This window comes from Gorilla gorilla, chromosome 13 (assembly GCF_029281585.2).
Source record: "Gorilla gorilla gorilla isolate KB3781 chromosome 13, NHGRI_mGorGor1-v2.1_pri, whole genome shotgun sequence".
In the NCBI taxonomy this organism is placed as follows: Eukaryota; Metazoa; Chordata; class Mammalia; order Primates; family Hominidae; genus Gorilla; species Gorilla gorilla.
In genome coordinates, this window is record NC_073237.2 from 102,390,872 (window position 1) to 102,535,050 (window position 144,179).

The window sequence follows — 144,179 nt, forward strand, 5'->3', positions numbered from 1 at the left end:
AGAGAAAGTAACAGTAGTGAGGAGACTTGTGAAATCCAAGTAAGGTCTACAGATTAGTTAATAGTAAATTAATTTAACTTTTCTTTTTAATTTTTTAAAAGATGAAAGAGTAACAACAGTTAATACATATGTACCACCTGCTTTGTGCCAGATCCCACTGTAAGTGCTTTCCATGTATTCATCATCATTGTCATTTTGTAAATGAAGAAACTGGGGCATAGATGGATGAGACTGTCCAGCTAGAGTTACACAGCTGATGGGCAGCACAGCAGGGATCAATGCTGGGCTTTGTGGCCTCCAGAATCCGTAGTTAACCTCTCTGTTTACAGCCTTTCTAGTGTAGTTTCTTTAGGGATCATACAGGGCCCATTTCTGGGCCCTGGACTCCTGAGCAAACAGACCAAAACAAGCAGCACTTCCCCACTGTCTTCACAGTGGGTCTGGAACCAAGGTCTTCCTTCCTGGCTGGTATGCACCTTACAAAGGCACTTCCCCCGCCCCTGAGATTCTAAAATAGAAGCTCAGGGCTCTGTCTTCCCACAGAAAATATCGACATCTATATTTATCCCTTTTCCAGAAGCTGAGGAGACCTAGTTCATGCTAATTGCAGTTTACCAAACAAGCTGATTCTTAACCCCATGAATATTTTTGCCATTGAAAGCGCCTACAACTTGTGAAAACGAACAAATGGCAAACTGCTCTGCTCTTTTCACTTCCCACACACGATTATATTTTGTTGCCTATTAACTCTGCAGTTGCACCACAGGCATCATGGAGACATGACCAAGGATCCCAGCAACCCCCAATCTGGGCACAGCATGGACTTGAAGTTAGTTCGTACACACATTTTAGTCTTGGAAGAACATGGCCAGACACTGCTAGAAATTAGGTACTCAGGTGATCCTTAGGCCAGTAACTCAGGATTTAATTATTTACTTATTTTTTTCTATATTTTAAACACTATTTAAAAAACTTTTTATAATTACAAATAGCAGAAGGACTAGAATAATGAACACACATCTGTCCATCATCTGGATCCAACAATTGTTAACATTTGGTGAAACATACTTCAGATACACACTGCTGGCATGCACACACTCATACCTATGCAGTTACATGCCACATAAGGACGTTTTAGCCAACAACGCATATATGATGGTGGTCCTAAAAGATTATAATACCATAATTTTACTGTATCTTATCTATGTTTAGACATGTTTGGATACACAAATGCTTAGCATTGTTATAATTGGCTACAGTATTCAGTACAGTAACATGCTGTACAGGTTTGTAGACTAGGAACATTAGGCCATACCATCTATGTCTATGTAAGTACATTCTGTGATATTCATAAGGCAACAAAATTACCTAATGACGTGCTTCTCAGAATGTATCCCCATCATTAAGCAATGCATGACTGTATTTATTTCAGTATCTTCTATTTCAAAGGAAACTACAAATTCTATGTAATAGAGGCTTAAATGGGGCAGAATGTTGCTGGATCTATATACCAGAGATGACTTTAGGACCACTCTTTTTTTGGAGGGGTGGGGAGGGTGGGCAGGGTTAAGAAGATATTCAGGATTGAGCAGCATTGATTAGCCAACAGGGTAGAGTGATAACGATGGGGTTTAACATTCATTATGGAATCTTAGAAAGTCATTGCTGAAAGCTCTGTTGCAAGCCTCCTTTCCTCTCTTTTCTCCCCTCTACCTTGTGTTTTAGTTAAATTGGTTTACTTGATTAACCACCAGAGCACATACTCTGTACTTCCTCACCCTTGTCTTTGTGATTTCCCCTTCATTTGTGCCTCCTTTTTCTATTTACCACCACTTTTCTCCTATTTTACCTACCCAAATCTTTTCCAAGACCTGACCCAGTGGTATCTTCTTCCAAAACATACTTATCCTCTTTAAATGTATGTTACCCACAATATGGAAACATTATTTCCCTGCTTTGAGCTCCTATGCATTTTATCTGTAGTACTTCTGTAGCCTTTATCACTTTTCATTTTGCTTCTTACCTGGTTATGTGCATAACATATCTTCGCCTCTAGATTATATGTTTCTAGAGAGTAGCTACCATACTTTATTATCTTTATATTTTTCAGTGTCTTGTACCTAATAGTGCTTTATTACTGTTTGTTGTGTGTGTGTGCCCAAAGGCCCTATCATGATTGCCTAGCTCATTAATGTCCAGAAATTCGTGTGGCCAACTTTTCCAGTGTATCATTTTCTGGTTTGAATGTCTGGAGAAAGGAGAGGATCAAGGCTCATTTAAAGGCTGGGGTCCTCTGGGACAGCCACCGTGGGTGCCATTGCCCCCTAGCACAGTACAGGTCATTGTGATGCTGCTATCATCTCTCCATTGGAGTGAGGGTGAAAATACCAGTGTGTTCCTTCAAGGGCCTGGAGCGCTGACAGATAGAAAAGATTTCTGGTCCTCTCTGACAAGCTAGATTCTCAATACAATTAGAAATAAAAAGGAGCAAAAGAGACCAATTCACACAATACTTCCTTCTTTATTCGGATAAGATACATTTTACATGCTTTACGAGGTTAATGTCCCCTGCTCCTGATTACAAAAATCTGATTGGCATATTAATTAAGTTATAAAAGTGAGAGAAGGAAGAACCACAAAAGAGGTGGCAGCTGCTCTTTTGCTGCTGAATCCATTCAGGATATAAAATTTTTGCTGAGATATTTATTGTAAAATAGTTTTTTTTTTCCCCTCCTGTTGCTTTTATTTTTAGCCGGCGTTACCCCAGCATCTGTTCCACCTCGTGTGAGAAATGTGTTGAAATGGGAGGGCGAGAGGAATGTACTTAAAAAAAAATTGGGAAGGCTTCTGCAGAGTGTGAGAGGAGAGGCAACACATCCTACTCTAATCAAAGTCTGAGACTCCTGGGAGGAAGTCTCTTTCCTCCTCTTGACACTCATATTTTCAGATCCCAGAATTTTAAGAGACATCTGGGAAAAACTCAGATTTTGTCAGCAACATCCCTACTAAGTGCTTGCCAACTGTTGCTTGAGTACTTTCAATGATGGGAAACTCATGACCTTCAAAGGCATCTTTAAAGGAGAAAATAAAACAGACGGGTCTTCAGGATCTTGTTTGTAAGGAACAAAGAGACACTATAGGAGCCAGTTTTGGAGTCATGGGGAGCCAGCCCTTCATTGGCTGGTGGAGTTTCATGTCCTCATCAATTAAAGAGTTCTTCCTCATTCATAGATAAAGCTTCTACTCCTTGTTTCTCCTTTGGTCTACTGACCCATGTATGACAAATCTATTGCCTATTCAAATGTTTAAAGCCTGGTTTCTCTCCTAAGAGTTCTGTTCTTCAAGTTAAATTTCCCAGTCGTTTCATGAGTTCCTTTGAAGGTATGTTTTTGAGCACTTTGCCTTTCTAGTTATTCTTGCCCTAACCATCTGAATCTACTAAAGATATGGGTTCCTGATTTGAATTTATTGTCTACTTGAAGGGATACTTACTTTGCAGGTGTAGGGAAGGAAAGAGGTTCTGACATCTTATTCTGTTTTTTATTACCTCTTACCTCAAGTCAGCTTAATCAATTGATAACCTAGGCTTTGGCTTGCAGGTTATCAGATCTTGTTACTAAAAGGAGTTGATTTGTTCTATAAGGAAAACATCATGTAACATAGGGGCTGAAATTTTAGGCCTTCAGTTAAAGCACTAATTTATGAAGATATGTATTCTGATTCTTGCAGAAAATAGTTTATGATAGATTACAAGTTAGGCCATATAAAATGGGATACAACTTGGGGAAAAAAAAGTTTGGAGAAAACGAAGTGATTGTATTAAAATCCTGAGATAAATCACTGGAATTGGGCATTAAACAGTGTCCAAGTGTCCCAATAAAGACAAAAATAAAAATATACTAAGTCTTTTGGTTTTTCTCTGTTAGAAGAAAATGTTTCCTTTGGATGAACACATTTTGTCCTACAAAGAATGTACCACATAATAAATCCATTTATTTATATTCCATCTCATTCCTTCTGAAAGTATGCCACGTGGTGCTAGGGATCATGCCTCTCTTGTTCAGTGTCCCATCCCGCCCGCTGAAGATAGTGTTGGCACTTACAGACACTCATAATGTTTTTTGACAAGATTCCATAAAAAAGATTTGAGGCTGTTGACTGTAAAATCACTTGCAATAAAACATTATATGATAAAAATTAATCATAATAAGAACCAGAAAAATAAGTAATACATGAAGTTTAGTGATGGAACATAAGCTGAGTTACTGTGAGAGTCAAAGGATTTTGACTGTAGGTGAACCTCATATTTGACACCAAGCTTGTGGTGGTAAGAGTGGAAAAGAAGATATAATCAGCATCATGAATCTGATGCCTGAAATAGAAAAGTATTTCACTTACTTGCAGGAAGCAAAAGTTTTCCTACATATTTTGAGAGACATTTCTCATGTAGAAACCTATGGAGGGTTTGGGGGGCCATGCTTTTAGCAACATTCCCATTGCAAATACAGTTAAAGGCTGTCCCTCATAGCATCCAGAGATGAGAGCAGAGGGACCACGGTGACATGTAACTCTCACAGTGAAGGCAAATGGGTGCCTTCTCCCATGCATTCTCACAGAGGGATGCTGAGGAGTGTAGGAGATGGATTTGAGTTTTGCTTTTGCAGATGTTTCCACTTGGTCACTGTGAATTCAAAACAAAGTCAAGCTTGGCACCTAGAAGAAGGAGGGAAGACCACTAGAATTGATCAGGGGCCATTATTGGGTACTCCCTTACTCTGCTGGTGATTTTCACCCTGAATCACCCTATAATGCAGGTAAACTTGTTTTAATGAATCCTGAAGGGTCCATCAACTTGAGTTAACGGTAAATTATGTCCCCAGGGAACTGAGGGAAACAACCAGATTGATGTTGTCTTAGTTTGGGTTTCCCTGAAATCAGACTCCAAAACAAGCCCTTGAGTGTGGTGGTTTGTTGAGGAGGCCATCCCAGGAAGCTCAACTGAGGAAATGGGGAATGTGAGATAGGGAAGGAGGCAAACCCAATAGTCTTATTAGCGATTGGTTTGCCCTCTAGGTGGAGAATATTGACTTGATTTTTACCTCTTTGAGACTTTTCAAAAATTCTCCAGCCTATTGTGTTTTTGCCTTCCCTCGTTCCCATTGCATATAATGTGACTGGCACTCCTATATCACCAACCATATCACGTGGTGTCTCAGCATTTGTGATACAGATTTTTTTTTCTAATAGAAATTGAGTTCCTTGAAAAAAGTAATAACCGCATTTCAATTTTTTTGGTCTGGCACACAATAAGCAAAAATATTTGTTGATTGTATTCATGTGGACCTCCCACCGTCAAGTGGAGCAATCACATCCTTGAGAATCCATTGCCCAGTTCTCTTCTGCGTGGCTGGACCTGACCTGGCAAAACAAATTCTTTGATAAAGGGTCAGCAGGAATGTCTCTCTTCTTTTGTGAGTAATACCACCAGAAGTGATTTTAGATTTTTGTTGCTATAGAAACCTCAGAAAGTACATTACCTTCAATGCAAAGGCATCTTATTCCTTAAAAATTTCATGTTTGAATGATTTAAATGCAGGTCCCAGCTGGGTGATTAAATGCTTCATGTGAGGGAAGCAGTATAATGTAGCGGTTAAATGTGTAGTAGGCTTTAGCTTCAGACTGCCTGGGTTCAACTGCTGGCTCCATCACTTAATAACTGTGTGACCTTGAACAAGTCAGATGAAGAAATTGATGCTCAGAGATACTATGTAGCTTTCCCAAGAATTCACAGCTCCACTACTTAAAACTTTACATGGTAGTTAATATTAGCTGCAGAAACTTGTCCAAGGTCATACTACTAGTAAGTGATTACGTCAGAATTTGAACAAGGAAAAAGAAAATAATGCCACCCTCTCTTTTCCATTTCTTATTTTTTTTTTTTGGAAGGAAAGTTCATATGGACTCTTATTGAAAAGGAGTTTAATTACATTACTGTATGAACTGAGGGTCTATTTCTAGTAACAGGCAATAGCTTGTTGTATCACTGTGCTTCAACAATATAATCCCTCCTAAAATAGAATCATTTTTGTTTGTTTTAATAGAAACCACTTATTGGGTGCCTACTACATATCATGTTCCAAATCAACATAATTTATAATCCTCAAAATAATTCTGCAAAGTAAATTTCATTGTCTTAGTCGAGTTTTCCTACAGGCAGGCCCTGAGAGAACGATTCAAATTCAAGTACAGTTGCACTTTTAACAACACAGGTTTGAACTATACCAGTCCACTTATAGATTTTTTTTAATAAAAGTTACACTGGGAGTAACTCTTTTCCTGCCTCACCTTCCACCTCCTCCTCCTGCCTCTGCCACTTCTCAGACATCAAAAACCTCCCTCTTCCTTCTCCTCTGCTTTCTCAATGTGAAGACAATGAGGATGAAGACCTTTAAGATGAATCATTTTGTCTTGATGACTAGTAAATAGACTTTCTCTTCCTTATGATTTTCTTAATAACATTTTCCTTTCTCTAGCTTGCATTATTATAAGAATGCAGTACATAATACATATCATGTACAAAATATGTGTTAATTTACTGTTTACATTATCAGTAAGGCTTCCAGTGAACAATAGACTATTGGTAGTTAAGTTTTTGGGGGATGAGAAATGATACATATATTTTCTACTGCCCCTAGCCCTTGCATTATTCAAGGGTCCACTGCAGTTTATTTGAACGATGATCCCAGGAGATATGAATGGAGAAGTAGTGAGCAGGAAAGGGAAACAGCAAATTCAGGGTGTGCTATCAAGAACGTTAACGCTGTGGGCAACTGGGGTTAATCCTGCTGAGCACCTTCAGGAGCTATTGTAGAACAAGCACTTCAGGGTTATCCTAGTGAAGGTGTGAGGGAGCTGGGGCATTTTATACACCAGGTCCAGCTACTCACTTGGCGGCACTCTGAGATAACGGTAATTCTCCGGTAACTGTGGCTCACCTTGGATCAGCAGAGTAAGCTCCAGCAGATATATTCTTAGGCAAAAATGTGCCAGTATCGGCAGGTGGAGGACTCAAGGGAACATGGGTGGGACACTTACAAAGTCAGCTACAGTTAATTACTATCCACATTTGAGGTTGAGGAAACTGAGGTTCAGAGAAGTGAATTGACATGTCCCAGATCTCTTATGTAAAATGTTGGATCTGGCATTAGAATTCAGATCATTCTGACTCTAAAATCTGAACTTTTTCTACTCCTCGCGTCATCCTGCCTTACAACATTGGTCTGGAAAGTAACTAGTGAGTCTTCGTGAACTGAAACTAGTCTGAGAACTAAAACTGATATGAGGAAACGTGCTTTTGAGGATGCCAGGGAGTTTGGAATAGTATAATTGTTCTGTGTTATAGTAATTGGGATTCACCCTGTCATAGGTTGAATTGTGTCTCCCATGACACCCCCCCCCCCCAAAAAAAAGATGTCAAAGTCCTAACCCTTCAGTATCTTAGAATGTCACCTTATTTGGAAATAGGGATTTTTTTCCCTAGATGAAATTAGTTAAGATGGCGTCATACTGGAGTAGGATCGGCCCCTAATCATATATGACTGGTGACTTTCTAAGACAGCAATATGTAGACAGAGATGCCCAAAGAGAACACTATGAGACAAAGAAAGCAGACATTGGAGTTATGCAGCCACAGCCAAGGAGCGCCAAGGATTGCCAGAAAATCACCAGAAGCTAGGAAGAAGCAAGGAAAGATTCAGAGGGAGCATGGCCCACCCTGCTGATGCCTTGATTTTGGACTTCTAGTCTCCAGAACTGTGAGACAATAAATTTATATTATTTTAAGCCCCCTAGTTAGTGGTATTTTGTTAGACAGCTCTGGGAAACCAACACAAACCCATTTTTCTTTAATAAAACTTTTATTGAAACTAGTGATCGTGCAAGAGGGAGATTTGGTGCCAGCTTGCAGAATTGCCTGAGTTGTAGTTCGCATGATGACTCTTTTTTGGTGTGATGTGGGTCCCTTGAGGAATCAATGCTTCTGAAACAGAAAATATATAGCAATGAGGTTTGGATAAAAATAATTTCCTTATTTAGTACTTCCTAGGCTCTACCTTGATTGATGTATCTAGCACTGATTTCAGCTGAGGTAAAATAGACTCACTTTCATAGACAGAGAAACATGAAAATGGGAGCAGTAAAGGAACCCAGCATGAGGTTCCATGCCCCTGCACATCTCTGGCATCTCATGTAGCCTCTTGCAAGGCATTCCCCACCTGATCCTCCAGGATTCCATGAGAAGCTTCTCCTGCTCTGCTGCACTGCCAGTACTTGAGCAACTTGCCTGGGACAAAAAATAACTAAAAGAAGATTCATTCTTAGAAATGATCATCCTTGGCCTTAGACAGAGGGAGCACTGAGGGAGCACTCTCCTCTCCGGGTGAGTGGGGAGAGTAAGGAATGAGTTTCCAAGTTGTGTTAAGAGCACCCAGAAACAGTGAGGTCATCCCATGTGCAAATGATGGTGAACTGTAGCCCACACTTGGGAAGAATGTGTATAGGCCACTTTCTGCTTCTGTCATCTTGATACAAAATCATTTCAATGTGGCTTATGTTCCCATCACCTTGTACACTGACATGGAAAACAACTTATAACTCTAGTGAATCTGATTTCAGAGTATTTGGGGCTGCTGCTTTGGGTGTCGCTCAGCCATCAGCAATGGACCCTTACTGAAATACCATTACTCAAAAAGAGAGATGTACCTTTGCATCCACATTGGTTACTGTTCGGCTATGTGATACAATGGAAAAACTGTAGGTATTGGAGATGTGGAAGTCTGGATTTGAATGCAAAAACTGCTAATGCTTTCGTTGCTCTGTTTCCTTCTATATCTGTAACTATAATGTGGACATAAAAATACCCCTGTTACAGTGCTGAAGGATTAAATGAGGGTAAGGAGAGAATCCATGCTCTAGGTCCCTTGGAGGATCAAATGTACAAACTAAATCTATAAGAATTAAGTGCTGTGCCTGTAAGCAATCAACACCTTTTAGCTCTTCTTGTTACCGTTATCACTGTTAAGAGATAATGTATGCAAAATATCTGGCATGTCAGAAGTAGGCATATGTATTCTTTCTTAGGATGCTGCAAATTTGACCACTGCAAATATATATTGAGTCCAAAGGAACGGGAAGTAACTTATAACATATCTATCTATGTCTATATATTTATATCTATATCATCTGTCTTATAATGGTATCCAAATAAGTTTTTCTCTACTTAGGAATTTATGAAGACAAAAGACTTGTTAAGGCAAACAGAATTTACCCTTCAGAGTTACAGGTAAATAGTGTACAGGCATCCCCACAGAATGATCTTGGGATAAATACCAATCCCTCCTCACTTTGACGGTGATGACACTCTTAGCCATGGCGTTAGTGTTGCCTGTCATATTTAGGGTCTATATAAGTGTTTCTCAAACTTTTCATGGGCCTACCAATCACTTGGGAACCTCATCAAGATATAAATGCAGATTCAGGGGTCTGGAGTGAAGCCTGAGGTGCTCCATTTCTGACAGGCTCCCGGGTGATGCCGATGCTGCTCATTGGCTGCACTTTGAGAAGCAAGGCAATGGATGCTTTCTTATTGTCCCCATCCTGTTCCATGGCATCTACACATCTAACTCTTTGTGGACCCCATTGTTCCTTGTCAGTTCACATCAGACTGATTACTTCTGTGGCTCATTTACTCTTTCAACATTTATTGAGTCTTTATGGTGTGCCAGGAACTATGTCAGGCACTGAAACTCACAGATGATATTCTGGATTAGATCATGGGCATGCATTTCAGTGCCATTGACATGAGTTGTAGCTTTTTTTTCAGAGGGACAAGTGCCTGTGGGTTGTGATGTGTACTCTTGGCATTCCTCTGCCTCTTTTCAACTATCAGCGTTGTGGACTGAGTCAAGAACATGTGGTAGGGAAAGAAGTTGTCCTTTTCAAATTTAAGCCAGCTAACTCCACCCCTGTGCATCTGCATAGTCTGACTCTTTGTTGGGTGCCTGCCCATTCTGACACAAAATTCTTCTCCTTTGTAAGACTCTAAATAGAATCACAGGGTCACAGTGAATTCTGCACAGCAGACAACTCAGGTAAAGTCTGGAAGATATACCTATTTGCTTGTCTTTCTGCATTTATTATCAAAGAGGTTCCTTCCAGCCCACCCTTTCTCCAATCTTACTGGTTTCTTTCTTCCCTTTCCCAGATTTTCTCTCACCCTTAAATTCTCCTCTTATGCTAAGCAGTTTGGCTCTGTCTTAGCTCTTTCATATTTTTGTACCAGTTTTGGCAAGCGATGGCTTCTCCATTTTTCAGAGCCCATCCTCTATAGATGGTAGTAGTACATTAAGGCTAACAAACATTTCTTCTTTATGAAACATAAAATCCCAGAAACTATGGATAAAAGAGCTTAGTAACATCTTAGTGTCCTATAGAATGAGGAAATTGTCCTAAAGAAAATGACATAAATTAGAAAGCAAACTAATACATCACCAGTGTCTCTTGCCACATGCATGCTGTAGATGGCTGAGCCAATCTTGTAACTTCATCCATTTGTTTCTGCTCTGATGGCAACAAAGAAACAGAAGCAGCTCGGCAGATTCTCTATACTGATTTCACAGTTTTTAATCCTTATGAATGAAATTGCTTAAGTTCAATCTATATTGTAAAGATTTCTCCCTGTGTTTCTATTTCTCCAGTGATTTCTGTTCTTAATTGCTATCGCATAAATCCGTGAAAATGCTAGAGGAGGAATATTCTTACAGGAAAACTTGCTTTGTAAAATTCTTATTACAAAATGTCTTCTTTCTGCACTATGGTGATAGGAGAGTCTTTATAGCTCTCCCTGACTTTCCATGGATAAAACAATTTCTGGGCTGAATGTTAGCTAAGATAATATTTTTCTTGCATTTCTTAAAAATCATTTACTCTATGATTACTTCATGTATTCTCCTATCAACTGTGTTTGCTGTGACTAGTCTCCCCACTTCCTGTCCCCACCTATGGCAGCTGGACTGAAAGTCTATGCACTTGCTTTATGGTTTTGTGCTTAATGGATTCATGTCCCCTCACATGTGGACCACGTAAGTCAAGGAAGGAAATCATTTTTATGTTCTACATGTTTGCTGGGGGTCGTGTCATTTCTTCTTTGACCCAAACTCTGGCTTGCTGGCATGTGAGCTTGTTTATTCTAGATAAAACATAACTTCCAATTTGGAAGTGATATGGCTTAGCAAGTCTCATAAAAAGAATTGGAAAGATCTCTGGACATCAAAGAGCTCTTATGTGCCGACATTTTGTAGAATGTAAAAGAATCTGGAACATATGGATTAGATTCCTGTTAAAATATACACATTCCTTTTAAAAACTGCTTGAGATAAGCCACATTTTGAATTTCCTCAGCCTCTCTCTTCTCTTCCCTTCTGGTTAATGTCCTATCCCACTTTCGGGACATTATTTAAATGGCCAAAAACACTGTCTTGATGTTCCTATAATTATCCATCCTGAAGAGGTTTCAGAGACCTGCTTTTTAATTTTCAATCACTTTCATCTTTTCTGATGGACAGTTCTATTTCAAATATGGGCTCCAGTGATGACTATTGTTTGCACTGTTATGTTTTTTGAACATGCATAGTTTTATTTTTCTGATTTTCTGATAAAGATAGACTGTAAGTCCATGTGATTGACCACCAATTCCCTTTTGAAACTTTTCATTGAATTTCTGATTATTAAAGTATCCCAGTTTTCTCTCTACCTCTGTGGCTACTACTTCAGAGTCTGCTTTATTGTAAGCTGTAGGAGGAGTGGAGCTTTGCTCACTGCTAGGTCTCCAGGACCCTGAACAGTACCTGGCACACAGTTGGTGCTCAATAGACATATATTGACTTGAATAACTAAATTTTCTGAATGGAGTTGTGTTTCAGGCTTTATCCTTAACATCTATTCTTGAACTCTTTCTACTTACTTCCTTATAAATCTCAGCCACTCCTGTTCTCTCAACTGGTACTCACTGGCCCATCTATACTCCTGCTTCCTCTATCATGACCCCAATTATGCACAGACACACCAATTAGCTGTCTTCCCATCACCTTAGGGAAAAAAAAAAACAGTGTAATTCACATTCTTTCCTATAGTCTTGGAGTCAATCTTTGTTTCCACCTTTGCTTTCCCCACGGTTATCTAGACATTTTTAGCATCATTTACATTCTTCCTTTTTTAATGTCTTCGTTCTTTCCACTTCTATTACCAGTTCTCTAGTATTTTGTCACAATACAATATTTCCTCTAAGCTTATCCCCCTCCCTTTCATATCTATCTTTACACTGTTGCTAGATTTATATTCTAAAATCTTGCTGTGCATATATGGTTTATGTGCTCAGAAACGTTCAGTGCAATAGGACTCTTTGGAAAAGGATGATAATTTTTTATTTGAATTCTCAAGGTCCTTCACCCTTTTGTCCCAGTCTATCTCCCTAACTTCATCAAAATCGAAATGGCATGCTAAGGTGATATTTGAAAGTAATATTCAGATTGATTTGGTGGGAGAGGGCATGTGTGACTTGGATCTGGGGCAACTGTCATTGAGAGTAATCTTAGAAATAAAGTTTATATTCTTAAAAATAAAGTGGCTGGAGGCCAAGACGTATGTTCAGAAAGTCCTCAAATGCTTGTTGCTCATGTGTTGGTATTGATACGTGTCTAGACTAAGAGATCCTTCCAGAAACTACTTCAGAAATCTAGAAGTTACTTCTGAAATTGATAGCTTAATAGCAGGTTCTGAAAAACATTCAAATGTAGATTCAAATCCTTCATTTCCTGAGTAGTTATTACTTTGGGCAAGTTATTTACCTTTTTCATCTATAAAATGGAGGTGAAAATATTTAACATAAAAAATTATTGCAAGATTAAAATGAGGTAATTTATGCACTGTACCAGATGCAATCCTAAAATAACAAAGTTACTCAGAGAATTGTAGATATTATTATCATTATTTTTCTTCTTCTTTTAGACCCTTAAATTTTTTGTTTTGGTTCAAAATAGCTGGCTACTTATTTGTCATAGCTGTGTCTCTAACACCCCTTACAGAGATAGGTATTTTACAGACTGTCAATATGTTTTTTTAAAATGGTGATAACAGCATTACTGACATTTATTAAAATGGTTACTTGCCTTTGGAAACTTTTACTATTGTCAGGAAGAAGCTAAACCAAAAAATCTAGTATCAACCAACAATCTACAGTTGCTGATATCGCTGGTGCCTTTTTATTTTTATCCTTCTATTAGTCAAAGTTTTCTATGTGGGTAATATGACCCTTCAAATATTGACTGAGGCTAATATTTATGGAGTATTTACTAGGTGCTTGGTCCATGTCAGGTAACAAAAACACTGAGCTAAACCCTACTTTGGGAAACACATAATGTGAGGACATTCTGCCAAGCATAAAGCATTATGAGAATGACTGCATCTGCCAGAGTCCTAGGAGCCTTCTTAGAGGAGATGACAATTGAGTTTAATCTAGAAATGATCAATGGGCTTTAGTAGTGGGGCCGGGATGGGTAGAGTGGATGTGGAATTCCAGGGAAAGAAAATCTTTTGAACATATGATAGGGAGATCTGAAAGGGAATGGCTTGTTTTGAGTGGGCAGGCAATTAAGCATGATGACTTCAGAATTTCTACATAGGAGAGCTTGGGGGCAGCATTCTGGTTGTAAAAAAGAGCTAAGAAACATGCGTGAAAGTTGTGTTCACATAGCACCTTGGCGTAAAATGATAAGCTATCCATTATTCATACTAAAAATGGGAGTGTGTGGCTTCTGGATGTTACTGGAGGGGATGGGCTCATCTCTTCTAACACATCTCCATGGCTCTGTATCCAGGACAATCTGGAGAATTGGCTAAGATAAGTTGTAGAGGAAGCAGAAGCAGGTAGAACTAGATAATGGAAAACGCCTTAAACCATGTGAAGGATCTTTTGCAAGGTTTAAAATGATCAGCTTGAGGTCTCAGAAAGTTGAGTCTGGCTAGAGTATGGAGGGTCCATTGGGAGACGATGAAAATGGAGACAACAGGTGAATTAGGAGCAGTGACATGGATGCAAAAAATAATTGAGCTCGTTCTTTACTACAACTTTTTTTGATTGATAAGAAAACATTTTATCTATGAAGTAGTTACACTAAAATATTATAATACATAACATTTATTGAGCTATGTTTTAAACATTTTTTAGCCTCTTTCCATGAACTAATTTGCTTAATCTTTATGACAACCCTGTATTTAAGGATTTATTGTTTTCTTTCATTTATAGATTAAAAAAATGAGGCACAGGCAGGTTAAGCAATGTGCCCAAGGTTCACAGGCGTAAAGAATTAGAATTAGACTTAGGTCTTAGGTGGCCTGATTCCAGAGCTAGTGCTACTAATTATTATGTTAAATTGTTTGTTCGTGACAACAATGTTTTTATATTCTAATAATAAATTATTCAGAAGATCAATGAGGTGCTATATCAACTGCAGTGCCTTACACATAGGATACTTGTAATTACTATCAGTTGAATCAACAAGTAAGTTTTACTAATAATAAATGTTCATCAAGCATTTTCTATATACCAGGCACTGGGAAAAATGCTTTACATGAATTATTTAGTCCTCATAATAGTCCTGTGAAGTAAATATAACAAAATACTAATAATTAACATTTATATAATCAGTATTACTAAATAGGTTTATATCATCTATTTTGATTTACATAAAAATCATATAAAGAACATTTTGGCTCTTGTTTCGAGGTCAAAAGACACACCCAGGTCATAAAGCTAATACATTGTGAAACTAATGCTTGAACCCAAGTCTTCTGATCCTAAATATTGCTAACACTACACTGCCTGTCAGAGATCTTGATCTCATTATAAAACACTATTCTCTTGTGAGAGTGAAACTAACCAAAGACTATCATACAGGGAAGGAAGTTCGGTGCTTGCCCTTAAAATGTGGGAGTACAGATGTCAGAGAACATTCCAGGTAATAGGAATGATTGTCAAAGAAGAAAAGAAGGTTGGAAAATGTGAGGTATTTTTGATGTTTAGCAGCTCAGGTGTGTGACAGGTACTTAGCAAACTGTAAAGGCATGATATAAACATTAGTAGTTATTATAATGGAGTTATTACTAGAGTGTGCTAATTTGGATTCCTGACACATGTAGTATTTTGTTTGGATAAAAGGAGAAATCCCAAACTGTTCAAGCAACTGGAACACACATTATACACATATATACATTGGAGGACTGGACCCCTGCCATTCCTATTTTTATATGTTGAAATCTCTAACTGTCTGATCGTGGTGGTACAAAGTTCACTCCCTCAGCAGCCAAGATTGATTTTTTCTTTGAGTAGACATGCTTCACAGAAGTACCCTTTCCCGTTATATTTTGAAAGTCATCAGACATGCTGTTATAAATGATCACGGAAGATTACTGGAGATGCTGCAAAATAATAGTGAACCAAGTAGCATCTGTAATTTCCAAGGATAGCTCGCAATCATCACTCAGAATGAACCTTATCTGAGTGCAGGGCTGAACTTTTTCTTTTCCTCCCTCTCTCTTCCTTTTACTACTTTATAACATAGCTGAAATAGATACTGCTCCTCATGAATTTTTATGCAAAATATTAAGTTGCAAGCCACTGCTGTGCAGACAGACTCTCTTTGTGAAGATGAGAGTTAGCCTGCATAGTTCAATGGCTGACATCCTCAGATACAAAGACTTCATGTCAAACTGAACAGCTGAGAGTAAAAGTCCATGCTGGTTGCTGGCCCAAAAAGGGCTTTAGACTTGGTTCAGACTTTCATATAGGCAGAGAGGAAAATTATTCCATGTTTGTTGACTGATTCAACACTGCTCAAGGTATCTATTTTCTTAAGACATTGTATATATCAGTCTCTCCCCAAGTCCTACTGACTTTTTCTCATTAATGTCTCTTGAATCCACATTGTGTCTCTGTCTATGCTGTCATAACCAGCTCAGCCTCTCTCCTCTTTTCTCAATCATACCATTGTAGCTGCTTTTGACTTGATACCCCTTCCTGATGCCTTTCCTCTTTCTTCCATCTCTTTACCAGCTACTAGAGTGATTTTTCTGCCTTCCAGACCTTGTTTTTGCCTCCTTTGTTGTAAAATCTCTGATGGCTCCCACATTGCATAAGGGAGAAAGTCCAAGCTTCTTGGCAGGACATTGATGGTTTTTCATTACCTGGCCACAACCAGCCTTTACTTTAACCTTCTGGTTACTTCCTGTCATGCTACCCCCAAATGTGGCATGTAATTTTCTGCTTCTATGCATTTCCTTACCCACTTTCTGAAGCTTTTCCTGGTTTCAACCCCATTTCTTTCCCAGGGAAAAAAAAAAGGTTTTTTCCATGTGTGTCCCTAAAAAATGTAATCCAGGGAAAAATTATTGATGGCCTAATTTGCACCAGACACTGTATTTTATCCTTGAAACTAAGAAATGTCACACTTCAGTTGGGAGAGTTTGGGAGATGAATAAAGGAACAGATAATTATAACCCAATGAAGTAAACATAATAAAGGAAGGCTTAAATAAAAACCAGAGGAAGACTTTGTAGATGCTCTATCTAAAGTTTCCTATCTTTGTATACCCAGTCATTCTTTATTATGTTATCTGGTTTTCTTTTCATATGTGTGTATATATATATATATATATATTTTATACTTTAAGTTCTAGGGTACATGTGCAGAGCATTCAGGTTTGTTACATATGTATATATGTGCCATGTTGGTGTGCTGCACCCATTAACTCGTCATTTACTTTATGTATACTCCTAATGCTATCCCTCCCCCCTCCCCCCACCCCACAACAGGCCCCAGTGTGTGATGTTCCCTGCCCTGTGTCCACGTGTTCTTATTGTTCAATTCCCACCTATGAGAGAGAACATGCAGTGTTTGGTTTTTTGTCCTTGTGTTAGTTTGCTGAGAACGATGGTTTCCAGCTTCATCCATGTCCCTACAAAGGACATGAACTCATCCTTTTTTATGGCTGCATAGTATTCCATGGTGTGTATATGTGCCACATTTTCTTAATCTAGTCTATCATTGATGGACATTTGTGTTGGTTCTTTGCTATTGTGAATAGTGCTGCAATAAACATATGTGTGCATGCATCTTTACAGCAGCATGATTTATAATCCTTTGGGTATATACCCAGTAATGGGATGGCTGGGTCAAATGGTGTTTCTAGTTCTAGATCCCTGAGGAATCGCCACACAAACTTCCACAATGGTTGAACTAGTTTACAGTCCCATCAACAGTGTAAAAGTGTTCCTATTTCTCCACATCCTCTCCAGCACTTGTTGTTTCCTGACTTTTTAATGATTGCCATTATAACTGGTGTGAGATGGTATCTCATTGTGGTTTTGATTTGCATTTCTCTGATGGCCAGTGATGATGAGCATTTTTTCATGTGTCTTTTGGCTGCATAAATGTCTTCTTTTGAGAAGTGTCTGTTCATATCCTTCGCCCACTTGTTGATGGGGTTGTTTGTTTTTTTCTTGTAAATTTGTTTGAGTTCTTTGTAGATTCTGGATATTAGCCTTTTGTCAGATGAGTAGATTGTAAACATTTTCTCCCATTCTGTAGGTTGCCTGTTCACTCTGATGGTAGTTTCTTTTGCTGTGCAGAAGTTCTTTAGCTTAATTAGATCCCATTTGTCAATTTTGGCTTTTGTTGCCATCGCTTTTGGTGTTTTAGACATGAAGTCCTTGCCCATGCCTATGTCCTGAATGGTATTGCCTAGGTTTTCTTCTAGGGTTTTTATGGTTTTAGGTCTAACATTTAAGTCTTTAATCCATCTTGAATTAATTTTTGTATAAGGTGTAAGGAAGGGATCCAGTTTCAGCTTTCTACATATGGCTAGCCAGTTTTCCCAGCACCATTTGTTAAATAGGGAATCCTTTCCCCATTGCTTGTTTTTGTCAGGTTTGTCAAAGATCAGATAGTTGTAGATGTGTGGTATTATTTCTGAGGGCTCTGTTCTGTTCCATTGATCTATATATCTGTTTTGGTACCAGTACCGTGCTGTTTTGGTTACTGTAGCCTTGTAGTATAGTTTGAAGTCAGGTAGCGTGATGCCTCCAGCTTTATTCTTTTGGCTTAGGATTGCCTTGGCAATGTGGCCTCTTTTTTGGTTCCATATGAACTTTAAAGTAGTTTTTTCCAATTCTGTGAAGAAAGTCATTGGTAGCTTGATGGCATTGAATCTATAAATTACCTTGGGCAGTATGGCCATCTGAAACTATTCCAATAAATAGAAAAAGAGGGAATCCTCCCTAACTCATTTTAGGAGGCCAGCATCATCCTGATACCAAAGCCTGGCAGAGACACAACCAAAAAAGACAATTTTGTACCAATATCCCCGATGAACTTCAATGCAGAAATCCTCAGTAAAATACTGGCAAACCAAATCCAGCAGCACATAAAAAAGCTTATCCACCATGATCAAGTGGGCTTCATCCCTGGGATGCAAGGCTGGTTCAAAGTATGCAAATCAATAAACGTAATCCAGCATATAAACAGAACCAAAGACAGAAACCACCTGATTATCTCAATAGATGCAGAAAAGGCCTTTGACAAAATTCAACAGCCCTTCATGCTAAAAACTCTCAATAAATTAGGTATTGATGGGACGTATCTCAAAATAATAACAGCTATCTATGACAAACCCACAGCCAATATCATACTGAATAAGCAAAAACTGGAACATTCCTTTTGAAAACTGGCACAAGACAGGGACGCCCTCTCTCACCACTCCTATTCAACATAGTGTTGGAAGTTCTGGCCAGGGCAATCAGGCAAGAGAAAGAAATAAAGGGTATCAGTTAGGGAAAGAGGAAGTCAAATTGTCCCTGTTTGCAGATGACATGATTGTATATCTAGAAAACCCCATCGTCTCAGCCCAAAATCTCCTTAAGCTGATAAGCAACTTCAGCAAAGTCTCAGGATACAAAATCAATGTGCAAAAATCATAGGCATACTTATACACCAATAACAGACAAACAGAGAGCCAAATCATGAGTGAATTCCCATTCACAGTTGCTTCAAAGAGAATAAAATACCTAGGAATCCAACTTACAAGGGATGTGACAGTTGTATTTTCTTTACAGAATTTATTGCCTAAGTTTATTTATCCTGTTGTTTCCTTGTTTATTTTGGCTCCTCCACTGAAATACAAGTTCTGTATAAGCAGATCTTTGGATTCTTTCATTTACTCTCGTAACCTGGTGTTTAGAAAATTGCTTGGCATACTACAGGTGCTTGAGAAATATTTGTTGACTAAATAAATGTGATTGGAGAAGACTTCCTGCTCCCTTTTCCCTGTCCTCCTCCTTTTATCTTTCTCCTAGGTTAACCAAGAGTGGCCTAAAGTCTACTGCAGTCATTGAGTCATTATGATTATGATGTGCTTGATGTAAAATATAAATTTTATTTTATTCTGGGGATTTTTCTGACCTTCTATTACTCATATTCATTTATATATACATCTATTGATTATGCATATCACAAATGTGCTAACCACCATGCTAGATGTAGAAAAAGAAAGATGAAAAAGTAGAAGTCTCTTAAGTAACTTATTACACCAGATTAAACAGACACTCATAGACTAAGATAAGTGCTTTTAATTGTAGTTAACACAAAGGTACATCATTTTGAGGAGGGCACAGATTGCTTTCATTGCACCTCATATTCTAGGCTCTATCTTTGGGCTATCTTAAATTTTCTTAAAATACAAATCATTTAATATTTATGGACAGCTACTTTGTGCACAATGCTTAGATATGGAGATACAAATGGGAATGGTAGGTTCCATGTTCCTAGGCTACTGGAAGTCCAGTAGATTCTTCCCAATAGGAATTTGAGTGTTCCACAATGGATATCAAAATCCTGGCAAAAAGAAGGTAAAACAAACATGTTAATCATGGTCAATCAAATATAAACTGTCTTCACATTTGGATTTGAAATTACTTTCTGCAAAGGCAAAATAGGAACTGGATTAGATTATAGAGCTTTTCAATGTGACAAAGTTGTGATTTTTGATGGATACTCTATTCTATTTATATGAAATTCTTACAAAAAATTTTAGAGGATCTAATATCAGAGTCATCAAATGATTAACATACAATGTCCTTCAAAATAGCTTTTGTAACCACAATTAAATCTAATAACTGGCATTTATTGAATAAGGAGCTCCTGTAAATATGCATATACACCTCTCTTTTAATTCTCAACCTTATATGATGGATGCACTTATTATCTCCAATTTGCAGATGGGGAAACCAAAAGCCCAAGAGTGAAACAATTTATCAAGGACTCACCACTAATAAGTGGTAGAGCCAGTAATCACATTCAGGTAGCCTGACTGCCGAGCCCATGCCTTTCCTCTGAGAAATACAGAAGGGAGTAGAATGAAGCCTCCTGACATTAACTCTCCATGAAACTCTGTTCATGTCAGTAAAGAACAACTCAGGACACGTCTGTGATTGTTTCACTCTGTGTCTCCTGTTGGTTCCTTGACCCTTTGGTAAAACGCCTAAAAGAGGGGTTTGCAATGGAACAGAATAGAGAACCCAGATATGAGGCTGCACATCTACAATATGTGATCTTCAACAAAGCTGCAATGGGGAAAGAGCTCCCTATTCAATTAATGGTCCTGGGATACTGGCTAGCCATATGCAGAAGATTGAAATAAGACCCCTTCCTTACACCATATACAAAAATTAACTCAAGATGGGTTAAAGACTTAAATGTAAAACACAAAACTATAAAAAACCTGGAAGACAGCCTAGGCAATACCATTGTGGACATAGGAATGGGCACAGATTTTGTGATAAAGATGCCAAAAGCAACTGCAACAAAAGCAAAAATTGGCAAATGGGATCCGATTAAACTAAAGAGCTTCTGCACAGCAAAAGAAACTATCAACAGAGTGAACAGACAACCCACAGAATGGGAGAAAAATTTACAGACCATGAACCTAACAAAGGTCTAATATCCAGCATCTATAAGGAACTCAAATTTAAAAGAAAAAATCAACCCCCTTATAAAGTGAGCAAAGAATATGAACAAACACTTTTCAAAATAAGACATACATGCAGTTAACCATCTTAAAAAAAAGCTCAACATCACTGATCATTAGAGAAATGCAAATCAAAACCACAGTGAGATACCATCTCACACCAGTCATAATGGCTGTTACTAAAAAGTCGAAAACTAACATGCTGGAGAGGTTGTGGAAAAAAAAAGAATGCTTGTTCACTGTTGGTGGGAGTGTAAATTATTTCAACCATTGTGGAAGACAGTGTCGCAATTTCTCAAAAATCTAAAAAAAGAAATACCATTCTACCCAGCAATCCCCTTACTAGGCATATACCCAAAGGAATATAAATTGTTCTATCATAAAGACATATGCACGTGTGTGTTCATTACAGCACTATTCACAATGGCAAAGACATGGAATTAACTTAAATGCCCATCAATGTAAACTGGATAAAGAAAATGTGGTACATATACAGCATGGAATACTCTGCAGCCATAAAAAAGGATGAGATCATGTCCTTTGTAGGGCCATGGATGGAGCTGGAGGCCATTATCCTTAGCAAAGTAATACAGAAACAAAAAAACCAAAGACTGCATGTTCTCACTTATAAGTGGGAGCTAAATGTTGAAAACACATGGACACATAGAAGGGAATAACACACACTGGGACCTATCAGAAGGTGGAGGATGGGAGGAGGGAGAGGATCAGGAAAAATAACTAATGAATATTGGCCTAATAGCTGGCTAATGAGGTCTGTACAATAAACCCATATGACAGAAGTTTACTTATATAACAAACCTGCACATGTACTCCTGAACTTAAAAGTTAAATTTAAAAAGGAGTGGTTTGATAGTATGAATATTTTCCCTCAATGCCCAGGAGCTTCTGACAGGGCCCAGACTGCAGGCATTATGGACTGAAATTGCCTCATAAGGCTCCGTGTATTTGGTTGAGTATGGGGTATTATAATTTGGAAGCTAGAGGAGCAGATGGTAGGGTTGGCATTCCATATGAAAGCTGAGAACCCCAACAAATGTTCCTCCCTTGATGACAGACCTCTTCATTTCCTCATGGAGAAAGGTCATAGGGAATCTACAGACAAAGTCAGGGTTTCTCTTAGAATAAGCTTTTGATTAATTCTAGCTTTGAATTCACGTTTTGACCAGCTAAAACCCTTGGAGGGATTTCTGTTGCTGACTCTTGGAAAAAAGTTTGTCAAGGTGGCACCTCTTACTTTCATCTACCAAACTGAAGGGAATGAGGCTGAAAGAATATGCTGAAAAATCTACTTGAGCCCAGGCTGCATTTTTTTTCCTATCAACTTTATACATTTCATGCCTTGTTTCTTAAAAGAAAAAAATACTGTAGGTGAACTTTACAATGAATGCTCTGAACAAGTCCTTTAAATGACTCTATAATGAGAAAACTCTTTTGTATGAATTTGTGAAGTTCACAGTCAATGCTGATCAATAAATTCTGCACTAGTTATTTTTAAAAAATGTAATTTATCATAGGGTGGGGGAAAGAATGTACAGATTGGATTGCTTCTTCCAACTTTCAGAGATAAAGAATAGATTTGATAGCAATGAGACTAAAGTATCTCGCCACACTGCCCGCACTGCTTCAACCCCCTCCTCCTCACCGACTCCTACTCCTGGTTTTCCTTTTCTAGTGCCCTATCTGTAGTAACCCTGGCTGGGGCTGCTGTGGATTCATCAATGGTGCTTTGACGAAGCTGGAAACCATCATTCTCAGCAAACTATCGCAAGGACAAAAAACCAAACACCGCATGTTGTCATTCATAGGTGGGAATTGAACAATGAGAACACCTGGACACAGGAAGGGGAACACCACACAGCGGGGCCTGTCTTGGGGTGAGGGGAAGGGGGAGGGATAGCATTAGGAGATATACCTAATGTAAATGACGAGTTAATGGGTGCAGCACACCAACATGGCACATGTATACATATGTAACAAACCTGCACGTTGTGCACATGTACCCTAGAACTTAAAGTATAATTAAAAAAAGAGAAAAATTCAAAGATGTATGATACTGCCTGGACAGCAGATAGTACATTTCAGCACCTTTTTCATGGATTTCTGACATACCTTCTTTAATACCTGTAACTCAGAAGGACATCATTCTTAGATGCTGTGGACTCCATCCTCAGTTTTCAAATTGCCCATTTCCCAGGAAGAACTGTGGTAGTAATATTTTGAGTTGCTTTTATTGTTTAGGAGTTTATCTCCTTTCGGTAGAGCAGACTAGAACATGAGTATTAGAATTTAACTGCCTGCTTTTGAATCTTAGCCGTATCATTAGGCCTTGGAAAAATTCTTTCAGCTGTGTAAGCTTCAGTTTCTTCATCTATAGGATAGGAATAATAGTAGTGTGTCTGCCCTTATATGGCTAATCACAAAGTAAAGTGCTTATGTGTGAAGTATAGTGATTTGTTCGCATCAATTATTCAATTAACTTTTCTTATAATTATGGTTGAGTTATATGACTTTCATTGTCTTAAAAATAATAAATGTATGTTTTTCTTCTCTGAATCCCAGAATTTAGTATGGGATACAGCACACTGGATTAATGACAGCAATGAAGCCTGAGTATGATGGTTCCATGGATCCTCTCAAGTCAGCTCCTAAATTAGTGTTCTCGTTTGCATTTTAGTCTTGGCTCTGCTATGAATTCAGTGTGACCTGGGAGTGGTATCCTTTGCCTTCCCAGAAAATGTGGGATGGTCAGGTAGGTCTTTGGAGCTCTGAAATTCCTTGCTTCTTTGACATTCTCTCCTTGGTGTTCTGGTTTCTTATGGTGACCAAATATCACGCACTGTCAGGATGCAGAATATATTGGCCTATGTACCATCAGACCCAGAAGTCATGAGTCAAATGGTTGAGTGATTTTGAGGAGAGCAGCTCAAACCTAGGAGTCAAGAGGCACGGCCTGGAGTTGTAAAATCTTCATTCTATTCCTTGTTCTGCTTTTTCTGGATGTTTGACTATGGGCAAGTCCCCTAGCCTCTCTTGGCCTGCTCTCTATGTAGGTATGATGACCTTTACTCTGTTTATTGCTCAGAGTGGTGATGAGGTTCCAAGAAAAAGAGTATTTGGTCAACTGCAACATGTACACAGTTGTAGTCATGCTGCCATGGTTTTTGTGTTAGGATGCAGTTTCCCTTGCTTTAGGAGTTTACAGAGATGAGGATACAGAGATTTTTTCAGAGAAAGCCAGCAGACATTTACTCAGAGTGGTCAGATCATGCTTAACTTCTGGGCAGAACATAAAAGTTGTGAATTACAGGCCATGAAGAGAACTGGACTGCAACGACTCTGGGAATAATAATTATAATTGAATTCATAACAACAGCAGAAGCTTCTTTCAGTTAAGTGCATATTATGTGACAGGCACCAAACTAAGTGCATTAAATTTATTATCTCATTTAATCCTCACAACAAACCCATGAGGTAATAAGTACTCTTATTATCTCCATTGTGCTAGCGAGCAAGCAGGTTCAAGGGCATCTCAGAGTTAATAAGTGTGATTGAACAGGTTGGCATAATTCCCAAGTTTGGGCTCTTTACTCCTGCATTATCTCACATCCAAGGAGTGGAAGCAGAATGAAATTAGGGTCGTGCCCAACCTAGTGTTACTTTACTGAAAGTTTATGCCCTCTGGCCTCTTACATCTTAACTGAAACTAAGTTTATTTTCAGGACGTTAATTTCTTCTTAGCCAGTTTCTTCTCCCAAGGAAGAGGCTATGGATCTGGAGCTTTGGACAATGAAATAAATGATGAATCCTTAAGCAAACTAGAGGTGAGGGCTGCCTAGCAGAGAGCTGAAGCATGGCTAGGAGACCTGAAAAGGGTGACAAATGTGACAAATAAGGTATTAATAGGAATCAGTTTAATAAGGGAAACAAGGAAGAGCCCAGGCCATGGTGGTACCATGAGACTCATCTGGGACATATCTGAGAGGACAGGGCCTGAGCTTGGACTCGCTTCTCCTCAAGACCAAATTTGCCTAATCAAAAGTTGAGGCCACTTTCAGCGAAGGAAACACTGCTTCTCAGGCAACCTGGCATTGATTTCAGGAAAACTAAGAAGGCCTTCACTTGACACAATCTTATTATCTTGGAAGTGAGTAAAACAGACTTTTGAAGACTTAACCTTGCAATTTCTACTAACCAAAAACACCATTTCTACTGGTTACTGAGGACTGTTCTGCAGCAGACATTACACTAACCTTTTACCTCTATTCACCCTCTCCGTCATAATGAGCTGGGTATTGTTCATCCCAATTTTAAATGAAAAAACTGAGGGTCAGGGAGAGTACACAACTTGTCCAAAGTCACACTGCTTGTGAGAGAATATGATTGAGATTTAAATCCAGGTCTATCTTAATCATGTCCCTCTATAGCTTCCTAAAACTGAGACAAAGGAAGCTTAAACACTATTACATTTGCATAACATCTGGTAATCTTTTATCTGTGTGCTGAGGCATTGTTTGAAGATGTAAAAGAAACCAAGTTAAATACTTTTGCATTCTATAGTATTTTGACAATTCTCATCCTTCTGCATAGTCTTATTTTGGTTTTTTGCCAAGTATGTAAATACATGTGGGGATACGTTACCCTAAGAGAGCAGGGTGCAGAATTCTTACTTCCTGCCTTAGGTTCCCTCTTCTCTGCCAAACAGAATGCATCTGGCCTATTACAGATAAAATAAGCAGACACTAATCAGGAGAAACTGAAGCCCAAGGGAGGTGAGGAGATGGCACAGAAGTCTTGGCTTTGTAAAAATGAATGCCGGACATTTGACTCAAAACTGTTTATATACTAAGGCTCTGAGAAAATGTCTATATGTGGCTCTTTGTCTCACAGATAATTAAAAAGATAGTATTCACCAAGATCTGTCAATTCTAGCTTCTAAGTATCCCTTAATTCTGCCAACTTCTATCTTACTGCTGTTTTCCTTATGTTAGCCACCATCATCTTGAACCCCAGTTACTGAAAGGGCCCTCTAAAAGGTCTCCCCAAATTCTGTCTTCCCTCCTACCCCATCTAATCCATTCTCCACACTACAGTCAAGATGTTCTTCCTAAAGAACATCTTGTTTATCCAGTCATTCCTGTTTCAAATAGGTCAATAAATGTTTCTTGATGATCTTAGGGTAAAACACAAACTTCTTAAGAGTAGTTACAAGCAGCTTCATAATCCTGTTTCTCTAGGTTCATTCCTAGCACTTCCTTCCCTTCCCTTCAAGATCTTCCCAGAACCAGGACTCCTGCAACATTAAACACCCATTGATTTGCCAACTTCTTTCTTGTTGCTGGGCAGAAGTGTATACTGTTCTTTTCGTCTCCTTTAAGGACCCTTCCTTCTTAACATGACTTAGTACTACTTACTTTATGAAATATCTGCTTGGAGATCACTTTCTCTGGAAAAGTTCCATTGACTCCTCCAATTCTCTGAACAACTGTCCTATATAGGGAAGGATTAGACTGATTGTGGTGTCAGGGATTAGAGCTGAGGATAATGTATGAAAAGCTATGAAGCACAGACTTCAGCTAAATTCAAAAAAGACATTTCCAACATTCATAATGGTCCACAGACTGAGTTAGGCAATGAGTTTCCTGTCACTTGAGAGCGAGCAGAACAGGGATGCAGAGTCCTTTGGAGGGGAAAGTGAAGAACATTTCTGAACACTAAGGGGGGGGTTTATAGGAAAAGAGGAAGGAAAAACAGGATGATTTTCCACTGTCTTTTCTGAGGATTTATGAGTTTAGTCTCTATAATTGCATTAAATAAACAATTTTCTTTTTGTTTTAAATCTTCCTTTCTTTTCTTTCTCTCTCTTAATCTCTCTCTTTCTTTTTCAACTTCTTTGAGAACTACTAGCACTATTATAGATGAGAAACAGAGTGATATTTACACCAGCATAACTAATAATAAACAGGCAGAGATAATATGCCCCCTTCCCCTTGTGGTATTTGTGTGCCTCTGTATAAAAGAAAAAGAGTTTCCCTTACTTTTTTCTTAAAGAAGACAGCTTCACTAGTAAAAATGAGGTTTTTGGGTAGGGAGACTCTCCCAGGTATAAGAACTATATTTTCTCCTATTTTTGTTTATCAGAATGAAATAGGGCAGCCTCTCTTGGCTGTACCTTGTCAGGGAAAAATTTATCTAGATATACGACTCCATCAACACCAGGATGGGGCAGGAGTGGAGGAAAGGAAGAATGCATTCTTAGAGAGGAAAGTTGTTGGGTTAGCATTCTCTATACACATTTTCCCTTATGAGAGAGATATAGCAGCTCCAGAATACCTGCACTCACAGGTTGGAGCAGCCAGGATGTGCTGTCCAGAAGAATAAAGTTTCATTAATAAGTTCTATAAATACTTATTGAGCACCTACAGGTGCTGTTCTTGGTGATAGTAATATAGTGAATGTGTCAAAAATCCATAGCCTTATGAGCTTACCTTCCAGTGGAGGATATTGAACAAGTAATCAAATAAAAGCATATTATACTTTCAGGCAATAAAAAATGCTGCAGAGGGTAAAGAACTATGTTATGCTGCAGCAACAAATAAGCCACAAATCTCCATGGCTTGCAATAACCAAGAGGCTGCCTTGTTCTGGCTGTGTGTCTACCATAGGTGGGCTGTACCCCTGTTCCACATTTTTACCTTGGGGCCCAGGATGACAGAGTAGCCTCAATCCAGAGCATTTCCATTCATGGTGGCAGAAAGGAAAAAGATAAGAAACCGGGCCAGGTGCGGTGGCTCACGCCTGTAATCCCAGCACTTTGGGAGGCTGAGGCGGGCGGATCATGAGGTCAGGAGATCGAGACCATCCTGCCTAACATGGTGAAACCCCATCTCTACTAAAAATACAAAAAATTAGCCAGGCGTGGTGGCAGGTGCCCGTAGTCCCAGCTACTCCGGAGGCTGAGGCAGGAGAATGGCGTGGACCTGGGAGGTGGAGCTTGCAGTGAGCCGAGATTGTGCCACTGCACTCCAGCCTGGGCAACAGAGTGAGACTCCATCTCAAAAAAATAAAAATAAAAAAAAAAGACACCACAGCCTGGCTTTTAAAGCTTCTGCCTGGAAGTGGCACACATCATACCTGTCCACATTTTATTAACCATAGCAAAGTAAAAGGCCTTTCCTGAGTTCTGGTATCCTCCCATTGACTGGGTACCATAGGGAGGGAAGCAGGAGTGTTGGAGAATAGTGATACCATTTAACAGAGAGCACACATTTAACAAGGGAATCGGGGAAGTATCCTCTGAATGAAATTGGGAAGTAACCCACATGAAGATATGAGCAAAACCTGCTCTAGTTAGAAAGCACAAAGGGTCTGCTGAAGTAACGAAGGTGGTATGTTTGAAGAATAGCAAGAAGGCAAGTGTGGTGGGGGCACAGAGAATGAGAAGGGTGGTAGGAGAGAGAGGAGGTCAGGAAACTAGGCAGGGGCACAGTCACTGGGAAATGATGGTGCTGTCTATTGAGTGCCCGCCCTATACCAAGCACTTCTTTAGGCTCTTGGGACATATCAGTGAATAATACGGACATGATCTTACACAACTTCACATTTTAGTAGAGAACATAAAAAAAATAAGTAAATTATATAACACATTAGATGGTGACAAATGCTACGTAAAAACAGATCAGAGCAAATGGGATTAGGAGGAGAGGCATGGTGGGTTTCAATTTTAAATGTGGTCATTGTAAGCATCATTTTAAAAAATGGTATTTCAACAAAGACTTGAAGGAGGTGACAGTGTTAGTTATGCAATCATTATGGTTAAGAAGACCAGGCCTGGCGCGGTGGCTCACGTCTGTAATTTCAGCGGTTTGAGAGGCTGAGGCTGGTGGATTATTTGAGGTTAGAAGTTCAAGACCAGCCTGGCCAACATGGTGAAACCCTGTCTCTACCAAAAATACACAAAAATTAGCTGTATGTGGTGGCATGTGCCTGTAACCCCAGCTACTTGGGAGGCTGGGATGGGAGAATCACTTGAACCCAGGAGGCAGAGGTTGCAGTGAGCCGAGATTGTGCCACTGCCATCTAGCTTGGGCAACAGAGTGAGACCCTGCTTCAAAAAACAAGAAAACCCCCAAACATCTGGAGTTTATTCTTTTAGTATGAATGAATGGGAAGCCTTTGGAGCGCTTAGGTCAAGGGAATGTCATGATCTGACTTATGCTGGAAATATGATCACTCTGGCTGCCATGCAGGGAAAAACTAAAGAGTATAGCAAGGGTGAGGGTGGGACAAAGGTGGCAGTGAAGATCAGTGAGGAAGTATTGCCTCCTATTATTTCATGTGAGAGAAGGAGGCTTGAACTAGGATGGTATGTATGGAGGTGGAAGTGTTGAGAAATGACCAATGTTTAGGAACATTTTAAGGATGAGTAAATACTATCTGGCATATGGATTGGATGACTTCCAGGTTTTGGCCTGAGGAGACTTCTCATTTACTGAGTTGGGAAGGGCCAAAGAGGAACAGATGGAGCAGGGTGCAAGCTGCAGGAGTAAATGGGAATCAGAAGTTCTCTTTTGGACATCTAAATTTTGAGAAGCCTAGTGAACATCCATGTGGAGGTTTGGAGAAGCTAATCAGTCAACAAGGTGGAATTAGGGGAGATGTTGGGGACGGAAATTGACATTTAGGCATCATGACAGAATAGATGATATTTAATTATGAGCCTGGTTGAGCATACCTTGGATAAACAGAGAATAAATGAGAGTTAAGGACTGAGCCCTTGGGCGTCTCAACATTTAGAAATTAGAATGAGGACAAGTTGGCAAAGAAGCAAAATAGAAGAAAAGTCTAATAAACCAATGAGCAAAGCAAACCATCAAAACAGAAACAAAACAGGAAGTGTGCTTTTCTAGAAGTCAAAAGGGACAAGTGTTTCAAGAGGGAGAAGGAAATTAACCCTACAAAATGTTGCTGAGACATCAAGTACGCTTGAGACTGGAAGTTGTCCATTGTCTTCATCAAGATGGAGGGCACTGGGAGCCTTACAGAGCAGTTTTTGTGGCATGGTGGGGATGAAGACTTGATTAGAGTATTTTTACTAGAGAACAGAAGGTAGACAAATAGAGACAGTGAGAAAAGTCAAATTTTCTTAGAATAATGTGGCAAGTAGCTAGAAGGAGCTGTGTGGCCAACAGAGATTTTGTTTTCATTTAATTTTATTTTTGTTAGTTTACATGGGAGGTATTACACCATGGCTGTGTTCTGATGGAAACGGCCCTTCCAAGTCAGGGCTGTGTCCCACAGTTTAGAGCTGTGTGGCCCTTCACAGCATAGGCTCTTATGTACTGACTCTGCCAATTTGTCTTGGTTTTAGTCTTTCCTCAAAGCCACCAAGTCATGTAATAACGGAGGCGGAAGTTGAATTCAGAGACCATCTCACTCAGATTTTTCTGACTTATCCAATCTTATTTGGTACCAGCAGTAAGAGAGCTTTCCCCTTGAGTAACGTTTTTTTTTTGGCACTCCTCAGTCCTCTTAGTGTTTGGTAGCACTGATTTCTCAATTTTAATTTCTTTTTGATTCACATTACTTTATTACTTGACTTAGATCTGCATCCTCTGTACTAGGAGTCAACTATAAGTCTTAGAGACTAATGATCAACATGAAGGAACTATGTCTTTGCCTCACACCTGCCTTAAGATTGTTTTCAAAGTCTGTTAATACAGTCTTTTAAGCAGGACAGCCAATCCTCAAGGAAGATTTAGAAGCAGAAAAGTAGGGATTTTAATTTTAAGCTCCATGCTTTTGCTTTGCCATGGCCTCTCCCAGCTTGGTGTTACCTGTGGATATGAAATACATCCCTAGGTCTGCATAATTAGCATCCAGGTCCAGCCCACAATCAATTAGCTGGCATAAGCCTTGCACTCATTCCTCTGGTTACTCTGCCTATTAAGTCTATCTTCCTGTTGTAACAGTGGAATTTATGGATTCCTGGTGGTCTGTACCTGAAAATCAATTTTCACTCAGCATCTTTCTTTTACTTCAATTTTGGTCTTCTTGAGCCAATGCAAGGATTTTTGTCAGCTCTTTAGAAAATCGGGAACTGTATCTCTTCTTTAGACCTGTTCTCAGCACATTGGTGAGCTTTCAGAGCATGGTGGCTCCTGGTATTAGGATGACTACTTTTTTCTGAAAGCCTCCACTGAACCTCTGACATATCTCCAGAATCTCCACGGCCTGCAGAATTCACCTGGTCTGACTTCTTGGAAAACCAATCAAGGCTTTGCTTCCTTTTATTCTAAGTAAAATGCTAAGTGCCAAGTCTACACTGCCTAGATTATGCTCTCATTGAGAGGTTTTGTATTTGTCCACCTAGCAGAGGTTCTTGGCCTCTAGGGAGACCATGTGATTTCATTGGAAGAAAGAACAATAGAGTTCTGGAATCTTCTTTTGGAATAATTTTTTTTTTCTGGCTGTTCCAAGGGTGTACGACTCTTTCTTTCACTATCCCTCTAAGAACAAATTTAATTGAAGTGAAAACAGCCTAAGATGTGTGGGTAGTCAAATAGACATGGATTAAGATTGAGGTCCATAGCATTACTATTTATTGACTTTGTGACTTTGGCCACAATTTCATTCTTAGTCTTTTCTGCTGTAAAATGAAGGTAAAAAGACTTATGGTATTGAATTTTAGTAAGCGTTCCTAATAATTGGTCAAGTGCTCAGTATAAATAGTAGGTATAAAAACTCATTAATATAGATAATGACAGTTATAGAGCATGTGCCATATACTATTTTAGGCCATAAACAAAAAATGAATAGGAAATAGTCTTTTACTCTAAAATATCTCCTTATCTGGTGGGACACATAAAGAATAATTCTAATACCACACAGAATCTGGAATAATAGAGTAAGCACAAAGTCTTAAAGGAGTCTTAAATAATGATTGATTCCTTTTAGGTGGTAGCAGAAGTGCCACCTGAGCTGGAGTTTTCTAAAAAATAAAGGACATTTTGGGCAGCAAGAACATTATGAACAAAGGAATGGAGATATGAAACAATGTTCTGGCTTTTGAAATAGTGGATGAAATCCAGTTTCTAGTAGGGTAATGGTAGCTGCCAAAAGCCAAATCTCTCCACATTCCCTCCAAAAAGCATACATATCAATAAGGAAAGCAAATAAAACCACCCAAAGTTCATGCCTAAAGCACATAAAAGACAAGAATACCACAAGCTCAATTTTTGTGTAAGCAGGGAGTGGGAGGCAGACTAATGTCTCCCTCCCCAAAGATGATGTTCACATCCTAATCTCTGGAAACTGTGAATATATTAGTTTACAAGGCTAAAGGGGAATTAAAGTTGCAGAGGAAATTAAGGCTGATAGTGAGATGACTATGATATGGGGAGATTATCATGGATTATCCAATTGGGCCCAATGTAATCACAAGAGTCTTTTTAAGAAGAAGAGGGAGGGAGAAGAGAAAGACCATAGAGGTGGCCATATGATGGCCGGGGGCAGTGGCTCATGCCTGTAATCCCAGCACTTTGGGAGGCCGAGGCAGGCAGATCACCTGAGCTCAGGAGTTTGAGACCAGCCTGGGCAACATGGCGAAACTTAAAATATAAAAATTAGCCAGGGTGGTGACGTGCACCTGTAGTCCCAGCTACTTGGGAGGCTGAGGCAGGGGAATTACTTGAACCCAGGAGGCAGAGGCTGCAGCGAGATGAGATCCTCTCACTGCACTCCAGCCTGCGCAACAGAGCAAGACTCCATCTCTAAAGTGAAACTCCGCCTTGGGGAGGAAAAGAAAAAATGGTGGCCATGTGAGAAGGACTCAGCAAGACTTCGCTGGCTTTGAAGATGGAAGAATGTGGCCAAAAGCCTAGGGATGAATATGGCTTCTAGAATCTCTAATAAACAAGGAAACATTCTTTCCCAGAGCCTCTAGAAGGACCGCGTTTTGCTTTTGCCTCGGTTTTAGCCCAGTGAGACCCATTTTAGACTTCTGATCTTTGGAATTGTAGGTTAATGCATTTATATTATTTTAAGCCACTAAATTTCCGGTAATTTGTTACAGCAGCTGTAGGAAATTAACATGTAGGAAAATAAATGTTTCAATGCCCAGGTATACTCTGAGGTCAAGCCAGAGAAGAGTTGGGCAGAGACTTCAAAAACGATGAAAGAGGGGTTAGGAAGGTCCTAGCATCAGTGGAATAGAATAAAATTACTCTTATAAAGAGGGAAACCTACCCTTAGTGGAGAAATACTGAGAATGGGTCTGAGACAAAATGCATTAGAGCACTGGTTGCTAGAACATCAAAGCATAGGAGATTTAGGAGGTGGAGGCTGCAGTGAATTATGATTGCATCACTATATTTCAGCCTCATCCTGTCTCCAGAAAAAAAAAAAATAGGGGATTTAAAGTTTATGGTACTAAGGGCAGCCATTTGAGAAGCCATTGTTTTTGGAGAGGAGAGGGCCAATTTAGAGGGAGCTGTCTCTTAACAGGCTTGTTGATATGGAAAGAAGAGAGCAAGCTATGCAAATAAAGAATACTTCTGAAACAAAAGATAATCTTAAAATTGGAAGGCACACCAACTCACCCTCAATCCAAATAACAGACTTTTGATTAAAAGATTATTGATTAAAGAAGTTAATCTCACTGTAACAATAAAAGAGGGAGCTTTTGAATGAAAAAAATCTGACAAGGCATCCAAATTCATCACTTCTGCCTACACAAACTAGTTATTACTGGTAGGAAAATATAAGACATTGAAAAACAAATAGCAAATAGAATTTACCAGAATATGAGAATAAGACAAAGCAAAAAGAAAAAAAGAAAAAATGTATTCCCCTAAAATTAATCATGAAGCACAAGAAAACTGACACATTATCACAAGCTGAAGTGAATATTCTTAAGCAAGTAAACATAAAAAAACTTCCTCAAATCAAAAATTTAGAAATGAGATGGACAGAACACTCCAGAAGATGAGAAATTAATATTGATTAAATTCAGAAAAGAATTTGAAGAGAAAGAGAATCATCACTGAAATAGATATTTAATAAAATGAAAGGTACTTAAGAAGTATAAATTCAACTGCAAATGTAACAGAGGAATTGGGAAATGGAAATGCAACAGCCAAGACAATAGCAACAAAAAATGGAAGGTAAAAATGTTAAAAGAAAAAGTAATAGATCTAGAAGATAGACAAAGAAGGCTCAAAATGTCTGTAATTAGAGTTCCTGAAAAATTAAAACAACACAATGAAACAGAACTTATATTCAAAACTATAATCCAAGAAAACTGTCTGGACAATAAATGATCTAAACTTACCTATTGAAAGGGCCTGCCATATACCTGGGAAAGTTGGCCCAGAACAGTCAACACTGAGTCATAGATAACAATAAATTTTTAAATATCAAATGGACCTCCTGGCAAAAAGACAAATGCACTTAAAAAAATCCAGATTGGCATCAAAATTCTCAACAGCAAAACACAAAGAAAGACAACAGTAGAACTATTTTCAAGAAACTTAAACAAATAAAGCGATAGCAAAGTATTTTGTGTCTGGCTAACTTGTATTATAAAATCAAGGTTAAGGAAAAGTAGTTTTAAACACATAAGAATTGCAGGAATACTGCACTTACAAGCTCTTCCTGAAGAATCTAATAGAGGATAAACTTCATTCAACCAAATTATGATTGAGGAGAGTTTGGCACACTGGGAAACAGTAAACATATATATTTTTAGATTATAGAATTAAAAAATATGGAGTCAAGATCTGAAATCAAAAGAAGTGATGTGAATTTTATGTTTTTACAAAATAGAAGTAGCATAACTAAATTATGGGAGAAGAGAGGGAAAACCACAACATGATAACACCTCACTCCTGCAAAAATGGCCATAATAAAAAAAAATAATATATGTTGGCATGGATGTGGTGAAAAGGGAACATTTTTATACTGTTGGTGGGTATGTAAACTAGTACAACCACCATGGAAAATAGTGTGGTGATTTCTTAAAGAACCAAAAGTAGATCTGTCATTTGATCCAGCAATCCGACTCCTGGGTATCTACCTAGAGGAAAGGAAATCATTATATGAAAAAAATACTTGCATATACATGTTTTTTTTATTTTATTATTATTATTATACTTTAAGTTTTAGGGTACATGTGCACAATGTGCAGGTTAGTTACATATGTATACATGTGCCATGCTGGTGTGCTGCACCCATTAACTCGTCATTTAGCATTAGGTATATCTCCTGAAGCTATCCCTCCCCCCTCCCCCGACCCCACAACAGGCCCCAGAGTGTGATGTTCCGCTTCCTGTGTCCATGTGTTCTCACTGTTCAATTCCCACCTATGAGTGAGAATATGCGGTGTTTGGTTTTTTGTTGTTGCAATAGTTTACTGAGAATGATGATTTCCAATTTCATCCATGTCCCTACAAAGGACATGAACTCATCATTTTTTATGGCTGCATAGTATTCCATGGTGTATATGTGCCACATTTTCTTAATCCAGTCTATCATTCTTGGATATTTGGGTTGGTTCCCAGTCTTTGCTATTGTGAATAGTGCCGCAATAAACATATGTGTGCATGTGTCTTTATAGCAGCATGATTTATAGTCCTTTGGGTATATACCCAGTAATGGGATGGCTGGGTCAAATGGTATTTCTAGTTCCAGATCCCTGAGGAATCGCCACACTGACTTCCACAATGGTTGAACTAGTTTACAGTCCCACCAACAGTGTAAAAGTGTTCCTATTTCTCCACATCCTCTCCAGCACCTGTTGTTTCCTGACTTTTTAATGATCACCATTCTAACTGGTGTGAGATGGTATCTCATTGTGGTTTTGATTTGCATTTCTCTGATGGCCAGTGATGGTGAGCATTTTTTCATGTGTTTTTTGGCTGCATAAATGTCTTCTTTTGAGAAGTGTCTGTTCATGTCCTTCGCCCACTTTTTGATGGGGTTGTTTGTTTTTTTCTTGTAAATTTGTTTGAGTTCATTGTGGATTCTGAATATTAGCCCTTTGTCAGATGAATAGATAGCGAAAATTTTCTCCCATTTTGTAGGTTGCCTGTTCACTCTGATGGTAGTTTCTTTTGCTGTGCAGAAGCTCTTTAGTTTAATTAGATCCCATTTGTCAATTTTGGCTTTTGTTGCCATCGCTTTTGGTGTTTTAGACATGAAGTCCTTGCCCATGCCTATGTCCTGAATGGTAATGCCTAGGTTTTCTTCTAGGGTTTTTATGGTTTTAGGTCTAAGGTTTAAGTCTTTAATCCATCTTGAATTAATTTTTGTATAAGGTGTAAGGAAGGGATCCAGTTTCAGCTTTCTACATATGGCTAACCAGTTTTCCCAGCACCATTTATTAAATAGGGAATCCTTTCCCCATTGCTTGTTTTTCTCAGGTTTGTCAAAGATCAGATAGTTGTAGATATGTGGTGTTATTTCTGAGGTCTCTGTTCTGTTCCATTGATCTATATCTCTGTTTTGGTACCAGTACCATGCTGTTTTGGTTACTGTAGCCTTGTAGTATATTTGAAGTCAGGTAGCGTGATGCCTCCAGCTTTGTTCTTTTGGCTTGGGATTGACTTGGTGATGCGGGCTCTTTTTTGGTTCCATATGAACTTTAAAGTAGTTTTTTTCCAATTGTGTGAAGAAAGTCATTGGTAGCTTGATGGGGATGGCATTGAATCTATACATTACCTTGGGCAGTATGGCCATTTTCACAATATTGATTCTTCCTACCTATGAGCATGGAATGTTCTTCCATTTGTTTGTATCCTCTTTTATTTCCTTGAGCAGTGGTTTGTAGTTCTCCTTGAAGAGGTCCTTCACATCCCTTGTAAGTTGGATTCCTAGGTATTTTATTCTCTTTGAAGCAATTGTGAATGGGAGTTCACTCATGATTTGGCTCTCTGTTTGTCTGTTATTGGTGTATAAGAATGCTTGTGATTTTTGTACATTGATTTTGTATCCTGAGACTTTGCTGAAGTTGCTTATCAGCTTAAGGAGATTTTGGGCTGAGACAATGGGGTTTTCTAGATATACAATCATGTCGTCTGCAAACAGGGACAATTTGACTTCCTCTTTTCCTGATTGAATACCCTTTATTTTCTTCTCCTGCCTAATTGCCCTGGCCAGAACTTCCAACACTATGTTGAATAGGAGTGGTGAGAGAGGGCATCACTGTCTTGTGCCAGTTTTCAAAGGGAATGCTTCCAGTTTTTGCCCATTCTGTATGATATTGGCTGTGGGTTTGTCATAGATAGCTGTTATTATTTTGAGATACGTCCCATCAATACCTAATTTATTGAGAGTTTTTAGCATGAAGGGCTGTTGAATTTTGTCAAAGGCCTTTTCTGCATCTATTGAGATAATCATGTGGTTTTTGTCTTTGGTTCCGTTTATATGCTGGATTACATTTATTGATTTGCATATATTGAACCAGCCTTGCATCCCAGGGATGAAGCCCACTTGATCATGGTGGATAAGCTTTTTGATGTGCTGCTGGATTCGTTTTGCCAGTATTTTATTGAGGATTTTTTGCATCAATGTTCATCAAGCATATTGGTCTAAAATTCTCTTTTTTTGGTTGTGTCTCTGCCCGGCTTTGGTATCAGGATGATGCTGGCCTTATAAAATGAGTTAGGGACGATTCCCTCTTTTTCTATTGATTGGAATAGTTTCAGAAGGAATGGTACCAGTTGCTCCTAACTACATGGAAACTGAGCAGCCTGCTCCTGAATGACTACTGGGTACCTAACGAAATGAAGGCAGAAATAAAGATGTTCTTTGAAACCCACAAGAACAAAGACACAACATACCAGAATCTCTGGGACACATTTAAAGCAGTGTGTAGAGGGAAATTTATAGCACTAAATGCCCACAAGAGAAAGCAGGAAAGATCCAAAATTGACACCCTAACATCACAATTAAAAGAACTAGAAAAGCAAGCGCAAACACATTCAAAAGCTAGCAGAAGGCAAGAAATAACTAAAATCAGAGCAGAACTGAAGGAAATAGAGACACAAAGAACCCTTTAAAAATTAATGAATCCAGGAGCTGGTTTTTTTGAAAGGATCGACAAAATTGATAGACCTCTAGCAAGACTAATAAAGAAGAAAAGAGAGAAGAAGCAAATAGATGCAATAAAAAATGATAAAGGGGATATCACCACCGATCCCACAGAAATACAAACTACCATCAGAGAATACTACAAACACCTCTACGCAAATAAACTGGAAAATCTAGAAGAAATGGATAAATTCCTCGACACATACACTCTCCCAAGACTAAACCAGGAAGAAGTTGACTCTCTGAATAGACCAATAACAGGCTCTGAAATTGTGGCAATAATCAATAGTTTACCAACCAAAAAGAGTCCAGGACCAGATGGATTCACAGCCGAATTCTACCAGAGGCACATACATGTTTAAAGCAGCACAATTTGCAAAACTGCAAAAATATGGAACCAGTCCAAATGTCCATCAACCAATGAGTGGATAAAGAAAATGTGGTACATATATACTGTGAAATGCTATTCAGCCATAAAAAGGAATAGAATAATGGCGTTTGCAGCAACCTGGATGGAATTGGAGACCATTATTGTTAGTGAAATAACTCAGGAATGGAAAACCAAACATCATATGTTCTAACTCATAAATGGGGGCTAAGCTATGAGGACAAAAAGGCATAATAACAATACAAGGGACTTTGGGGACTCAGGGAAAAGGATCCAAGGAGGTGAGGGATAAAAGACTGCACATTATGTACAGTGTACACGCTCAGGTGATAGGTGCACCAAAATCTCAGAAGTCACCACTAAAGAACTTATTAATATAACCAAACACCACCTGTTCCCCAAAAACCTATTGAAATAAAAAGGCAGAAAAGAAAGTTTAAAAAAGCTCAATGTGGTTTTGATTTGCATTTGTCTAATGATCAGTGATGTTGAGCTTTTCTTCATATGTTTGTTGGCCACATAAATGTCTTCATTTGAGAAGTATCTGTTCATGTCCTTTGCCCACTTTTTAATGGGGTTGTTTGTTTCTTGTAAATTTGTATAAGTTCCTTGTAGACTCTGGATATTAGATTTTTGTCAGATGAATAGATTGCAAAAATTTTCTCCCGTTCTGTAGGTTGTCTTCACTCTGATGATAGTTTCTTTTTGCTGTGCAAAATCTCATGCCAGTCAGAAGGATGATTATTAAAAAATCAAGAAACAACAGATACTGGCAAAGTTGTGGAGAAAAAGGCACACTTTTACACTGTTGGTGGGAGTCTAAATTAGTTCAAACATTGTGGAAGACATTGTGGCATTTCCTCAAGGATCTAGAAGCAGAAATACCATTTGACCCAGCAATCCCATTACTGGGTATATTTCCAAAGGAATATACATTATTTGTTATAAATATACATGCATGTATTTGTTCATTGCAGCACTATTCACAACAGCAAAGCCATGGAATCAGCCCAAATGCCCATCAATGATAGACTGGATAAAGAAAATGTGGTACATATATACCACGGAATACTATGCAGCCATAAAAAGGAATGAGATCATGTCCTCTGCTGCAGGGACATAGATGTAGCTGGAAGCCATTATCCTCAGCAAGCTAATGCAGGAACAAAAAACCAAACACCATATGTTCTCACTTATAAGTGGGAGCTGAATGATGAGAACACATGGACACATGGGGGCGAACAACACAGACTGGGGCCTGTCGGGGGGGAGCGAGAGCATCAGGCACAACAGCTAATGGATTCTTGGCTTAATACCTAGGTGATGGGTTGATAGGTTTCGCAAACCACCATGGCACACATTTACCTATGTAACCTGCACATTCTGCACATGTCCCCCAGAACTTAAAATAATAGTTGAAGAAAAAAAAAAAGCTCAATGATGGGTCCATACATAGGTGATATAAGAGTCAGAGGATACGTTTAAAGATGAAAATCCAAATAGTAGAAGCCTAAGTAAGAAAAAGAAATGTTCCAAAGGCGTGATATGATGGTGGCTACTAGAACAAAAAATAAAAAATTCCTTAAAATACCAAAAGAAACATAAAAAAGAGAGAAAAAAAGATTCCATCAAAAATATTTTACAATACAGACCATGTGCTAAATTTTATGTAAGAAAAAAAGAGAAAATTGGAAAAACTGAGATAAAAAAGGGTTAAATCCAGGACATTTGAATCTACAGCACACTCTTCAGCTTAGAGAGACATAAGGTCTTGTAGAGAATGTTACATTCTGTAATGCCTATTTCTCTTAAATGCACTTATAGATTTAAATAATTATCAATCAAAATCTCAGTAGAATTTCTTACATCATCAGTTATTAAATTCATCTGAAAAATCAAAGAATGATGAACAGACTAGTGTACCACATATTAAAATAAAGAAAATATGCGATAATTAAAATAGTGAGATGATATAATCTAATTAAACATAAGAAATGTAAGAAGTGAAAATGTAATATAATATATATAAATTAGAGAATAGAAAAATCTATAAATAGTTGGCCATCTATTTTGAAAATAAAATTATATTCATGCCTCATGCCAAACAGCATTAAATATCTAGCCAGTAAACATATTAGAAAATAGAAATGATATCACATTTCTGGAGTGATGCTGGCATTGTGAGCCTTGAGATAGTAGGTTAAATCACAAAATTAAAGATAGTTAGATTTGATCATCTGAGATAAAATATCTGTTCAGGAAAAAAAATAGGGTAACAATATAGTATGAGAAAACATTTACAACAAGCATCATAATGGCTAATGTCTTCATTATATGTCACAAAGAAGTTGAAAAAAAAAAATCTGAAGACCCTCAAAGGTAATCATGTAAAATTTATAAAAAATGTTCAACCATACTAGTTTATCAAATAACTTGTATTTTTTCTACCTATTAGAGTAGTATGAGTTTGGAAAATATATTAGTTGAGATTGCAGTCAAACTGTCACCTATACTTAATAGTGGCATGGTAGATGGATATACACCTTTTAGAAAACAATATGAAAAATTAATGTAAATGAGAAATTCTAAAATATACAGACATTTTGAATTTGTAATTTTGTTTCTGTGAATTTCTATCCTAGGGAAAATAAGAGGAAAAAGGAAGGTGTTAACTACAATGTCATTTATGCTAGAGTCTGGAAACGATCTAAATACCCAGCAATAGAAGAAATTGTTATAAAATGATAATAAATTGATTTAGAAGATTATTATGTGATAATTGTAAAATACTGAGCGATATAAAGACATTCTAAATATATACCAAGTAAAAATAATTCAAAATGGTATGCGTTCTGGGGTAGTCAACTCTCTGATCATAGATAAAGACAGGAAGCAAACAAGAAAATAAAAATGGTTTGTTTTGTTAAAAATGTGACTTTAAAAGTCTTTGGTACTTTACTTTTTAATTGTGATTATATTATTGTGCAATACATTATATAACAATCCTCATGACATCTCTGGCTTAATTCTATTTCTATTAAAATAATTTGCTTGTTATATTTAAATTGTATGCTTACTCAGTTTATTCATTAGATTGTAAGCTGCCTGAGGGTATCTCTAACATGAGGACAATGCCTAGCACACAGTAAATCTTCATTGTTATTCAGCAAATGAGTGATTATAGTTGCAGTTAATAGTAAACTGAAGTTTGGAATGATGGGAGGAAGATATTCTCCTAAAATGAGGTAAGTAATGGCTGTAATGTCTCAATCACAGGCTCATTTCTTATGTGGTACTCTAAGCCATTTTTTTTTTTTTTTTGGTCCTGTTGTATGTTGGAGGTGAGATGGGGTAGGCAGTGGAGAGAACTAAAGCAGCAAAGGAGAAAAGAGAAATCCTAGTTAATACGAATTTACTTATAGGCAATTTGAAAGAAATTGCTTTGTATTCTTACTTTTCCAGCATGATATCACTTCTCCTAGCCCCTAGTTGGGCATGTAAAACAAATGAATCTTCCTTTTGCTAGCAATACAGAAAGCCCTGTTTGCGAATCTGAGTTAGGACTTTGACCTTAATCCAGATTTTGGTGTCTGGGAAGAATAGTGTAAAGGGACACGTTTTCTTTCCACCTCTCTGTATTTTATCTTTGGGTCAAATTAGACCCTTCAGAATGCTTTGTTTCCCTTTCTTTCTTCCTCCTATTCTCCCTCTTCCTATTTTCTCTCTTCTTCTTATTTTTTATTCTTCTCTACATCTTTCTCCTTCTCCTCCCTCATCCTTATTTTCTTACCCTCTCTCCTCCCCCTTCTTGTTCTCCTTCTTCTTTCCTGTTATGTTTATATCATCCTCTCCCTTTTCTTCCTTTTGGATGCCTCAGTTACTAGAAATTTTGAAACTAAAAACACGTGTAGCCAATTATAATATGGTTGTAAGAATTCTTATATTCGTTGTCATTGTCATAATTTTTTCCTATTTTTTTTTCCTGCGCTCTACTTAATTACACATCCCTGGAATTAGACTGACATGATTTGACACCGGGTCTCCCCACCTTGCTCTCTGAGCCTATTATTTGCTTATTTGTAAAATGGGCATAACCTACCTACCTTCCTGTCTGTTATGAAGGTTAAATAATCAAAAGGCGCTGTGACATACTTTGTTCAATAAATCTTTGTTGCCGTCCTCCTTTCTTGTTAATTATATCAAGTCTTTTCTTCGTAAAGGGATGGGATTTAAATGATGACTAAAATATCTAATTGTTAAGGGCATAGCAATATACCAGATGTGTGTTGTGTTTTTAGGGGATGGGGATAATTACAAAAACCATGCTACCTACCTTCAAACTACTCCCAGGCCTGCAGCGAAGAGAGTAAGGTGACTTGTTTTCAATTAAATAAGATATCCTGTTCTATGAGGCAGTGCAAGAAAAAACTGTGTGGATTTTTTTTTTAAATTGTGGCTCAGGGAACGTGAAGTAAACAAAGGCTTCTTGACTACAGTTTGACCCTGTCAGATATATGTAAGCTTTTGGACATCAGTAGTGATTTGTTCTCCTACTTCTGGCTTACGACTTCTGCCACTTAGCAGGAGCCCTCACCTTCTGCCAGACCAACATGGGAAAAGGAAGACTCATCTCTGGACAGGGAGCATGGATGTGTTGTGTGTGAAAGATGGAAAGGTTGAAAGGAAGTTATCTCCTTTTAGCCAGGTAACAAATAGGTGCTGGTCCATGGGCCACACTGTGAATATCAGTGGAGTAAACAATGAACAAATGAACAAATAGGAGTATGTAAGGTGATGCTAAGAGAAGAGGCACAAAAGTATTCACAGTTGGGAAGGAGACAGATCCCAGTGCTCCTTGAAGAGGTTCTCCCCCACTACTCATGCCCTGCTTATCACACACTTGCACAGTTGGTTTTCTTTTCAGGTGTGCAAATATATAAGCTTTTAAGTCATGAATAGTATGTACCTTATCTGCACTGTTGGGCTTTCACCCTAGGCTGCCATTTGTTTTTATGTGTTGTTCTCCTCCAGTGAACTGTGAGATCCAAGAAGGCATTGTCTGTGCCTTATTCAGGTTTGAGTCTCAGAGGCCAGTTCAGGGCCAGGGCCATAGTAAGTGTTTAGTAAATATTTGATAAAAATAATCCTGCTCTTCTGGAGCTTACAATCCAGGAGGGGTGAAGTCAACCAGGGCTGCTCAGATGATCTTTGATAAACGACCAATTAAAATTGTTTTTTTTTAGATTTCCAATGTCTTTAGGCTGGTATTTTGAACAATAATTTTGAAAACATAAAAAAGACATACAAAACACAAACCCGAATTTTTTATTATTAGATTCTACAGACATGAACTTCCCCTGTCAAGCTGCTAAACAAGTTTCAAAGTAGCGTGCGTTTGTGTGTGTTTGTGTGTGTGTTTCTGGTTTGCAGACTGGTGGCAATCCATGCACCACACTTTACAATGGAATATGTCATTTATTGAGATTACACAGTTGAAGAATATAGCATATATACAAATATATTCATAATATGCAGGTGTTGTGAAAATGCTAGAGGGTGAAATGAAACTCAGCAATGGGATAGAGAATGATGGTGCTGGAGTATGGTATTGCTTTCTTGAGGGAAGTCGGGGGACTTCTCTGATTCGAGGTCTGAGCAGGGAATGGGATAAAGTGAAAGAGTGAGCCTTGTAGATATCAAAGGAAGAGTTTCAGAGACAGAAAACAATATAAGCAGAGATTCTGACGTAAGATTAGTGCTATGTTTTAGGAGTGGGGTCAAGGGAAAAGATGGGTTAAATTACCAGGGCCTAATAGATTATTACAAGAACTTTCGATTTTATTCAGAGCCATTGTAGGGTTTTGAGCAAAGGTGTGACATGATCTGAACTATAAATGTGGCCATAGTGCTACTCCGTGTAGAATAGACCATAGGAGGGAAAGTAAGGAGGCTCTTGAAATAATCTATAGGACTAATGATGGCGGCTTGGCCAGGGAGGTAGCAGGGGAGACGGTAAGAAGTAGTTGGAGTATGAATTAACCTCGAAGACAGAGCCACCAATGTTGGCTGATAGGTTGGATGCAGACTGTGCATTAGAAGAGTCAGGGCTGACTCCAAGGATTTTAGTTAGGGAAATGGCCATTTGCTGTCATTTATTGAGATTAGACAGTTGAAGAATAGAGCAAGTTTTGCAGTTGGAGCGTGAATGGGAAACAATCGTTCTGGTCACGTTAAATTTAGGATATTTAGTTCACATACAAAGCAGATGTTGAGTAAGCATTTGGGTGTATAAGACTGGAGTTCAAAGGAAATGCCAAAACTGGAGACATAAAATTGGAAATCAGGAGTGTATGGATGGAATTTACAGCCACAGGACTGAATGAAGTCACCTAGGAAATGAATGCAGATAGAGAAGTAAATAGGTCTGATGCCTATGTCTTTGGGCTCCTCCACATTTAAGAGGTCTGAGAGATGAGGAAGAACTAGCAGAGAAGACTGAGAAAGAGTGGCCACCTCAGAATAAGGCCACAAAATTAACAGTTTACTCAACAAGTAGTTACTAATCTCCTAGTCTTATGTTCAGGACACTGTAGGAGAAGCAATATTTCGGAAAGGTTTACATGCCCATAAAATGGTTAACTTTTCAGGAAAAAAAGTTTTCATCTTTAAAAGACTAAATTCTGAACTCTTTCTTTTTTTTTTTTTTAATTTAAGTTCTGGGATACATGTGCAGAATGTGCAGGTTTGTTACATAGGCATACATGTGCCATGGTGGTTTGCTGCACCCATCAACCCGTCATCTAGGTTTTAAGCCCCACATGCATTAGGTACTTGTCCTAATGCTCTGCCTCCCCTTTTCCCCCTGACACATCCTGGTGTGTGATGGTCCTCTCTCTGTGTCCATGTGTTCTCATTGTTCAGTTCCCACTTACGAGTGAGAACATGTGGTGTTTGGTTTTCTGTTCCTGTGTTAGTTTGCTGAGAATTATGACTTCTGGTTTCATCCATGTCCCTGCAAAGGACATGAACTCATTCTTTTTATGGCTGTATAGTATTCCATGGTATATATGTGCCACATTTTCTTTATCCAGTCTGTCATTGATGGGCATTTGTGTTGATTTCAAGTCAAAGACTAAATTCTGAACTCTTTCAAACCCAGCTATCTGAAATCATTTACCCTTCAGGAATACCAGGTAACAAAATGGATGCTTTTAAATTTTAGATTTATAAGACAGGCTACACTACACAAAATATTTTCTTATAGACTATCTCTTTTGAGCTTTACAACAAACCTCCTACATAAGCAGAGCTTTGTTTCTAATCTTCATTTTATTTTAGAGAAACTAAGGAAACAGAAGGAAAGATGAATAAGTGGTGAACCTGGGTCTGAGTCCTAAGCTTCCCTCACAGGCTCTCAGGGCTTTTTCCTTGATTTTTCTCCCACTCCCACAGAAATAATAAAATACTGTATGGCCACTGGGGAGCAAATAGCCTTCAGGGCCAATCAGGATCTGTAGTTTTGTTCCTTCTGGAAAAATGCATTCCAATTTCTAAGCAATTGACTTGAAACAAACAGTGGGAACCTAGCCTGGTGGTAAGTTAGAGACTATTTTCTCTGTGTTTCCACAGTACCTAGCTTTCTGAGAAAGGGCAGTTTGTGATGAACATGTTAATTGTCTTCTTTGTCAGCCTAGTTTTCCCTCCCGTATTCCACTTTCTAGCCAATAGTGTCACCACAGATAGAAACATCAGTCATTTAAGGCTACACTTTCTTTTCCATCTTTGGCATCTCATGAGTTACCAAATTCAGCCTATTCTATGTCCTGAACCCCTCTGGCTGTCCCTGCTTCTATGCTAGTGCCCTAGTTTCAGCTCCTCATCTCTCACCTGCACTGCTGCCATGGCCTACGCACTGGCCTCTCTGCCACCTGGCTTCCTGCCTCTAATCAACTTTCTACAATCCAGCCAAAGGGCTTTCTAAATGCAAATCTAGCCCTATTAAAACTGACCCTATTTAAAAGCCTCTAGTGCTTCCAGTTGCTCTTGGGATAAGATCCAAACTCTTTAGAATGGCATATCAGGACTTTCAGAATTTGCACATGGGATACAAAAATGAAAAATATACAGTACCATCTTCAATGAGCCCACAGTTTAATCATGGAGGCCAACGTATACACAAATAATTTTAATGCACTATGAAAAATGTTCTCAGAATTATGTGAAAATATAAACAAAAACTAAAATAAAGGGTAGAATTTGTAATACTTCTATTATGTAAGAGGTAGGACCACAAGAGAGAAATTAAGGCTGTTAAGAGGGCATTCTCTGAAGTCATCTGTTTACTTAGTTTACCCACTCTGTGAAGCAAATTTAACTGTTACTATCTAATAGGTTCTTACCCCTGTAGACATATGCATATCTTGCATACTACCTAGACAGGTTCTTTAACTTGGGAATCAAAGAACAAAAGGGCTTGTTGAAAATGTCTTATTGCATGAGAATTATACCTATTTCACTATGCAGTCCTGCCCCAGTATAATTCTGAATACCATGTTGTGAAACTCTGATATTTATCTCCAGTTCTCCCTCATATAAAAGCCCTAAGCCAGTGGGGCAATATAAATGGCTTTGCTGCTTGCATTGTTTCACTTCTGCTTTTCCTTTTTAGGATGGTCTGTGTCATTCTGAACTGAGATGCCCCTTTTTCATTTCAGGGTCCTTAACTCAATATTTTTAAAGTCATTAGCTTTTGCTCATGCGTTTATTTGAAGTAAGTCGTTATGCTTGGGCTTTAAAAAACAATTCATTCCTGTGTTTCTGCTCTTCATGTCTTCATAAGATATGAAGGCTTTATTATAGTCTTCATAAGATATGAAGGCTTTATTATAGCCTTCATAAGGCCATTACCCAGTTTCTCTATGAATGATTATAGTGCTATAATACTAGATTGTGTTCCTTAAACCACTACATATAAGAAAAGTAAATTCCTGTTTAGATTATGGGCTGAAAGAGGAATCATCATACACAGTAACATACCTTCATAACCTCATTACATTTCTCAGGGGATACAGCTCAGTGGAATTAATCTTAAATCAAGTATTTCCCACTGTCTATTTTCTAGAACACTAATGCTGATGAGTACCCAGGGAAATAGTCAAATAAGCCTACATATTATGTAAAAAACTCTACATATTATGTCTGATCGTGAAGAGCCATATTGCATAGACATCTTAGAGGTCAGTAAAAGAAGCAGTACAGAACTATAGTGACTTATGTTTAGCCCAATGCTTATCAAACTTGCTTGACCCAGAACTCATTATGTGCTGCACCCATTAATGATCATTAAAAAATGATGGCCTCCTCATTTATGAAAAGGAGTCCAATTTGGGGTTAAACACCAATAAGCACTGGCTTATTGTTATATTATAATTGTTATTATATATTGTTATATTATAATTGGTTTATTTTTTAATATTTTATTATACAAGGTTTTCAAAATTATAGAAAAATAGATAGCAATGTGTAGTGAAAGCCAGTATCTCCACCATTTAGATTCTACAATGAAAATTTTGCTATGTTTGCTTTATGTAATTGATTGTTTCTCTCTTCCTACCAGATTGGAGTGCCTTAATGAGAATTAATTATTTATCTTGATTTCACCAGTACTTAGCATAGTACCAGATACATAACTTGGTAACCAATAGATGTTTGTCCAAATAATGAATGAATGAATGGATGGATGGATTTTTTTTTAATCCCCACAGACATCTTCTTGCTACATCACAGGGTCTAAGCTTTAAGAGAGATCAAAGACTAGCCAAAGCTGTTCCACTGCCTTTCTAAGTCTGAACAAATATTAACTTAGAATAAGGTGCAGATCCTGAGATAGACCTTCTCTTGGGAGGGAGGTGGAAGCCTGCAATTTTACTACTGTGAGCTAATGAGTAGCCCACGGAAGTCTGTTTTCATCTCTGCACATAAAATTCATTTTGAAAGGAGGTGGTTTTTGCCAGGTCCAGCAAGCTGTGATGAATAAAATGAAATCAAGAGCTGGTCTACCAAGTCTTGACTACATGCTGGATCCTCCCCTTCATAGGTTTCATGCTTTAGTGAGATCCTGGTGTCTTTCCACTCTGATATTTATCTGCCCCTTTTCATTCCCGGAAACCTGATCCTTGTTTTGTCTGACTCTCCACTTTCTTCATTAGTAACTGCAGATGGAAAACAGTTATTTAATATGTCTTTTATCCTTTTATACTTCAGTGTCTGATTACATACCCTGAGTGCTAAGGAAGCAACTACCCTTCTCCTTTTATTTCTTCTCTATTTCTTTTGCAACAAAATCAAAATCAACAAAAATCTTTACTTTTTTCAATTTTAAAATGTACTTCACTTTCCATTCCAATGAACTCCATCCTAACTTTTCTAAGATTTTTTATCTTGACACTTGTCTTTCCCTCATCCTCCTTTTTGTCCTCTATTCTATTCTCTTTTTCTCCTCTCCCCTTTGATTTTCTTTCTCTGATAGAGTAGAATCCAATGCCGTAAGTTTAGAAGAAATCAAGTTGGGGATTATAACCAAATCGATAAAGTACATTGAATGAGCCTTCAGTAGTCAGGCTAAGGTCTACTGTTTACTTGTTCAAATAGTTTCCACTGTCCTCTGTTTTCCAAACATGCCCCAGGTTTCCCGTGGCCTTGTATCTGCCATGTCAATTCCTCTAACTGAACATTGCTTCTGATACACTCTGTTTTATTCCTGTCAAAATATGACTCTTGATTCAAAATTCCATAAAAATCCTTTCTGAAGAAACTTGCCCCTTTGTCTCTGACCATCCTTAGTATCTACTTCTAACCTTTCATTTAGCACTTATTTCATTCGATATTGTTTTTTAAAACTATGTAAGTGCATTTATCACGCAACAAGTCATTTTTATACATAGTTAAATAATTATTTCATTGCTTACAAGACAAAGACAACATATGCAAATGATATACCGTTCAAAGGATACAAAACGGGTAGCTCACTTAACGAAAAGTAAGTCTCACTCTAGGTTTCCCAGTCATCCAGTTCTGGAGACAAGGGTTACTAATCCCTTTTGTATCCTTCAGTGTTTTTCTTTCTTCTTTTTTTTTTTCAATTCACTTGATAGCATATCTTATGCACTGTTCTGTACCTTGCTTTTTAAACTTCACTCTCTATTAATTATGGTGCCTCATTCTTTTTAAAGACTTCATAATTGTATTTCATGGTAGCTATTGCTGAATATGTAGAATGTTTGAAATGTTTTCCAATGAATACTGTAGGATAAATTATTAGAAGTGAAATTGCAGGGTAAAAGTATATTTTTTCTTCTTTGTTTTTTTTTGTTGAGATAAAATTCATATATATAAAGGGTACAACTTGGTAACTTTTGATGAGTAAATACACTCATGTTACTCACCATCTTAGTTAAAAATATAGGACATTTCCATCACCTTGAAGTTCCCTTATACTCCTTCTAGTCTATCCCAGTTCCCCTTTTAGGCAACCACTGTCTTACTTCTATCATCATAGGTTAGCTTTGCCAGTTCTTCAACCTCATTTAAATAGAATCGCATAGTATGTACACTTTTGCTCACCATAATATTTTCAAGTTTCATTTCATGCTGTTGGGTATATCTGTAGTAAATTTTAACAATTTCTGGGTAGTATTACGTTTTATGACTATATTACAACTTTTTCTCATTCTCTTATTGATGGACATTTGAGTTGTTTCCAGTTTGAGGCTATTATGAATAAGCTGGTAAAAACATTCTTGTGAAATTTTTTTGGTGAAAATATATTTTCATGTCTCTTTGGCAAATATGTAGAATAGAACTTCTATGTCATAGGGTACATATGTATGTTTAACTTTGTAAGAGAACTGCCAAACAGTTTCAACATTCCAACAAGCAATATATAATAGTTCAAGTTTCTTCTCCTCTACACCAATATTTGATGTTGTCTTTTTTTATATTATTCATTTGAATGAGTATGAAATTCTATCGTATTGTGGTTTTAAATTGCATTTCCTTTATGACTAATGGTGTTGAATACCGTTTAATGTGCTTATTGGACATTTATATACTTCTGCTTTTATAAAGTGTCTGTTTGTCTTCTGCATTTAAAAAAGGGATTATTTATCTTTTGCTGCTGATTTATATGCATTTAAAATGTATTTTAGATACAGATCCTTTGTCAGATAAATGTAGATATTTTCTCACAGTCTGTGGCTTTTTAAAAAAAAAATCAGTCTTCTGAAGAGCAGATAATTTTATTTTCAGTGAAGTGTAGTTTATCAATAGTTTTTCTTTCCCCTATTGTGCTCTCTCTAGAAATTTTATTTTAAAAATTTCAACTTTTATTTTAGATTCAGGAGGTACTTGTTTGTTACAGGTATTGTGCGGTGCTGAGATTTGAGGTACAGTTGAAACTCTTACCCAGGTAGTTAGCATAGTCCCCAGTAGGTATTTTTTCAACCTTTGCCCTACTTCCCCTGTCATGTAGTCCCCAGTGTCTATTTTCCCCATCTTTACGTGTACTTAATTTTTAGCTACCACTTATAAGTGAAAACATGTGGTGTTTGGTTTTCTGTTCCTGCGTTACTTTGATTAGGATAATGGCCTCCAGCTGCATCCATGCTGTGGCAAAGGACATGATTTTGTTCTTTTTTATGGCTACATCGTATTCCATGGTGTATATGTACCATATTTTCCTTTTACAGTCTACTATTGATGGGCATCTAGGTTGATTCCATATTTTTGCTATTGTGAATAGTGCTGTGATAAACATATTAGCACATGTGTCTTTGTGGTAGAACAACTTATTTTCCTTTGGACATATACTCAGTAATGCAATTGCTGGGTTGAATGATAGTTCTACTTTTAGTTATTTGAGAAATCTCCAAACTGCTTTCTATAGTGGCTGAACTAATTTACATGTTCATCAACAGTGTATAAGCATTCCCTTTTCTCTGCAGCCTCACTAACATCTGTTATTTTTTGACTCTTTAATAATAGCCATTCTGACTGGTATGAGATGCAATTTCATTGTAGTTTTCATTTGCGTTTCTGTGATGTTGAGCATTTTTTCATTCGTTTGTTGGCCACTTGTATGTCTATGTCTTCTTTCGAAAGGTGTCTGTTTACATCCTTTGCTCACTTTTTAATGGGGTTGTTTTTTGTTTGTTAATTTATTTAAGTTCCTTATAGAGTCTAGATATTAGTCCTTTGTCAGATGCCAAAGTCAGTATCCAGAAGGATATTACCTAAGTTTTTTTTACAGTTTTAGGTCATATATTTAAGTCTTTAATCCATTTTGAGATTATATTTGCATATAGTGATAAGTATTTATCCAATTTCATTCTTCTGCATATGGGTAGCCAGTTATCCCAGAACCATTTATTGAATAGGGAGTCCTTTCCCCATTGCTTGTTTTTGTTAACTTTGTTGAAGATCAGTTGGTTGCAGGTGTGTGGCTTTATTTCTGGATTTTCTATTCTGTTTCAATCGTCTATGTGTCTGTTTTTGTACCAATACCATGCTGTTTTGGTTACTGTAGCTTTGTAGTGTAGTTTGAAGTCAGGTAATGTGATGCCTTCAGCTTTATTCTTTTTGCTTAGAATCATCTGGCTACTTGAACTATTTTTTAGTTCTGTATGAATATTATTTTATATTTTGAAAAGTTTTAATTTTTAATTTTTGTGAGTACAGGGTAGGTGTACATATTTATGGGGTACATGAGCTATTTTGACACAGGCATGCAATGCGTAACAATCACATCAGGGTAAATAGGGTATCCATCACCATCACCTCAAACATTTATCCTTTGTGTTATAAACAATCCAATTATACTTTTATTTTTTAAATGTACAATTAAATTATTGTTGACTATAGTCACCCATTGTGCTATCAAATGCTAGATCTTATTCATTCTTCTCTTTTTTGTACCCATTAAGCATCCCCACTTCCCCCTACTGCCCCACTGCCCTTCCCATCTCTGGTAACCATCATTCTACTCCATATCTTCAGAAGTTTAGTTGTTTTAATTTTTAGCTCCCACAAATAGAATATGTGAAGTTTATCTCTCTGGGCCTTGCTTTTTTCACTTAACATAATGAACTCCAGTTCCATCCAAGTTGTTACAAGTGACAGGATCTCATTCTTTTTTTATGGCTGAATAGTCTCCAATATGTATATGTGCCACATTTTCTTTATCCGTTAGCCTGTTGACACTTAGTTGCTTCCAAATCTTGGCTATTGTGAACAGTGCTGCAATAAACATGGGAGTGCAGATATCTCTTTGTTATACTGATTTTCTTTCTTTTGGCTATATACCTGACAGTGGAATTGCTGAATCATATGGTAGCTCAATTTTTAGTTTTTCTGAGGAATCTTCAAACTGTTCTCCATAGTGCTCTTACTAATTCGCATTCTCACCAACAGTGTATGAGGGTTCCCTTTTCTCCACATTTCTTGCCAGTATTTGTTATTGCCTGTCTTTTGGACAAAAGCCATTTTAACTGGGATGAAATGATATCTCCTTGTAGTATTGATTTGCATTTCTCTGGTGATCAATGATGCTGAGCACCTTTTCATATATCTGTTTGCCATTTGTATGTCTTTTGAGAAATGTCTATTCAGATCTTTTGACCATATTTAAATCTGATTATTAGATTTTTCTCATAGGGTTGTTTTGACACTATATATTCTGGTTATTAGTCCCTTGTCAGCTAGATAGTTTGCAAGTATTTTCTCCAATTCTTTGGGTTGTCTTTTCACTCTGTTGATTGTTTCCTTTTCCATGCAGAAGGCTTTATAACTTGAAGTGGTCCCTTTCTCCATTTTTGCTTTGTTTGCCTATGCTTGTGGGGTATTACTCAAGAAACTTTTACCCATTCCAATGTCCTGGGGAGTTTTCCCAATGTTTTCTTTTAGTGATTTTATAATTTGAGGTCTCAGATTTAAGTTTGTAATCCATTTTTATTTGATTTTTGTACATGGTGAGAGATAGAAGTCTATCGTTCTTCTGCATATGGATATCCAGTTTTCTTGGCATCATTTATTAAGGAGATTGTTCTTTCTCCAATATATGTTCTTGGCACCTTTGTTGAAAATGAGTTCACTGTAGATGTATGGATTTGTTTCTGGGTTCTCTATTCTGTTTTCTTGGTCTATGTACATTTTTGCATTAGTACCATGCTGCATTTGTTTCTATAGCTCTGTAGTATAATTTGAAGTCAGATAATGTGATTTCTTCAGTTTTGTTCTTTTTTCTTCAGATAGCTTTGAGTATTCTGGGTCTTTTATGGTGCCATATAAATTTTAGGAGTTTTTCTTATCTCTGTGAAGAATATCATTGGTATTTTTATAATGATTGCATTGAATGCGTATATTGCTTTGGGTAGTAGGGTAGTATGGACATGTTTAATAATTTCGATTCTTCCAATCCATGTATATGAAATACCTTTCCATTTTTGGTGTCCTCTCCCATGTCTTTCATCAATGCTTTTTTTTTTTTTCTTTTTTTTTTTTTTGAGACGGGGTCTCGCTCTGTCACCCAGGCTGGAGTGCAGTGGTGCAATCTTGGCTCACTGCAAACTCCGCCTCCCAGGTTTACGCCATTCTCCTGCCTCAGCCTCCTGAGTAGCTGGAACTACAGGCACCCGCCACCACACCTGGCTAATTTTTTGTATTTTTAGTAGAGACGGGGTTTCACCATGTTAGCCAGGATGGTCTGGATCTCCTGACCTCATGATCCACCCACCTCGGCCTCCTAAAGTGCTGGGATTACAGGCGTGAGCCACCGTGCCCAGCCAATGCTTTACAGTTTTTATTGTAGAGATCTTTCACTTCTTTGTTAAGCTAATTCCATGGTGTCTTATAATATTTGTAGATACGGTAAATGCAATTAATTTCTGGTTTTTCATTGTGGGCATCTAGAAATGCTAGTATTTTTTGTATGTTGATTTTGTATCCTGAAACTTTACGGAATTAGTTTATCAGTTCTTTTTCTTCCTTTTTTTTTTTGAGACAGAGTCTTGCACTGTTGCCCAGGCTGGAGTGCCGTGGCACGATCTCGGCTCACCGCAAGCTCCACCTCCTGGGTTCACGACATTCTCCTGTCTCAGCCTCCCGAGTAGCTGGGACTACAGCGTCCCGCCACCACGCCCAGCTAATTTTTTGTGCTTTTAGTAGAGATGGGGTTTCACTGTGTTAGCCAGGATGGTCTCGATCTCCTGACCTCATGATCCTCCCGCCTCAGCCTCCCAAAGTGCTGGGATTACAGGCATGAGCCACTGCACCCAGCCTACTTTATCAGTTCTAATAGTTTTCTTGTGGAGTCTTTAGATTTTTCCAAATATAAGATCATATCATCTGCTAATAAGAATAATTTGACTTCTTCCTTTCCAATTTGGATGCCCTTTATATCTTTCTCTTGTATGATTGCTCTAGCTAGGACTTTCAGTACTATATTGAATAACAGTGGTGAAAACGAGCATCTTTGTCATGTTCCAGATCTTAGAGGAAAGACTTTCAGTTATTTTCCCATTCAATATGACACTAGTTATGGGTCTGTCATGTATGGCTTTTATTATGTTGAGATATGTTCCTTTCATCCCCAGTATTTTGAAGGTTTTTATTATGAAGGGATGTTGAATTTTATCCAATACCTTTTGGGCATCAGTTGAAATAATCATATTTTTTTTGTCCTTCAACCTGTTGATATGATGTATCATATTGATTGATTTGCCTGTGCTGAACCATCCATGCATCCTTGGGAAAAATCCCAGTTGGTCATGATGAATGATGGTTTTCATGTGTTGTTGAATTAGTTTGCTAGTATTTTGTTGAGAGTTTTTAGATCAACGTTCATCAGAGTTACAGGCCTAAAGTTTTCTTTATGTGTCTTTCTTAGATTTTGGCATCAGAGCAATACTGGCCTCATATAAAGAGTTTAGAAGTACTGCCTCCTTCTCTATTTTTTGGAATAGTTTGAGTAGGATTGGTATTAATGCTTTAAATGTTTGGTAAAATTTTGCAGTGAAGCCATTGGGTCCTGGGCTTTTCTTTGCTTAAAGACTTTTTATTATGGCTTCAGTCTTGTTACTTGTTATAGGTCTGTTCAGGATTTGGATTTTTTCATCTTTCAATATTGGTAGGTTGTATGTGTCTAGGAATTATTCATTTCTTCTAGATTTTTTAATGTATTGGCATATACTTGTTCATAGTAGCCTCTAATGAGCCTTTACATTTCTGCTGTATTGATTTTAATATTTGCTTTTTCATCTCTGATTTTATTTATTTGGGTATTCTTTCTTTTTTTCTTAGTCTGGCTAAAGGTATCAATTTTGTTTAATTTTTTCAAAAGACAAATTTTTCATTTTTAAGAATCTTTTGTATTGTTTCCTTTGTTTCAATTTCATTTATTTCTGCTCTGATCTTTATTATTTATTTTCTTCTAATTTTGGGTGTGGTTTACTGTTGCTTTTATATTTCTTTAAGATGTATTGTTAGTTTTTTTTTTTTGAAGTTTCTCTGCCTTTTTGATGTAGGTGCTTATACCTATAAAATTTCCCCTTAATATTGTTTTCACTGTATCCCACAGGTTTTGGTATGTTGTGTTTTCATTTTCATTTGTTTCAAACATTTTTTCAATTTCCTTTTTAATTTATTCATTGATCCACTAGTCATTCAGGAGAATATTGTTTAATTTCTCTGTCTGTATAGTTTTCAAAATTCCTCTTGTTATTATTGATTTCTAGTTTTATTCCTTTGTGGTCAAAGAAGATACTTGATATGATTCCAGTTTTTTGAATGTTTTCAGACTTGTTTTGTGGCCTGATATAGGGCCTATTTTTGGGAATGAGCTATGTGCTGAAGAGAAGAAAGTATATTCTGCAGCCATTCAATGAAATGTTCTGTAAATATCTATTAGATCTATTTGGTCTATAGTACAGATTAAGTCTGATGTTTCTCTGGTGATTTTCTATCTGGATGATCTGTCTGATGTAGAAAGTGTGGTGTTGAAGTCTCCAAGTTATTATTCTATTGGGATCTATCTCTCTCTTTAGCTCTAATAATATTTGCTTTATATATCTGGGTGCTCCATTGTTGGGCACATATATATTTATGAATGTTATATCCTCTTGCTGAATTGACCTCTTTATCATTGTACAATGACCTTCTTGGTCTCTATTTATAGTTTTTGTCTTGAAATCTATTTTGTGTGATACAAGTCTAGCTACTTCTACTATTTTCTGGTTTCCACTGGCATGGAATATCTTTTTCCATTATTTTATTTTCAATTTTTGTATGTCTTTTTAGGTGAAGTGTGTTTCTTATAGGCAACAGATCATTGAGTCTTGTTTTTTTCATTCATGTAGCCACTCTATGTCTTTTGATTGGAGAGTTTAGTCCATTTACAACTAGTGTTATTGTTGATAAGTAAGAACTTAATCTTGCCATTTTGTTATTTGTTTTCTGGTCTTCTCTTTTTTGTTTCCTTCTTGTCTTCCTTTTAGTGAAGGTGATTTTCTCTGGTGGTATGTTTTAATTTCTTATTTTTTTATGGATCTGTTGAATGTTTTTTGATTTGAGGTTACCAGGAAGCTTGTAATCTTACAATCCATTATTTTAAACTGCTGACAACTTAATGCTGATTGCATAAACAAATAAGCAATGAGAAAACTAGTAAAAACTCCATACTTTACCTTTGTCTCCCTGCTTTTTAGGTTTTTGTTGTTTCTATTTATATCTTATTGTACTCTGTCTTAAAAAGTTGTCATTATTCTGTTTGATTAGTTTATCTTTTAGTCTTTCTACTCAATATATGAGTAATTTTATACACTGCAATTGCACTGTATAACATTCTGTGTTTTTCCATGCTCTTACTATTACCAGTTAGTTTTGTACCTTCAGATGATTTCTTATTGCTCATTCATTCCTTTTCTTTAAGACTGAGGAACTCCCTTTAGCATTGCTTGTAGGACCGCTCTGGTGTTGATGAAATCCCTCATCTTTTGTTTGTCTGATAAAGTCTTTATTTTCCTTGTGTTTGAAGGATATTTTTTTGTGGATATACTATTCTAGGGTAAAAGTTTTCTTCCTTCAGCACTTGAAATATGTCATGCCACTCTTTTCTTGCTTATAAATCTTCTACTAAAAAGTCTGCTACCAGACATATTAGAGCTCCTTTGTACGTCATTTCTTTTTTCTTGCTGCATTTGGATATTTTCCTTATTTTTGCTTTATCCTTAACCATTAGGAGTTTGATTATTAAATGCCTTGGGGTAGTCTTCTTTGGATTAAATCTCCCTGATGTTCTACAAACTTCTGGTACTTCAATGTTAATATCTTTCTCTAGGTTTTGGATGTTTTCTGTTATTTTCCCTTTGAATGAACTTTTTGCCTTATCTTTCTCTCTACATCCTCTTTAAGTCCAATAACTTAGATTTGCCCTTTTGAGGCTATTTCCTACATGTTTTAGGCATGCTTTTTAAATGTTTTTATTCTCTTTGATTTGGTTTCCTCTGACTCTGTATTTTCAAATAGCCTGTCTTGAAGCTCACTGATTCTTTCTTCTGCATGATCAATTCGGCTATTAAGAGACTCTGATGCATTCTTCAATATGTCACTTGGATTTTTCAACTCCAGAATTCCTACCTGATTCCTTTTAATTATTTCAGTCTCCTTGTTAATTTTATCTTATTGGATTTTGAATTTCTTCTTTGTGTTATCTTGAATTGCATTGAGTTTTCTCAAAACAGCTATTTTGAATTATCTGCCTGCTAGGTCACATAGCACTGTCTCTCTAGGATTGGTCTCTGGTGCCTTATTTAGTTTGTATGGTGAGGTCATGTTTTTGTTGATCATCTTGATGCTTGTGGATGTTTGTCAATGTCTGGACATCAAAGAGTCAGGTATTTATTGTAGTCTTCACAGTCTGAGCTTGTGCGTACCCATTCTTCTTGTGAAGGCTTTCCAAGTATTCAAAGGGACTTGGGTGTTGTAATCTAAGTTTTCAGTTACTGCAGCTGTATCTGAATTAGGGGGCACTCCAAGCCCAATAACACTATAGCTCTTGCAGATTTGCGAGGTGCTGTCTTGGTCTTGGATAAGATTCTGAAGAATTCTCTGGATTACCAGAAAGAGACTCTTTTCCCTTACGTTTTTCCAAACAGAATCTCTCTGTACAAATTTGACAGTAGATTTGTTTTTCTAATTCTGCAAAAAATGATGGTAGTTTGATAGGCATAGCATTTAATCAGTAGTTTGCTTTGGTCATATGGTCATTTCAACAATATTGATTTTTCAAATCAATAAGCATGGAATGTTTCTCAATTTTTATGGGTCATCTATTATTTCCTTCAGCAATGTTTTGCTGTTGTTGTTGTTGTTGTTGTTGTTGTTGTTATTATTATTATTTGAGAGGTCATCTCTCTCTGTCACCAGCCTGGAGTGCAGTTGCATAATCTCGGCTCACTGCAAACTTCGACTGCCGCATTCAAGTGATTCTCCTGCCGCATTCAAGTGATTCTCCTGCGTCAGCCTCCTGAGTAGCTGGGATTACAGGCACACACCACTACACCCAGCTAATTTTTGTATTTTTACTAGAGATGGGGTTTCATCATGTTGGCCAGGATGGTCTCCATCGCCTGATTTCGTGATCCTCCTGCCTTGGCCTCCCAAAGTGCTGGGATTACAGGCATAAGCCACTGTGCCTTGCTTGTAATCATATTTGTAGAGATCTTTCCCACCACCATGGTTAGGTGTGTTCTTTGTAGAGATCTGTTACCTCTGTGGTTAGGTGTATTCTTAGGTATTTTATTTTATTTTTTGTCGTTATTGTAAATGGGATTGTGTTTTTGATTTGGCTCTCAACTTAACTGTTATTGGTGTTTAGCAATGCTGCTTTTTTTTTGAACAATGATTGTGCATTCTGAAACTTTACTAAAGGTTTTTATCAGGTCTAGGAGCCTTCTGGCAGAGTCTTTAGGATTTTCTAGGTATAGAATAATATTGTCAGTAAAGAACAATAGCTGGGCCTTTTCTTTTCCTATTGGATGCTTTTTATTTCTTTCTGTTGCCTGATTGTTCTGGCTGTGACTTCCAGTACTGTTTTGAATAGGAGTGTTAAGAGTGGGTATCCTTATCTTATTCCAGTTCTTAAGGAGAATGCTTCCAATTTCTGTCCATTCAGTATGATGTTAGCTGTGAATTTCTCATAGATGGCTCTTAATATTTTGAGGTATGTTCCTTTGATGTCTAGTTTGTTGAGGGTTTTTATTATCAAAGGATGTTGGATTTTATTGACAGCTTTTTGTATGTCTACTGAGATGATCATATGGTTTTTAATTCTGTTTGTGTGACAAATTATACTTATAGATTTGCATATGTTGAACAAATCTTGCATCCCAGAAATAAAGCCTACTTGATTATAGTGAATTAACTTTAAGATGTGCTGCTGGATTTGGTTTGCTAGCATTTTGTTGAAGATTTTTGAATCTATCTTCATCAGGGATATCTGCCTGTGGTTTTCTTATTTGTTGTGTCTTTGCCACATTTTGGTATGAGGATGATCCTGGCTTTGTAGAATGAGTTAGAGAGGAGATGCTTCTTCTTGATTTTTTAGAATAGTTTCAGGAGTATTGGTACCAGCTATTCTTTATACATCTGGGAGAATTCAGCTGTGAATCCATCTGGTCCAGTGCCTTTTTAAAATTAGTGTTTTTTTTTTTTAATTACTGATTGAATTTCAAAACTCATTATTGGTCTGTTTCAGATTCATTATTGGTCCTAATTCAGATTTGGGAGCTTGTATCTTTCCAGGAATTTGTCCATTTCCTCTAGATTTTCTAGTTTGTATGCATAGAGGTATTCATAGTAGTCACTAAGGATCTTTTGTATTTCTGTGGATTTGGTTGTCATGTCACCTTTGTCATTTCTGATTGTGCTTATTTGGATCTTCTCTCTTTTTTCTTTGTTAATTTAGCTAGCAGTGTATTGATTTTTTTTATCTTTTCAAAGAAAAAACTACCTTTTTGTTTTGTTGATCCTTCGTATAGATTTCTGAGTCTTAATTTCATTTAGTTCTGCTCTGATTTTAGTTATTTTCTTCTGCTAACTTTGGGGTTACTTTGTTCTCTAAGAAATATTTTTATACTCCAAGTTGGTAACCATATTATTTTGTGTTTTCTTCTAGCTATGTAACACTTTGGCTTTATATTTGAGTTTATGATCCATCTCAAATTAATTTTGTGTATGGTGTGAAGTAAATTTTGAAGTTCTTTTTATCCCCATTTTTTTTAAAGTTGCTCCAGCAACAATTGCAGAAAATCCTTTCTTTTCTCATTTAATTGCTTTGGCATCTTTGTGGAAATCAATTGTCCATTTATGAGTGGGTCTATGTCTGGATATTCTACTCTGTCCATTTTTCTTTGACTTTTGCCAGTATGACACTGTGTTAATTGCCATAGCTTTATAATAAGTTCTGAAATCAGGTAGTTTGAATATCCAACTTTACTTTTTATCTTTAAGAATGTTTTAGCTAGACTAGTTTCTTTGCTTTTCTATATAAATTTTGAAAATTAAAAAAGGTATTTGTTGCATAAAACTTGTACATCTGTTTAGAGGATTAATTTCTTAACAATATTGTATTTTCCAAACTATTATCATTATATATCTCTTCATTTATTTACATAGATTTTCTTTAGTTTCTCTCAGCAATGTTTAACAGATTTCAGTTTAGAAATTTATTCCTTACTATTATGTCTTTTTAACTGAGTCTTTTTTTATTATTATACTTTAAGTTCTGGGGTACATGTGCACAATATGCAGGTTTGTTACATAGGTATACATGTGCCATGTTGGTTTGCTCCACCGATCAACTTATCATTTACATTAGGTATTACTCTTTATGCTATCCCTCACTGACTCCCCAGCTCCCTGACAGGCCCCAGTGTGTGAAGTTCCCCTCCCTGTGTCCATGTGATTTCATTGTTCAACTCTCACTTATGAGTAAGAACATGCAGCATTTGGTTTGTTCTTCTTGTGTTAGTTTGCTGAGAATGATGGTTTCCAGTTTCATCCATGTCCCTGCAAAGGACATGAACTCGTCCTTTTTTATGGCTGCATAGTATTACATGATGTATATGTGCCACATTTTCTTTATCCAGTCTATCATTGATGGGCATTTTGGTTGGTTCCAAGACTTTGCTATTGTGAACAGTGCAGCAATAAACACACGTGTGCATGTATCTTTATAGCAGAATGACTCATAATCCTTTGGGTATACACCCAGTAACGGGATTGCTGGGTCAAATGGTATTTCTGGTTCTAGATCCCTGAGGAATCACCACACTGTCTTCCCCAGTGGTTGAACTAATTTACACTCCCACCAGCTGTGTAGCTTTAAAGGCCTTTAAAGGCCTTTAAAGGCATTCCTATTTCTCCACATCCTCTCCAGCATCTGTTGTTTCCTGACTTTTTAATGATCGCCATTCTAACTGGCATGAGATGATACCTCATTGTGGTTTTGATTTGCATTTCTCTAATGAGCAGTGATGATGAGCATTTTTTCATATGTTTGTTGGCTGCATAAATGTCTTCTTTTGAGAAGTGTCTGTTCATATCCTTTGCCCATTTTTTATGGGTTTTTTTTCTTGCAAATTTGTTTACCTTCTTTGTAGATTCTGGATTTGGCCCTTTGTCAGATGGATAGATTGCAAAAATTTTCTCCCATTCTGTAGGTTGCCTGTTCACTCTGCTGATAGTTTCTTTTGCTGTGCATAAGTTCTCTAGTTTAATTAGATCCCATTTGTCAATTTTGGCTTTTGTTGCCATTGCTTTTGGTGTTTTACTCATGAACTCTTTGCCCATGCCTATGTCCTGAATGGTATTGCCTATGTTTTCTTCTAGGGTTTTTATGGTTTTAGGTCTTACATTTCAGTCTTTAATCCTTCTTGAGTGAATTTTTGTATAAGGTGTAAGGAACGGATCCAGTTTTAGCTTTCTGCATATGGCTAGCCAGTTTTCCCAGCACCATTTATTAAATAGGGAATCCTTTCTCCATTGCTTGTTTTTGTCACGTTTGTCAAAGATCAGATGATTGTGGATGTGTGGTGTTATTTCTGAGGCCTGTGTTCTGTTCCATTGGTCTATATCTCTGTTTTGGTACCAGTACCATGCTGTTTTGGTTACTGTAGACTTGCTGTATAGTTTGAAGTCAGGTAGCATGATGCCTCCAGCTTTGTTCTTTTTGCTTAGGATTGTCTTGGCTGTGCTTGGCTCTTTTTGGTTCCATATGAAATTTAAAGTAGTTTTTTCCAATTCTGTGAAGGAAGTTAGTGGTAGCTTGATGGGGATAGCACTGAATCTATAAATTACCTTGGGCAGTATGGCCATTTTCACAATATTGATTCTTCCTATCCATGAGCATGGACTGTTCTTCCATTTGTTTGTGTCCTCTTTTATTTCCTTGAGCAGTGGTTTGTAGTTCTCCTTGAAGAGATCCTTCATATTGCTTGTAATGTGGATTCCTAGGTATTTTGTTCTCTTCATAGCAATTGTGAATGGGAGCTCACTCATGATTTGGCTCTCTGTTTGTTATTGGTGTATAGGAATGCTTGTGATTTTTGCACATTGATTTTATACCCTGAGACTTTGCTGAAGTTGCTTTTCGCTTAAGGAGATTTTGGGCTGAGTTGATGGGGTTTTCTAAATATACAATCATGTCATCTGCAAACAGAGACAATTTGACTTCCCCTTTTCCTAATTGAATACCCTTTATTTCTTTCTCTTGCCTGATTGCCCTGGCCAGAACTTCCAATACTTTGTTAAATAGGAGTGGTGAGAGAGGGCATCCTTGTCTTGTGCCAGTTTTCAAAGGGAATGCATCCAGTTTTTGCCCGTTCAGTATGATATTGGCTGTGGGTCTGTCATAAATTGCTCTTATTAATTTGAGACACATTCCATTAATACCTAGTTTGTTGAGAGATTTTTGCATGAAGGGCTGTTGATTTTTTTTGAAGGCCTTTTCTGCATCTATTGAGATAATCATGTGGTTTTTGTCATTGGTTCCGTTTATGTGAGAGATTATGTTTATTGATTTGCATATGTTGAACCAGCCTTGCATCCCAGGGATGAAGCCGACTTGATCATGGTGGGTAAGCTTTTTGATGTGCAGCTGGATTTGGTTTGCCAGCATTTTATTGAGGATTTTCGCATCGATGTTCATCAGGGATATTGGCCTAAAATTTTCTTTTTTTGTTGTGTCTCTGCCAGATTTTGGTATCAGGATGATGCTGGCCTCATAAAATGAGTTAGGGAGTATCCCCTCTTTTTCTATTGATTGGAATAGTTTCAGAAGCAATGGGAGGAAGCTCCTCTTTGTACCTCTGGGAGAATTTGGCTGTGAATCTGTCAGGTCCTGGACTTTTTTTATTGCTATAGTTTCAGAAGGAATGGTTCCAGCTCTTCTTTGTACCTCTGGTAGAATTCAGCTGTGAATCCGTCAGGTCCTGGACTTTTTTTGGTGGGTACGCTATTAATTACTGCCTCAATTTCAGAACCCATTATTGGTCTATTCAGAGATTCGACTTCTTCCTGGTTTAGTCTTGGGAGGGTGTAGTGTCCAGGAATTTATCCATTTCTTCTAGATTTTCTAGTTTATTTGTGTAGAGGTGTTTTTAGTATTCTCTGATGATAGTTTCTATTTCTGTGGAATCGGTGGTGGTATCCCCTTTATCATTTTTTATTGATTCTATTTGATTCTTCTCTCTTTTCTTCTTTATTAGTCTGGCTAGCAGTCTATCAACTTTGTTGATCTTTTCAAAAAGCAGCTCCTGGATTCATTGATTTTTTTGAAGGGTTTTTTGTGTCTCTAGCTCCTTCAGTTCTGCTCTGATCTTAGTTATTTCTTGTCTTCTAGCTTTTGAATTTGTTTGCTCTTGCTTCTCTAGTTCTTTTAATTGTGATGTTACTGTGTCAATTTTAGATCTTTTCTGCTTTCTCTTGTGGGCATTTAGTGCTATAAATTTCCATCTACACACTGCTTTAAATGTGTCCCAGAGAGATTCTGGTATGTTTTGTCTTTGTTCTCATCGGTTTCAAAGAACATCTTTATTTCTGCCTTCATTTTGTTATTTACCTAGTAGTCATTCAGGAGCAGGTTGTTCAGTTTCCATGCAGTTGTGTGATTTTGAGTGAGTTTCTTAATCCTGAGTTCTAATTTGATTGCACTGTGGTTGAGAGACAGTTTGTTGTGATTTTTGTTCTTTAACATTTGCTGAGGAGTGTTTTACTTCCAATTATGTGGTCAATTTTAGAATAAGTGCGACGTGGTGCTGAGAAGAATGTATATTCTGTTGATTTCTCGTGGAGAGTTCTGTAGATGTCTATTAGATCTGCTTGGTCCAGAGCTGAATTCAAATCCTGGATATCTTTGGTAATTTTCTGTCTTGTTGATCTAAGATTGAAAGTGGGGTGTTAAAATTTCCCACTATTTTTGTGTGGAAGTCTAAGTCTCTTTGTAGGCCTCTAAGAACTTGCTTTATGAATCTAGATGCTCCTGTATTGGGTGCATATATATTTAAGATAGTTAGCTTTTCTTTTTGCATTGATCCCTTTACCATTATGTAATGCCCTTCTTTGTCTCTTTTGATCTTTGTTGGTTTAAAGTCTTTTTCATCAGAGACTCTTTGCACGTGTGATTGGTCTCCTGAATACAGCACACCAATGGGGCTTGACTCTTTATCTAATTTGCCAGTCTGTGTCTTTTAATTGGGGCATTTAGCCCATTTAGATTTAAGGTTAATATTGTTATGTGCAAATCTGATCCTGTCATTATGATGCTAGCTGGTTATTTTGCCCATTAGTTGATTCAGTTTCTTCATAGCGTTGATGGTCTCTACAATTTGGCATGTTTTTGCCATGGCTGGAAGCAGTTATTCCATTCCATTTCTAGTGCTTCCCTCAGGAGCTCTTGTAAGGCAGGCTTGGTGGTGACAAAATCTCTCAGCATTTGCTTGTCTGTAAAGGCTTTTATTTCTCCTTCACTTATGAAGCTTAGTTTGGCTGGATATGAAATTCTGGGTTGAAAATTCTTTTCTTTAAGAATGTTGAATATTGGCCCCCACTCTCTTCTGGCTTATAGGGTTTCTGCCGAGAGATCTGCTGTTAGTCTGGTGGGCTTCCCTTTGTGGGTAACCAGACCTTTCTCTTTGGCTGCCCTTAACATTTTTTCCTTCATTTCTACCTTGGTGAATCTGACAATTATGTGTCTTGGGGCTGCTCTTTTCGAAGAATATCTTTGTGGTGTTCTCTGTATTTCCTGTATTTGAAAACTGGCCTGCCTTGCTAAGTTGGGGAAGTTCTCCTGGATAATATCCTGCAGAGTGTTTTCCAACTTGGTTCCATTCTCCCCATCACTTTCAGGTACACCAATCAGACGTAGATTTGGTCTTTTCACATAGTCCCATATTTCTTGGAGGCTTTGTTTGTTTCTTTTCACTCTTTTTTCTCTAATCTTGTCTTCCTGTTTTATTTCATTAAGTTGATCTTCAGTCACTGATATCCTTTCTTCCGCATGATCGATTCGGCTACTGAAGCTTGTGTATGCTTCACAAAGTTCTCATGCTGTGTTTTTCAGCTCCATCAGGTCATTTATGTTCTTCTCTACACTGTTTATTCTAGTTAGCAATTCATCTAACTGTTTTTCAAGGTTCTTAGCTTTCCCTTGCTGGCGAGGAGTTGTGATCCTTTGGAGGAGAAGAGACATTCTGGTTTTTGGAATTTTCAGCCTTTCTATGCTGGTTTCTTCCTATATTTGTGGTTTTATCTACCTTTGGTCTTTGATTTTGGTGATCTAGAGATGGGGTTTTGGTATGGACATCCTTTTGGCTGATGTTGATGCTGTTCCTTTTTGTTTTTCAGTTTTCCTTCTAACAGTCAGGCCTCTCAGCTGCAGGTTGTTGGAGTTTGTTGGAGGTCCACTCCAGACCCTGTTTGCCTGGGTATCACCAGCGGAGGCTGCAGAACAGCAAATATTGCTGCCTGATCTTTCATCTGGAAGCTTCTTCCAGAGGGGCACCCACCAGATGCCAGCCAGAGCTCTCCTGTATGAGGTGTCTGCCGGCCCCTACTGGAAGCTGTCTCCCAGTCAGGCTACACAGGGGTCAGGGACCCACCTGAGGAGGCAGACTGTCCATTATCAGAGTTCAAACACTCTGCTGGGAGAACCACTGCTCTCTTCAGAGCTGTCAGGGACGTTTAAGTGTGCTGAAGCTGTGCCCACAGCTGCCCCCTCCCCCAGGTGCTCTGTCCCAGGGAGATGGAGGTTTTATCTATAAGTCCCTGACTGGGGCTGCTGTCTTTTGTTCAGAGATGCCCTGCCCACAGAGGTGTAATCTAGAGGGGCAGTTGAGTTTGCTGAGCTGAGGTGGGCTCCGCCCAGTTAGTACTTCCCATGGCTTTGTTTACACTGTGAGCATAAAACCACTTACTCAAGCCTCAGCAATGGCTGGCACCCCTCCCCCCACCAAGCTCCAGTGTTCCGGGTCAATCTCAAACTGCTGCACTAGTAGTGAGAATTTCAAGCCAATGGATATTAGCTTGCTGGGCTCCATGGGCGTGGGACCTGCCGAGCCAGGCACCAGAGGGAATCTCCTGGTCTGCCAGTTGCAAAGATAGTGGGAAAAGCAGAGTATCTGGGCAGGAGTGTACCATTCCTCCTGGTACAGTCTCTCACAGCTTCCCTTGGCTAGGAAAGGGAAATCCCCTGACCCTTTGCACTTCCCGGGTGAGGCGACACCTCACCCTGCTTTGGCTCACCCTCCGTGGGCTGCACCCACTGTCCAACCAGTCCCAGTGAGATGAACCAGGTACCTAAGTTGGAAATGCAGAAATCACCCATCTTCTGCATCGATCTCCCTGGGAGCTGCAGACCGGAGCTGTTCCTATGAGTCTTTTTAATAGATGTTCTCAAATGGTCTTTGTGCTCATTTAATCTTCTACCAACAAAATAGGACAGGTTTTCTATTTTCCCTCCCTTTAAAAATGTGTAATTTTAGAATATTTTTGATCTTTGCCAACTGAATATTATCTCATTTTAGCTTTAACTTTTACTTCTTTTATTGTGTGAGCTTCTTTTCATATGTCTAGAAGTTCTGTATTTCCTCTTCTGTGAGCATGTTTATGTTCTTTGCCAAATTTTCTGTGACATAGTAGATTATTCTCTTGTTGGTTTGCAGTAGCTCTTTCTTATATACACACACAAAAATGGCATTTTTATGTTATGTCTTCCAGATTTTTGTTTGTCCTTTAAGTGTATTTGTTTTTTATTTATTATGCGTGAAAATTTGAAAGATATAATAATCTTTTATGATTTCTTAGTTTCATGTCATACTGATAATATTCCTACTCACTCTAATATTACAAAGTAATTCCATGTTTTCTTTGTAGAATTTTGAGGTTTCAGTTTTTCATTTAAGCCATTTGCTTATCTGTAATGTATTTGTTGTAGGACTCTATGTAATATGTGGTGAGAATCTTTACATTTTCTAGGAGATTACTCATTTTTTGAGCAATCCTTCATTTCCCCACGACTATCTCAACATGTACTAAATTCGCACACACATACACACACACACACACATAATTTTTTTATATATATGATTTAATAATGCTAGTTTTAAATACGTTCTAGTATCTGTTAGGGGTATTAGTGCTTTGTTAATAGTCCTTTAAATTTTTTAATATATTCTTGCATGCTGATTTTCCAATTTTTTTTTTGTCTAATTCTAAACCTAAAACTTCTATTGATTTTTTTTTAGGAGCAGGTAAAATTTATAAATTAGTTTAGAGAGAACTGATACATTTCCAATATTGTATCTTCCTGTCTGAGCTAAAGTGTTCCTTCCCTTTATTCAAGCCTTCTCCTGGGTTCCACAGAAAGTTTTAAAGTTGCCTAAATATTAGATATATCTAGTTTTTTCTTTCTGTATATTCTATTTTTGTAGTTATTTTTGCCATTGTAAGTAGTATCTTCTCTTGTGTTATATTTACTAACTTGTGTGAATCTGACCTGATATTAATTTTATATTCATCCAACTGACAGCATTGTCTAATCCTTGTCATTTCTGTCTTGGATAGGAAAGGTTTCAGTGTTTTATTTGTAAGTTTGATGGTCTCTCTCTCTCTCTCTCTCTTTCTTTCACTCATCACGTCAGATAAGTACCAACTGATTTTTATTTAAAGTATTAATAATTTTAGATAGATGTCAAATTTTGTTAAATGACTTTTCATGCTTCAAAGAAGATAACATGTGATATTTTTCCTTTAATCTTTTAATATAATGAGTTATATTTCATAATATTGGACTATCTTTGGTATAAACCCAATTTTGTTGTGGTGTATTTTGTATTCATGGGCTTCTGGTTTTTGTTTGCTTATATATTATTTAGATTTTTTAAAATAAAGACTCATAAGGGAAGTTAGTGCTATCATTGTTAGATTTTAGTATTAACGTTTTTCTGATTAATATTTTCTCTTTCCATAAAAGAGAATTTAAAATTGCTTATATTTTCTTAACTCCAGAAATGCTTACAGAGTATTTGAAATATATTTTTAAAAAGTTTGGTGGAATTCAACTGAAAGACTTAATTTGATCCTCTGTAGTGAAAGGGGGTCAAGTAATTCTTTGACAGATTTGCCTGTGTTTCATGTGATCATTCATTTGTTTTGATTTTCCACTATTTCTTGGCTTTTTTGCAATTCATTTTCCTAGAAAATTATCTATTTGAGTCAGGTTTTCAAGTTAATGTGTATAGTCAAACAAAATAGCCTATTATAATCTTTTACATTTTTCTTTAGGTGGTGAATTCCTCATTGTAATTTTCCATTTATATACTTGTGCTTTTCTCTATCTTGCTTCTAAAAGTGAAATTAATAGTTTATCTTTTTAAATGGTTTTATGAAGATCTAATTAACACATCATATAATCTATTCATGTAAAGTATCTAGTGGAAGGGTTTTTCGTATACTCAGAGAGTTGTGCGATCATCACTATAATTACAACTTTTTTTTTTTTTTGAGACCCAGACTGGAGTGCAGTGGTGCCATCTGGGCTCACTGCAAGCTCCGCCTTCCAGTTCACACCATTCTCCTGCCTCAGCCTCCCGAGCAGCTGGGACTACAGGCCCCCACCACAACGCCCTGCTAATTTTTTTTTTTTTTTTTTTTTTTGTATTTTTAGTAGAGACGGGGTTTCACCGTGTTAGCCAGAATGGTCTCGATCTCCTGACCTCGTGATCCGCCCGCCTCATCCTCCCAAAGTACTGGGATTACAGGCTTGAGCCACCATGCCGACCAATTACAACATTTTTATTATTGCAAAAGGAAACCTCATACTTAAACAGTCACTCACAATTTCCTCCCAACCTTCTCCACTCCCGTCTAGGTAACCACCAATCTGTGTTCTGCCTTATAAATTTGCCTGTTCTGGACATTTTGGAATCATTCAGTATGTGTGTGGTCTTTGTGACTGGCTTCTATCAGTTAGCATCAAGTTTTCAGGATTCTTCCATATCATACGATGTGTAAGTACATCTTTCCTTTTCATAAGTACATCATTCCTTTTTATTGCTGAATAATATTCTACTGTATTCATATGCCACATATTATTTATCTTTTCTTCAGTTGGGGGGCATTTGCATTGTTTTCTGTTGGTGGCTATTATGAATAATGCTGCTATGAACATTTGTGTACAAGTCTTTGTGTGAATATGTGTTTTCATTTCTTTTGGGTAGATACCTAGGAGTGGAATTACTAGGTTATATGGTAATTCTGTGTTTAACATCTTGAGGAGCTACCAAACTGTTTTCCAGTGTGGGTGTGCCATTTTAAATTCTCACAAGCAATGTATGAGTGTTCCAATTTCTTCACATGCTTGCCAATAGTTATTACTGTCTTTGTGTCTTATTATAGCCACCTTAGTGGTGTGAAGTGATACCTCATTGTGGTTTGATTTGCATTTCCCTTTGATAGCTAATGATGTTAAACAGCTTTACTTGTCATTTGCATATCTCTTTGGAAAAATGTCTGTACAAATCCTTTGCCCGTTTTTTATTTGGGTGATTTGTCTCTTTGTTACTGAGTTGAAAGTGTATACATATATTCTAGAAACAATTTCTTTATCAGACTTATTATTTGCAAATATTTTCTTTTATTCTATGGGTCGATTTTCATTTTCTTTATGGTGTCCTTTGAAGCCCAAAAGTTTTCAATGTTGAAGAAGTCTAATTTACCATTTTTTGGAGGGTAGAGGATCATCTGTGCTTTTGGTGTTAAATTTAAGAAGGCTTTGCCTAACTCAAGGTCACAAAAATTTACTCAACACTTTCTGCTAAGAGTTTTGTAACTTTGACTCATATTTAGGTCTATGATGCATTTTGAGTTAATTTTTGTGTATAGTGTAATGAGGAAGTCCAACTTCATTCAGTTGATATAGTTGTATTAGTTTATTTGTGAATTTTCATTCTATTCCAATGACTTGTCTATCCTTGTGCCACTACCATACTATTGATTAACTACAACAATAATACAGTATGATAATGTATTGATTAGCTATAGCTTTGTAGTAAATTTTGAAATCAGGTTGTGTCAGTCTTCAAACTTTGTTCTTCTTTTACAATACTGTTTTGACTCTTCTGAGTCCCTTGAATTTCCATATGAATATTGGGATCAGCTTGTCAACTTCTTCAAAACAGCCTACTAAGGATTTGACAGAGATTGTGCTGAACCTACAGGGGAGTCTGGGGGAATAGTGCCATATAAATGCAACATAAAGTCTTTCAATCTGTAAACATGAAACATCTTTCCATTTAAGTCTTTAATTTAGTTAATTTTTTTTTGTAGTACAAGTTTTGTACTTCTTGTTAAGTTTATATCTAAGAATTTTACTTTTTCATACTAGTGTAAGTGAAATTGCTTTCTTAATTTCATTTGGATTGTTTATTGCTGGTTTATTGGAAATGGAATTAATTTTTACATGTTGATCTCATACCTTAACACCTTGCTTTACTTGTTTGTTAGTTCTAACAGTTTAGGTGAATTTCTTAGGATTTTTTAATATATAAAATAGCTATCATCTGAAAATGGAGATTTTAACGTTTCTTTTCTGACTTGAATGTTTTTTAGCTCTTTTTCTTGCATAATTGCCCTTGGCCAGATCTCCATTTCAATGTTAAATGTAAATGGCCAGGATGGACATCTTTGTCTTGTTCCTGATGTTAAAGGAAAAGCTTTCAGTTTTTCACTATCACGTGTATGATATTAGTTATGGACTTTTTTTTTTTTTTTTTTGAGACAGAGTCTCACTCTGTCGCCCAGGTTGGAGTGCAGTGGCACTATCTCGGCTCACTGCAAGCTCTGCCTCCCAGGTTCATGCCATTCTCCTGCCTCAGCCTCCCGAGTAGCTGGAGCTACAGGCACTCGCCTAATTTTTTGTATTTTTAGTAGAGACGGGTTTTCACCATGTTAGCCAGGATGGTTTCGACCTCCTGACCTCGTGATCCGCCCGCCTCGGCCTCCACAAGTGCCAGGATTATAGGCATCAGCCACCACGTCCCGCCTAGTTATGGATTTTTTCTTATGTCCGTAATAACCTTTACCAGGTTGAAATAGTTTCCTACTATTGCTAATTCATTCAGGTTTCCTGTGTGGTCTAGTAGATTAATAATTTTGTGAATGTTATATGGACACTTAAAAAAGATACCTGCTATTTTTTCATATAATAGATTCCTATATAAATCAATGAAACATACCTTATTTATTACATTTTAGGTCTTCACTATCCTTATTTTATTTGCTTTGGCAGAGAAAAAATTTTAAAATCTCTTCGTATGAGTATATTTCTGTTTCTCCTTTTTTTTTTTTTTAAATTATACTTTAAGTTCTGGGATACATGTGCAGAATGTGCAGGTTTGTTACATTGTGCCATAGTGGTTTGCTGCAGGTTTGCTGCACCCATCAACCCATCATCTACATTAGATATTTCTCCTAATGCTATCCCTCCCCTAGCCCCCCACCCCCAGACAGGCTCTGGTGTGTGATGTTCCTCTCCTTGTGTCCATGTGTTCTCATTGTTCAACTCCCACTTATGAGTGAGAACATGCGGTGTTTGGTTTTCTGTTCTTGTGTTAGTTGGCTGAGAATGATGGTTTCCACCTTAATCTGTGTCTCTGCAAAAGACATGAACTCATCCTTTTTTAATGGCTGCATAGTATTCCATGGTGTATATGTGCCACATTTCCTTTATCCAGTCTTGTTTCTCCATTTATGTCTTCAAGCTTTTGTTTATGAATTTTGATGTGTATTATTTTGTGTATAGCTCTTTAGGTAATCATTGTGGATTGAAGCCTCTATCATTATAGTGTCCTTTTTGCCTTGTTTCCTGAATTTGACATTGTCTTTTATTAGAATATGACCAATGTCTTTCTTTACATTTTCGTAAATGACTTTGCTCATTTTAAATTACCTTTTCTGAATGACTTTTTAAAATGTATCCCTGTTGTGTATGGTATATGGTTACATTTCCTTTGTGATTTAGTTTTAGCTTTTTTCTTGTCAATAGGTAAGCTTATCCCATTTATATTAATTGCTTACTGTAGTCTTAATTTTACAACCAAATACTGTGGTATTCATAGTTGTTGTAATTGATTCCTTAAAACATATTTTAATCAAATGATCTGTGATATTTTTCTTTTTGATAATTGTTTAGGTTTATGTTCTAAATTCTCTCATTTATCTTTATTATTATAACTTTCTATAATACACTGAATTCTCATATTTTTAAAGACAGTATCTATCAGGCATTTTCTCCAATCCTTATTTCTCTAATTTTCTTTTATATTTATATATATATTTTATATATATATTTTATATTTATATATATATAAAATATATATAAATAAAAATAACTGGAATATAAATAACTGGATATAAATAACTGGAATATATATATAACTGGAATATAAATAACTGGAACAATAAAATATATATAAATAACTTGAATATAAATATAAATATAGTTATATAAATATATTTATAAATATAGTTATATAAATATAAAAACTGGAATAATATAAATAACTGGAATAATAAAAAAAATATATTTTATATATATAACTGGTTTTATATATGTATAAAACTGGAAGAATCATAATCATAATATATTAGCATCTACTATAAATATATTTATACTTTTAATATTATTTATACATTGTAATAGTTGATAATTTATATTTTATATTTATAGTTCCGACAATTTGTTTAGTTTTAGGCTTGTGGCACCTGAGTTGCATGATGATTGCTAGAAATTTTGTAGTAGTTTTAAAATTCATTTATCTACTTAACTTAGGTTGTTTTTCCTCTAGTAGCTTTTCCAAGAAGAGCTCATTATAATTTATATCCTTTGGGTTTTTGAAAGTTCAAAATGTTTTCCTCTTGTCTCTGCATTTGAATTATTCACATTCTTCCTGTAAGATTTTTCAAGCATAGTGTCATTATATTCCATTCTTCAAAATTGCCATGGACAAACCTGAGATCAGCTTGGTATGTTTTATTATTTTAAGTGATATTTTTGCTTGAACACTCAGAGGTTTCCTTATTTTTGAAATATAATAGCGTTATTAAGATGTGTTTTTGTTGGTTGTCTTATAAGATATTCATTTTCTCTGACAGAATGGACCATTTCAATGTGTTGATCCAAGTATTTTCTTTTTGAAAGTTTTCTTGAAATATATCTCAATTTTCTTTCTCATGTTTTGTTCTTTTCTTCAGGAACAGTGATCATACGTATAAATGTTCTCCCTAGTCCATTTTTTATTAGTGTAATTTTCCCTAAATTCACATAACTAATTTTTGTTTCATATAACACTGCTTTTTGTGAGCTTATCTTTACTATGTTTTTATAAGACTATTATACTTTTTTTGTGTAGTGCTTATAATATGGTCTTTATTACTTTAATGTTTTTATATTTTCTTTCCATCTTTTCTTAGCCCTGACTTCTCATACTTTACTTTCTTCTGTCATTTCACCATATCGTCACTAAGACAGATCTCATATCTTGCATCTGTATTTTTGGGTTCTTTGATTTTGTTTTTTTAATGGCCTTTGAGTCATGGAGGTAAATTTTGTCAGGATTTTCTTCTGTCTGTTGACAACCTTTTTTGTTGTTGTTGTTTTGGAGCCATCTAGGCTCACTGCAACCTCCGGCTCCTGTGTTCAAATGATTATCCTGCCTCGGCCTCCCGAGTAAGCTGGGATTACAGGTGCGTCCAACCATGTCTGGCTAATTTTTGTATTTTTAGTAGAGACAGGGTTTCACCATGTGGGCAGGCTAGTCTCGAACTCCTGAGATCAGGTGATCGGCCCGCCTTGACCTCCCAAAGTGCTGGGACTACAGGCATGAGCCATCGCACCCAGCCAACATTTTTAAATGAGTCTTCTGTATGTGCATCCTTCTGTGAGAAGAGAAAAGCAATTTTTGCCCATTTCTCTTTGTTTTTGTCTTAAATAATCTTTAGTTCTTTTTGAATATTGCTTACTTTTGAATGAAATGAGTTATTGAGTTCTCAGACTGCATATGTAGGAAGTTTATGGGAAAGGGACCAAGCTGTGTTGCAGACTAGTAGGAGTTTCTGTATTTCACAGTAAAGTTATTTGTATATGAAGGTCTGCCTCTGTCTCTGTGTGTCTGTCTGCCTGTCTCTCTCTTTCTCTCTCGTGTGTGTGTGTGAGAGACAGTTGTTTAAGTCTTTATACATTTCTATTGTATCAGGCTTTGGACCTTTTCTTTTACTGTAATTCATTAACAGACTGCTTCTTGTGAAAGTGGCATATCTGTCTGTTTCTTTGTTTATTTCCCACTACTCATCGTGGCCTGGGCATCTCATTTCTATTTTTTTAAAGCTGTGATTATTGTTTTTTGCTTCTTGTAGTACCCCATCTGTTTTGGTGATTGTGCTCTCCTGACATGCTTAAGATCTGTTGCTGTAGGCTTCTTTCCTCAGGTTAATCCCACACAATTCATCATACACAGTAGTTTGGGATCAGGGATGTTTCTTAGTTTTTCCCAAACAGGACTTTGCTTCTGTTACTGTGCTTCACCTAGCTTTGGGAGTGTTATCTGAAAGAAGAGACCAACTTAACACCAGAAGTCTCTTAGTTATGTTGATCTTAATATAAAGGTGCAAAATAGCGGGAGAAATTATTAAGTGGAAGGAAATGTTAAAAGTAATTACATTAATAAAAGGGTAATAAAAAGAAGAAAAGCCTGTTAGTGTTGTCATCCTTGATGTCCTCCAGGACATCATATATTGGTCTATTTTGAAACTTTCAGGGAAGTTTAGGAAAATGAATATAAGATACAACATTGCAATACTTGGCCTTAATTTATGTCTTTGTTAATTTTTATCTTTATCATCCTGAACAAGTGACCTAACTAGTCTAAACTTCAGTTTCTTCATCTGTAAAATTTGGACAGTAATGGCTTTTTAAAGTCACCTGTCATCTAGCAGGCATTCAATAAATATCTACTGTATTTGAATATAATATGGTAGATATTTATTTCAAGTGCCTTTAAAAATTCTTTTTTTTAACTAGCAGATTTTAAAAATTAAAGACATTAAAAAGTCTGAGTCTATGGTATATGAACACCATATGATCATATTATAAGAGGATTATGCCTGGGTAAATCTTTGATTTTGATAACGTACTGTATCTCTAATAGTTTTCCATCTCTGTAACATTTGACTGTTTTTAAAACATCAAACTCCAAACTTTCAATGTATTTTGTAATATAGTCTAATATAACAGTAGTATTACCAATTACATTTGTTTTTGAATTTTTGAGTCCAAGATATAAAATGCTTTTTTTTTTTTTTTTTTTTTTGAGACAGAGTCTCCCTCTATCGCCCAGGCTGAAGTGCAGTGGCACCATCTCGGCTCACTGCAAATTCCGTCTCCCGGCCTCACACCATTCTCCTGCCTCAGCCTCCCAAGTAGCTGGGACTACAGGTGCCAGCCACCACGCCTGGCTAATTTTTTGTATTTTTAGTAGAGACAGGGTTTCACCGTGTTAGCCAGGATGGCCTCGATCTCCTGAACTCGTGATCTGCCTCCCTCGGCCTCCCAAAGTGCTGGTATTACACGTGTGAGCCACCACACCCAGCCCTGATAATACTTTTTTTTTTTTTAACTGAGTAGACAATTCTTTCTTTTTAAGGGAATTACATTTCTCTCTCTATATATATATGTGTGTGTATATATATATTACATTTCTCTCTCTCTCTCTGTATATACACGTATATATATATATACACACACATATACAGACATATACACATATGTGTGTGTGTATATGTGTGTGTATATATATATGTATATATATGTGTGTGTGTATATACACACACACACACACACACACATCCCTGATAGCAGCTAATATTAACACGTAGGGCTCCATAGTTTACATATATTCTCATTTGACTTCATTTAGTTATAAAAATCTAGGCCATGAGGTAAAGGATGTTTGACAAAAACACAGTGATTCAAACATATGGATCACTCAAAAATCTGGATTTGAATTCTTCAGGATTTATATTCTAGAAACCTAAATTAACCAAATCCAAGTTTTCTAACTAAGACGGAAAGCCATAATAGAAAAATACCAATTTTTATGTATATCAAATGATCTAATGTTACTTCATGATAACATTATAGAATTGAATAGTTTCTGAAAGACTCAAAAAAGATTAAAAGAATTTACATAACATGTAAAAGCTTATATTTGACACCAGGAAAGTCACTTAACTTTACTGAGCTTCCATTTTCTCAAGTGTTTAAACAAAATAGTAATTCTTAACTGATCAGTTTAGATCATTGCTACATGTATTTATTAGCCTACTGTGGGCCAGATAACGGGCTTAAAATGTTATATAATTTGAAATCAAATGGGTTTGATGTATGAAAATATTTTGTAAGTTGTAAAAAGTCTATACAAGTCTTAATGATTATTAGTCTTACTGAGATATTAGTTAACAAAGCAAACACTTTATTGTTCCCTCTCCTGGGTAAAATCTCACATATTTTATAGCAGTTGTGTTTTTCAAAATATCTGTGAGAGTACTGTGTTTTATACTGTTCTTATTCAGTACACAAGACCTTCTACCTGTTAAATTTTCTATCTGTTTGCTAGTACTGTAGTTCTAAGCACTGAGTAACATGTTCCCAACTCTGTCTTCCACAACATCACTGCCAAGAATGAGGCTGGGTAAATGACATGAAGAAAACAGTTATCTAAAGTTATTTTGACAGAGGACATTCATAGGCATATCCAAGTCCTTTTAGAATGCACCAACCAGTTTCTCCTTTCTTCAGGTACAATCTTGACTATATGAAAGACAGAGATATTTTTGTCTACATTTGCTAATTTTATTTTGATATATAAAGATAACAATTTAGGACTTTTTTTGTGATGAAAACTAGGAATTTCCAAATAAAAAGTTTTGGTAAGGGCTATGTGTACTTTCTTCATCACAATTTTCTCCATCTTAAATGATGCTGTGTGTGTGTGTGTGTATGTGTGTGTGTTATGTATAATTACATCCATGTCTTAAATAGTTGGGTTTGAATCAGTTCCAACACTGATTCAACCTCTTATAAGCCATTGTATATCTATAAGACATGGATATTTGCAAGTTTTCAAGTTTGCTGTGAAGATTAGGGCTTGTGTATGTAAAATGCCTAGCACTCTATCTAAAATAAAGTAGGTGCAGAAAAGCATTAATTCCCCTTTCTCAAACACTGAGGCAGTAAGTAGAACACATATTTGGAAATAGAAGAATAGGGTTAAAGCATGGACTCTGCTTCTGTGAGCTTCGTGGCCTGTGAAGAGTCATTAAATCTCATGGTGTTTTTTTGTCCCATTGTGAAATTGTAATATCATTCTCTGCCAAGCCTTGGGTGCTGTCAAATGGAAAAAATGAGACAATGCCCTTAGTAAAAGTGTATTTTGCTATAAGATGTAGTGGATTGTTAGTATTAATTATTAAATAATAATTAGTATTAATTAGGGAGTGTGGTAAAATAGAGCACTGGATTTGTTGTCAGAAAGCCTAGCTTCACTTTCTCTCGCTATGTGACACATTACCCATTCTCTTGGAACTTTTGTTTTGTTCAGTATAAACCAGAAGAAAAAATACTTACCTCTATTTCTATTTTTTTAAAGAACTTCCATATTTTTTCCATAGTGGCTGCAGCAATTGACATTCCCACCAACAGTGTACTAGAGTCTCCTTTTCTCCATGCTGTCATCATTTGTTATCTTTGTCTTTTGGTAATAGTCATCCTAACAGGTGTGAGGTAGCATCTCATTGTGGACACAGCAATTCCACTACTGGGATAGATCTGAAGGAAATGAAATCAGCACCCTGTAGAGATACCTGCACTTTCATGTTAATTGTAGCATTATTCACAATAGCCAAGATATGGAAACAACCTAATTCAGATGAATAAATACATTGTAGTATATGTCTATATTCAATGAAATATCATTCAGCCTTGAAAAGACAAGAAATACTGCCATCTACCACAACCTGGATGAACCTGTAGGACATAATGCTAAGTGAAATAAGCCAGACATAGAAAGAAAAATATCACATGATCTCACTATATGTGGAATCTAAAAAAAGTTAAGTTCATAGAAACAGAGAATAAAATGGTGACTAGAAGAGGCAGGTGAAGGGAGAGCAAATGGGGAGATGTAGGTCAAAGGGATGATAGTTAATAATATCGTATTCAAGATTTTGCTTAGAGAGTAGATTTGAGATGCTCTTGCAACAAAAACGGTGACTATGTGAGATGATGGACATGTTAATTTGCTCGACTGCAGTGACCATTTCACAATGTGTAAGTATATCAGAACTTTGTGTTGTATACCTTAAATATATACAATAAAAATATAGAAAAAAACTTCCCTTGTAGAATTGTTCTGAAAATTAAATCAGATAACATGTATGAAAGCACTTAGAAAGAGTTTAGCACATAGTAGGTTTTCAATAAATGTTGGTTGATTTTAGTTGAATACAGGGGGGTTTAGGTCTCCTAATAGAATTTGAAAAGTTGCATGTAAACTGGCAGTATTTACAAATCTTTCTTGTTCCTCCTAGTTTCCATATAATTTGCCATGTGAAAATACTTCCATATGCTAGAAGTTGGTCTTCATATTTTTTTCTGTAGAGGTTAAAAACATCAATAGGAAAACACAGCATAGTGTCTAGCTTGCATGTAAATACAGGGTACACCATGTGTAAATGTCTTAATGCCATCTCCTTGGAGACACCTGTAAACAATTTTCCAGGCCCAATACCTTATTGCTGAGACTAAGTAATTCTGCAAACAAACATTTGGATTAATATGAATTCAGTTTTGGTTTACATATTTTCAGTACCTAGGATATGACAATGTGTTAATGTAGCTTTAAAAATTATGCATTTTTATTGAGTTTCAATATATTCTCAATATCAGTTCTTTGGCAGCCCTCAAGTTCACAAGGCCAGAAAGGAGTTTCCAACTTATTTTTTACTTTACAGCTTTCAGACCTGAATAATAGCTCTTGGAGGTAAACTACATAGAAATAACTGGGAGTTTCTACGGTACTCTGAATCCAGACATTATAAGCATGTGTCAAAATATACATCAGTGGTTTTCCACTATATAGTTCTTATTAATGCAAAGATCCTGCTACATAGTCTGGAGTAGAGCCCAAGAATCCTCATTTTAATAAATACCCTAAGAGATTTGGATGAGTGTGTTGTGCAGGATGTCTTTTGAGAGCACTAATCTACATCCATGCCTCCAACATGACAGTACTATTGGTAAAAAGGTAAAGCACAGGAGGAATTTTCGATATGAGAAATACCCAGTGAGCCTGTATTGACACTTCCTGAGTTCAGCAATATTACACGTTTCTGTGGTTTTCTCTGGGTCGCTGCATCAAGTTCATAGTAGCACTGGTTTTCTGAGGGCCCTCCACAGTCATGGAGCAGAACCAGGCCACTTAGCATGAAAAGGGATACCGAGATTTAATAACAAGATGACTGAAAAAGCTATTTGATCTCCACATCTGATGTCAATGTGCTAGATGCGATAAATTAGTTTACTTAACACCACTTCTAATACCTTTCTCTTATACTTCCCTGTACTATATGGGCTGGAAAGCTAAAAATCCACATTCTGAGATTCTTGTCCAGCAATGATTTTACAGGTTACCTAGATTATGCTAAGCAGATAAAATTGTGAGATACTTGGAGAGCAGAGTTAATAGCCATGTGAGATCAGATGCTGTGGTAGAAATTCTACTTACTTTCTGTTCCTGTGAGTCATGGTTTTTAAGCAGCAGGTGACAGCAGCAGTTGGGTATCAGTCATAGAAGTTCAGTGACGTGGTTGGACGTTTCTCTTGGCCATTTTGATCTAAGTTGAGTAACATTCAGTATTATTGCATTGGACGCATCTTAAATTCTGTGACTGTCTACTATCCTCTATTATAGATCCTTCTACTTACACCAGATATGATGGCTTCTGTTGTCTGCAACTAAGCTGCCTCGAGGTTAGTTAGGCTTAAAGAGTTTGTTGAGTTCAAGGCTGAAACATTTCCTCCACCTATGTATGCAGCTTATTTCCTCCGCTTATGTGGAGAAATATTTTCTCAGTCTTTAGTTTTCTAGACATTTTTCTCTCTCTCTCTCTCTCTCTATATATATATATATATACATATATATACACACATATATATACACATATACACACATATATATACATATATATACACACACATATACATATATATACATATATATACATATATACATATATATACATATATATATACATATATATACACATATATTGTGTTGTCTTCCATCATCTTCCCCAATTCATCTCTGAGAAATGAACCCTATAAAATAGGGATAATTTTAAAATTATGGCTATGCAATGGGGTCAGAAATAATATAGAACACTAATCATCATAACATCAACAACAATAATATTGATAACATTTGCATTATACACTAATAGCTACAATATCTTGAGCAATTACTCTTTCCCAAGCAACATGCTAGGGTTTTGCATAAAGTATTTCATCTAATAATTGATAACACCTCAGATTGTCCTATGGCTCCTAATCCAGTTTCATTTTTGTTGTGTATTTTTGTTGCTACCGCAAACCTTGAATAATGGAGAGGTAATTCTCTATCATCTATAAATGCTATTCTCTAATTTCTATCTTTTCATAGTTAGTGTGTAAATATGCTTTAGAGAGTTTTTTTTTTTTAAGTGAGCAACAGTGTTATGTGAATATAACTGGCAGGCAACCTGCTCTAACATGTCCTGATAAAATAATGTCCCTTAAGTGTCTATCCACCTTGGGAATCAACTTCAGTTGCATTTGTTGGTTGGCATTCATCAATGTGGTCTACAAAGAGAATTGTCATGCTATGGTCCAGGCTGGATTGATGATTTTATTGCACAGTGTCTGGAACTTAGTAGATGTTCAACATGAATAAGTTGTCTTGGTTCTTCTGGGTGTGGTCCTAAGGGACATGAGGTTGGCTGCAGGTTGCAATAAAAAATATTGTGTCCCCAGTTGTGTTTGCCTCAAGCATCTCTGCTCTGGGATGTCACTTCCTTCTATGAGACATTTATTTCTATTTGCAAGAACTTTTCACTCTCTCTGTCTGTTACTGCTCAAAGGTCACCTGAAATGCAGAGCTTTTATTAGCTCCGGTGAAAGGATATGGTCTTCCCTGAATGCTCTCTGCCAAGTGCCTTTCTCATTTTCTTATTAGCAAGGAATGGATTCTCTCTTCGCTTACCTAGCCCTGCGGCTTTTCCTTTCTGTCTCTCTTCACACTTATTAATCCCCCTCCTGTCTTTTGCCCAAAGGAAAATGATGAAAGGGCCTATTTTCCTGCATGTTTCTTTTTTTTTAATTTGCTGAGGGGACCAACTTACAGATGAGAATATAAACTCAAAAAGGGTTTTCCCCATTGTTGAGATGACCACTGTCCTTCTTTCAGCATAGTACTAGTAAATTATCCTGAGATGTGTGTGAGGGGTTATGCTTAACTACTGCCTTTCCTCTGTCATATGGATGGCACAGGGAAGGAATGATTATGATCACACAAATTAAGTGGAGGCAATGGAACAAGACTTATATTTGGCTTCTACTCCAAGAGCCAGATATTTCAAACGAAAAGAGATGGCCTTTTGGCTGACATGAACCTCTCAGGATAAGAATTGTTTAACTTCTGGTTGGCTCCTCATTCATGGCCCAAGAGCAAGAGAAGTATATTTTTTCTGAGAATTTGAAAACTTCCCAAGCTATAAATGACACTCATTTGCATTTCTTTTCAGAAGAGGAGGTGGACCATGGGCGAAGCCTCTGTTGATGAGGATTAAACTCACAAAACAGGATGAGTTAACGTAATTCTTAGAGTTGTGCCAACATTACCAGCTACTAATATGGAGTATCATTGGCACTAGCTTGCCAGTGGGCTTAGGAACCTTCTGGTCTGCATTCAGCTGACATTAGTTAATTACCTGCATAGCCATTCATGCTGTCAGGATTACTTTACAGCATTTTTAACAAAAAAAAAAAAAAGAGGAATACAAAGAGAAAAGAAATAAAATTCTGATTTTGAAAAAAAAATTCTTCTACATTCTTCTAAGCAATGGATGTTATGCTTAGAATCATACCTAGTGATATAGACTGTGCCCCACCTCTGCCTCCCCCGATTCATATGTTGAAATCCTAACCCTTAACATGATGGTATTAGGAGGTGAGATCTTTGTTAGGTGATTAGATCATGAGGGAGGAGCCCTCATGAATGGGATTAGTGCTTTTATAAAAAAAGACCCTCCCACTCCCCTTCTGCCAAGTGAGAACCCACAAATACTGCTGTCTACAAGGAGGACCCTTAAAAGACACAAAATCTGCTATTTTCTTGATCTTGAACTTCCCAGCTTCCAGATGTGAGAAATAAATTTCTGCTGTTTGTGAGCCACAGTCTGTGGCACTTTGTTATAGCAGCCTAAACAGACTAATATATCTGGGTTACAGCAAATCACTTATATCAATGATTTCTCTGAGCATGTCTGCCAAAAAAGGAAATGTCAAAATCCGTAAAATTGGGAGTGAAAACATAATATCCAAAGAGAAAATCAGGGTTTCAAATTATGAGATAATGAGCTGAAAATCAAAGTAAGATACAACACAGCTGGACATCAACTCCCTCAATTCAACAAATAAGTCAGTTACCAAATTTTTGAATGTTGCAGGCATGAATTATTACTCTTGTGAAAAATATGAAGGAGAATTGAGTTGCCCATAAGACTGTTATGAATCAGTTGTCTAAAGTGGCACTAGACTATATAAAATTTCCTTGGAGTTGAAAGTCATGTCTTCTTTGAGTTATCACTGATACTGAGCATAGTTTATGAAAATGTCAGGAATGAATACTTATTTGTGAAATGAGGAATGTTATTGCTAAAACTACAGTGTGATCTTAGAGGTATAGTACAAGAACTCTGAACCAGTGAGGGAAACATTGGCAAAAAAGAGACAAGATAAATGTGACGAGGATGCAGAAGTATGTAGAAACCACATTCTAGAAGAAACAAAGAAGTAGAGGCTTGTGTTTCTTGGCAAAGTAAAAATTTAGTAGGGGGAAGCTCCATGACAGTTGCACTTAGTTTTTTGAAGAGATTAAGACTATTTATTTTATTTCTAGAGAATAAATTATTTTCATCAGAGGCAAATTTTACTTAGATATAAGGAAGAATTTTAAAATATGTATGGCAGAAGCTGTCAGTTGTCCTCCAATATCCATTTTATCTTTTTTTTTTTTTTCATTGTAGTAGAATCTTTGATTTTTTTGACAGGCCTAGACTAAAGACTTCCTCTTATTCATGTGTGACTGGAATGTGACTGAGTTCTGGTCAACTGCAAATAAGCAGTCATGATGCGTGCAACTTGCAGTTGGACTCTCAAAAGGAAGAGTGTACCTACCTCCCTACTTCTTCCTTCTCCGTTTTGCCGGTGAGAATGTAGACTCGTTATGATTAGAGCTGAGAAAGCAACCTTGAACCATGAGATGCAGGCTGCATTTTGAAAACAGTGGAGCAAAAGACAGATATAACTAGGGTCTCTAATATTTGTAGAGCTGCCATATCAAACTTGGACCTCCTACTCAGAAAAACAAACCACTATATAATTAAAACCACTATTATTTTGGGTCTTCCTTTGACAGCAGAAGCAGCAACACTTTATTTGTCCATTCTTTCCAAAAAGTAGTTTGGAAGGTAGAGACCTCCTATTAGCAGGAGGAGTTCAAACAGAACTACTATGGAGGAAAGTATCTAATTCAATAGGTGATCAGACATGATACCCTGTATAATTCCTGTCATCTTGGATATGGGGCTTTTGGAGGACACTGGTAAAGCTTACGTCAGTCCAGCACATGTTAGAAGATACTTCTTTTATGATTTAAATTGCAATAACAGACAGAAAACCATGTTATGTGAAGATTAGATAAAGAGGACATTTAACTCTGAGAAAGATAAGTATTAACAGGTTGGTGTGGGTTGGCATGTGGGAGCTATCTCCACTTAGCTGGTAGGGTGTAGGTTCAAGAAGCAAATTCTTCTTTTGGTCTCCGGAGGACAGTATTTAGATAAGTGAATGAAAACATCAGGATTACTGTTGGAACCATGACTGCCTGAGCAGGCTTCTTTTCATCTAGCATGAATATCAACCAAGACTTGGACTTTTTACATTAAATATCATTTTGTTGGTTTGAATTCAATTTAATGTGGTCCTTTGGACTTCTTGTAATGATATATGATCTGGCAAAAGTTTTACCAAAACCCAGGTATGACCTATTCTTTCTGCTTATTAAAGCTAAGAATTAATGAAATGCCATTTTTTTGAGGGAAATGCCAAAGATTGCTATGAATTAGTCTTAAATGCATAATCTTCATCTCTCCTGTTGATGGCTCTGATATAGAGTTTTATATGTAATATCTCCATGGGTTTAGTAGATGTCACATCCTGGAAAATCTGAGAGTAATCCTTATTCCAATGATATCTTAGTCATATATCTTTCAAGCATGACATACAAAGAATTATCGTAATGAACTTTGTCAACCAAATGAAAAAAATCTAACATTAACACAGTGATTGCAATAAGGAACTGGCAGATCCTCATGTTCCTCTTCGCAGCTGTATTTCTGGTCTTAATGTGGAGCTCAAACTGTGGGAAAGTCTTCCTCTTGAGTGCCCTTTTGTTACTGCTACTTTGTGATATAAATCCATATGATGGATTTTCTTGTCCCTCCTCTAGCTCTGTAAGCCATGCAGTCGGTTGTCATGACTCCAGTTTCCATAGACCCACATTTTATTAGGTGCAACCTTCCAGAATAGTTCAAGGAGAAGTAAAACTGTATGTCTCTTTCACTCTCACCATCAGTTTTGCCTACCCTTTCTAAACGTATATCTGTATCTCTTAAGGATCACTTCTGGTTTCCTTTGCAAGTTTATTCTTCTTTTACAAGCCAACGTTTTGTTCAACTATTCATTCACCCAGCAAACATTTACTGAGCACCATTTCCAATACACATATTCTGCCATGCACTTAGAATACAGATATGAATATGACCCATTTATTCATTCAACAAATGCTTATTCTGCTAGGCAGCATGTATACAATAGTAAGCAAGATAGATTCTCAAAGACCTTTAAGCTAGTGGGGAAGTTTTAACCCAAGGGAGGAATACCGACTCATCAAATAGTTGTTAGCATTTATGGAAACGTTACTTAGTCCCAGTTACTGTTATAAGTACTTTACATGCATTGTTTCATGTAATCATCACATGAACTAACCAGGCAGGTAGCTTCCGTGTCCTCAGTTTACAAAGGAAGGAACTGAGGATCACAAAGATGAGTAATACGCCCAAGGTGACACAGCCATTACATGGTGGAGCTGATTGTATTGACTCTAGACCCTGCATTATTACCTGCTAGTGGATATGGGAATAGACTGCCCATGTAGGGAAGAGTATTTTATCACTAAGATTGTTTAGAATTGCAGGTACATGAAACTTTTAGTCTGTTTTTATTTTTTTTCACATTCTTCATAAACAATGCATCCTTTATTGTCTGCACCCAGGGCAGACCATGCCTACTACTCCTCTTGGTCCTTCACCTGCTCCTGACCATATATGCTGCTGCTTCCTGAGATCGCTGTAACACATGGGGGAGAAATGTCAACTATGGTAGCCTGAATGAAATTAATTAACCCAGAGGGTTAGAAGAAGCTGGAGGAGTTAAGCTAAACCTTAAATGGTTAGTAGAAGTTTTCTAAGCAATGTGGGTGAGAGGTCAGGGGTTCAGGAAAGGGCACTCCAGGCAGAAGGAACTGCTTGAGCAAAGGCTTGGAGACAAAAACAATACGTACAGAAACTGACAAATAGTTTGATGTTACCGGATCCAAAAGTCAGAGACAAAAGTTGCCTGTGGGAAGTAAGCAGGGGCCAGATTGCAGATAGGCATCCATGGAAGGTTAAGAAGCTTCAGCTTCATCTGAGTGCAGTAGGGTCGCTGAGAGGATCTAAACAGGAGTGATCCAATCAGATTGGAGTTTTAGCAAACTACATTGGAGGATGGATTTCAGGGAGGCACGACAGAGATGTTTTCTTCTCCAGCTTCTGTTTCTGAATCCCATACCTCTCCAAATATCTTCCTGTATCATCATCAGGGAACAGCTAAGATGGGAAAGTCAGAAACTATTTGGATAGCAGATTGGGAATCCTCTTCAAAAATGCAACAGCACTGGCCAAGGAGCTTTTGCTTAGAGCATATGACCCGGGACAGTCATGGTTAATCTGAGGAAGGCTGCACATCTGAATAAAAGCATCTCTGTGAGCTAACTGTGTCAGCTTCTCACTCCAGCTGATAACAAATTACTCCAACTCTGGCAGAGGTGCACTTGCTGGCTATTTCATGTGGTAACACTGGATTTGCAACATGAAACACTAGTGTTAGCTAAGGGTATAGCTAGCAATTTCAAATTGGTACACACAGCAGTCAATCTATTGCTCCCCATCCCCATCGTCCCCCAAAGTAGGCTCGCCATTAAACACAGTGTGAGATCCTGCCTAGTGGGGATGCTTCTACCCACAGCCAGCTGCATACTCTCCACCATCTCCCACTTCCTCTCTCTCTCTCTCTCTCTGCTTCTATGTCTCTCTCTTACAGACACAAGAGAAATAGTACAAATTGGCATTTGAATGGCACTTTTGAGTTACTTTTTGTTGAGCCTCTTGCTTTTTCACCTCTTCAGAGTACATAGGAGGGGAGGAAAGAAGACAAGGAGAGAGAAAGGAAGGAAGGGAGGGAGGCAGTAAAGGAAAACACATTTTCTGTACCCAAAAGGACAATTTATGAGGACTAGTGAGGGAGAAACTGAGAAGTCAGCCAACTTCACATCAGAAAGCACTTACAGAACTCCTATGCTAGGCTCAAAGATGATTAAGGCAGGCTTTCTAACCTCAAGTTGCCCTAGTGTGGGTGTGGAGACACATGCAGCATGCAAAGTGACAAAGGCATTTGATTAGTACAGAAGCAGCCCCAAGGAGGGACTAGAAGAGAAAGAGGATCTTAAAGAGGGGGTAACTTGGCTGGGAAGTTTTCAGCACATACACAAGGGAGGAGAAAACTTTCTAATCAGAGATGGCATCATGAGCAGAGATACACAGGTAGGAGACAGCTTTGCATAATACCAGAATCAGAAGTCATCCAGTGGCGGAACAGAAATTGTGAGATGTAGAAAGGGAACAGTATGAGATGAGACCCAAGAGTTGGTCACATGGCAGAGTAGAGGGGCCTGGGAACATGGTGCCAGAACAGAATCCATGGGCTTTTTCCTAATGAAAAGAGGGAGCTAGTGAGGGTTTTTAGTGGGAAGAGACATCATCAGATCCATGTCTCTAAAATATTCTTTCTATGGCAGCGTGGGGGATAGGTTGTAGAATGGAAGGAGCAGATAGGGAGATATAAGAGAGTGTCTATGGAAAACGTGATGACCCTGAATTTCAGTGTTGTTAGTGGAGATAGATAAAAGGGTTGAGTTTAAGGAATAGATAGTTGATGACTATAATGGGTAATTATATTTATACCTGTCAGTTCTCCACTTGCTATGGTCTAAATGTTTGTGTCTCTTCAAAATCCATGTGTTGAAACCAAATCCACAATGCAATAATCTTAAGAGGTGGGGACTTTAGGAAATGATTAGACTATGAGGGCGGAGCTCTCGTGAATGGAATTAGTTCCGTTATTAAAGAAAAAAAAAAGGCCCAAGGAAGCTCATTTGCCCCTTCCACCATCTGAGGACACAGCTAGAAGGCACCATCTATGAAGCAGAGAGTGACCCTTCATCAGACACTGAAGCTTCTTGATCTTAGACTTGCCAGCCTCCAGAACTGTAATACATTTCTGTTGTTTTTAAGTTACCCAGTCCAAGGTATTTTGTGACAGTAGCCCGAAAAAATTAAGGCTGTGAAACTATGTTTTACAAATTATAAATATTAAACCAATTCTATGTTTTTCTGTCTTCCTTTTATTTTTCATATAAGGTAGCAGCTGCAGCATTGTGGTTAATTCTGCCAACTCTGGGATCGCACAACCTGAATGCAGATCTCACCTCCACTGCATACTGGCTGTAGGTCCTTTGCATAAGAAATGTAACGTCTTATTACCTTGTTTATAAAATGAAGGCATATATAATGATGTTACTTATTTCACTGGATAGTCTGTGCATAAAGAGAAGCAAAATTGTGATGTGATTTTAATTTTAGTTGCTGGAAACAGATTGCTTGGGTTTGTATTTCTGTCTTACCATCTTCTACCTGTGTGACTTTGAGCAAGTCACTTAACATTTACCACAGGTTTTAGAAAGGCAATCATTTCTTAAGCAAATGATTAAATGTCCTATTTTTATGATATTTTTCAACTGTCATCTTTGAGTAGCTGTAGTTTCAGGTTCTGAGTCAAGAGAATCCATTATTAAAATTATAATTGCTTTCATTTGCATATCACTTTACAGTTTAGTAACTTCCTCATTGTCACTGGCCAATCCTTTTGAGATTTTCTGTGGAGTCACCAATGGAATAGTGGTAACTAAAATATTTCAGCAGCTAGAACTGACAAATTGATGGTCAATGTTTATCTTGTACCTCCTTCCTATAAGCACATGTTATAGAGACAGCTATTACACAGTAGAAATTACTTGGAAAGAAGAGTTCAGTGACCTGGGTTTAAATCTTAATCCTGTCATTTATCAGTGAGGTGGCTTGGTAAATTGCTTAAAATCTTTTGACCCTATAGAGTTTCATGTATAGGCATCATTATTGAAAATGCATATACAGATGGATCAACTGGAGCTTTGGAGGTCAGGGAAAATCCAGAAAAGAGGAAGAGAAGGAAAGATTTTCTGGAAAAGAAAAATAGTCCTATAATATCTGATTAATTTTTCAAGTTACTCTCTGTACATGCAACTCAGGGACTAGGAATTCTCTGATGTTGGCCACTTCTGTATCCTTAATTTTTAAAAATCTAATAAGGGCTCAGGAAGTCTTCTCCAAGGTAGTATCCAATAACACTTCCTCCTTTCCCCCTTTCAGGGTGCAAAGGAATCTAGTGAAAGCATGTTAATTTTGGAGTCACTAAATCTGAGTTCAAGTTCCAGCTCTGCTCCATTCTAATTATGTGATCTTGAGTAAGTTAAGTAACCTCAGAGGTTCCAGCTTCTTCATGTGTCATAAAGTCATTGAAGGCTTTCATAAAAAAATGAATGTGGACCTCCCCACACAGATCTTGGCATATAGCAAAGGCTCAATGTCCCTTTTGTTCTGTATTTCCTTTCTTCTTTCCTTCCATCAATTGGCCTTTCCTTCCTCTCACCCTCCTTTCTGCTGGCTCCCCTGACCCTCTGCTCCTTTGACTAAGTGGATTCAGTTCTGGAGACAGAATGGCTTCTGGTTCATTTCAGGACACAGATATTTTGAGCTGTTTGTTTTCCAGCTTACAGTCATGTTTTCCAATTCAGGTTACGTTTCCTGCTGGAAAACTGGGCCCTCACAAGAGCTTTTGGCAGTCACAGACTGATTTGGTTGAGAACTATCCCTTCCTTGGCAGGCAGTTGAGGAGAGCCACTCTGTGTGTGCGGGTGGTAATTCACACTCCTTCTCCGAGGTTGGACTGCTCCCCAAAGCCACTACCCACACAGCTCCATCTCCCTTGATATAGAGACACCCTTTTCCAGCTTAATGGTTATATGCTTCCTTGGAAGTAGAATGCAGAAGGACTGAAATAGATAAAGCTTAGCTTTGCTCATCTTCTTTGTCAGAAGCTGGGTATGAACTATTGGGCTTTAAAGACCCTGGAAAGGAGATGGTGGGGAGAAAAGCCTCAGCCATTCCTGTAATTCTGTGGAAATTGATCCTCATTTACTGGGACATCCCGTGGTTCCTAGGCCTTGCCTCTTATTAGTCTCTGCTGGCTTTGATACTTGATACTGGATTTATCTGAAACTTGGGTGGTCATACTTGGTACTGCCTACACTTTATGTCCCTTCCTAGTCTTGTTTCCCAGTGCTAATTACCGTCCCTTGCCTTCCAGTCCAGAAGAGCTTGCTAGTGTTTTATCTTAGCCATTTTTTTTTTTTTTAGTTTTCCCTTTAATGTTTCCATCTTGAGCCTAATTTAACATGTCTGAAAACAAACACAGTAACTGTATCCCAGCTTTTCCTGTCCTCCTCAGTTCAGGGAACACCATCATTAGCCCAGGAGTACAAGCTGGAGACCTGGGGATTATTTTAGATTCTTCCATGTTTCTTTCTGTCCTCAGTCATCTAGAACTGGCCAGTTCCTAAATATCTCTTGAATTTTTTTCTTCCTAATCTCAATTTCCCAATTCCACTACTCAGGTATAGACTTTATTATTTCTCATTTTTATTATTGCAAAATCCTTCTGTGATTTTTAATCTTATATATCAACTTGGCTGGCCAAGGGATACCCAGATAGCTGGTAAAACATTATTTCTAGGTGTGTCTGTAAGGTTATTTTCAGAAGAAATTAGCATTTGAATCAGTTAGCTAAGTAAAGAAGATCTGACCTCACTGACATGGGCAGGTATCATCTAATTTGTTGAGGACCTGAATAGAACAGAAAGGTGGGAGAAGGGCTAATTTTTTCTCTCTTTTTCTCCCTCTCTCTTGGCTTGAGCTAATACATCCATCTTCTCTTAACCTTGGACATTGGAGCTTCTGGTTCTTAGACCTTTAACCTTGGACTAAAACTAATACATTGGTTCTTCTGGTTCTCAGGACTTTCAACTTGGTCTAAGTTTCACCACTAGCTTTCTTGGTTTTCCAGCTTGCAGATGGCATATCATGGGATTCCTTGGCCTCCATATTTATGTGAGCCAGTTCCCATAGTAAATCTCCTCCTATATATCTTTATATAGCCTTCTCTGGAGAACCCTAATTCATTTCCCTCCCTCTTTTTTTGCATAGTTTCTAATCCAGTGTATTTGAAACCCAAATCTGATTGTGTATCTTTATTACCTAAAATCTCTGTCACTTCCACAATCATTAACCATGAGATTAAATTGAAATGCAGGAAATAAGTTCATTGTCTACTTCTTCCTATCTTGCACTTTGGCTTCAATATACTGAGTTCCAGAAAACCCTGGGAAATGTTATGACTCCTGTACCATTGATCTTGTAATTTCTTCTACCTACAAAGTCCTCTGCCACATATTCTGCCTTTTTCATTCATTCATTCAAGAAATTATCAGTTACAAAACCTAGTGAAAGAAATCCTTTTGTTTAAAACAGAGTTCGAAAACACTAAACTCAGTATTCCCTAAAGTACTTTCTAGCTTGAAAATCCATGATTCTGTGAAATCTTGCATTTCATATTCAGAGTCACCTTCTTTCTCTCATCCTTTTTTTTTTTTTTTTTTTTGGATGTCAGAAAAATATCTGCCTTAGAAACTGTGCTGTGGGCTGACAATGCCCTTTAATAGAAGTTAGAAATTGAAGATCAAATGTACAGAAGTACCACCAGCACTGTTTGTAGAAATGAGACTCAGAGCAGAAATGGTGAGGAAAAAAATGCCCCATTTCTGGTAGAAAGAAAATGTAAGGCCTGAGATCTCATGGGACTTGACATTTCCATCTATCATGGCCGGCAAGCATGGAAGGGAAATGACTTGGTTGAATGTAAATCCTCTGGATCTAGTTAACCGTTTGGAAATCATGAATAACAATCACCTTCTCCATTAAGATCCAATTCTTGTCACCAACCATAATAAATACATGTCATATTGTCTGTGCATCAATGTTTCAAGATTCTTCAGTAACAATCCCCTGGGATATATATGCATGTACAAGCTTATGTGCACAACACACACACACACACACACACACACACACACACGCACGAACTTATATACCTCTTTATCTTCTAAAATACAAACTAAGGTTGACTGATAATTAGATAGAGAAGCTGTGTTGCTGTCTTTCCCAGAGAGGGTTTAGACATCTGGGTCCTGCAAATTTCTTTGCCTTCTTGTTTCATTATCTATGCTCCTCATGCTTTGCCATGCTCCCACATTTACCAGGCTGGCTCCTGCAGCTCCCTCTCCCAATACCAGCTCCACAGTCTCCCTTGTTCTGATATACAGTCTGGCTTCCCACCTTGTTGTCCTGGCACACTCACTTGGACTTACTCACCCTTTGATTCAATTTGCTTCCAAATGTTCTAGGAAACCCATCTCTCCAATTTCCATTTCAAGTCCCCTGTCTGGGGAATCCACCTCAGCAATAGCTGCTGGCCTTGTCATAGCCCAGCTGGGCCAGATATTAAGCTACTGTCTTCTGGCTTCCAACCCACTATTCTGCACTCAAGATTTGTGATGCTGGGACCGGGAGCCTGTAACTTCATTTCTGCTTTGCCACCTGGCTCTATGATAGGTTCTGTTAATAAGGAACACCAGAGGGAAACTGCAAGCCAGGAGAAGGAAGAATGGACTTTCTCCTTCCTGTCTGCTTCTCATGTGCTTTTGATGAATCACCCCAGGCTCCCTTCTTTACCCAAGCAGCAGCTGTTTGCTTTTGCTACAGTAGAGGAATTGATTTTTTTTCAATGCTCAACGAATCAGCCTCATAACACCTTCCTTAGAGACACAAGCACAGCCCAGGAGAGGGCACCCCCAGTCTCAGAGATCTGAGGGTCTGTGGGACCTATTCCATTCTTTGGATCTTCCTTCATTCATGGGACCCTCATTCATCTTTCTAAATTTTAATAACTTCAGCCTTTTTTCTTTGTTCCCCCGGATAGTAGCTCTTCCAATACTATCTCTGTGATACCTTAGTATATCTTTTTTGCCTTTCTAGATATCTAGTTAACAATTCTTTATACCTAGATAACAAATTTTGTGTTAAATTCTGTTAAAATAACTGGTGTAATTTCTTCCAGTGAGACACCAGCCATGGAGGTGATTTGCAGAGGGATTCTCTTAAAACTCCAAACTTATCCACACATTTGCTGACTTTGTTGATATCAATCCCTCCCTCAAACGCTTTAGGGGAGTTGTGAACACTAATGCTGGAATCTCAAGTATTGGGCTGGGTCACTTGCCTATCCATTTGGGTAACTAAGGGAGCAACAACATTGTCCAATCTGTTTTGTACCCCACTGGGTCATGGCAGTGCCACCCTGAGTTCAGGCATGACTGTTGGTAGAGACTGGGCTTGGCACAGGAACCTTGTAAGAAATGCTCACCAGGCACTGTGGTCAGCAGAGTGGACACTGGGTGTCTCGTAAGCAAGAGATGTTAGCTCTTCCTTTCTCTATATCAGCACTGATGGTACCTATCTTTGCAAGATGGGAGAGAGAGCTTGTGTTCACAGATACTTGGTTTTCTCCTGTTTTAGCACATGACTGGTTTGTACTTTTACACCCACCTTGAAATTATCTGTGGTCATAGAATTTTGCTTTTGTCAGTGATATGTGAATGGAAATGATATGTGGCAATTCTAGGTGGAAGCTTTAATGTACAGTGTGAAAGTTGGTATGTTCATCTGTTTTTTTTTCCTTCCTCACCCCCCCTCCGTTCCTCCTCCTCCTCCTCCTTTCTCTTTCCTTCTCCTCCTTTCCTCTTTTCTCCTCCTCCTTCCTCTTTTCTCCTCCTCCTTCCTCCTCCTCCTTCCTCCTCCTCCTTTCTCCTCCTTCTTCCTTCTCCTTTCTCCTCCTTCTTCCTCCTCCTCATTCCTCCTTCTTCCTCCTCTTTCTTCCTTCTCCTTCTTCCTCCTCCTTTTTCCTCCTCCTTCTTCCTCCTCTTTCTTCCTCCTCCTCCTTCTCCTCCTTCCTCCTCCTTCTCCTTCTTCCTCCTCCTCCTTCTTCCTCCTTCTTCTTCCCTCTTCCTTCTCCTCCTCCTTCTTCTTCCCCTTTCTTCTTCCTTTTCCTCTCCTTCTTCCTCTTCCTCTTCTCCTTCCTCTTCCCCTCTCCTTCTTCCATCTTCTTCTTTCTTTTGACTGTTTTAAAGGATCTGTTGATTTTGAGTCTCTGAGGGTCTATGGTAAACTTATTTCTTATTTTGTCTTCTGACACTGCTCTAGACATGTAGCCAATTGAGAAACAGATCTTTATTATATTAAGCCATGGAGGGCTGAAGGATACTGTTACCATACATGGTCCTAGCAGGAGAAAAATGCATTAGAAATATAGGAAGCTGGAAGTGAAAAGTTCATCCTGGTGAGGGGTAATGGTAGTTGAGAGCCTGTTTTTCTGAATTCATACCTGGTTTTAACTCTTGACTTTGATATTATTTAACTGTGTGATATTAAACCAGCTCCTTAAGTTCTCTAAGCCTGTTTTCTCTTCAGCAAAATAGAAATATTATTACCTACCTGTAGGGTTGTTAGGAACATAGGTAGAGAGAGAGAGAGAGAGAGAGAGAGAGAGAGAGAGAGATAGATAGATAGATAGATAGATAGATACATACATACATACATACATGCATGCATACATGCATACATACATACATACATACCTGGCCTCACATTTGACTCAGAACATTCATTCATTTGTTGATTTGAAATTCATGTACTATTCCCTCGTTTTATAACAGGCACAGGTCCAGCCACTACAGAGAGTGGCGAAAACATCAAATAAGACAGAATACAAAGTCAACTACTACAAGCGACAAAGAGATGTACTATATCCATCTTTATCCCATGTATATAACACAGATCCTAACATAGAACAGCTATCCAGGTCATCTAGTGGAGAAAATATAAAGCAGTAAAATATTTAATAGAGATGATATAATAAAAAGACATGGGAGCCAGGGAGATGAAGACCTGTGGATCAAGCAGCTTGGGTTTATAATAAACTCTTTCACCTAGGAACTGAGTGAACTCAGATAAGGAACTTAACCTTTGTTTCCTCATCTGTGACAAGGATGTGATAATTATATAAATAGGGGATTATTTTAAAGAATTAGATATGCAAGCTGTTGTAAGTCATCAGCTGTTGACATTATTCATGGTAAGAGTTTAGATGTTGGTGTTGGAATTCTCCCTTCACATGGAAGAGCTAAGGGACAGCTTCATTCTCTCAGTCAGGTTCTCTTATATCTTCTTCTATTTTGGTTTAAAACCACAAGCTGCTCCTGTCCACTCAATCCAGTTCCCACCCCAGAGAGATGTGTGGTATTTTCTTGGATAGTTCAGCCTTACTTATTCCATTTTAACATTTCCTGAATATGTCTTTTATGTTAGGATCATGCAGGGAATAGAAGTAAATATAGTACATCTCTTTGTAGTTTGTAGCTGACTGTATATACATTCCATCTTATTTGATTTTTCCCCCCTCTCCATAGTGGCTGGTCCTGTGCCTGGTATAAAATAAGGGAATAGTATATGAATTTTGAATTAACAAATGAATGGATGTTCTGAGTTGAATATGAGGCCAAATTTTCATCTATCTATCTATCTATCTATCTATCTATCTATCTATCTATCTATCTATCCATCCATCCTATGATGTCTCTATCTTATCTATCATCTGTCTAACCAATTTAGCAATATTTTGGATTTGTAGAACTATAAGAATTACTTAGGATAGGAATAGAAAACACTGGGATCAAAATCTTCTTGTAACAATACCTAGGCAGAGAATAAGAGAGGGTGTGGTGGCATGAACAAATTATTTACCTTATACAATTGTATTCTTGAACACATTATTTAATAACTTTAAATCTCAACTTCATTTGAGCAATGTTTTATCTTTTTTGATCTGTTAACATACCTTATAAGATTGTGAGGTAGAATAACCATGTATCAAAATACCCAGTATTGTGACAGACTCTTGTAGACTAAATGTTTGTGTCTCCCTGCAAATTCATATGTTGAAATTCTAACTCCCAAGGTGATGCTATTAGGAGGTAGAACCTTTGGGAGGTGATTAGGTCATAAAAGCATGATACTTATGAATGGGATTAGTGCCCTTATAAAAGAGAACCCAGAGAGACCTCCGTTCCTCCCACTATGTTAAATTACAGTGAAAAGATGGACTTCTATGAAGAGGGACTTCACCAGACACTGAATCTATTGATGCCTTGATCTTGGACTTCTCAGCCTCTAGAACTGTGAGAAATAAATTTCTATAGCTTATGAGCCACTCAGTTTATGGTAGTCTGTTATAGCAGCTCGAATGGACTAAGACAATGATACACTATATATCTTCAATAAATAGCATATTCTGTTTATTTTATTACCATAAGTTTTAGGATGGGGACAAATAATCATCATCCAAAAGGTTTCTTCATATTTGTGAATGAGATAATATTTGGGGGACAGAAAAAGAATGAAAGAATGGATATATGTTGACTGGCCTCTCTCCCTAATTCCCTTCCTCTTATAGCTGGGAGAGGAGATGCCTTCTGATTCAGATTCATCCCTCACCTCTTTTTCATGTATATAGGACAGGGTATAACCCTAACCTCTTCATATGAAAAAAGTAAATAACCCTAACCTCTTCATATGAAAACCCCTCACCTTTTATATATATATATATATGTCACGCTATGTTGCCCAGGCTGGTCTCAAATTCCTGGGCTCAAGCGATCATCCACACTCAAGCCTCAGCCTCCCAAGTAGCTAGGAGTACAAGTATCCTAATCTCTTTTCCTTCAGAAGAAAGTAGACTTTAAAATAGAAGAGAGAAGGGATAGATGGGCTGGGAGAAAAGAGAATAGAAAAAAAAGGAATTCCAGTTTTCAACAGTAAGCTAGAACATAACTACAAGTTTATGAGAGGATTCTGCAATGGGTAGATGCCTCATCAAGAAATAACAGGCATTTTGAGATTTTAATGTTCAATTTAAGGGAAACAGCCTTTCAAGAAGTCATATCAGTTTTCTGGATTCCAGATAGAGTAAGAAATGAAACTAAAATTTGGGGCCTGAGCTTAATTTATTTTTTGAATAGATTTGACCCAATATAAGCTGTGTACATTTCTTTTTTCACCATGATAACTAATCTGGGCTTATTCTTACAGTTTTCAAAATAACTTTTGCTTTGATATAATATCAAATTTATAGAAAAATTGCATGAATAGTTAAAAAATCCCATATTTCCTATATCCAGATTCAACAAGTGTTTATATTTTGCTCCATTTGTTTTATCATTCTCATATATGTATATGTGTGTCTGATATGATATATATGTGTGTGCATATTAGAAAGTGAGAAACATATGCGTGTATATGTGTGTATGAGCCCACATTTGCTATTAGTAAGGCACACAGCAATACATGTTCAGTTATTTATAATATTTCCATATTATTTCTGAAGAATCCTTTTTTTTTGAGATGGAGTCTCACTCTCTTGCCCAGGCTGGAGTGCCATTGGTGTGATCTCAGCTCATTGCAACCTCCACCTCCCAGGTTTAAGTGATTCTCCTGCCTCAGCTTCCCGAGTAGCTAGGATTACAGGTGCCTGCCACCACGCCCAGCTAATTTTTGTATTTTTGTAGAGATGAGGTTTTGAAGTCTTATGATTAAGTACATTCATATTCATAATCCTGGTGTTTTGTAGATAAATTGACTTCTGTATAGAAGATGTCTATCTTTATCTCCATTCAAGTTCTTTTTCTTGAAAGTCTATTGCAGATGATATTAGCATAGTGATCTCACCTTACTTATAGTTAGTGTTTGCATAATGTACCCTTTCCACTTTTTACATTTTATTTTTGTTTTGGTATTTAAAAATTGCCTTCTGTTCACAGCATATGAGTCTTGATTTTTTTAATGTTGCCTAAGAATGTTTGCCTTTTGAGAGTTTAGTCCATTTATATTAATGTATTGATATTATTGAATTAGATCTATCATATTTTCATTTGTTCCAACTATTTTTTGTTCCTCTAGTCTACATTTCCCGCCTTGTTTTGTGAAAGTCGAACAAATTTTAATACTCAATTTTACTTCAAATAATGACTTTTTAGCCATGCATCTTTTTAACTAATTGTTCTGCTTTCAACTGCTGATTACTATATGCATCTTTAACTTTTCAGTGTCAAGTTTTTATTCCTTCAAATGAACTATAGGAAAGTTGCAACAGTATAGTTTCATTAACATCATTGTCTATAATAGTGCAAACTTTCCTTTGCATTATTATGAACATATTATATACACATATATGCACATCATGTAATCTGCATACCATACACACCATAACAAAATATTATAATTGTTTTAAACAGTCCTATATTTTTGAAGAAAGTAAAAAAGAAAAAATGCTCCCTTATATTTATGCAATACTTATTATTTTTAGTGCTAGTCATTTCTTTTGTTGATCTATCTGAATTCCTATCTGATATTACTTCTTCTCAGCCAGAGAACTTCTTTCAGCTTTTTTGAATGGTAATCTGCTGGCTACACATTTTCTCAGTTATTGTTCATTTGAAATGTTTTTATTTTGCTGTGCTATTTTAGGGATAATTTCCCTGGGTATGGAGTTCTTGGTTGTCAGTTTTATTCTTTCATCATTTTAAAGATGTCCTTCCACTGGATTGTGGCCCTCATTGTTTCTTGTGAGAAATCAGTAAAATTCACATGATTTTGCTTCTGTACGTAATGTGTAATTTTTCTCTGGCTGCTTTTAAGATTTTTTTATTTATAGATTCCAGAATTTAATATTATGTTATGGTACTGATTATATTTATTCTTCTTTTGATTTATTAGACTTCTTGAATTTATAAATTAAACTTTCTCAAGTAATTTGGGAAATTTTTGGCCATTATATTTTTAAACATTTTTCTCTGCTTCATTCTTCATTTGCCTTCCTCTTGGAAGTCTTACTACAAATTTATTAGACTGGTTGATATTATTTAGACTGCTTGATATTATCTCCAAGGTAACCAAAGCCCTGTTCAGTTTTATTCAAAAATTTTCCTCCCTGCTTTTTAGTTTGGATCATTTCCACTCATCTATCTTTGAGTTTATTGTTTTTCTTTCTCCTGCCAATTTAAATTTTCTGTTTTTTTATTTCATTTCTAAAGTCTTTATCTAGTTTTTTTTATATAATTACTATTTGTTTGCTGTTATTTCCCATTCTTCTTTCATTAAAATATCTGTTTTTAGAAGTTCATGAGCATACTGCCCTGTTTTGGAGTATAAGTGACATATTCTTGTTACTCAGCATGTCTAGTAATTTTTTATTTTATGAAGACATAAAAGATGTTGTGGAGACTCTAGATTTTGTTATCTATTTTTGAAGAATGTTGATATTTGTTCTAGCACACAATTTGGCTAGACTTGAACTCCGAACTCTGTCTTTCCTGCATGGGAAATTGTTGAAATCTGTGCTCAGTTCTTTAAGTTTTCAGCTTCTGTATTCTTCCATGTTCAGCAGTTAAGTAATGAGATTTGGCAGAGTTTATTTATATGTTGTGTCCTTACTTCCTCTGTTGCTCCTTTGTTTCTTAGGTCACCTCACCCCCAACTTTTCAATGGTTTGCCAGCTCAGAGCTCTATTTTCTGACCCCTCAAGGTAGTAAGATTGAGTTTTCTACTGCCCTGAGCTACAGGGATTGAGAAATGCCCTCAGTAGAAATTTGCTAACTCACAAATCTCACCAAGGCCCTTCCTGTTTTAAAAGGAATAATCTCCCATCCATTTCCTTCCTGCTTCTGATATTCTCCAGTGCTTCTTAAATATTTTACACAGATTTAATTATTGCTATCTGTAGAAGAGTTAGTCTGGCCAAGCTACTTTGCCATTACTGAAAGCTGGAGGCTTCTTAAATTTACTTTGTCTTTCTTCTTACTCAGTCCTTGGCAGCCTTTTAAAATCTTAACAACCTCTTTGAGAAGTCAGCTATAAACAGCCATAATATATAACATTGTATTGTGCTTTCATTTTATGAGGATTTTTATGTATATTTTTTCTCTTTTAGACCTTGACTCTATCTAGTTAGAAAGATATTTTTACTATTCCCGTTTTATAGATGAAGAAACTGGAATCCAGAGACACTATCTTGTCCACATTTATGCATCTAGTAAAGGAAATCATCATTCTTTGATTTCTGTTCTGTCAATTGAGGTCCCATGCTTTTGCCACAACACCAAAGCTGTGTCCAAAGGGAATTTTTGCTTTATATCTGAGGCCTAGGTAGCTTTAATGAGCTGCTCATAAGAAATTCATTATCGAAATGGCTGAATGAAGACAAGAAAGGGCAATTCTTCTCTGAGGGCTCGGCAAGCATCACTGTGCAAGTTCTGGCAATTCTCACTGATTTTTCAGCACATAGAATTTCCCAAATCTAGATATTTGTTACTCAGTCATCAAGTGGTCCCCAAAAAGCCTGGGATGCTTGGTAGAACCAGGAGTGGGGCTTCCATTCAATTAATTGCTCAATGCCAGGCCTTATGCCAGGTATATACTTTTTTCCCATTATATTTGATTAAGGAAAAACATATCCTAATAACTGCACCAACTCAGGGAAAGAGCGACGCGTGGAGAAGACACTCAGGGTTCTCCCCAGGGGCCCTGGGGAACCAGGTGAGGGCTAATATTGGAGCTTCATTACAAATACATGAAAACCTTGCTAAAGTTCCTGTCCTAGGCGTTCAATGACTATAGGTTACCGCACCTAAGATACATATTTGTTTTAAATTATTCTCTTATTCTCTGGCGTCTCTGCTTGCCCTTGTCCCAAGAATGGATTTTCTGGTCCTTCTGGGGCACTTGCAGCTGGAGAAAGCATGGGACACTATTCTGCTTGGCAGTCACGGTCTGTGCAGAGTTGGATTGAAGCTCTCATAAGCTGCCAGTCTGCCTTACAGGGGGCTTGATGAATCCACCAACCAGTGAGTGCCCCTAGCGAGGCTGTTCCAGGAGACTGGGGTTTGCTCCAGAATAGCAATTCTGACAAATTGACAAGGCAATAGGAGATCATTAGACTGCCAAGTGCCTCTGTAGGCAGAGAGTAGGACACTAGACCCATTTGCCACCTTTCCAGAGAAGTCCTAGGTGTAATACTAATGTTCAAACTGACCCATGGCCCGGGGGGGATGGGCCTTGACACATCATTCTGTACAGATGGCCGGATCCCCTGGAAGCTGGACATAGGAATTCCTATGAATAACTAACTCATCATTGCATGTCTGTTTGTTCCCATGGATCTTTTTCTGCATGCACTGCAAATGGCTCACAAGGCCTTTATACCATGTATTTTGTGTGCTAAGCTCACACTTGATTTCATTTTTCTCTTTATTACTATTAAAGCTTTCATTTTCTCTTTGTTCTACATTCCTCATGTACTTATTTGAAATTCAATTTTATCTATTTTTATATTGAATGTATTTAGATAATCCACCTCAAATCCTTTCTTCAAAAAATAAGGTATAAATAAATAAACAGGCAAATAAACATAATCTCCATGTGAGATGGACTTGAATTCCACACAGTGGTAAGAATTTGTCCCGATAACTCCAGGAAGCAAAGAAAACTACAGGTAAATTTTAGGCATAGGTGGATTTTCTTGCGTTTTTACGATGGCTCATTTTTTTGCAGGTTGAGGGTAGGACATTCCAGTCATGGTCTGGAGCTAATTTGTTCTAGCTCATAAGAGGTGACTGTTACATTTGCAGAAATTTTGGTAGCTAAAAGTCAGCCACAGTGGGAGTATTTGTACAACAGAAGTTGTCAACATTAAAATTAAATTTATTTTTTTGAGAACTGGTTTACCGGCATGCCACTGAGTTTACCCTTCTTCCTGTCTTCTAAATTTGAATTTAAAGTAATAACATTGTCTTTTGAGGCTTACATTATAGGTTAATGTATTATAGATTAGAATAGAGGGTGTCAAAATTCTGACCATTGAGACTTAAGTGAAGGTAATAGCATGTAGCTGTAGTAACCTACCTAACCAGCTGTGTACAAATGTGGTCCTATTTTGTTTCTGTTTCAAATTAAAACCACTGAAGCATTCACATAATTAAGTTGGATATACACTATCTTCCTGGGGTGGGGTCCCTTCTTTCTCTGGATTTTCCAAGAGGTCTGGAGCTTTCTCAGTCCAAAAAGGACCTTTGTGACTCCAAGTACCCCAGAGGGAGATGGGGGAAGATAACCAGTCCCTTATCTCGCCCAGTTTTCTGATACCTGCTTCAATGAGTGCCTTGTGTGGTGCTACTACATAGATGGTACTTAGTGGTTTATCTAGTCTTGAAATATCCCGCTGTTATTCCAGGGTGTGTGTGAGTGTGCATGTGGTATGGGGGGGTGTGCGTACAGGGACAGAAGTTGGCCCTCTAACTTGGTGGGTAGCAGAGCTACCCTAACTTATGGTCACCATGTACCATGCTAGCCCTAAGCTCTTGATGCATCCTTTAGGTCCCAGATGGAGAATGATCGCAATTCCTCAGTATTAAACCTGGAAAACAATGCTTCATGCCATGTATGGCCTGACTTTCCAATCATGCAGCTCTATGGATTCACTTGTATGGTCATTTCTCCAGGAGCACTGTCTCTCTTAGAAGGGCCAGAGAGGGCCAGTTCTATTATGTGCCTCACCTAAAACCATGTCAGTTTTCTTGTTTTAGATCAGAGAGATCCAAAGCAATGATGTCTTCATTGGAATGTGGGATGACCAGCTATGGAAGTAGGGTAAAGGAGTCAGGTGGGCAGTGCCTTTCAGAGTACTCCGAATGGGATGGTCACTGGAATTGGAGATGTAGTGCATGTTCTATAAGGGCAGGAGCTGTCTCTCCTGTTTGAGTTTCCCAATAAATGAATGTTAGAAGATTGGCAAGGCCATCTCTACCCTGCAGTGGATACTGTGGCCTCTCAGTTCATGATCATATTCATCATTTAAATCTATAAGCTACTGTGATTCTGGTCATTTTAGGTTACCCCCTAACTGGGATTAGGCTTCTATGTAGTTCTCCTGCAGGGAGAGACTGTTTGGGTCCTGCTGACAAGACTTTTCTGGTCCAGCCTGGAAAATAGAGCAAGACCTCGTCTTTACACAAAAACTTAAAAAATTAACTGGGCATGGTGCATGCACCTGTAGTCCCAGATACTCAAGAGACTGTGGTGGGAGGATCCTCTGAGCCTAGGAGGTTGAGGCTGCAGTGAGCCATAATCGTGCCAGTGCACTCCAGTCTGAGAGACAGAGCAAGAACCTGTCTCAAAAAAAAAAAAAAAATTTCTGCAACATGTGACAATTCTATTTCTCATCAGAATTTTTAGATATACATTTTGATTAACCTTTCAAAATCTTGCTAGTGTAAAGACATTGAGTCTATATCTCAGAGTTTAATCATATCTGGGCCTCTGACAAAAGTAAATTATTGGATCAACTAGACTGTAGACAGACCCCAGTGTGTGGTGCATCATCCAAGATGCTGCCACTCTGTGAGATCATTTTGAGCTTATCCAACCTTGCCCTAGTTACAGCCTAGTCTCAATGTGGGCTGTATCCATCAGGGTACAACCAGGAAGGAAATCACTCCAGGAATTAAAAACAGAGGGAAATTAATATAGACAACTGCTTACATAGGTAAAAGAAAAGCTACACCTGGGGTTAGCAATGCAACCTAGAGGTTAACATCAACAGTAGGCTGGAGGTTGGAAGGACATAGGGTGGAGGCAGTATTGTCAGAATTTCCTGCCAATATTTCCCACTGGCCAAGCTCGGCTAGAAGCCAGCACACACGTGCTGGGGAAATTCACTTTTCAGGTTGAGTCCCTGCTGGATGCAGCTCTGTCACCTGGAGCAGAGCAGGTAAAGGACAAGGGACAGGCTCTGCTGACCCGCTCTGCCCCTGTCTCATCAGAGACTGCTGAGGGATGGATACACCCTAGATAAAATCAATGTTGCTTTGAACAATCCCTGAGTTCCCCTTAGGATTGTGGTTCTCACTCGGTGGTAAGGGGATTCCAGGTGAGGGTAATGAGATGTCTGGGTAGGAACCAGGGATGACAGAACCTGAAAGCATTCTTTTTCAATTCCCAGGTCAAACTTGGGGGGAGATTTTGCGTCTGAGACCTTTTGGCTTGTTAGGAGCAGCTGTGGAGAACCTGGATGTGGCTTACCCTTATCTCCTTTCCCCTGAGCTAGTAGTGTCTTTAATGTGCTGTTCCTCAGCAGGATTACTATGGTTTTCAAGTTCTAATGGAATTCTTTTAATTTTCTTTTTAAAGTAACAATAATAGCATTTTCTTCCATTTTAATGCTCTTAAGTGGTAAAGGATCTAGTTAGCACTTATTGCCTGCATTTTCTCCAACACTCATATAATGCTATGCAGTAGACACTAATATCCCCAATTTGCAGATGATGATCGGAGCCTTAGAGAGGTGAAATAATGTGTTCAAAGTCACACAGTTATTATACATTTGTGTTTTTATACCCTATCTTATTCTACAAGACAATTTCAATGGGGTCACATGACCAGTAAGAGAAGGATTTGAAATTAAAACAGAGGCCTGTGTTCTTATCACTAGAATGCAATTCTTTTTCTGCTCCATAATATCAGAATACGAGACCACAGAAAATCTCAAAGGTTGAAAACTCCTGCTTTTTCCTTCTCTGCCTGTGTGCCTGACTGTATATAGGACAAATTTCAGGCCTTCATTTTAGGAGTAGAACCACAGTTCCTATAGCCGAAAAAGCCCCGAGGAGATCATCAGATCCTTTGCAAACAAAATTATCTTCCTTTCTTCAATTTGGAAACTGAGACCTGGAAAGGTTACAGGACACATCCAAGACCACACATAGTGCCATTGTTGTTATAGAATATTTTCTAGTTGGAAGCTGAACAGAATTCTCTCTCTATCTCTATCCAGGAAAATGTACGCTGTTTAGGGACCCAAATTTTCTCTCTTCATATACTGGGCAATCTGGTTTTGATCCATAAAGAAAGCATGGGAAGCAAGATGGAAATTTTTTCTTGCAAAACACTTGCATTAAGTCAAGCTGGATGAGGATGATCCTGAGATGGCCCCAGCCCTGTTCATGTTACCTGTGTGTTGCTGAGTGGTCTTCTGTTGGGTGAGTGTGATGGGAACATCCTAATTTGCTCAGGATAAAGCTACAGAAGAAGACTGTTCATTACCCTCAGGCCCTGGGCTCCATTTAAATAACCTTCTAGTCCTGTCAATTCTGAATACAGAATGCCTTTGTTTTATTCAGAGTAAACTCCCGTGTTCTTTCAGTAATCTGAAAAGCCAAGCAAGAGATGTCCCACTCAGTATCTCTGACGTCTGCCTCTGCCACTCACGTTTTTTATAATTTCCCTCCAACCACATCAGCCTCTTCACTTTATTGTGAATACACTAGGTTTCTGATCTTTGACATAAAGGCTCTGCCCCAAGATATCTACTTGGTTCTCCTCTTCATTTAGGTCTGTACGCAAATACCACCTTCTTAGAGAGGTCTCTTCCAAAGTCCCATTGAAAGAATTCTCCATCCGCACCTGCCACTCTCTAAATCCCTTTTCCCACTTCAGTTTTCTTTAGAGATCGTATCACCCTCTCACACATTATAGGCTTATTTGTCTATTGTATATCTATATGCATTAGACTGTAAGTCCTGAAGAGAGGATTTGAGCATTAGCCATGGGCTTGCCCATACCCTTAACAAATACAACAGTGCCTGAAAGCATAGCAGGCACTCAAAAATAATATGTTGAATAAATGAATGAATGACTCATTTTCTCTTCTTCCATTCTACTGCCTTCTCTGAGGCCTCATCACTTCTTGCTGAAACCATTCCAATAGCTTTCTGATTTCCCTGACTTGTTTCCTTTAATTTCTCCTTCACACAACTACCACAATAGTAATTATAAAATACAAATCTAATCATGTCCTTCCTTTCTTTAAACACCTCAGTGGCACTCTATTACCCTTTACGGTCAAATTCCTACCTGCCTGCCAAGTCTCATCTCCTACTTTTTTTTTCTTTGTGGACTTTTTGTTATAAAATTAAATTTTCACCTTTCCACCATAAGATTTCTCCTGTGTTCATTTTCCATTTGCTGCTGTGACAATTCGGCACCAACTTTGTGGCTTAAAACAACACACATTTATTATCCTTCAGTTCTAGAGGTCAGCAGTCTGACACTGGTCCCACTGGGTTAAGGTCAAGGTATCAGCAGGGCTGTGTTCTTTTCTGGAGGCTCCAGGAGAGAATCTATTTCCTTGCCTTTTATAGCTTCTACAGGCCACCCCCATTCCTTGACTCAGGGCCACCTCTTTTCATCTTCAAAACCAGAAATGTAGCATCTGTCTGACCCTGTTTCTGGCATCACATTTTCTTATTTGACTCTCTTCTTCTGCCTCCCTCTTCCATTTGTAAGGATGCTTATTGGGTCCATGCAGATAATTTGGGATCATGTCCGTATTTTAATATCATCTGATTAGCCATCTTAATTCTACCTCAACCTTAATTCACCTTTGCCTTATAACCTAACATATTCACAGGTTCTGGGAATTAGGATGTAGACACCTTTGAGGGGAGGGCTCTTTTCTGCCTAGTACAGTTCCCTTCACCAGGTGTCTTTTCCTCTTGCTATTTTGTATCTGTCTATAGCCTATCCATTTATTTCCCTCATTCCTTAAGTCTCATCCTCCAAGTAAAAGTAACCTGACCCTACATTTTACCCCCACAACATGTTTTCCCAAACTTCTCTTAAGGAAGGTAATACTTTTTATCTTATATTACATATTTTTATGTGCATGCCTTATTACCCAAATCAGAGTGCTAGCTCCTGGATGGCAATAACTGGTCATAATTTAAGACTTCCATGTATATTTAAGTGTTTAACAGAATTTGTTGTTGAAGAATGAATTAGATGAAAAGTAAGTAGGAAAGAACAAATTAGAAAAGAAAGGAAGACAGGAAAGGAGGTATGGAGGATTTTTGTAGATAATCCACTTTCTCTAGAGACACAGAGATAATGGCTAAATCCTCAGGTCACACTGTACCTGTTCTATAGCTCTTTTATGGGTAGTCATAACGGACTTGATTTCATCTCTTACCTACCTTTTGGAATACAGGCCAAATGTTATTGAGGTGATCTGGGCAAAAGCCTTGAGGGACTGAAGCATTCAAATGTTCACAAACTCCTCCTCCTCTTGGACTAAGGTCAAAGTATCACCAGGGCTGTGTCCTTTTCTGGAGGTTCCAGGAGAGAATCTATTTCCTTGGTTTTGTTTTTGTTTTTGTTTTTGTTTTTTTTGAGACGGAGTCTCGCTGTTGCCCAGGCTGGAGTGCAGTGGCGCCATCTCTGCTCACTGCAGGCTCCGCCCCCTGGAGTTCATGCCATTCTCTTGCCTCAGCCTCCCGAGTAGCTGGGACTACAGGCGCCCGCAACCTCGCCCGGCTAATTTTTTCTATTTTTAGTAGAGACGGGGTTTCACCGTGTTAGCCAGGATGGTCTCGATCTCCTGACCTCGTGATCCGCCCGCCTCGGCCTCCCAAAGTGCTGGGATTACAGGCGTGAGCCACCGTGCCTGGCTTTCCTTGGTTTTTATAGCTTCTACAAGTGACCCTCATTTCTTGACTAATGGCTACCTCCTTTCATCTTCAAAACCGCATTAAGTTATATCATTGTACTTCCACCTGAATATCCAGTGACCAGAAATCTTTTTTTATACCCAAAAGATCCAAATAAAAGACATTACCCATATGCTTCCTGAAGTTTTTAAGACCCAAATATATTCAATATCCTTGAGTTAAGTAGTAAGAAACTAAATTATGGGAAGTAACATGACAAAGGACAGATTTGACATCAACAGGTTTGGGTTTGGAACCCAAGTCTCAGATGCCACTTCTCTAATATGGAGTTGATACCATTTGCCTCACAGTGTTGTAGTGTAGGACCGACAAAATTACACATATCAAGTGTCCATCATAGTACCCATATAGTAGGTGTATAGAAGAGGTTTCTTCTTGAGCCCCAGCCCACAAATAAGGAAATATTGCTATTCCTGGGACTCCTGTTAAGACAATGGAGTGAAATTGGGTCTCATTTGTCTACATTCTTGGGTGTCATTGATTCTGTGCAGTAATACCAGCCTCCAGGGTACAAAGGTACCAATGCACCCTAGTCTCTAAGACATTAGCTGATGAATCAAAGGCAACACTGGAGAGAGCAGGACCAGCTGTGTTTCAAAAGTGACTTCCCACCTGGCTTGTGACAGTGACCAAAGTCTAGAGATGGAAATCTACCAGCTGAGTTCAGGGAACAGATTAGCCCAACAGATACAGCAAAAGTGTCCTTTGCCTATGCCTGGCTTCTACATCTTCTCACAGATAAATTCCAGCCATCTTTTTGATGGCTGTCACTATCGTTTCGCTCTCAACTGTAAGTTAAGAAGAATCAAGCCCAAGCTAACAGTGAAAGTATTAGCCAATTGATAACCACGCTCTACTTTGAAGAGCACTATAGAAGCATGGAATTTTATTTTAACTGGTCAGATATCACATGTGCTCAGCCACCAAGAGCCTTATTTATTATCGTGATGGAAGCCAGATACAGGGATGCAGTTAAGAAGGAGAGGATAGCTGTAATTCCTTGATGTCTTTTTAAAGCCTTGACTCATTTATACTGACTGAAGCTGAGGCCAGGAATGGAGAAATTATTGAGCTCCTCACTTGAAAAAGTGAGGAGCTGTCAGACATAGTGCCTGGCAACACAGCACATTTGAAGAGAAGAGATTTTTATAAAGGTTTGTGATGAATTGTAGCAATTCAAAGCTTCCCTTAATAGGGAAATGTATTGCTCAAGGGCTGGATATGCGATGACTTTTGGGCAATCACTCTGTCTTGGTTCCCTTATACTTTTGAGGCAATAGCATTTCACTAGGAAAAAGATTCCCTCTATGAGTATCACTTGTTTATATTCTGGACATGGTAGCATATATGTATATTCTGACCAAGAGTCATACACTCGCGGATCTAGACACTGAGTTGGTTCATATCCACAAGCCCATTGATCTACAAGAAGAAACTGCAGCTCTTGAGAGCTAGGAGTAAAAAACTGATCTGTTCTTTGCTTTCTTTTGGCATGCCTGAGTGTACCTGCTTTGCTAAATCCACCATTGCTAAATCCTCCCTTTGCACAGGGTTTTCATTTGCAAAGTTGCTAGTTACTGAACATTTGCAACAGAAGCATAGGCGCTAGTTGAGCTTTGGACATGTCTTTCACTATTTAAGTGCAATAACTGGGGAGGGTTTTAAAAGATAACTAGAAATTTGTCAAGTTATGAGGGTAATGATATTATAGGTAAAGAGCACTAAATGTACAAAGGTATAGGCCACCATCTGCCCTCCCTAATGCCCCTCAAAAGCTGGTGGGGGAACTCTAAAGAGTTCAGAACGACTTAAATGTAAGGCGCATGGAGAGGGATTGGTGAGAGATGACGTAGGAAAGGGAAGAAGGGCCATGAGTACCAAGCTAGGGATGCACATCCATACTTTATTCCAGATTATAGCTTTTCAGATATGGGCCATCTACTTACACATCTTACCAAAGTCAGGAAAAAATAAAAGAATCCAGGATCAACCCGTTTGGACCTGAGATACAGATACCCTTGATGCCAGCCTGTCCTTGTCTCCTGCCTGAGGGTAGATATTTGGGTTTCAATTTTAGACTCTGTGCTTGAATCCATGGGTTAATAATCAGCTTAGTATTCTGGTTCTCTGTCTGCTACAGTTATTGTCTACTACACTGCTATAGTTTGAATAATTGTCACTTCCAAAACTCATGGTAAAATTTAATTTCCAATGTGGTAATATTGAGCATTAGGGCCTTTAATAGATGATTGGGTCATGAGAGCTCTGCCTTCATGAGTGGATTGATTCATTCATAGATTAATGGATTAATGATTTATCATAGGAGTTTTACTGGTAGCTTTATAAAAAGAAGAAAGATCTGAGCTAACACACTCAGCCCCCTCACTATGTGATGCCCAGTGCTACCTCAGGACTCTGCAGAGTCCCCACCAGCAAGAAAATCCTCAACAGGTGCAGCCCCTCAATCTTGGATTTATCATCCTCCATAATTGTAAGAAATAAATTTCTTTTCTTTATAAATTACCCAGTTTCAGGTATTTTGTTACAGGCAAGAGAAAAAGGACTAAGACATTTACCAAAACCGGATATGGCCCTAGTCTTCAGTCTGGATTACCACACTGGCAATCTGATGCTAACTGCCTGCCCCACCACTAGAGACTACCTACCAAGGAAATTCTTCTTCTTCTTCTTCTTCTCCTTCTCCTTCTCCTTCTTCTTTCTTCTTTCATCTTCTCCTCCTCCTTCTTCTCCTTCTCCTCCTTCTCCTCCTCCTCCTCCTCCTCCTCCTCCCCCCTCCCCTCTTCCTCTTCCTCCTCTTCCTCCTCTTCTCATACTTTTGCTCCTGTTGGGCTGGAGTGCAATGGTGCGATCTTGGCCCACTGCAACCTCTGCCTCCCAAGTTCAAGTGACTATCCTGCCTCAGCTTCCCGAGTAGCTGGGATTACAGGCATGAGCCACCACGCCCAGCTAATTTTGTATTTTCAGTAGAGATGGGGTTTCTCCATGTTGTTCAGGCTGGTCTCGAACTCCCAACTTCAGGTGATCCACCCACCTCAGCCGCCCAAAGTGCTGGGATTACAGGCGTAAGCCACTGTGCCTGGCCAATTCTTCTTTTCATAAAGCTACCAGTACGACTCCTATGATAACCCTTTAATCCATTAATCTTCATGAGTGAATCAATCCACTCATGAAGGCAGAGCTCTCGTGACCTAATCATCTATTAAAGGCCTTAACGCTCAATACCACCACATTTGAAATTAAATTTCGCCATGAATTTTGGAAGTGACAATTATTCAAACTATAGCAGTGTAGCAGACAATAACTATAGTATGCAGAGAACCAGAAAACTAGGCTGATTATTAACCCATGGATTCAAGTACAGAGTCTAAAACAGAAACCCAAATATCTACCCTCAGGCAGGAGACAAGGACAGGCTGGCATCAAGGATATCTGTATCTCAGGTCCAAAAGGGTTGGTCCTATAATTATTTATTTATTTACTTATTTATTATTATTATTAATTTTTGAGACACAGTCTCACTCTGTCACCCAGGCTGAAGTGCAGTGGCATGATCTTGGCTCACTGCAACCTCCACCCTCCAAGTTCAAGTGATTCTCCTGCCTCAGCCTCCCCAGTACCTGGAATTACAGGCAGATGCCACCACGCCCAGCTAATTTTTGTATTTTTAGTAGAGACGGTGTTTCACCATCTTGGCCAGGCTGGTCTTGAACTCCTGACCTCATCCCGGCCTCCCAAAGTGCTGGGATTACAGGCATGAGCCACTGCTCCCGGCCAGTCTTGGATTCTTTTAATCTTTCCTGACTATGATAAGATGGGTAAGTAGATGGCCCATATCTGAAAAACTATAATCTGGAATCAAGTACGGTGAGTGCTTAAAAGAGGATTGGACAAAACTCCCAACAGCTATGGGGAAAAAAAGAAACATTTCACTGGGGGACTTGAGAAAAATTCATGGAGAATAGGGCATCTTAATGCTTATATGGATTTTAAAGGTTCATGGAGGGCAGGGAAAGAACAATAAAGTCAAAATCTGAAATAGGATTGAGAAAGGAGACCACACCAAAGACAAATTAGTCCAGTTTTGCCACTTTTAGGATAACTGAAAGTGGGTTAAACTGTTTTCTTAGCAGGAAATGAAAGTATAGGGGACAATATTTGAAAGGAATTATCTTGGAATTTCTTACTGATTATTACTACTCTGTTCAATGGGTTTTTACATAATCTAGGAAGAACTCTTATTTAACATATCCTGAGCCTTTATTAACACGTAAACATTATGTTAGTTCCTGGGGATACAGAGATTAATACTACTATTAATAATAGCAAATATTTAAATAGTGATTCCTATGTGCCAGGCATTGTTCTCACACCGTTACATGTAGTAGCTCACAAGTTTTGTGGGGTTTTTTTTGTTTTTTGCAATATCTCTTTGAAGTGGATACTTTTACTATTTTTCTCATTTTGGGAAAGATGCTTAGGTTGAGAACCTGAAGTACTGAGAGATCATGTCACCTACCCATGGTCATCCAGGTGGTTCATAGGAGAGCTGAGATTCTGATTCAGGCATTTGGCTTTGGATTTTTGGCTGTGAATCACTGTGCTATGCTACTTCTTCAGAATAATTCATGGGTTCTGCCCTTACAAAACATCAACTAGAGAGACTAAGATAAAAAACCCACTTATGCCTCAACAAAGTTGATCAAAACATAGCCAGCCCCTACCTCTCCAAATGAAAGTGAAATAGAGGCATTTTCAGGTAAGCAAAATCTGACAGAATTTGTCACCAAGAGACCTGCTCAATAAGAAATGCTAAAGGAACCTCTTCAGGCTGAAGACAAAAGATGACAAAATTTAAAATCTTGGATCTACCAGAAGAAATGAAGAACATCATAAATGCTGACTTTGTGAGCAAATAAATATAAAAGGTTATCCTTTTCCCCCTTTTGGATAGATTGGATGGCTCTGCAATTTTTAAGTGGAAAAATGAAATAGGGTAGCATAATTCAAATTTTTTTAGGAAAAGACAACTTGAATATGTCATGTGTCCAGATTTTACATACAATTTTCCCAGTGAAGAGTTTCTCCATGAAAAACTGAGAAAGATTCTGTATATTTTTATTGTGTACAACTTGATGTTTTGAAATACGTATTCATTGTGGAATGGCTAAATGGAGATAATTAACATAGCTAGAGTCACTTTTTAACTGTCCAACTTTTGTTTTAGATTCAAAGGGTACATGTACATGTGCAGGTTTGTTACATGGGTACATTGCACGTTGTGGGGGTTTGGTGTATGGATAATTTGTCACCCAAAACTGGGAAATATTCTGTCCAGTTAAGTCTGCAGATTGTTGGAGATTTTTTTTCAGAGGCAGTCCCAAATCCCCAGTTCATTTATGACTAGAAAGCCTAAATGGGCAATAAGCCAATTCCACCTGCTTGAAACATCCTTGTTAGACAGTAAAGTCAAGTGGTGAAAGGATTAGAATGCAGTCTGGGAATTCATTAGAATTGGAGGAAGTCTCAGGCCCCAGATAAGTTTTCTCTAAATACACAGATGGGCTGGGGAAAGATGTGTAATTTAATAACAGTACCCAATCACATAACCACCTCAAGAGCCCATCCAAGGATACTGATGATTTTAGAAAGTGTTCTAAGCTTATAGGAACCCCTTGCATATGGGGAGATCCTACATGTGTAACCTTGGTATGACTCTAAGTTGCTTATGATCAAATCAATGTTAGGTGCAATAAGATCAGAATATTTTGAATGACTCATAAACGAGTCATTCAGGCACTAAGATGGGCTTATCTTTTGTCAGATTCCCTAAGAAGCAGAGCCTGAGACAGGGTTTTGAGATCTCAAGATTTAGTGTTTGCATATATGTCTTTTTTAATATTTTTACTTTAAACCTCTCTGTATTGATAAGTTGTTATTTGTAAATAGTATATACTTAGGTTTTTTTTTAATTGAAATGTTTTGTCCACCTATAGTTAATGAAATTATTGGAATGTTTGTGTTTAGGCTTGTTATTTTGGGATTTGTTTTCTGGTTTTTTTTTTTTGTTTTTCAGTTTTCCTGTATTTTTCCTGCCTTATTTGGGTTCATTGTATTTTTTTCAAATATTTCTTTTTATTCATTGAGCAGCTTTTTAGCCATACCTCCTTGTCTTGTTTTTGGTAGTTACTCTATGATTTTCCTTATGTATCTTTAACTTATTGTAGTGAACTTAAAGTTAAAATTGTTCCACTGACATAAAATATAAGAATGATTTATAATAATTTCACTTACAGCTACATATTTGTGCTATTTTGAACATTTATTTTAGTTATTTATGTTATAAACCCTACAATACAATGTTACAATGGTTTAAAATTATCAGTTGTCTTCTAAGAAAATTAAGAGAATAAAAAAGTATAATCTTTTATATTTAGCCACATATTTAGCATTTCTGATGCTCTTCATTCCTTTCTCTACATCCAAATTTTAATCAGATGTCATTTAATTTCATGAAGCCCGAAGAAGTTGTTTTAATATTTCTTTTCAAACAAGTCTATTGGTGACATAATCTTAGTGTTGTTTATTTGAAATTGTCTTTATTTTGCCTTCATTTATTTAGGCAGGTTAGTTGTTTTAATTTTTACTTTTAAAATCAGCTCCATAGAAGTACAATTTATATACACTAAAATGCACCCATTTAGGGTATAGTTAGGAGTTTTAATAAATTCTTAAGCCCATATAACAACCATAAAACTCAAGATACAGAACATCTTTATCACTTCAAACAGTTTATTTGTTTTTACAGTCCATCTCCTTCACTTCATACCAACTATGGGCAACCACCACTGTAACTATTGGTTTTTTTTCTATTCTATAATTTCATATAAATTGAATTATAGTGTATACGCCCTTTTTATCTGTCTTACCCATACAACATAATATTTTATAAATTTACCCATGTTGTGTGTGTATGATAAACAAAATTTCTTTTCTTGCTGAGTGGTATTTCATATGAACATTTATTTATCCATTCACTGTTGATAGACATTTGGATTTTCTCCAGTTTGGGGCTAAATATTATGCATATTCACATTAAAGTCTTTGCATGGACAAATGCTTTTATTTCTCTTGAGTAAAAACCTAAGAGTGGGATTGCTAGGTCACATAACAAGTTTATATTTAACTTTATCAGAAGCTGTCAAATCATTTGGTAAAATGATTATGCCATTTCACATTTTACATTCCCACCAGCAATATATTGGGGTTGCGGTTACTCCACATCCCTATGAACACTTGGTATTTTCAGTATTTAAAATTTTAGGCAGTTTTAATGGGTGCGTAGTGGGATCTTGTGGTTTTAATTGGCATTTGTCAGGTGATTCATGATTTATGTTTCATATGCTTTATTGTCTATGTTCTTCTGGAAAGTGTGTGTTTTGATATTTTGCCTATTTTTAATTGGGTTGTTTGTATTTGTCTTCTTTTTATTGAGTTGTAAGCATTCTTCATATATTCTGGATTGAAAAGCCTTTGGCAGATATTCAAACCATGAATATTTTCTTCTAATCTGTCGGTCACCTTTATATTTTCCTAACAAAGATTTCAGAAGAAAAAAAGTTTTAATTTTGATGAAGTTTTATTGATAAATTTTGCTTTTATGGTTCTATTCTGTCATGTAGTACTTAAGAAATCCTTGCCCACCCCAAAGTCTTGACAATCTCCTATGTTTTCTTCTAGAAATCCTGTTTTACCTTTGACCTTCAGGTTTATGATACTCTCAAATTAATTTTTAAGTATAATGTGCAGTAAGAGTTGAAGCAGATTTTTTCTATATGGATACTTACTTGTTCTAGCACCATTTATTATAAAGACTATTATATCTCTATCAATTTTATGACACCTCTGTTAAAACCAATTGATCATAAGAATGTGGCTGTATTTGAATTCTGTATTTGGTTCAATTTTTCTACATGTGTAATTCTATTTCAGTTACTGTAGAATTTATGGTAGCTTTATACTAAGGTTTGAAAACAAGTAGTAGAACTCTTGTAACTTTTTTTTCCCAAATTGTTTGGGCTATTTTAGGTCTTTTGCATTTTCATATCATCATAGAATCCACTTGTCAATTTTTATAAACAAATCAACTGGAATTTTTATTTTTGATTGCATTAATTCTATAGGTCAATTTGGCAAGAAGGGCCATCTCAACAATATTGAATGTTAAATTCATGAACATGATACATACATTATGATGAAATATATATCTGTATCATACCCTATACTGAAAAGTAACAAATTTACTGAAATTAAGAAATGAAATATATGTATAAAATTATACATTAATTACTATATATTAAGAAATTAAGAAGATATATATATAAAGATATATCTCTCTCAATTTCTCTCAGTAAATTTTTTAGTTTACAGTGTAGAGGTCTATGACTAGTATAAATCTAGGTATTTTGTTAAATTTACCCTTAAGAATGACATATTTTTGGATGCTATTGTAAATGACATAAATTTCCATTTCCAGTTGTTCATTACTACATACAGAAGTATAATTGATTTTTCTTTTTTTTTGAGATGGAGTCTCACTGTGTCACTTGGGCTGGAGTGCAATGGCGCTATCTTGGCTCACTGCAACTTCTGCCTTGCGGATTCAAGTGAGTCTCCCATCTCAGCCTCCCGAGTAGCTGGGATTACAGGTGTGTGCTACCATGTCCAGCTATTTTTTTTGTATTTTTAGTAGAGACAGCGTTTCACCATGTTGGCCAGGCCTGTCTTCAACTCCTGACCTCAGGTGATCCACCCACCTCGGCCTCCCAAAGTGCTGGGATTACAGGCGTGCACCACCGCGCCCGGCTGTTTATAATTGATTTTTATATGTTGCCCATGCATTCTGCAACATTGTTAAACTCATTCATTAGTATAGTAGATTTTGGAGATTATGATTTTCTACATACAAAATTCCATTACTTGCAGATAAAGAGAGTTTTTAAATCTTACTTTCATATTTATGTGTCTTTTATTTCTCCCTGTTGTTTCATTGAATAGATTAGGGCCTCCCATACAATTTTGAATACAACTGAGAGTCTTTGCCTTGTTCTTGGCCTAAAGTTTCACCATTAAACATGATGTTGGTTCTGAGTTTTTCAACATGGCCCTTTTTTGCATTGAGGTTTATAGGCAGGTTGCTCAGTTTTAAACCATGAAGGGGTATTAAATTTTTTCAAATGTTTTTTCTACATAGAGAATTATAGTTTTATCTTTAATTTTTAGGATATTAATATAGTAAATTATATTGTTTATCAGGTTAAACCAATCTTGCATTCCTGGGAAAAAAATCCACTGTTTAGTGTATTATATTTTTATTTACTTAAGGATTTTAGTTGTCATTTTAACAAGAATTTTTGTATCAATTTTATGAGGGATAGTGGTCAGTAGTTTTCCTTTCTTGTAATATCACTGTCTGGTTTCTATACCAAGTTAATTCTGAGTAACTAATGAGCTGGGAATGTTCTCTTCTCCAGTTAAACCATGTTTTATAGAATCCATAAGTGGAGCCATCTGGACTTTAATTTTTATTCGTGAGCTTTTAAATTAAAAAAATTATAATACATATAAGGCTATTCAGATAACATATATCTCCTTTAGTCAGTTTTGATAATTTCATCTTTCAAGGAGTTTATCCATTTCATCTAGATTGAAATTTTAGAATGCCTGCATTCCAGGGATGTCTTTGGAAAAAAGAATATGCTGTCTTATTCTTGATTAATATGTATCTTCTTTTGTTTTTTTTGGTCAGTTTAACTAGAAATTTATTAATTTTGGTAATTGTTTCAAAGATCTAGCTCTCAGTTTTATGAACTTTTCCCTATTATTTTTTCTGTTTTCTAGTTTGTTGATTTCCATTCTTTATTAGTATCTTCTTCCTATTTATTCTGATTTTTTTATCTTTCTTTTTTTTAAATTATACTTTAAGTTCGAGGGTACATGTGCACAATGTGCAGGTTTGTTACATATGTATACATGTGCCATGTTGGTGTGCTGCACCCATTAACTCATCATTTACATTAGGTATATCTCCTAATGCTATCCCTCCCCACTCCCCGACCCCACAACAGGCCCCAGTGTGTGATGTTCCCCTTCCTGAGTCCAAGTGTTCTCATTGTTCAATTCCCACCTATGAGTGAGAACATGCGGTGCTTGGTTTTTTGTCCTTGTGATGGTTTGCTGAGAATGATGGTTTCTAGCTTCATCCACGTCCCTTCAAAGGACATGAAGTCATCCTTTTTTATGGCTGCATAGTATTCCATGGTGTATATGTGCCACATTTTCTTAATCCATTCTATCATTGATGGACATTTGGGTTGGTTCCAAGTCTTTGCTATTGTGAATAGTGCCTCAATAAACATGCGTGTGCATATGTCTTTGTAGCAGCATGATTTATAATCCTTTGGGTATATACCCAGTAATGGGATCACTGGGTCAAATGGTATTTCTAGTTCTAGATCCTTGAGGAATCGCCACACTGTCTTCCACAATGGTTGAACTAGTTTACAGTCCCACCAACAGTGTAAAAGTGTTCCTATTTCTCCACATCCTCTCCAGTACCTGTTGTTTCCTGACTTTTTAATGATTGCCATTCTAACTGGTGTGAGATGGTATCTCATTGTGGTTTTGATTTGCATTTCTCTGATGGCCAGTGATGATGAGCATTTTTTCATACGTCTGTTGGCTGTATAGAGGTCTTCTTTCTAGAAGAGTCTGTTCATATCCTTTGCCCACTTTTTGATGGGGTTTTTTTGTCTTTTTCCTGTAGATTTGTTTGAGTTCTTTGTAGATTCTGGATATTAGCCCTTTGTCAGATGAGTAGATTGCAAAATTTTTCTCCCATTCTGTAGGTTGCCTGTTCACTCTGATGGGTGCTTCTTTTGCTGTGCAGAAGCTGTTTAGTTTAATTAGATCCCATTTGTCAATTTTTGAAAGTTTTTTGTGTCTCTATCTCCTTCAGTTCTGCTCTGATCTTAGTTATGTCTTGCCTTCTGCTAGCTTTTGAATGTGTGTGCTCTTCTCTAGTTCTTTTCATTGTGATGTTAGGGTGTCAATTTTAGATCTTTCCTGCTTTCTCTTGTGGGCATTTAGTGCTATAAATTTCCCTCTACACACTGCTTTAAATGTGTCCCAGAGATTCTGGTATGTTGTGTCTTTGTTCTTATTGGTTTCAAATAACATCTTTATTTCTGCCTTCATTTCATTATGTACCCAGTAGTCATTCAGGAGCAGGTTGTTCAGTTTCCATGTAGCTGAGTGGTTTTGAGTGAGTTTCTTAATCCTGAGTTCTAGTTTGATTGCACTGTGGTCTGAGAGACAGTTTGTTATAATTTCTGTTCTTTTACGTTTGCTGAGGAGTGCTTTACTTCCAACTATGTGGTCAGTTTTGGAATAATTACGGTGTGGTGCTGAGAAGAATGTATATTCTGTTGATTTGGGGTGGAGAGTTCTGTAGATGTCTATTAGGTCGGCTTGGTGCAGAGCTGAGTTCAATTCCTGGATATCCTTGTTAACTTTCTGTCTCATTGATCTGTCTAATGTTGACAGTGGGGTGTTAAAATCTCCCATTATTACTGTGTGGGAGTCCAAGTCTCTTTGTAGATCTCTAAGGACTTGCTTTATGAATCTGGGTGCTCCTGTATTGGGTGCATATATATTTAGGATAGTTAGCTCTTCTTGTTGAATTGATCCCTTTACCATTATGTAATGGCCTTCTTTGTCTCTTTTGATCTTTGTTGGTTTAAAGTCTGTTTTATCAGAGACTAGGATTGCAACCCCTGCCTTTTTTTGTTTTCCATTTGCTTGGTAAATCTTCCTCCATCCCTTTATTTTGAGCCTATGTGTGTCTCTGCACGTGAGATGGGTCTCCTGAATACAGCACACTGATGGGTCTTGACTCTTTATCCAATTTGCCAGTCTGTGTCTTTTAATTGAAGCACTGAAGCCCATTTACATTTAAGGTTAATATTGTTATGTGTGAATTTGATCCTGTCATTATGATGTTAGCTGGTTATTTTGCTTGTTAGTTGATGCAGTTTCTTCCTAGCATCCATGGTCTTTACACTTTGGCATGTTTTTGCAGTGGCTGGTACCGGTTGTTCCTTTCCATGTTTAGTGCTTCCCTCAGGAGCTCTTTTAGGGCAGGCCTGGTGGTGACAGAATCTCTCAGCATTTACTCGTCTGTAAAGCATTTTATTTCTCCTTCACTTATGAAGTTTAGTTTGGCTGGATATGAAATTCTGGGTTGAAAATTCTTTTCTTTAAGAAATTGGCCCCCACTCTCTTCTGGCTTGTAGAGTTTCTGCCAAGAGATCCGCTGTTAGTCTGATGGGCTTCCCTTTGTAGGTAACCCGACCTTTCTCTATGGCTGCCCTTAATATTTTTTCCTTCATTTCAACTTTGGTGAATCTGACAATTATGTGTCTTGGAGTTGCTCTTCTTAAGGAGTATCTTTGTGGCATTCTCTGTATTTCCTGAATTTGAATGTTGGCCTGCCTTGCTAGGTTGGGGGATTTCTCCTTGATAATATCCTGCAGAGTGTTTTCCAACTTGGTTCCGTTCTCCCTGTCACTTTCAGGTACACCAATCAGACGTAGATTTGGTCTTTTCACATAGTCCCATATTTCTTGGAGGCTTTGTTCATTTCCTTTTACTCTGTTCTTTGTAAACTTCTCTTCTCGCTTCATGTCATTTATTTGATCTTCCATCACTGATACCCTTTCTTCCCATTGACAGAATCAGCTACTGAAGCTTGTGCATTCGTCACGTAGTTCTTGTGCCATGGTTTTCAGCTCCATCAGGTCGTTTAAGGACTTCTCTACACTGGTTATTCTAGTTAGCCATTCATCTAATCTTTTTTCAAGGTTTTTAGCTTCTTTACGATGGGTAAAGCTCCTTTAGCTTGGAGAAGTTTGATTGTCTGAAGCCTTCTTCTCTCAACTCATCAAAGTCATTCTCCATCCAGCTTTGTTCCATTGCTGGTGAGGAGCTGCATTCCTTTGGAGGGGGAGAGGTGCTCTCATTCTTAGAATTTTCAGCTTTTCTGCTCTGTTTTTTCCCCATCTTTGTGGTTTTATCTAGCTTTGGTCTTTGATGATGGTGACATACAGATGGGGTTTTGGTGTGGATGTCCTTTCTGTTTGTTAGTTTTCCTTCTAACAGTCAGGACCCTCAGCTTCAGGTCTGTTGGAGTTTGCTGGAGGTCCACTCCAGACACTGTTTGCCTGGGTATCAGCAGCGGAGGCTGCAGAACAGCGAATATTGCTGAACAGCAAATGTTGCTGCCTGATCGTTCCTCTGGAAGCTTCGTCTCAGAGGGATACCTGGCTGTGTGAGGTGTCAGTCTGCCCCTACTTGGAGGTGCCTCTCAGTTAGGCTACTCGGAGGTCAGGGACCCACTTGAGGAGGCAGTCTGTCCTTTCTCAGATCTCAAACTCCGTGCTGGGAGAATCACTACTCTCTTCAAAGCTGTCAGACAGGGACAATTAAGTCTGCAGAGGTTTCTGCTGCCTCTTGTTTGGCTATGCCCTGCCCCCAGAGGTGGAGTCTACAGAGGCAGGCAGGCCTCTTTGAGCTGTGGTGGGCTCCACCCAGTTCCAGTTTCCCGGCTGCTTTGTTTACCTCCTCAAGCCTCAGCAATGGCACGCGCCTCTCCCCCAGCCTCACAGCCGCCTTGCAGTTCGATCTCAGACTGCTGTGCTAACAATGAGCGAGGCTCCGTGATCGTGGGACCCTCCAAGCCAGGCACAGGATATAATCTCCTGGTGTGCCGTTTGCTAAGACGGTTGGAAAAGCGCAGTATTAGGGTAGGAGTGACCCGATTTTCCAGGTGCTGTCCATCACCCCTTCCCTTGGCTAGGAAAGGGAATTCCCTGACCCCTTGTGCTTCCCGGGTGAGGTGATGCTTCGCCCTGCTTTGACTCACACTCGGTGGGCTGCACCCACTGTCGTGCCCCCACTGTCCCACAAGCCCTAGTGAGACAAACCTGGTACCTCAGTTGGAAATGCAGAAATCACCTGACTTCTGCATCGCTCACTCTGGCAACTGTAGACTGGAGCTGTTCCTATTCAGCCATCTTGGGACCCCTATTCTTGGTTTAATTTGTTTTTCTTTTTCTAGTTTTTTGTGGTAAAAGTTTAGATCATTTGTTTAAGATCATTTGTTTAGATCATTTTTTCCCAATATAAACATCTAAAGGTATAATTTCCCACTTTAAAATGCTTTACCACCACAACTTTTTCTTTTACCATACTTTTCATTCATTTTTCTTAGTTCAAAATATTTTAAGTTTTTTCTCATACTTTCAACCTTGACCTAAGTATTATATGAAAGTATATAGTTTGTCAATAATTTGTAATATTTTCAGATATTTGTTAATAATTTCTACTTAGTACTATGTACCAGAGGACATAATCTATAAGAATAAACCTTTTAAAATTTATTTCAGCTTATTTAATAGTCCAGATTATGGTTGATCTTGGTGACTGTTGTGTGTGCTCCATAGTATGTTGAAGTTTGGATCTCTCCCATTACATGTAAATTTGTATATTTGATGGATTTGCTAAAGTCTTAGAGGCTCTGTTAATTTTTCTTAATTCTTTTTTTCTTTCTGTTTCTCAAACTGGATAATTTCCTATCACCAACCTATCATTTAATAATAAGATAGCACATCACAACTGAAGGAAGACTTTTACAACTTATCTTTTATTTCTCTTTGTGCTATTTGTGTCATACATTTTACTCATGTATATTTTATGACACCCATAATACTTTTTTTTTTGTTTTACATGGTCAATTATGTTTTAAAACATTTTTATTAGAAAATACCCGTATATTTTCTCTATTTCAGGTGATTCTCATCTCTTTGTGCACATTCAAATTTTTGTCTAGAATCATTTTTTTGTCTAAAGTTGTTTTTAAGCATTTAGCTCAAATTTGTTTGAAATTAATTATGTTAGCTTCTGTTCATATGAAAAAAGTTTTTACTTAGCCTTTATTTTTAAAGAATCTTTCTATTTCTTATGGAATTCTAGATTGACAATTATTTTTCTTTTTAGGGCTTTAAAGATGTTCCATTGTGTTTTGCCTTCCACGGTTTCTAATGAAAAATATGTGTTAATTATCTTTATTCCTTTTTATATAAGGTATGCTTTTTCTAGTTGCTTTTAAGGTTTGTTTCCCTCTGTATTTTGTTTTTACAATTCAATTATGATGTGCCTGCGAGTGAATCTGTATATGTATGCATTTCTTTTTTCCTGATTCTCATTGCACATTTGGATGAGTAGGTGCACTGCTTTAATCAAATTTGGAATATATTTGTACATTATTCCTTCCAGTATTTTTATGTCCTACTCTCCTACTGGAACTTGAATAACACGTAGTTTGATTTCTCTGTATTATTCCAATAGCTAATGAAACTTTATTAATTTCAGTCTTTTTCCTCTGAGTGCTTCATTTTGAATGAATTCTGTCAGTATGTCTTCCAGTTCACTGATCTTTTCTTCTTCAGTATCTAATATGCTTTATTCCTTCCATTTTTTTTTTGCTTTTTTTATAATTCCAAAATGTACATCAAATGTGCCATTTTAGCAATTTTCAGGTGTATAGTTCAGTGTGATTTAGTACATTGACTTTATTGGGCAATCATCACCCCATTCCCTCCAGAACTTTTAATCATACCAAAGCGAAACAACATGCACATTAAACAATAACCAGTCAAATTTTTATTTCTTTAAATTTAATTAAAAATATATATGTTATAGCTGTGCGTGGTAGCATGCATCTGTAGTCCCAGCCACTTGGGAGGCTGAGGCAGGAGAATCGCTTGAACCCAGGAGGTGGAGGTTGCAGTGAACAGAAATCACGCCACTGCACTCCAGCCTTGGCAACAGAGCGAGACTCCATATATATATATATGTTTATATGTTTATATTTTTTCTACATCAAACACTTGGAGAATATTTAAACTAATTGAATACCCTTATCTACAAATTGAATTATCTCTAACAGTTGTAGGTTTTCTTGTTTTGTGTCACATATTCATGCTTCTTCATATGCCTAGAAGTTTTTTATTAGTTAGTAGATATTGTGAATTTTGCATTGTTTTGTGCTGCATTTTGTATTTTCCTCTAAGGAATCTTATCATTTTTTGATAAGCAGCTAAGTTCTTATGGATTAGTTTGATGCTCTCAAAGTTTATTTTTAAGCAATTCTAGAGTACATCTAGAGAGCAGCCTTTATTCTAGGGCTCATTTAGCTTTACTTTTAATGTGTGAGCCTTCTGGCATTTCAACTGAATGTCCTGTGTATTTGATGAGGTCTTTCTATTCTGACTGGAGATAACTTAATTCATTTCTCTGTGTAAGCTTCAGCAACTATTTGTCTTAAAAATTCCCAGTAATCGTTCTTTCCTTAGAAGTCATTCTTTTCTGGCCTTGTGGTATTTCATTTTTACACATACACAGATATTTATCTAAAAACTCAAGGGCACCAATATGAAGACTTATGGAATTAATGCCCTCAATAGGTCCCTTCTTGGTGAAACTCTACCTGAAAATATGCTTGCCTCTTTTTTCCTGAACCTTGATTTCTGGCTCCTCAGGTTAACAAGATTGTCAGGTTCCCCATGCTAGCACCATAGTTTATAAATTACCTCTTGGCAGAATGTTGGGGTAATGGTAGAGTCCCTTTCTTGTTTGCCTTCTTTCATGGTTCACATTCCTTGTGTGTTCATTTTTGTCTTCCCCATTATTCATTCATTATTATTCTGTGTGTGTTATACTATTTCAGTGATTCTCAAAATATCCATTTATGTAATCATTTTTGCAGTTGGGTCATGGTACATTTTTAGTCAAAGAGGCATATGTGATTCACACTACTATTTTATAGTTTATATAGTCTAGCAGATTTTGCATCAAATAAAATAGAAAAATGAGTATATAAATTAATGCCTATGATCAATGCAATGACTGATATTTTAAGCAGGTTGTTTCAAATAAAAAATAAACAGTAATTAAAACTGTGACTGTTTTTTAGTGTATACTCTATACCAGCACTCTGATATGTGTTTTACATATATTATTGTTAAAATTTCTTCCAAAAAGTTGTTGTTATTCCAATTTTATAGATGAAGAAACTGAAACAGAATTGTTAAGTAATTGGCCTAAGGTTAAATAATTAGCTAAAGGTAGAGCTATAAGTCAAACTTTTCTGTTTTATTAAAAAATCATTGCTAATAATAATAATAAAATTATGTTTTGATTTTGTCTTCTATAAGTAGAAGACAATATGGATTACATATGTATTAATATAATTACATAATCTTTATTTTTGGAGGCAGAGAACAAACAAAAATTTTCCTTATAGCCATAATATCTCTTAGAGTTTTATGTGTGTCCAGTGGGAAACATAAACAACTATCATCTGGTACGGACCTTCTCTCTAATTTTGTAGGTAAGGAGACAGAGGCCAAGGGATATGAAAAGATTTGCCCAAGTTGACAAAACTTGTCCAAAGCTGGACTAGCACTCAGCTTTCTTGACTCTCATTTTTTTGTTTCTAAATGACTTTCCAGTATAGATATAAAATATTGGTATTTGTTTTAAGAAACAATGGTTTTATAACTGAAGTTGCATTTGTCTCTGAAACTCTTAGATAATGTGACTACAGCGAGCAGTAGGGAGGAGTACAGCATGTAAAACATGAGAGAAGGGAAAAACCATAGTAGGATATGTCATTGATTTGGCCAGCACTGTAATTGACTGCTTGATAATGTAGGTTCTTCTGAGAAGCCTTATTATTATTAAATCTGTTGGAGAACCATCTACTCAGGGGAAGAAAGGGAGGAACATTTATTCATCATTCCCATTCCCATTCCCATTAGTTAAGAATGGCCCAAAGGGGTATTAACTAATTGTCCCACAGTCTGGTTTGTACATACATGAGCAACACGTGGGTTCCCATGAGTCCCAAAACACTGTGTATGAGAATCCAGGGCAGCAAGTGAGAGGGGCAAAATGATGTCAGGTTCTACCATAGGGAAGCTGGTTGAAACCTTCATGGAAACTGATTGATAAAGTAGTTGCTAGAAAAAGAAGAAAGCCCTAGAGAATTTGAAGTGCTGCATAAGAGGTGTTCAATACAGTACATTGGCTCACTGCATTTTCAAACATGTTGCTGAGAATAGATGGAGGCAGCTGCTGACTATGATTGAGGTTTCTCAGTAGAAAACCATGAGTTAGACAGGCCTCAAAAACCATGGGAAATGGGAACACCTGAAATAAAAATAGCTTCCTTTTCCCTTTCCTTGCTCAAGTCATAGAGTCATGGATCGTAGACAATGAGCTTATCAACCCAGGACTATCTCCTGAGATGTGAGCAACAATTAACACATAACCGATTAGGCATGCTCACATATACATGTCTTTTTTGTATTTAGGTGGTCAGTTATGCAATACCAAAATGAATTGGCTTAGCAGGAATACTAGAAAGATTTAGGGGCATACCATTATTTAGAAGTATGGTCGTAAAAGAGTGAATTCAGATGAAAATAAGGTGATGGAATTCCAGAGTAATACTAAGAGTGCATTTTGTTTTGTTTTGTTTCTACACAGTTGAGTATATTGGGGAAGAATTTCATATACAAGGAGGCATTAAACTTGAATGTTGAATGATAAATAGATTTTTTTTCCAGACAGAGGAACAAGAAACATTTTAAGAAAAAGGCATGGAGTTGTCAAAGAGTGTGGCACATTAAGGAAATGGCGGAACATTTAATGGAATATAGGATGTGTGGAGGAAAGAGAAAGGCAGGCATTTAGTTATGCACAAAATAGTAGGGATCAGATTTTAGGGCCTTTATTCCATGCTGAGCTACTTGAACTTTATCTTATAAATTATACGGAGTCATTGAAAGTCTTTGAGGTGGGGCCATTGATGGATGCCAGTTTCATGGATACCTTTAAGGTTGAAACACAGGTAGGTCTCATAGGTGACTGAATAAAAATCAGCCTTATCTAAGCACACTTGTCCCAGATGTCCCTCCAGGACCACTTAATTATGTATTTGTCCTGCTGCTTTCCACCATGCTTATCTGGATTATCTCTGGAGCTTGCTGTAGCCCTTTGATTCTTCAAACACGTTTGGATGCCCTTCCCTTATTCTGTGACTTAAGTGCCTGCTCAGCCATCAGCTCCTAGATTTTAGTGTCATCTAAAGGTTGCGATAACAAATATTTCTTCCCCAAGCCTTATTTCCACATGCTCTTCTCCAGTTTGTTGATTCCTCTAGCAATCCTAGCCAGAAGACAGTGGTGGTGGTGCAAAAGGCTCTGGAATTGAAGAATTGAATAATTGTAACAGGCCATATGAACCTCAAAGCCTAAAATACTTATTATCTGGCTCTTTACAGAAAATGTTTGCTGATGCCTGCCCTGGATCAAAATCAGGCAGTTAATGAAAAGAAACTAATATGCAAGCACATTCTTGTAATGTTTTAAAATTTCAGGTGAGGAGAAAAAACATAAAAATATTTATGCAAAATGAAAGATCACCCAAAACAAAACGAATACCAGGCTGTCCCAAGACACTGTCTCTTATAACAATGGAGAAACATCTATGCAATTATGAAAGGAAAGTTTATGGCCTCAGACAAGTTATCACACTGGCATGAAAGCTATAGAAAGACATCACCAAACAGCAAAGGACACAGAAAATACTTTTCTCACTTATCTTTTTTGAAGAAATACATGGATAAATAATTCAGATATCTCTGAGATGAATAAAGATAAAGAGCTTATTAAAAGAGAAGTCATAGATTGAATGGACTGGCAGGTTAAATTAAAATAATTTAAACATAAATCTTGACTTAAATCACACCTCAAAATACAGGTGAAAGAAAAAATTTAATGTAAATATCTTAAATGATTCTTGAAAGGGCAAATACACAGAGTAAAAATAATGACAGTAACATAATGATAGTAGACTAGGGCAAGAGTTCTACATCCTACTAAAATAAGTTTTGACAAGGAAAAGGATGCCATATTATGCCAATTTCCTCCTCATATACGGAGTGCATATGTCTGTCTGTCTATGTGCATGTGGTATGTGTTTTATTCTTAATGCTGAAAGAGCAATATTAACAAAACAGATTTTTATTTTTACTTTTATTTTTTGAGACAGAGTCTCCCTCTGTCACCCAGGCTGGAGTGCGGTGGCACGATCTTGGTTCACTACAACCTCTACCTCCTGGGTTCAAGCAATTCTCCTGCCTCAGCCTCCTGAGTAGCTGGGGCTACAGGCATGCACCACTACATCCAGCTAATTTTCATATTTTTAGTAAAGACAGGGTTTCACCATGTTGGCCAGGCTGGTCTCAAACTCCTGATCAAATGTGATCCTCCTGCCTTGGCCTCCCAAAGTGCTGGGATTCCAGGTGTGGGCAAAATTTTTATGCAATTTAAAAATAACAACTGATATAACTTAAAATTGGATGTTCATCTTCCAAAAAACAGGGGATTTGAGTGGGGGGTGGCGGAGAAAGAAAATATAAACAATAGTATGGCAAAAGAAATTGTGGGAGTGATTACTGCTCTTTGTTGACTTCTGATTTTTCTCTACTTCTGGCTACAGAGAACATTTGTTCTGGAAGTTATATGTGCCCATGTTAATTGCTTTGGCCAACAAATGTGAGTGGAAGTTACTAGTGTCATTTTCTGGAAGAAGTACTTAATTTTCAGTGCTCTACTCTCCAGCTCTCCCTTCCCTACCTTGGCAGCTGTGAATACCTTTGTTAATAAAGGGAGATAATAAGATTGATGCACTCTGGAATGCTAAGCCAACACACAGCCACTCTGAAGAGGGCCTCGTCCCTGGGTGGCTTTGCATAAGTACTTAGTTATTTATTATTGCAGCATAATTTATCATAGCTGATAAAACAAAATTTTTGAAATGACAGACAGCACAGAAAATTAATATCACAAACTAATAGTAAACATATCTGCTTATGATCACATACATGTGTTAAACTTATATAATTTTAAAACAGTCTTTGAAATCCAAGCTATTATCTACAAGATACAAAAAAGAAGAACCTGATGACTATAGGGAAAGATATATAAGTAGTAATAAAACTCAGTAAGGGTTACTGTATTATTACTATTTAACATTAAATAGGGCAATAAGCATGTATTTTCTTTATGAACTATATAAACTATAATGATAATTCAACTGTCCCAAAATTTTATGTGTGTAATTAAATTGACATATAGAAAGCAAAACTATTAGAAACACAAGAAAAGATGCATATAAATAAAGTATAGCTTTAATGATAACGGAGTATCTCACCAGAAATACATAAACATCCTGGACTGTATGCACCAAAGTATACAAAGGAGGGGAAAGGTGATCAACTGTTCCAGATGCTGTGAAGTCCGTAAGTTCTTGAGATCTTCTACTTTTTAAAATTTAGCTCTATGAGGACATTGGTGACCTGGAAAAGACAATTTCAGTAAAAGTGATAAGGGCAAAATTGAGTTTTCAAATATCTTAAGGATGGGAGGACAACTAATTTAGGAAACTTGGAAGAAAGGGAGAAGATAGATCACGGGCTAGGTAGGTGAGAGAATTTGAGGACAGGAAATACTCGAATATGTTACTATGCTGAGGAAATCTGGGATAAGAAGCATAATGGGTGGAAGGTACTCCCTGTGGAAGCAAGAAAGAATGGGAACCAAAGAAAATGTCTAATCTCTCTAAATGCCTTAGGCAGAAGAAGGAAAATTCTTCCTTAGTTTAAGAGGTAAGGTCTGATGAAGATGAAGATACATTGGAAGGGTAAATTCAAAACTTGGCAGAATACCTACTTGATGGTTTCTTCCTCATGGCTCCTAATTCTCCTCTTGCTGCCTTATGGAACAAGTTGAGTCTTTCATTTGATAGCCATTCTGGCCATGTTTGAAGATAATTACTATATCTCCTCTGAGTTACCAATTCATTGGCCTAAATATACCTAGGTCATTTAATTACTTCTTAGAATTTTGATTTTTATCCCAGATTCTAATGTAAGGAATCATCATCAAATTAGTTTTGGTGATTGCTAAAAGAGATTCCTAGAGATATTAGTAGACTAAGGAAACTTGTAATTGTTTTGCTTTCTTATGGAAAGAATAATGTAAATTCTAGAAGTGAGGGAAAAGTTAAGTTTGCTATTGTTCCTCAGCAAAACATAAAACAGATAATTAACCTGAGGGTTAATAATGCTAGAGAAGAATGTGGTGCTTAAAAAGCCAATGTAGTTTTGCTAAGAGCAAACCAAGCCAAACTAAAGAAGATGACAACAATTCTCTTGGGGTGATGGATCTTTTTGAGACTTACATCACTTGATCTCTCTGTAGCATGTAATGCCCTTGACACTCTCTCTCACTGAAAATTGAGTTCTCCCTTAACTCCACCACTGTAGATTTTCTCTTACTTCTTTAGCTCCTTCTCAATTTATTTGTTTCATCACTGGTCTTCTCCTCTTCACTTCCTTTTAAGCAAGTATTTCTTAAAGTGCGCTCTGAAAACAGTAGATATCAGAATTCTCAGGAGTGCTAGCTGAAATGTAAATTCCTGTCCCATTCCACACCTTCAGAATCAGCATCTCAGGAAGTGGGACCTGGAAGTCTCCAATTTTATTTATCACTCAGGTGCTTCTTATATACATTAAAGTTTGAGGCATAACTTTAAATACAATTCCATCCATTTTCATGGCCACAACCGCTACCTGAATGTTTATGAATTCAGTTCTGAAACAATAGAGACAAATATTGAACTCCCTTGAACATCTTCCTGTGGTTGGACAAAAGAATCCTACAAATGCAGAAGTCAAAATTGTACACACCATCTTTCCCCCTTTCCCTTTTAGGGTTATACTAACACCATCCACTTTGTCACCTATACCTAAACCTGATAAGGCATACACAATTTCTCTCTTTCTCTGTTATTCTGTGTCTTCCATCGACTTCTGTGTTACGTCACTTTTACTTCATTTTACTTTTCTCCTTTCCATCCCTGTACATTGGCTTTATCTAGTTCTTCTTATCATATTGATAGGTGAAGCAGCTTTCTTTCTTATTTTAGGTCTTCTCTCTCTACCTTTAAACCATTTTCTACCCTATAATAAGAATAAGCTTTCTAAAATGTAAATCTGTTCATGTCATTCCCCTCCCTCCAATTAAACACTTGGATGTCATTCCATATTCCACAGAAGAAAGCCCAAACACCATGGCTTCAATGTATGATCTCTGACAGCGTATAGAACCCCCTCCTCCTACCCACTTTAGTCCTGGCCATGCTGATGTATTCTGGTTTCCCAAAGGTGTTGAACTTTCTCGTGTTCTTATTTTAAAGAATCTTTTAAAAACTTGATTTTCCTCTCTTGGGATGTTCTTCCTCTACTCTTCTACTTGGCTGAATCTTATCATTCACTACTCAGCTTAAGAAGTCTGCCTGGAGTCCCCTAATCTGGATTAGGTATCTCTTGTGTTGATAAAGAATCTCATACTTACCTTTACCACTGAATTTATCAAGCTGCATTACAGTTTTGTTTATGTTATGATGCTCCCTATTTGACAGTGAGATCTGAGTGTAGGATGGTAGGGATTTAAATGGACAAGGCCATTTAGGTGAAGTTAAATGGAAGTTTTTAGGGAATTCATCTCTCCATTTCAGCAATGCAGCAGACCAAGTATGAATGTATATGGAATGGACTTTAGGTAGATTTATAAGTCTGTTTAACCAAAGATTGATGACTCGTTGATAATCATTTGATAATATATCTATAGTAGAGTGAAACAAATTTTTGTCTTTTTTCCTGTCTTTTCAGCATTTTTATCAGTGATATGGATAAAGACAAAGCATGTATGCTTATCAAAACTGCATATCATACAGTGTTGGAAAGGATTCTAAGCCCATAGATGTAAGACAGTTTAAATGGCTCAGCAGACAGGAATATTGGCTGGCAATCCAACAAAAAAAATTAGCAACCATAAATAAGCTCCAGATTTTAGCTTCAAGTCAATTTCACAAAAATAGGATGAGTGGATTTGCCCTGGCATCAGCTCATGTAAAATAGATTTAGGTATGTTTGTTGACTAGAAACGTAATAAAATTCAGCAATATGAAAGAGTTTCTAGCATAGATAACCCACTATGTATTCCAACTAATATCTGAATTCTATATTGGCTTGAGTTAGTGTGGCCTTTTCTGATTCTGACTGCCAGAGGGACTTTGAGAAGCTATAGTATATGCATGCTTTCAAGGAAAAGCAACCTAGATCAATATGGTAGATAAATACTATTTTATAGAGAGATGGCAAAGTGTAATTGTCATGAGCCATTGAATATTTTATTCATTCATTCATTTAACAAATATTTACTGAACACCTTACTATGTGCCGGGCACTAATCTCAGAACAAAGGATTAAGTAGTGAACAAGACAAACCATATTCCAGTTTTCATGTAATTTACATCATAGGAAGGAAGACAACAACTAAATAAACAAGATCATTTGAAATATTAACTTTCACAAAGGCAATTCTGAGTGACTATGAACACTTTGTATCGAGTATGTTGGGTCATTGGGAAAGGCCTCTCTGGGTAGACACTTGAGCTAAGACATGAATGCCCCAGAAGATCCAGCAATGCAGTATCTGGAAGCAGAGTGTTTCAGGTAGAGAGAAGACTAAGTGTCAAGGCCCTTAGAATGAGGATGGGCTTGTTGTATTTGAGAAAGAGAGAAGGTATTTGTGCTGGTGTATGGTGAGCTTGGGAAAGAGTGGTTCCAAATGAATTTGAATAGAAAGGTAGGGGAGATATTTTGTAGGGTCTTACTACTTGTGGTGAGTTTAGATTCAGTGGTAAGTCCTTAGGGGACTTAATTACAGCAGTGAAATTAGCGAATCATTTTATGGTAGAGAAAGGTTACTCTGGCTGTTGTACATAGAATTCAGGGAGCCCAATTTGAATGTAGGCGGACAGTTAGGAGCTTACTGTAGTTGTACAAGTAGGAGATAGTGAAGTTTCTATCAAGATTGTAGCAGTTGAGATAAAAAAAGGGAAACAGATTTTAGGTATATTTTGGAGGTAGAGAAAATATACCTAAATTGCTTATAGATTAGATGTGGGGTGTGTATGGGGGTCAAATACAGAACTCAAGGGGTATCTCTATGATTTAGTCTTGAGCAATTGAGTAGAGAAGCATGCTTTGCTAAGAAATTCAGGAATATTGTTTAGGCCATGTTAATTTAAACTCAAAAAGCCGTTTCAAGACCCAAATGAAGACGTTAAGTAGACAGTTGAATGTAAGTGTCTGGATCTTAGTGGAAAGGCCTTGCTGGATGCTTAGGTTTGAGATTTAACTGGATTACAAAGTGGCTGTGTATCTACAGGAAGACTTACTTGGCTGGTATTTACTTCATGTGGACATAAAATGTGGAAAGTAGGTACTGTATATAACTTTATTTATCATGGTGGCTGCCCCATAGTAAGCTTTTGTTGCCTGCCACATATTTTATTAGTTAGAATACTGTTGTCTGCAAGTTATAAAACCTTAACTGGTTTTAAAAACATGGATGATTTATAATTTTATATAATAAGAAATCATAGGGTAGGATAGCTCTAGAATTGGTTAATTCTATGGCACTGGTTAATTCTATGGCACAAGAAATCATTAAGGACCCAGTTATTTTCATCTTTTATTATGTTCTCTTCTTGGTATATCAGTATATTCCTGATTATGACAACTAAATGGTAACATCTAGTGAAGGAACAAGGTCTGTTTCTTTTCCTTCATCTCTTTTATTTCACAAACGTTTTATTTAAAAAAAATTTTAGGCATTCAGAAAAATTGGAAAAAAGTAGTTTTGGAGTTTTTTTTGCCAAATCATTTGAAATTAAGTTACTGACACCATGACACTTTCTTCTAAATACTTTGACATGCATCACCAAAGAATTACAATATCATACTTAAAGACAGTACAATCATCAGACTTAATGAGATTAACCATAATTTAATAACATCATTTCAAATCTAGTGTATATTCAAATCCTCCATTAGCTCCCAAATATCTTTTATATTTATTTTTTAAAAGTCTAAGATCCAGTGATTATGCATCCATTGTATTTGTTTATGCTCTAGTCTCTTTTTATCTAGAACAGTCCCCATAACTTTTTATTTTAGTGACATTGATGCTTTTGAACAGTTCAGGCCTTGCAATATGTACCACATACTGAATTTATCTGATTGTTTTCTTGTGGTATCATCTAAATTTTTCCTCCATTCATTGTATATCTAGACACTAGGCCTAGTGCTTGAGTAGATTTAGATTATTTTTGGCAAGATAACTTCATAGGTCATGCCATGCACTGCACATCACAGCATATCAGGGTACAATGAATGTCCTACTATTAATAAGTTTGATTATTTTATTAAGCTGGTGACAGTCATATATCCATTATAAAAGCATATATTCTCTTCAAAGTTCAGTAATCAATCTGGGGGAGGACGTGATAATTTGCCAGCATGCTGTTCCTCAGCTAGTGATTTTAGCATCAATTGATGATACTTACTTGAATTGATTATTACATTGGGGGTTACAAAATATTGTTCTAATTCTACCTTTTTCACATTTATTTTTCACATTTATTTATTCACATTCTACCTTTTTCACATTTATTTATTTGTAATTTTCTTTAAAAAAGATAACTTTACTTTTTACTTAAATGTTCCTATGGATTCATACATTTATTTTGAATAAAATGTTATGGTTGATTATAGTGACTGCTCTTTTGGATGCTTAAATTGACCCCAGTTTTGCCAGTGGCAACACCTTTGAGCTGGCTTTGGTGTTCTTTTGACATTATTCCTTTAGTTTCCTGGCAAAATAAAGTATCTAGGATTAACCTTTGTACTTTCTGTCCTAGACATAGAATTAGCCATTTTTTTTCAAGAAAGTGTTATTCCCGTAAGTGGGGACTGGCAATTAGAAATCAAGATATATACTAGGTGTGCTTATTGATGGTGACTTATCAGTCATTCTAACCTCTGTTAGTGGAAAGAGCTGGCATATGTTATAGGCCTTCAAAAAGTTCTTGGAAAATGTGTATTATGAAAAACTATGCATGGATTTTAAAATTTTGCACCAAAATAAACTCATACAACTTGTTATAACATGCATGAATAAGATCTAGTTTGAAGTACTCAGAAGGCTGAGATGGCAGTTGAAGAGAGCACCTATTAGAGTAACATAAATTCTGCTAAAATTCAAGCAAAACAAACATTAAATTTATGATGAAGCCTGGGTGGAAGAATATGAAATCATGGTTGCTTTACAAAAGGTTGCTGGGAGCAATGTCCCAAATAAATGAGCAGTTTACAAATGGATGACTTGTTTTAAGAAGAAATGAGACAATGTTGAAGATGAAGCCTGCAGTAGCAGGCCATCCATATCAATTTGCAAGGGAGAAAATTATCTTGTTCATGCCCTAATTGAAGAGGACCAATGATTAATGGTACAAACAATAGCCAACACCATAGACATCTCAATTAGTTAAGTCACAATTCTGATGGAAAATTAAAGTTGAGTAAGCTTTCCCCTCAATGTGTGCCAAAACCATTATACTCAGGTTGGCTGCAGACAAGAGCAGAGCTTTCAATGGAAATTTTAAGTGAGATGAAGCTCCTGAAGCATTTGTTTGAAGAATTGTAACAGGAGATGAAACATGGCTTTATCAGTACAATTATGAATACAAAGCACAATCAAAGCAATGGCTACCAAGAGGAGGAAGTGGTCCAATAAAAGCAAAAGTGACTGGTCAAGGGCAAAGGTCATGACAACAGTTTTTGGGGATGGTCAAGGTATTTTGCTTGTTGACTTTCTGGAGGTCCAAATGATTATAACATCTACTTCTTATGAGAGTGATTTGAGAAAGTTAACCAAAGCTTTAGCAGAAAATGCCCAGGGAAGCTTTTTAAAGAGTCCCTCACCACAACAATGGTCCTGCTCATTCCTCTCATTACACAGGGTAAGAGTTTTGATGAGAAATCACTAAGCATCCACTGTGCAATCCTGATTTGAATTCTTCTGACTTCTTTTTGTTTTCTAACCTTAGAAAAACCTTTAAGGGGGTACTCATTTTCCTTCAGTTAACAATGTAAAAAAGACTGCATTGAGTTGGTTAAATACATAGGACCCTCAGTTCTTTAGAAATGGACTAAATGGCTGGTTTCATTGGTTACAAAAGTATCTTGAACTTGATGGAGCTTATGTTGAGAAATAAAGTTTGTATTTTAAATTTCTGTCTTTTAATTCCATTTTCTGTAAGATTTTGAAGTCCCCTCATGTGTTAGTGTAATCTATATAATCATAAGTTTGTTTTGATATTTTCAATTTAAATCTAGCATTATGCTGTCTTATTTTACTTTATGTTTGTATGTTTTCTTATAGTAAATATAAATATATATGCAACAAATTATAATACACGTAAATTAACTTAAAAATTATAATACCAACAATGCTGTTAAAAAAATCTACTGAGTGAATTTTTTTAAGATTTCTTTGTAGTTCTTTTTGGTTTTAGAATATCACTAAAGATATATAATCAGAAAAATACAATATATTGACATGATTGTGACTATGTTATCGGTTTGATATAGAGTATAGAGTTATGTTCAGTTGGTCTGTGTCTTTTTTAGAAGCAAAGAAAACTGATTTTTTTATAAAAATGATTTTTGTAATGATAGTTTCCATTTCCATACCCATCAGCAACATATGAAAAAGTCCTCTTCACCACAGCTATACTAACATTGGGGATTTGTATTTTTTTCATGTTTTAATGTAAAATGGCACATGTACATGTAGTTGGTGAAGTGGCCTAGAAATTCATAACAATTGTCACAATAATAAGTGTAAAACAAGATAGTGATATTACCAAACATCCGTCTCCCTTCTTCCTTCCTTCCTAGAAGATCTGTATGACCTCTTCTCAAGTCTCATGGTCAAGGAAATGGGATTTTCAATATTGGTCTTAACTAATCAGTATTTATTTCTGAGTCACATGGAGGACAGACGGAAACCAGGACAAAATCTAGCCTCCATCAGCAAGGAAGAAGGGAGAGGGATATTTGACTGGCAACATCGCTATCTTTTACATTTATTGTTATGACAATTGTTGTGAATTTCTAGGCCACTTCACTAAATACATGTACGTGTACCATTCTACATTAATATGTGAAAACATACAAATCCCCAATGTTAGTATAGCTGTGGTGAAGATGATTTTTTCATATGTTGCTGGTGGGTGTGGAAATGGAAACTATCATTGCAAAAACCAGTTTTATAAGACATTTATATGGTTTGGTTTAAAAAACTTATTTGCCCTTGTCAGGTGGAAATAATCCAAATAATTCAAACAAATTAAATGGCTATGTAGTCAAATGGTTAATTAAATCATAATGCTTGATGGAAGTGTGGCTCCATCAAATATGATAATTGTGGAAACCATGTAGTAACTCATGTAATATGAAATGTGTTTAAATGTGTTTTGGAAGACAAATGGGGAAAAAAACAAAATATAAAAGTATGCCTATGCAATAATTGTAACTTAAGAATTATATCTGCACGTAGGCAAAGGCTAAAACAGAACACAGGAAAAGGAAGTCAGTTTGATGGGGATGGGTGGATGGTGGACTGTAGGTAAATTTCTAATTTTATTTAGAGTTTTGTTAATGTTTGTCAACTAAAAACAAACAAACATAGGCAACTGAGGGGGAAAATCTCTCCCATGTTCTGAACTCAATCAGATTCATCTGAGCTCTTAAGCAGTTCTGAATCTTCTTTTTGAGAAAAATCTAACTGTGTCTGCAAGCACTTTCATAACCTACCTCACCCACGTCATCTGGGAAAGTATAAGTCAGATTCCACAATTACCCCAACAGAATGTCAATTGTGCCACTGGAATGTCTCATATCAAAAGCCGTTGGAATTTGCTTCGTTTAACCACATAGAATAACTGTACCCTTGGTGCTGCCAGAAAGCTCAGTCTGCAATTGATTGCTGTAGTTCTCTCCCAGAGCACAGTTGAGTTGATTGCTTTTTTGAGAAAGCCTCTAAGGGATTTGCTGTCTGTGTGCCTATTGGGCTGTCTGTGCCCCCGGCTGGAGCAGAAACTGAGGAAGGAAGATCCTAGGGCTCATCAAGTAAAATGGTCTTTTGGGGAAGAAGCATTCTTAGAAATGCTGCACCAAGAGTTGGAATTGAGAATTCAGAAAACATGATAGAGAAGGAACAGGAAGAAACCATTTGGACATCCAAAAATAAAAGGCCAGGTAATGGAAACATAGAACTCAGCAGAAAATGAGATTATCAAAGCATGTATGTGAGGACATTTCTTTTATGTAGGTCCTGGCCAGAGCAGAACTAGCCTTTCCAAGTTTCTAACTCAGCCTAGATAAGTAACAGAGGCCCAAGAAAATGTATATGCAATACTTGTGGGTTATATTTGCTTTGTATTATATTAGTTTTTTATTTGTATATTAGCATTTTAGAATTGCCTTCAATTAGTACCAATTTAGTGTTTTTCCCTTTGCTTTAACAAGGAATCTCCATAAGACATAGTTATGTGAGGACTGTTGCTTTATCTTCTGTAAAGCCACACTGAAGACATCATCTGTTGTTTTACTCAGCATCTAGGTGATGAGTTCTTCTTATAACTATGTGATAAATAAATGATTGTTTGGAGTTCTTCTTAAAATGCAGAGCCAGGAAAACATTTCTGTCTTCTCATGTGCTGATTAACTTCCTTTTATCCTACAGCAAGAACCATGAAACTATAATTTTAATTTTTGTCTTGCCTTGAGTGCCAGGAAGCTCACAGCTAAATGTAATGCTTAGATACTTTCCTAACAGTTGGTGTCAGGTATAATGATCTTTTCTTTTTTTTTTTTTTTTAAGAGACAGAGTCTCACTTTGTTGCCCAGGCTGGTGGTCTCTAACTCCTGGACTTAAGCAATCCTCCCACCTCAGCCTCCCAAAGTGCTGGGATCGCAGGTATGAGCCACCATGCCCAGCTATGATCTCCTATGCTGTTTTTGTCATCTTGTTATATAAATTTTGACTGTTCAATTTTTATATTTGCTCATTTTTGAGTCCCTTAAAAAATTTTAAAGGGGGAAATATACTATCTGTAAATAAATATTTAATGGGAAATTTGAAGACAGCAATTCATAATGGAAAGAAAAGGGTTTTGGCTATAATACAGGTCTGAGTTTATATTCTTATCCCTCTGTAGGCTTTGTGAGTTTGGGCATATTGCTAATCCTGATTAATACTTAATATTCTCTTTTGGAAAATGGAGGCAAGTGGTCAGATAAACACATATAATAAACTTACTGTGTGGATTAAAGATTGTTTTCTCTCCCTATGAACAAGGCCCATTATTGTAGCATGGAAAAGAAAAGACTGGAGGGAAATACAAATGTTGTCATGAAATACAGGAAGGGCTATCATGTTTCAAAGGGCCAGCAGAGCTAGGACTAGTAGATCAATGTAATAAAAGGTTGGATTTTGATTCCAAAAGAAAAAGCAATTCTCTCACTATTAGATCATTCTAACAATGAGATGAGATTGTTGTCACTGCAAGTGATGAGCACCATCTAGAAGAGCAGTCTTGAGGTATCTGACACAGAGTTTGGGCACTGGATGGAACATTGTCCCAAGTGCTACATGAAGCTCTGCCCAACTCGGAGTGTTCTTACTATACCACCTTTAACCTCCTTAAATCTGTTCTTACCAACCAAATTGATCACATCAGACCATGGTCTAACCAGGCATACCAAAACATCTTGAAAGGTAAGTTCATTGTTTGAGGGTCATTTTTCAGTTTTTTAGAGTAATCTATATCTAATATCCTGCTGACACTGAGGAACTCATGAAGAACTTATCCAAATAAAAGGAACCTAGAGTTAAAGGCAGATATTTCTGATTGAACTCAATATGTCTGTAAATAAACTCATTAATGATACACCTTTCACACTTTTTTTTAATCCTGCAACTTTACTGAATTTGGGTTTATCAGTTATAATAGTTTTTTTGATGGAATCTTCAGGGTTTTCTATATGTAAGGTTATATTATCAGCAAACAGATACAATTCACTTCTTCCTTTCACATTTGGATGTTTTATTTTTTTCTCTTGCCTAATTGCTCTGACTAGGACTTCTGGTACTATGTTGAATAGAAGTGGTAAGAGTGGCATCCTTATCTTGTTCCTGATCTTAGAGGAAAAGCCTTCAGTTTTTCACCATTGAGTATGATGTTAGCTGTGGGCTTGTCATACATGTCATTTGTTTGGTTGAGGAACATTCCCTCTATGCTTAATTTATTGTGAGTTTTTATCATGAAAAGTTGTTGAATTTTGTCAGATGCTTTTTATACATCTACTGAGATGATCATATGGTTCTTCTTCTTCATTCTGTGAATATGGAAATCACCTGTATTGATTTGTATATTGAACCATCCTTGCATCTCAGGGATAAATCCCACTTGGTTGTGGTGAATGATCCTTTTAATGTACTGTTGACCATGGTTTGCTAGTATTTTGCTGATAATTTTTGTATCTGTGTTCATCGGGGATATTGGCCTATAATTTTCTTTTTTGGTAGTCTCTTTGTCTGGCTTTGGTGTCAGAGTAATGCAGGCATCATAAAATGAGTTTAGAAGTATTCCCTTCTCTTTAATTTTTTGGAAGAGTTTGAGAAGGATTGATATTAGTTCTTTAAATATTTGATAAGGGCTCAAGCCATCAGGTCCTGGGCTTTTTCTTGATGGGATACTTTAAGTTACTGACTTAATTCCCTTGCTAGTCATTGATCTGTTTAGATTTCTGATTTATTCATGATTCAGTCTTAGTAAACTATATGTTTCAAAGAATTTACTCATCACTTTTAGATTGCCCAATTTGTTTGTGTATAACTGCTTATGGTAACCTCTCATGATCCTTTGTATTTCTATATTATCAGTTATAAGTCTCCTCTTTCATTTTTGATATTATTTGTCATGTATCATTTTTCTTAGTCTAATTAAGGGTTTGTCAATTTTATCTTTTAAGAAAACCAATTCTTAATTTCATTGATTTTGTGTGTCATTTTTATAGTCTTTATATTTTCATTTTTTCTCTTTGTTATAACATTCTTATTTTTTGAATTATAAATTGACAAATTATAGTTGTTTATAAAATGATAGGGTACAAAGTGATATTATGATACACTTCTAATTTTGTTCCCAGACATTCTGATTCAAAATTTGAAGGTAAGTTTTGAGCCCTCCTTCATGGAGATCTACCATGTAAAACCAGTAACCACAACCTATCTAGTCTTCCTTTGAAATGCTTTTACATCTACCTTGTCTTTTCCAGCTTGGCCCAGTGAAAGGATGTAGACATTAGGACCACATTCTCCTTGTTTCAAACCTCAGTTCTAACCCTTTCCACCTAAATGACCTTGGGCAGTTATTTAACTTTCATGAGCCTCTGTTGGTACATCTATAAAATGGGCTCATTCATAGGGCTGTTGTAATGATTACACAAAAGAATGTATGTAATTCACCTAGCATAGGGCTGTGTATGTAATATCTGTTCAGTAAATATTAGTTTTCTTTCTTCGCCCTTACCTTCTCTAGAAGTTTCTCTGATTATATTAGTCCAGAATGTTGATATTGTTCATCTGGCAATCAATTACAGATTATCTTGAAGTATTTCATAGAAGCATTTTTTTTTTTTTTTTTTTTTTTGAGATGGAGTCTTGCTCTGTGGCTGAGGCTGGAGTGCAGTGGCACGATCTCGGCTCACTGCAAGCTCCGCCTCCCAGGTTCATGCCATTCTCCTGCCTCAGCCTCCAGAGTAGCTGGGACTACCGGTGTGCACCGTCATGTCCGGCTAATTTTTTGTATTTTTAGTAGAGACGGGGTTTCACCATGTTAGCCAGGATGGTCTCGATCTCCTGACCTTGTGATCTGCCCACCTCGGCCTCCCAAACTGCTGGGATTACAGGTGTGAGCCACCACACCTGGCCCAGAAGCATTTTTATTATTACTTAGCTTGCAGTGTTACTAAACTATAAGCCCTGTTTATTCATTTATTAATTCAGTCGTTTACTTAATATCCATTTATTTAAAAGAGACAAAGCTTAAGTCACTGATTGACATTGTAAATGTGTATACGGGAATTATACTCTTAAGGGGTGTTCTTCCTGGTACCAGGCACATATGCTCATATATATCAAAGGAAAGACTGAATGAATGAATATTTTAAGTATCACAAATTAATGCTATGACTCAAGGTAAGATGGATAGAAGGAATGAAAGTTTGGAAAGAAAGGAGATCAATGAAGTGATAGTCACAATAGACTGGGATAAAACAAATTTCTGGAGTAAAGAAATGACTATATATAGAGAGATAACCAAGGAGATAATTTAGGTAGAACATATAGATTTTGGACAGGGTAGTGATTCTAGAGGTTGATTCATCAGAAATTATCAGTTGTTATCAGGAAGTTAGAAAGAAAGGAACAGTCAAATATAAAATCAGTATTTTTAATGTTAGTGAGGACCATTTTTAATGGTCCTCATATGCCCTGAAATGACAAATGAGGATTTTGGGGAGGGAAGATTATTAAATTCTAAATGTTTTTGGTTTTAGGTGGTGCTGGGACATTCAAAAGAAGCGTTAGTGAAAAATACGGGACAAGATCCCAGGAGAGCAGTAAAAGATGTAGCAAGAATTTATCCTAGAAAGACAATGTGAAGAAAGAAATTTCAGTCAGAAAGAATAAACAGGCAAAAGCCTAAAGGTTCAAAGAGCCAGCACCGTTTAGCTTTCTCTATGTAGGATGATGAAAGGAATGCAGAGTGTGCAGGGGGAAGGGTAGGAGCTGAGGCAAGAACTGTAAGATAGGGCTGGTCATAAAGGACCACTTATGCAAGGCAAAGGATTCTGGAATATGACTTGTAGTTGATGGAAAGCCATTCAACATGCACATGGGCTGATCATCACATCAGGGAATGTAGGAGGGAAGAAATCTAGAAGTTGAATTGGGAAGTAGATCATACAAGCCCCAAGATTTGAGTTGAAATCCTCATTTTCAAATGAGCTTTTCT

The 144,179-nt window shown here is 37.2% G+C and overlaps 1 long non-coding RNA gene across 2 annotated transcripts; it reads right to left on the reverse strand.

Annotated features, from left to right (window-relative positions):
- Positions 1-7,954: 7,954 nt before the first annotated feature.
- LOC129524549 (uncharacterized) lies at positions 7,955-97,242 on the reverse strand. Of its 2 annotated transcripts, none has more exons than XR_010130315.1 (4): positions 97,145-97,242; positions 81,072-81,180; positions 78,914-79,114; positions 7,955-8,038 (listed from the first exon to the last, which is right to left on the reverse strand). It is a non-coding gene; the product is annotated as an uncharacterized lncRNA (long non-coding RNA). The 2 variants fall into 2 exon arrangements; XR_008668344.2 differs by lacking the exon at positions 7,955-8,038 and adding an exon at positions 12,005-12,143.
- Between the last annotated feature and the right edge of the window lie 46,937 nt (positions 97,243-144,179).